At 53.4% G+C, this 138,373-nt stretch overlaps 4 protein-coding genes and 1 long non-coding RNA gene across 12 annotated transcripts in view; 3 read left to right on the top strand and 2 right to left on the bottom strand.

The window, feature by feature from the left end:
* The window catches only part of SLC45A3 (solute carrier family 45 member 3), a 19,118-nt gene extending 4,723 nt beyond the window's left edge, over positions 1-14,395 (top strand). The window contains exons 2-5 of the mRNA XM_044267749.1: positions 7,560-7,935; positions 8,789-9,571; positions 10,294-10,559; positions 12,609-14,395. Of these exons, the coding sequence (XP_044123684.1) occupies positions 7,764-7,935; positions 8,789-9,571; positions 10,294-10,559; positions 12,609-13,046 (1,659 nt within the window). The 5' untranslated portion in view covers positions 7,560-7,763 and the 3' untranslated portion in view covers positions 13,047-14,395. The remainder of the gene's footprint in view (positions 1-7,559; positions 7,936-8,788; positions 9,572-10,293; positions 10,560-12,608) is intronic.
* Positions 14,396-31,835: 17,440 nt separating this feature from the next.
* On the top strand, positions 31,836-44,035 carry ELK4 (ETS transcription factor ELK4). 3 transcript variants are annotated; one of them, XM_044267748.1, is made up of 5 exons: positions 31,836-31,969; positions 37,206-37,421; positions 38,731-39,603; positions 40,831-40,947; positions 42,518-44,035. In XM_044267748.1, exons 2-5 carry the CDS (start codon positions 37,215-37,217, stop codon positions 42,614-42,616), a joined length of 1,296 nt encoding a protein of 431 aa, XP_044123683.1. In that variant the 5' UTR covers positions 31,836-31,969; positions 37,206-37,214; the 3' UTR covers positions 42,617-44,035. The 3 variants fall into 3 exon arrangements, with proteins under 3 accessions (XP_044123683.1, XP_044123682.1, XP_044123681.1); XM_044267747.1 differs by lacking the exon at positions 31,836-31,969 and adding an exon at positions 32,208-32,287; XM_044267746.1 differs by lacking the exon at positions 31,836-31,969 and adding an exon at positions 34,719-34,734.
* A 10,747-nt stretch (positions 44,036-54,782) lies between these two features.
* On the bottom strand, positions 54,783-84,711 carry MFSD4A (major facilitator superfamily domain containing 4A). The gene is made up of 10 exons (XM_044267744.1): positions 84,482-84,711; positions 73,755-73,953; positions 72,823-73,083; positions 69,569-69,737; positions 69,013-69,128; positions 67,557-67,730; positions 62,836-62,983; positions 59,481-59,551; positions 58,132-58,252; positions 54,783-57,002 (listed from the first exon to the last, which is right to left on the bottom strand). The coding sequence occupies exons 1-10, from the start codon at positions 84,709-84,711 to the stop codon at positions 56,947-56,949; spliced, it is 1,545 nt and encodes a 514-aa protein (XP_044123679.1). The 3' UTR covers positions 54,783-56,946.
* On the top strand, positions 84,574-88,480 carry LOC122918845. Of its 3 annotated transcripts, XR_006386688.1 has the most exons (4): positions 84,574-84,652; positions 85,032-85,389; positions 87,528-87,680; positions 88,269-88,480. It is a non-coding gene; the product is annotated as an uncharacterized LOC122918845 (long non-coding RNA). The 3 variants fall into 3 exon arrangements; XR_006386689.1 differs by lacking the exon at positions 85,032-85,389 and having other exon boundaries at positions 84,589-84,652; XR_006386687.1 differs by lacking the exons at positions 84,574-84,652; positions 85,032-85,389 and adding an exon at positions 85,808-86,007.
* Positions 88,481-113,055: 24,575 nt separating this feature from the next.
* On the bottom strand, positions 113,056-137,837 carry CDK18 (cyclin dependent kinase 18). Of its 4 annotated transcripts, none has more exons than XM_044267740.1 (16): positions 137,660-137,837; positions 121,953-122,101; positions 121,657-121,796; positions 120,954-121,079; positions 120,076-120,132; positions 119,142-119,256; positions 118,859-118,953; positions 118,575-118,637; positions 117,776-117,899; positions 117,525-117,645; positions 116,650-116,747; positions 116,316-116,421; positions 116,159-116,201; positions 115,380-115,470; positions 114,978-115,055; positions 113,056-114,586 (listed from the first exon to the last, which is right to left on the bottom strand). In XM_044267740.1, exons 2-16 carry the CDS (start codon positions 122,074-122,076, stop codon positions 114,552-114,554), a joined length of 1,416 nt encoding a protein of 471 aa, XP_044123675.1. In that variant the 5' UTR covers positions 122,077-122,101; positions 137,660-137,837; the 3' UTR covers positions 113,056-114,551. The 4 variants fall into 4 exon arrangements, with proteins under 4 accessions (XP_044123675.1, XP_044123676.1, XP_044123678.1 ...); XM_044267741.1 differs by lacking the exon at positions 137,660-137,837 and adding an exon at positions 137,546-137,587; XM_044267743.1 differs by lacking the exon at positions 137,660-137,837 and adding an exon at positions 134,297-134,382.
* Positions 137,838-138,373: the final 536 nt, after the last annotated feature.

Here is a 138,373-nt window from a genome sequence, read left to right as displayed (position 1 = left end):
GAGCCCTAGAGGATATGCGGACTTGAGTTGGACAGGAGTCAGGTGAATGAAGTAACTCCAGTATGGCCATACTTTGGAAGGAAAATCAGCCCCAGGGCGGATACATTTCCCCATCTTGGTCCAGATCTGAGATCGATACCCATTGCCACGATTTTGGGTCTGGTGTTCTTGCCACCATGCCTCACCGGGGAGGGGGCCAAAAGGAGAGGTCGGTGTGTGTAGAAGTACCAGTCTCTAGTGGCTGTGTTTTGCAGGTATCTGCCCTTTTCTGCATAGGCCTGACCTGCTCAAGGCTCTGCAACATGGCTCTTCCTCCAGGAAGCCCTGGGAGAACCGGTCATGCCCTACATCGCGGGCCCCCAACTCTAGGGACTTGGGTCTTAGCATTCCCAAAGGGGCTGTATCCACCGCACCTTCATGGTGGGCTGGCCCGTAATTGGATCTCAGCGAGCATTGGATGGGTGGGTGGGTGAACGAGTGAGCCAGTTAATTTTTGTGCTCTTTGACGGTCCTTTGGGGGAGCTTAGGTTGCAGGCACTGAGGCATACTTCCTTCAAGCGTGGGCAAACTAGGACTCTTTAATAAAAGAGTCCTTTTTGGAAACCCCCTGCACCCTGCTCACTACTGAATGACTGGGGTTTTGAGAACACATTTCCATAGGGCTGGCTCTGGCCCAGAGCCTTCTGATGATAAATAGGACTGATCACAGACTGTAGGATATCAGGGCTGAAAGGGCCCGAGATCGTTGAACTTGAGACCTTAGAGGTGGGACATCGCAGAGCTAGGACCAGCATCCTGGTCCTTCCTCCCAGCCGGGGGTTCTGCTCCTCCATAGGTCTGTCCAGACCCTCTATCCCCTGCCTCTTTTCTGCGTGCTTCCACCTCCTGAGGGAGGCCAGTCTGCAGGGCGGGGGCAAGGGTTGGCTGTGCGGGATGAGGAGAGCTGCCTGGTCTGGCTGGCTGGCTGGCAAAGTTCAAATTCACTAGGAGGGAGGCTGTTCAAGTTTCACTTCACAGGGGCCCTAGGAACTGAGAAGGCATCGGAAGCAGAGAACTTCCCAGCGGCCTGGAGACTGTGCCAAGCTCCCCATTCTCCCCACCCTGGATCAGGGGATTTCTTGGTACCTCTACCCCTCGTTGTAGTGAAGCATTTCTTGTGGCCCAAGTAGAGAAAGAATTTACCAATTTCTGCTAGGCAATTGGAGTCCAGCTCTGGGAGGGAGTAGGAAAGAGGGCAACTCTGCCCCCAGATGTCTCCGTTACTTGGCTCAGTCTTGGGTGGCCGCTAACTGCTGGCACTCTCCACCTGGTTCCCTGGCCTCTCTACCATGGAAGGCTGTGAAAGCCTCTCCCCAGTGCCATGTGGCCTTGGCAGTGAGCACTTACCCGAGGGAGAGCACCACACCTGAGGCTTAGACAGGGAGTGGGACGGGCGGCGGGTGGGCACGAGATCACTTAGCCGTTCAGTTGTAAAGAACCTTAGACCGTATATAGACTCGTTCTCATTTTACACCTGTGAGTCCCTGGTGTGTGTGTGTGTGTGTGTGTGTGTGTGTGTGTGTGTATAAAACGACTTGTCCAGGCTATACAGCAGCAAAAGTTGTTGAAATTGGACTATTCTGTCCTGGTTCCCAGTTCAGAGCACTTGGCAGCATTTCGAATGCTTGGAATTAGAGGGAAAGGCATGTCAGGTATCCAGTACATGCCAGACACCTCTGGACAGCGGCTGTCAGCCACTGTGATTCCTGTCCCTGCAACGCGATCCACCCTCGTCCCATAACCCAGGGAGGTTGACTCCACCCTCCATCCCCTTCTCATCCTCTGCCAGCACCCACCAGGTCTGCAGCAGTGACCTCTCCTCACCTGTCCGGGCCAGCACCTGGGGAGGCATTTGCATTCCTGGCATTCCTCTGCCTCTGGGGGCCAAAAGGGGCGTGAGTGGCGTCAGGCGAGGGCGGTGTGGGCGGCACATGGGTGAGAGGGGAATGCTACCGGAGAAGAAGGGCTGCTAGTCCGTCCTGCTCTCCTGCTCTGACAGCCGCTGCTCCCGCTGCTCCCCTTTGGGGGTGAGAGAGTCCTCTGCCAGGTGTCCCCACCAGAACTTCCACGAGCTGTCTCTGCGAGGGGGATGGCATTCGTCTCCGTGTCCTCACCCTGCAAATGCCTGTACTCATGGTCCCCACCTCATGCGGGGTCTGGCGGGCCACTACCCAGGTCATGTGAGTGGGGGAGCTGGCGTGCACACCCAGATCGGGCTGCCACCAGCAGGGGCACCCTGCCGAACCCCCCAGGGTTCAAAGACCGGTGGCCCCTCCCGGGGGTAGAAGAGAGCTCGAGGGTGAAGAGTAACTGATCGCCTGGGGTCGGAGGGCACTTGGTCACGGTGACCTGGTGTGACCCTTGGCCGCCACTGTTGTCCAAAGGGATGTCTGATTGGGAGGTCTCTGCCTGGAGCCAGATGTGTGTCTGTGCAGAAGGTCACTGCAGGATTGCCAGGTGACCCCTTGGGAAGATGCTTCACCTCCACTTGGGCTGGCCAGGACTGACCGGCCAAGGCGAGGGTCAGAGTAGCCCCAGAACTCCTGTCACTGGGTTGCAGAGAGGAGGGGAGAGGAGAGTGGGCTCTGGGGACCGCCTGCCCGCCGGTCCTTTCCCCTCCCCTTCCCCCAACCTCTTCGCATTTGTTTCCTTTCAGAAGCAGGACTGGTGCTCTCAGACAGGGCAACAAAAGCAACTTTCCTCCAAGCCACTGCCACCTGTTGGGTTTTCACACATTGGGGGTGAGTGGGGGGAGGGGGCCATTGCCCCTTTCCCAGTGTCTGCACTGTGCCCCCTCTGCCCCCCCAGGGCCTGGGATTCTCTGTGCTGCCCGAAGTGACAGGGCTCCGGAGCCAGAGGGGGTGGGGGGCCCGCGGCAGCTGGAAGGGGAATTGAGTGGGAAGGGGCCAGTGCTGGCAGCCGGGAGAGAGTTTGATGGATTACTCTGCAGGCTGAGAGGTTTCTCCCTAATCCCCCTTTGTGTCCCGGCCTGCAGCCCCCTCACTCTCTCTGACAAGCTGCTAAGCAGAAGGCTTCCAGTCCGAGCGAAGAAAAGGCAGCGCAGCAGGGCCATCTCCAAATCCCTGGCCCCTAGGTCCTGGGGGAGGCTGGAGCCGGGGAGCCAGTCTGGGCCAGGGGTGGGGCCCTCCTCCCCTCGCTCCAGCCCTCCCCCTCCTCCTTTCTGCCCATTCCCTCGAGATGGAGAGGTTTGGAGAGGTTGCATCCTGAGCTGAGTGGTCAGGTGGCTGGGGGTGCCCTGTGTAGCCCAGGCCTGGGCTCTCTGCAGATCGCTGCCTTTTTTGTAGGGTGGGGTGGGGGAGAGCGGACCCGCCCTTCCTGCGAAGTTTGAGCCCGAGAATCCAAGACTGAATGTGGGTGTGAAGGCACGCCCCAGGCGCTGTGTCCTGTGTGCCGCCCTTCCCCCAGCTGCCCAGGTAGCAATTCCCAGAGCCCCCGTCCCGGCCCGGGGCTGTAGTGAGAGCAGGCAATCAAAGGATGCTCATTTGCAGGGCCCCTGGCTGGCCAGCACGGCCTCTTTCTGGGGCGGCACCTGGCCCCAGGAGGGCACAGCTCATTTCGGGAGTGTGCTAGGTTTTACCAGTAAAGGCCAAGGACATTGGTCCCCTGGGGCTGAGGCAAGGGGTTGGGTCACGGGGATGTGGGGTTGGTGAACGCCCCCGTCCTCTTCCGTGCCCCCAGCCTAGAGGGCTGAGAGAACTGGGAGAGCTCAGTTTGGAATGAGATCCTAGGATCCAGTCCGGTGTGGAGGAATGGGGGTCCCCCCCTTCCTATGTGGGGGAGGCTGGCCGGGAGTGGCCCCACCCCCTTCCTGCAGCCGAGTCATTATTCCTGGAGGGAGCCCAGCCCACCCCGTTTCCTTCTCCACGGGAGGGGCCGCCTGGGGGCTGTGAGGGGTAGAGGAGCGTGTGAGAAAGCCGGGCGGCTTTATGAGTGTGGCGGGAGGGCGCAGGGTCGCTGAGCTGCTGGGGTCAGGGTGGGTGGGGGCCGAGCTGTTTGATGTGCCTGGGTGGGTGGGGAACGCCGGTTTCTGCATAAAGAGCCCATAGAATTGCGGCCTGACACTGGCCCGCGGCGGGCTGCAGCCCGGCTCCTCTGGCCTCTGTCCGTCAGCGCAGGGAATCTGCTCCCCCAGCCCCACCTCGGGCGCGAGGGGGGCAGGAGCCCCTTTGAAAGCCCTCAAAGGCCTCTTTATGCGTCCCTCTGACCCTCCCTTCCCGCAGGGAGCCACCAGAAGTGGGCTCTCGCCTTTCCTCCCCGCCTTCACTCTGTCTTTTGAATTTTGGAGAAAGTTCAGGCCAAGTTTGTTCTCGCTGCTCAGTTTCGTTTCCCCATGCTCGCCCGTGGCCGAACCCAGCGTGGGGCTTCCTGCCCAGTGGGCTGTGGGTCCCCTCACCACGTTTGAAACTTCAGGAGTTGCCCCTTCCGGCGGTCTGGCCAGGGTTTCCCTGGTGGGGGTGGGGATGGGGGGGCCCTTCGGACTTTCCCATCTCTCCCGCTGCCCACCCCCGACCCCCACACTGCTTTCTGCCGTGCCTTCTTGGGGGAAACGTTTCCCAGGTGCTAGGGAGCTAGGAAGGTTGCCCATAGGGCTGCTGCTCCGGGGCTGAGCTCACTGACCAGGCTCAGCGGGCTTGCGTTCTGCTTCCCCAGGGATGAGGAAAGATGGCCTGGGGCAGAGCTCCATGGAGGTTCCTGGAGGTCTTGGGCTTCTCCCAGCCTTCTTGCTGTCCTGTCATTGGAGGACAGATACCTAGAACTTGAGAAGGACTCGGGACTCCTTTCTGGAGGTCAAGGCCACAATCTCCTCTCTGTATACCGCTGCCCTCCTCTTCCTGCCCCCTCCCTACCAGGTGAGTCTCCAGAGGAGGCCGACTCTTCTGTTTGCCAGATGGGCCCAGTGCTAAAGGAACAGTGGGACAGGCAGGGTACTGGGGAGAATTGAGTTTGGTCTCCGTGCCTGCACTCCTGAGGAAGACAGGGGGTGCCTCAAACGGGGGCTGACAGTCATCGGTCACTTAGAAGCTTTGCTGGGCAGCGTGCCCTCGGGCTGCAGGAGGGAAGAGTGGCCACAACAGTGGGAAAGTGGCAGGGAGCTACTTGCTTCCCTACTGCTGTGGACCTGGGCTTCTGTGCTTCTGACCTGGAGGGACAGCAGGTGGCCGGTTAGCACTGAGGGAGTCCTCTGTGGTGCCCTCCACCCTGAGGACCCCGGAGTGGGGATGCTGTGGGGTGAGACTGGGGCTCTGGGGAACGTCCAGGAGGGGGATCTTTGGAAGGGAAGAATATTCTTGTGGGCTTGGAATTCCTTAGGCAGTTCTGGGCTGGAAAGAATCAACTCTAGTCTAGGTGGGGCAAAAGTGCCCTGGACCTTGGGGCACAGTTGAAGTCAAAAGAGCGAGGATGGGTTTAGCAACCTAAGAACAGAGAGGCGCTTGCTGGACTTCGAGCCTGCCCACCTCCTACCCAGTTCCTTTCAATGAATTCTTCACCTGGCCCAGCCCCCAGCTACCTGGTGCAGCAGAGGGGAAGGGGCAGGAGAAAGGAGGGAGGGGGAGGCCGCTCCTGAGCTATCTGGACTGAAGAAGGGAAATTCCTCTCTTCACCCTCTTTGGTCTTTTTGTCTTTCTCTCTTGTGGTCTAAGGAGGGTGTCCTGCGTCTTCCAGGGAGCAAGGGGCCAGCTTAGGGAGGGAAGGAGGCAGGTGGGGTGCCTGGTTTTGTCACAGGGCTGCAATTTACTTGCAACCACAGGGAGCAATGAGAGCTTGGGAATGTGGGCAGGTTGTGGGTGAGTCTGGGTCTGACAGTCTGTTTGCTCAGGGAGGACCCAACAGCAGGTGAATGTCCAGGGCCTGCCCAGACTGGGGGCGGGGAGTAGAATGGGCTGGAAGCCTTTTGGCCCAGAACCCCACCCTCCAGGTTGGAGAGTACAGCACCCTATCTTGGTCTGTGGGCAGGCTCCTGGCTTCCCCAGGGATGCTGCGGTGGGGGAGGAGCGTGGCTCAGAACTGCCCAGCAGGGACTGATGTGTGGCCCCTCCCAGCCATGCCACCCCCTATTTTACACTGCTCCCCGTGCCACCGCCATAGGAGTGCATGCCCCTTCCCAAAGTGGATCGTCAGGGTCTGAGTAGAGCTTTGGGGAAGAGGTCACAAGTTGCCTGGCCTTCCTTTCTGGTCTACTAGGGCTTGGAAAGCAGTTATGGGAAGGACACATCTTCCCCGGTTTGGCAGCCACCTGATTTCCCTGTGGCGTATTTCAGAGAGCACCTACCACAGGCTTTGTAGCGCCCAAGGCCACTGCGGGCAAGAGGCCCTGGGGGCTGTGGACCCAGTGCTATTCCTGGGCCTTTGTGGGGATGAATGGGTGAGGCAGGGGAGGGCATCTAGACTCCCACTGGGAGTGGCAGGAAGCTCTGTCTGCACCTCTTTGGGAGGAATGAGTGACAAGTTAGGGGACTTTTCTCAGGAAGACCCACCTTCTCTACTCCTCTTTGTGGCTGACTTGATTGTCCCTCTTTCGTGGTCCCCTGTAAACAGAGCAGACTGCCTCGGGTCCTGTTGTCAGGAAGCAAGAGCTGGAGGCCCATTGCCTGGGGCTGGGGGGCACAGCGTGGCATGGCTGCCCCAATGGGGTCTCTATGCCCTGGAGGCAGGCCTAGCAGGGAGGGCCGTGGGGACATCTCTGCTGAGAATGGAATCATCTGGGGAGCAGAGAGGGCTGCCTGGAAAGTGGTGGGGCCTTCCAGCAGCGCCCGGTTACGGGTGTCTGTACGGGCTGGTGCCGTTCGGTGCCCCTGAGAGGTGGGGACCTGGGAGCGGGCCCCCCGTCCCGTGACAGTTGGGCAGTCCACGTGGGAACGTTCCACGGAGAGACTCCAGGAAGAGGTTTGCAGGACAAGGTCCTCCAGGGGCGCCCTCTTTAAGTGGTTTCAATGACAGGTTAAAACTCAACCCAACAAACCACAGCCTCCCCGCCCTCCCCACCCCCTTGTCCTCGTTCTTGGGGGCCGGGATTATGATGCAACGTGGCTTGTGGCCAGCAGCTCGGGATAGGAAGCGCTGCTCCTAACAGAGGGGAGTTGACCAGCCCAGCTTTGGGAAGTGGAGAGAGAAAAGCAAACACACCAGGCCCGGCAGAGGGTCTCCAGAGGCACCTTGATAACAGGGCCTGAGGAACTGGGAATTCAATTGGTCTGATTTTTTTTTTTTCTTTTTTCCATACCGGCAGGCAAGGGCAATGGCAAAGATAGTCCAAAACAGAGAAAAATGGACATCTCTTTGGCTCTGGAGTGTGCTGAAGTTTAAAAATGATATTTACCTTATTAGTTATGTCAGCCTTAGGCTAATATTAACATGCATTTCCTGATTGGCAGCAGGGGTGGCACGGTCACTCCATTGTCAGCCTGGGAGTGAACAGGATTCAGAGAACTCAGAGCAAATCCCAGAGGCCTGGTTCCTAGGATTGCACAGTCTGGGTTTGACTGTTACTGTCCTTTCAGGATCTGAGGGATGAGCTATGTCCCCACCGAGGCTCCCTGCGCCCACAGGCGTGTAGCGTGGCCTGAGGAGCCGGACCTGCACGGAAGGCTGGCAGAAATGGGCTCCTGGCAGAGGCCGGGGCACTCAGTGGCAGCAAGGAGGAGAGGCCTGGGCGTCCGGAGCAGGGCCGAGCCACGGCAGCCGGGGAGCGCGTGAAGCCCACCATGGTCCAGAGGCTGTGGGCCGGCCGCCTGCTGCGGCACCGGAAAGCCCAGCTCCTGCTGGTCAACCTGCTGACCTTCGGTCTGGAAGTATGCCTGGCCGCCGGCATCACCTACGTGCCACCCTTGCTGCTGGAGGTGGGGGTCGAGGAGAAGTTCATGACCATGGTGCTCGGTGAGTGCAGCACAGCCTCCTTGCCTCCTGCTGTGGGTCCATGACACCCAGGAGGCAGGGTGACAGTGCTTCTGCCCAAAGAGGGAGAGGTGGCTGCTGGCTCAGGAAGAGCCAGTGGAGGCAGCAGGTTGGGCCCTGCTGGGTGGATGGGTGACCGTGGGCAGGGATGGGGCAGTGGGTGCCCAGTAGGAAAAGAGCACAGGGACATTCCGTGGTCCCCCCAATACCCCAGATCCCTACACAGTGCCTGGCACGTAGCAGACACGGCTCTTCCCTTAGTTCAGCCCTTTCTGTCTGTTACTCATTTAATCCTTGCAATAGCCTTTGGGGTCCCCCGCTTCATCAGTCACAGAGGCTGCTGAGCAGTTGGGTGACTTAGGCAGGCTGGAGGACTAGCTACCGATTAGGAAGATCAGGGGCTCCCACCTAGGGCTCTTTCTTATCCCCTAGGGCGTAGGCTGGGCCCCGACTGCAGATGTGTTCTGTAAAAGCCACAGAAGGCAAGAGGTCACCCTGGGGCGGCTCCCAGGATGCCGGGCTCGGGGGGTGTGTGTGTGTCACACTGCCTGTTGAAACCCCGCCTCGTGCCCCCCACCTCTCCCTCGGCCCCTGTGCTTCAGGCTCACTTACCGGTTGTTCCGTGTATCATTGTGCCCATCTGAGGATGCGGCGTTAGTGGTCCTGGCTGCGAGGGCAAACCTAGAATCTGCGTGACATACCCCATACCATGTCAAGCAAAGAAGTGGCCCTGCATGTGGTGGTCATTTCCATCCTCCTCCAGGAGCTCAGTCTCCCTTCCCCACCACTCCCGAGGGCTGCAGCCTGTGGCTCATACGACGTGTCCTTCCTGCAGGCATTGGTCCAGTGCTGGGCCTCATCTCGGTCCCACTCCTAGGCTCGGCCAGTGACCACTGGCGTGGGCGCTATGGTCGCCGGAGGCCCTTCATATGGGCCCTGTCCCTGGGCGTCCTCCTGAGCCTCTTCCTCATCCCGAGGGCCGGCTGGCTGGCGGGGCTGCTGTGCCCGGACGCCAGGCCCCTGGAGCTAGCCCTGCTGATCCTGGGCGTGGGGCTGCTGGACTTCTGCGGCCAGGTGTGCTTCACCCCACTGGAGGCCCTGCTCTCCGACCTCTTCCGGGACCCAGACCACTGTCGCCAGGCCTTCTCCGTCTACGCCTTCATGATCAGCCTTGGGGGCTGCCTGGGCTACCTCCTGCCCGCGATCGACTGGGACGCCAGCGCCCTGGCCCCCTACCTGGGCACCCAGGAGGAGTGCCTCTTCGGCCTGCTCACTGTCATCTTCCTCACCTGCGTGGCGGCCACGCTGTTTGTGGCCGAGGAGGCCGCGCTGGGTCCGGCTGAGCCGGCGGAAGGGCTGGCTGTCCCCCCGGGCCCCAACTGCTGCCCGTGCCACACCCGCCTGGCTTTCCGGAGCCTGGGCGCCCTGTTTCCCCGGCTGCACCAGCTCTGCTGCCGTGTGCCTCGCACCCTGCGCAGGCTCTTTGTGGCCGAGCTGTGCAGCTGGATGGCTTTCATGACCTTCACGCTGTTCTACACGGACTTTGTGGGCGAGGGGCTGTACCAGGGTGTGCCCCGGGCTGAGCCGGGCACCGAGGCCCGGAGACACTATGATGAAGGTAAGGCCTCAGCAGTGGGGGGCGAGGAGGGGGCTGCTGTGAGAGATCCCCCGCACCTCCAGCTCCAGGGCATGGCCTTGTGTCAGGGGAGGCCCGCAGTCTGTGCAGTCTGAGCCGGGCCCATCGCTGTGCGTCTGGGTTCCCGATTGTTCCCGATATCCTGGTCAGGAAAACGGGCCTGTCTGTGCACGAGGCCGCCACAGTGGCTTGCGGTCACAGCACCTCAGGCCACGGAGAGTTTGCTCACAGTCATTGCTTTCATTTGCCAGAAGAAAAGGCTCAGCTAGTTAAGGAACAGAGGGGGCAGAGGAGTCCAGGCCGCGTCTCGGGTCCACCTGGCCCCAACTGCAGCGTGCCCTCTGCTCCCCTGTAGACTCTCGCCCTTCCCTGGACAGACCTTCAGCTCAGCGTTCCCGAGCTCTGTCCTGGAGCCAAGTGCAGAGCTGTCTTTGGGTTCCCTCTTACTGTCTTAGAGAGTGGAGCACTAGCTGAGGCCCCGAGCAACCCTCAGGGCGTGGTCCCCTGCCCTTAGCTGGAGGCTTTGACCGCACCATCTAATGGCCGACTGTGGAGTAACCTAGATTGCACGTGTGGCAGTCGGGTGGGCTGATGGGGGTGGGGGGAACGGGCCTGGCCACAGTTCTGAGCCCTCCCCAGTTTGTACCAGCCTCTTCCTGCTCTGGCCAACTTCTTCTCCCCCACCCTCCTACCCCCGCCCGCAGGGGTCCGGATGGGCAGCCTGGGGCTGTTCCTGCAGTGCGCAGTGTCCCTGCTCTTCTCACTGGTCATGGACCGGCTGGTGCAGCGATTCGGCACCCGGGCCGTCTATCTGGCCAGCGTGGTGGCCTTCCCCGTGGCTGCCGGCACCATGTGCCTGTCCCGCAGCGTGGCCGTGGTGACTGCATCGGCTGCCCTCACCGGCTTCACCTTCTCCGCCCTGCAGATCCTGCCCTACACGCTGGCCTCCCTCTACCACCGGGAGAAGCAGGTACTCACGCTGGCCGCTGGGTGGGGCGGGGGCGGAGGGCAGCCGGAGGAGCCTGGCCAGTGTCCGGCTGGAGAGCTGGAAAGCGAGGAAAAGTCCTTCTTTGACTGGAGAGGAAGCCGTGTAGCCCTGGGCCAGAGACGTGGGCTGCACGGAAGGAGGGTGTAGATTAGATTCTGGGAATAACTTCCTGGTGTCAGGGCTATAAAGCACTTGAGTGGATAATTGCAGGAAATGCTAACTCCTTCTTTGGGGATCCAGAAGAATTGGGCTAGTGGAGGAGGCGCTCAGTCTGGGCTGGGTAGTTCTAGGCAGAGGTGGTGCTGAGGCTGATCAGATGACCTCCTGGGCTCCTGGCTTCAGCCGCCCTAAGTGGTGGTGGTCTGGCCTTGGCAACGGCTCTCTTTATTCGGGGAGCGGCACTGTGATGGGCCCTGCCCCGCTTTGGTCTCCAAGAGGGAGAAGGGTCCTTACTATCCCTTCTTTTTCTGGTTTATCTTCTTTTTCTGCCTAATTCTTTCTTTTCTTTTCCTGCCTCTCACCTTTGCCTCTGTCCCCTCCCTCGCCCCTACGGCGGGTCTCTGAGCCCGATGCACCTGGCACGGCTCACCCGGCCGCTGTAAGTTGGGGGCCTCCTTCCTGCTTGGCCCCACGCCATCCAGCCCCTCCAGGGGCCCGGTTCTGTGGGAAGCCTTGTGACCAAAGCTGTATGGTCACCTTTGTCCCCTTCACGGGCCTCAGGGAGCTCTGCCCAGAGGGTAAGAAGTTGGGGTGTCCTGAGGGAGGAGACGCAGGCCTGCCCTCCTAGAGCTTCCAGACCATAGGGAGGAAGTTTGTCCGCCGGAAGACACGAGGAGGTAGCGGAGAAATGGCTAGCTAGGAGGGTGGTTCATTGAATAGGCAGCTGCAGGGGTGGGGCATGTGGACGGAGGGGCCAGGGTTTTGCTTGGGGTAGCCCGGTCCCTGAGGCCCCTGTCAGCACATGGATGACCTTCATTGGACTCCATTCTGCTGCTGCCCCGGCTAGGGGCTCGGGGCTGGTGTCCAGAGGCCAGGCTTGGGCATGCGCACTTGCACTCAGGGAACATGCTCAGGCTGGTCCTCCCCTCGGACCACGGAGTGTGCCTCTTGAGGCTCCAGGCTCACTGGTCTTTCCAGGGGTGGCAGGCGGGGAGGACAGGTCCCGGGACGCCCACTCCAAGAAGCAGTTGATGGCACACTTGGCCACGTACGCCGTCTATACTTGCCTATTTCTGGCCACCCCAAGAGCTGTCTGCTCCTTTTGAGCTCTGCCATGGGTCCCAGCTCCAGTGCAGCCGACTCAAGAACCCTTCCATGTTAGGCGCTAATGGGCACAGGGACATAGAGGATGAATTCTGGCCCTATCCTTAAGTAGGGGGTTCTGGCACACAGTGAGAAAGAAGCAAGAAGGGCTTCAACATTAGCCCAGCTAGGCTGAAGGAGTCTGGAAGATTCCTCTTGTTCCTCTCTTCCTCCCGGCTGAGTCTGTTGGGCCTTCCCTGTCCTGAGTCTGGGGCCTTGTGCCTCACAGTACAGCCTGGGACCCCAGTGCGAGCAGAGCATCTCTCTGCGAAGTTGAGGAGTGTGTCCCAAGGCAGAGTGGTGAGGGGCAGAAAGTTGGAGGGTTAACCCCCTGTGTGTGCATTTGGGCCCTCAGGGGTCCCATTTTTGGATTTTGTTCCTCTGTTCTTAGACGTCTCTCTTCTCACCTGTTTCATTCTGTCTTTTCCCTCTACCTTGGGGTTCCATTCTCTTCCTGACCTGCAATTGAAGTTTTGTCTGCCCCTTACTGGTTCCAGGAGAGGCTAGAGGAGACCTAGGCTTCTGGATTCAGATCTGTGCCCCCCATCCCCTGCCCTGGAAGGAGAGTCTTCATTAGACCCAGACGAAGGAGGGTCTGGCCTGCTGCGCAGCTGTCATTGAGGCTGGTGGCCTGGCTTCTTCCAGCCTCTGGTGTGAATGCTGGGGTCTCTTCTTAGAGCTGGGATCCTGTGCTTGGATTCCTACCTCTCCTGTTTTCCTCCTCCTCAGGTTTTCCTGCCCAAATACCGAGGAGATGCCGGAAGCAGTGCCAGTGAGGACAGCCTGATGCCCAGCTTTCCACCTGGCCCCAAGCCCGGATCTCCCTTCCCCAATGGACACATGGGTGCTGGAGGCGGCGGCCTCCTCCCTACTTCACCTGTGCTCTGTGGGGCCTCTGCCTGCGACGTCTCCATGCGGGTGGTGGTGGGCGAGCCGCCTGAGACCAGGGTCATCCCAGGCCGGGGCATTTGCCTGGACCTTGCCATCCTGGACAGTGCATTCCTGCTGTCGCAGGTGGCCCCGTCCCTGTTTATGGGCTCCATTGTTCAGCTCAGCCAGTCTGTCACTGCCTACATGGTGTCGGCTGCGGGCCTTGGTTTTGTGGCCATTTATTTTGCTACACAGGTGGTATTTGACAAGAGCGACTTGACCAAATACTCTGTGTAGAGTCCCTGTGACCCACTGAGGGTCACCACTGAGGACCCTGCCTCCCTGGGTCCCAACCCCTCCCCCACCCCCCACAGCGGATCCAGTTGGCCCCCTGGGGGGGCCTTCCAGTTTGTCCCTGCCAAAGTGGTGTGGCTCTCTGCTGCCACCCCGTGGGGGTGAGGTGCAGAGCTGCATAGGTAGGGGACTGGGGCTTCTCTCTCTCTCTCTCTCTCCAGTCTTCCGGGCTGGCTGACTGTTGGTCCAAACGGGCTTCAGTCTGGATTTCTCCAGGGAGGCCAGAAGGGTCGGGCATTTCCTTAGCTCCGTGCACTGGAATGTGGGACTCTGCAGGGAGATGACCCAGGCAGGGTTAACTGCTAGTGTCCTGGTCAAGACATACCCAGAGAAGGGATTTGGAGAGCTCAGTAACCTCGACCACCTGGTCTTTCATCTCCAAGCCCTCTTATCCCATAGATTCCTTTGATGTTGTCTTGCATGGAAGTTTCTAGTATGAAACTCCTCTGCAGGATTTGAGACTATGAAAGTTATTTGTGGGGAGAGAGGAAGCCGCCTGGCCGCATGGCACTGCCTTCTCCCATTCCCCCAACAACTACATTTGATCAGGACATGGCTTGTTGGCCCCTATGTTGCCATCATAGGGACACAGGCCTTTAAATATTTAACTTATTTATTTAACTAAGTAGAGGGGAATCAATTCCCAGCTCTGCCATCTCGGTGTCTCAGAGGTGAGATCGCCAGTGGGCCCCGGGAGGCAGCTGGTTTATCGGGCTGAGCATTGCCAGAATCATCTTCCCTTGGGTGATCAGTCTGGCCCTAAAACTGCCTAATCCAGGAGCTTGGAAGCTCTGCTTACCCAGCTGATATCCCAAATCATGTTACCCAAGACTGGGGGAGCTGGGAGTGAGTGAAGGGGGGGGTGCTCCGGGTCTCAGCAGCCTCCCTAGCCTCCCCTCCTTTCTTGGCCCAGCCGGCCCCCCACCCCCACTCCCCTCTGCTCTCTCCAGGGCTGGACTGATGAAGGAGCTGCCCACCCCTCCACCCCCTTTCCCCACTGACTCCACAACCCTCTCCCTGGGGCTGTTCCAGGATAGGAAGCACAGAGTGTGGCTCCTCGAGCTTTTATCCGTACCAGCCCCCAGGGCATATCCGTGCTTGGGGAATCTCGCACGGAAACTCAGGAGTACTCCCTGCCTGGGCTAAGGAGGTCTTATCTCTGGGGGGTTTAAGTGCCGTTTGCAATAATGTTATGTCTTATTTATTTAGTGGAGTAAATATTTTATACTGTTTGTGAGCAATCAGAGTATAATGTTTATGGTGATGAAATTAAAGGCTTCTTATATGTTTCATTGGCCTGTGTTTATCTTTCCTGGAGGGGGAAGGATCAGATCTCTCTCAAATTATCCTCAGCTTCCTTCTCAATAGAGATCCTCTGTGGGCAGCTTCAGTTCCCAGTGTCACCAGCAGATGGAGCCATAGACCAGTACTCGTCCTATGCTTGGCGCTTGGGCATGGATGTGCTACCCCTTGGATTGGAGAGTTGTTGGGAATTTGGGGGTGGCGGGTAGGGAAAACATGGAATGCAGGAGAGTGGGGGCATTATCTTTCTCAAAGGGCTCATAATGTGGCCAAAAGTTGGAACAAGCACCCTCTATCAACTGCAGCAATAGGAAGGAGGAAGGAACCTGGCCCGTGCAGGCTTGGATTTCAACATCACTGAGCCTTGGTTCCTGTCTCCTTCACCCTTCCTGCCAGGCTGAGGGCGGATTCAGAGTCTTCCCTGCCATGCCATCTCTCTCACCTTTCCAGACTTGGCTGGCCTTCCTGTTCCGGTCCTCCTGGAACAGTGTAGTTAACACCTCCTTAGTGTACTTAACACCATGTGCAGGACCAGCTGTGCTGGGGGCACCGGGCTGGCTCAGTGGTTAGAGCACGTGACTCCTGATCTTAGGGTTGGGAGTTTGAGCCCCACACTGGGTACAGAGATTACATTTTTTTTTTCTTTTTAAGGACTAGCTTTATTTATTTTTAAGATGTTCTATATTTTATCCTAAATAAATAAAATCTTTAAAAGGAGGGGGGCACCAGGGCGCCTGGGTGGCTCAGTGGGTTAAGCCTCTTCCTTTAGCTCAGGTCATGATCTCAGGGTCCTGGGATCGAGCCCCACATTGGGCTCTCTGCTCAGCGGGGAGCCTGCTTCCTCCTCTCTCTGCCTGCCTCTCTGCCTACTTGTGATCTCTGTCAAATAAATAAAATCTTTTTTAAAAGGGTGGGCACCTTGGTAGCTCAGTCAGTTGGTGTCTGAGTTCAGCTCAGGTCATGCTCTCAGGGTCTTGGGGCCCAGTGGAGAGTCTGCTTGTCCCTCGGTTCCTCACCCCTGCCCCGCCCCCAGCCGTGTTCTCGCTCTCAAGTACATAAATAAAATCTTTAAAATATTCTATATTTAACTTTGTGTTCTGGAAAATTTCACACATACCTGAATAATGAGCCTGGTACAATGAACCCAATTTTAACAATTATTAGCATTCTGCCCTTTTAATTTTATCTACTCTCCCTCTCCAACCCATTGAGGGGAAGGTAGTGTTAAAGCATACGGCAGACACAATTTCATTTCACTTGTAAATACTTCAGTGTGTGGTTTTGTTTTGTTTTTTAAGATTGTATTTACTTATTTGACAGAGATCACAAGCAGGCAGAGAGGCAGGCAGAGAGAGAGAGAGGGAAGCGGGGCTCGATCCCTGGGATCACGACCTGAGCTGAAGGCAGAGGCTTTAGCCCACTTTAACCCACTGAGCCACCCAGGCGCCCCTTCAGCATGTGTTTTAAGAAGTAGGACTTTTTAGCAACTCACAATACTATGAACATAGCCAACAAACAGCAATTCCTTATTATCACTGATTACCCAATCCATGTATAATTTTCCCCAGTTGCTCAAAAAATGGCATTTCCCAGTTGGTTTGTTCAAATTGAGATCCAAACTGGAAAACTTGTGTCTAGCAGCCGTATCCCTGGTTTCTTTTCAACTGTAACAATTTCTCTCTTTTTAATTTTTTCTTTATGCCATGCATTTGTGAAGAAAGTGTCATGTTTTCCGCCAGAGTTGTCCACTTCTATGTTGGGTAACTGTATCCTCGGTGTTATTGAAGATGTTCCTCTTTCTCTCCTTTTTTCCCCTCTGGTGACAAGATCCAAAGGCTTGATTAGATGCGTGTTTGTTGCATCAAAAGGACACAGGCCTTTAAATATTTAACTCACTTAACAATACCTCTGTATACTTCTACATAATTTTGAAGCAGATTTCATTCCATTCACTCATACTTCATTCTAAAGTACATCAGAGTGTTTTCGGGGCGCCTGGGTGGCTCAGTCGTTAAGTGTCTGCCTTCAGCTCAGGTCATGATCCTGGGGTCCTGAGATCAAGCCCCACATCAGGCTCCCTGCTCAGTGGGAAGCCTGCTTCTCCCTCTCCCACTCCTCTGCTGTGTTCCCTCTCTTGCTGTATCCCTCTCTGTCAAATAAATAAAATCTTTAAAAATTAAAAAAAAAAAAGAATGTTTTTCTACAAGGTAAGGACTTTAAAACAAAAAATATAATCCTATTACTATAATCAGACCAAAAAAATAATTCCTTAGTGTAATCAAATATCTAGTGTTCACATTTCCCTGTCTCATGATTTTGTAGAGTTTTTGCTCAAATTGGAACCGAAATAAGTTCCAGATGTTCCAGTTGGTTGATGTGTCTCCTAGATCTCTTCTAATCCGCAGGTACCTCCAAGTTTTCTTTTTTTTCCTTGTCAGTTGTTAGAGAAACTGGGTTATTTTCCTATAGATCCTCTGGATTTTGTGGATTACATTCCCAGAGTGACATTTCACATGTTATTGCCCCTGTATTTTTTGTAAATTGGTAAAGTCAGAGACCAGATCAGATCTGATTTGTTTGTTTTTGTAAGAATACCTAATAGGGGGGCGCCTGGGTGGCTCAGTGGGGTAAGCCTCTGCCTTCAGCTCGGGTTATGATCTCAGGGTCCTGGGATCAAGCCCCCGAATCAGGCTCTCTGCTCAGCAGGGAGCCTACTTCCCCCCTTCTCTCTGTCTGCCTCTCTGCCTACTTGTGATCTCTGTCTATAAATTAAATAAATAAAATCTTAAAAAAAAAATACCTAATAGCTGTGTGTACTTCCAAAGAAGGGAGCACGGTCTGTCTGGCTGTCTTTTCTTTTTTGATGTTCATAGTCCCTGATTTCTTTACTTATGCCTGTTATTTCACAGATAGTGGAAAATCACATTTCTTCAAAAAGTGCTTGACTCCTCCCTTATATTTACCAGTTTTCAAAATAACAAATTGATTCCCCAACTTCCCGGATGCTGCCAGGAAGGTCTGTTCCCTTCGTGTCCTTATGCGTTAGTGGGTTTAAGCACGTTTGCCGGCCTTCAGTCCCCCACAGCTGTTGTGCACGCCATGTTGCTCCTACTGTTGGCTGGGGGGAGCCTCTCCAAGTCAATTTCCGAGTCCTTTCTCGACACCATCTTATTTGGTCCCCGAAAGCTTCATTCGTTTCCGGACCTGATTAGATGTCTAGGCTCATCTTGTATGCTTCCTGCCACGACTCGGAATGAGCTATTTCTTCTCAGGGTCTCTGATTGCTTTCTGTGGGGTCAGGTTTTTGGAGACCAAAAGATCTGCCTCAGGAGTGCCCATTACTGGGTACGTCATCGGTTTTAGGCCTTTCCAGTGGACAAAGCTGGGGAAAATTTTAAAACGTAAACACATTGCGAGTTTATACTGATACTTCCAATTCAAGTTCAAGACAGTACAACACACACACACACACACACACACGCACACACCATTTACTTCTCTAATTTCTCCCACACTGAAACAGGCCTGGCCCAGAGGCTTTTAGTGTCTGCCTGTGTGTGGGGGATGTAGGAAGAAGCAGAAAGAACCGCCCGTGCATCCATGTCAGCCTGTGTTGCTGGAGCGCAGAGCCTGGCCCACCAGCCGGGAGCCCTCCTTGGCTGATACAGACCGTTCCAGAGTACACCGAAGACTGCAACACTCGGGAGCTGGAGGCCGGGGCTCGAGCGGCTTTTCTAGTGGAAGTATTCCATGTCTGGGACTGGCCACGCCAGCTCTCAGGCCCTGGGCCTTGTGTTGGGAGTTCCTCAGGTTTTCAACTACATTCCTTGCAGAAACACACTTGCTAGGAAGGCCAGGGGAGGAGAGAAGCTGGGAGAAAGGGGACTCTGGAGCGGACGGAGGAGGACGCAGCAAGTAGCCTCAAAGACCTCCCCACTGGAGTCACCCAGTCCTCTCTACCAGGGGTCTTAGACAACTGCAGTCTGGCTCTGCCTGTAAAGATCACTGGGGGGCACCTGTGGGGCTCAGTTGGTCAAGCATCCTGATCCCTGAGTCCCCAAGTCATCGGGCTCCCTGCTCAGTGGGGAGTCAGCTTCTCCCTCTCCCTCCGCCTGCCACTCCCCCTGCTTGTGCTCTCTTGCTCGCTCTCTCTTTCTGTCAAATAAGTAAATAATCTTAAAAAAAAAAAAAAAGACCCTTGAATTTAGGTGAGAGGAACAAGCACTTGTGAGTCAGATGTACCACCATGTATGGGGCAGGATATGAGTGGAAAATGCAGAAACCGGAGAGTTTAGAGAAGGGAAAAGTAAGATCTTTTCTGGGGTGGAGAGAGGAAGGGCTGGACTATTCCACAGCTGGCTCCCCTCCAGAAAGGGATGGAGCCCTGGGTGCTAGCTTGTGGTTTGACCTAGGAATTGGAGAAAGGGGGGCGGGGAGGGGGTTAGGTGGGTGGTGCCCCGTCCCTTGTGCCTTCATGGGTCTTCTTTCGGGCCTGGGGTGATGTGGTTGAAGAACCAGTTACAGTGGGATCGGGAAGCAGGAGGAGGAGAGTGGGGAAGAGCCGGTGGGCGGCTGGGATCTCCGGTTACCGCTTGTGCCATTGGGGAAAAAACCCTTGGTTTCCAGGGTCAGATTTGATTACAGCAGCCTGGCGCTCTCGTCACCATACTGGCTGGAGGCCCGTTTAAGAAGGGGACTTTCTGACACCCAACACTGTCACTGGACCTCTGCACACAGTGGGAGGCATGCCCCGGAGACAGGGTCACCAGACCCCGTCTGCCCCTGACCGGCATTTGACTTCTCCATCATGCTTTGCCTTGTGTCCCCCCCACTCCCGGAAACTGTTGAGCACTGGACAGCCCCCAGGTAATGTTCTCGCTTCCTTTCATCAAATAGTGTTTGTCCACCTTCCTGTGTGCTGGAGCCTATGTTAGCCCTGGGCTGTGCTGACGAAAGACATGGTGGCAGCTCAGACGGGGAGGTGAGGATGCACCCTGGGTGCCGCCTGCTGGCTGCCAGGAGCCCGAGGTCCCAGGGGGTGGGGGGAGGCAGCGGGCTCTGGGGGCAGCAGGCTGGACCCACAGATCACCCCACAGGCTGGCCTCATCCCAGTGACTTTATTCCAGTGACATGGGGACGGCCTGGGGCAGAGCACACACTTGTAACCTCTTTCACCAGTGACAGAACTGGGGCCAGCTGGGAGGTGTGATGTGTCCAAGGGCTCACTGACTCCAGGCCTAGGTTTATTCTATCACTGATTGCAAAATGTCCATGTGAGGAGTCCACAAGGAGCCTCTGCATTATCCCCAAAGCTTTTCTGTAAGTCTAATGGTATTCCAAAATAAAAAGGTCATTATTATTTATTATTTTTATTTTTAAATTTTTTAAAGGTTTTATTTATTTATTTGACAGAGAGAGTGAGAGAACACAAGCAGGGGGAGCAGAGGGAGAGGGAGAAGCAGGCTCCCCACTGAGCATGGAGCCCGATGCGGGTCTCGATCCCATGACCCAGGGATCATGACCTGAGCCCAAGGCAGACGCTTAATGTCTGAGCCACCCAGCCGTCCCTATTATTATTATTATTTTTAAGTGAAGGACTTTTAACTCATCACCTCTGATACAAACCAGTCAACTAATGAACCCTTCCTGTTTACAGACCACCTGAGAGGCAGAAGGCGCCCCGGGGCATACAACGTGGAGGGGGGTGCATCTGGAGACATACGAAGTGCGGTCCTTGCTCTTTGAGCGCTCAGGTCTGTCTAAGGGAAGACAAGATGGGTTCGGCAAAGTTAGTGCTAACGGCGCAGGCAGCCTGACAAGAACAATCCAATCGTAGGAGTGTAGAGCAGAGGAGGAGGAGAAAGCACCATCAGGACAAGACTAGTTCCTTCTATGAAACAAGTTCAACGTGGTATTGACCTAATGAACACGTGAAATACATGCACATTTCAATCAATCGCACATAGATTTTCTCGGTCTCCATGCATTAGTCATAAGGAAAACCACCGAGTCTTATTGATCCTGCGTCCTAAGTGTGCTCACGCTGATTACCTCACCGCTAACCTCACTGCCACCATCCTGTGTCCTGTCTCCACCCACTCGCTGCCAGAAAGGCCCTCGCCTGCGTCCTCCCCAGCACACTGAACTCACTGCTCCCACTAGGGGGTAGCAGCCTCAGGGGACTCGCCTGCGTATGGCCGGAAGCTCCTTCACAGCCTTCGGGGGCTCCGTCCACCTCTGTATGCCCTTCATAGCCACCCCAGACTCTCAAACCTCAAACCTGATCCATCATCTACTTTCACGATTAATTTTATGTGTCAGTTTGACGGGGTCATGGGACACCCAGATGCTTGGGCAACCATTATTCTAGCTGTGTTTGTGAAGGTGTTTCTGGATGAGATTAGCATTTAAATTTGAAGACTGAGTAAAGCCAATGTGGGTGGGCCCTGTCCAATCAGTTGATGGCCTGAACAGTACATAGAAACAGACCTTCTTCTGAGCAAGACAGGATTCCTGCTTCCTGACTACCTTCAGATTGGGACATTGATGTTTTCCTCCCTTTGGACCCAAAATAAAACATTGGCTTTCCCTGAGCCTTGAGCCTGCTGGCTTTCGAACTGGCCTCTCCCCTCCATGCTCCTGTTTCTCAGGCCCTCAGACTTGGATTGGAACAACCGGCTCTCTTGGGTCTCTGGCTCACCAACTTCACCTGCACATCTTGGGACTTGTCAGGCTCCACAGTCTGGAGCCAATTCCTTGGGGTTTTTTGTTTGTTTTTAAAGATTTTATTTATTTGACAGAAAGAGACACAGCGAGAGAGGGGAACACGAGCAGGGGGAGTAGGAGAGGGAGAAGCAGGCTTCCTGCTGAGCAGGGAGCCTGATGTGGGGCTCGATGCGGGGCTCGATGCAGGGCTCCGTCCCAGGGCCCTGGGACTATGACCTGGGCTGAAGGCCGACGATGAACAACTGAGCCACCCAGGCGCCCCAGAAGACAATTCCTTGTAACACGCCTTTCCCTCCAGGTGCATTCTATTGGTTGTGTTTCCCCGGAGAAGTGACTAACGCAAGGAGGTTTTATTAACACCGGACGAATCAGCGAATCAGCGTCTCAGAGATGCCAGAGCCCGAAATCAAACACCCCCCCACTGAGTTTACCGGTGACAACACAGAAGCCCCAGAACGAAGGTTGCCCCTCTTACCACGTTCCCCTCGTAACCGGTGCTCATAATCCCCTTAACTGGAGACCGTCATTAGAAATAGGACTTAAGATGCAAATATCCCTGGGAAGGTAAGGTACTGGTATCATAGGAGAACGTAGGTGACTTGCTGTTCTCTGAAGAACGGTTGTTGAAGGGGAGGTTGGAGCTACGGGATGGAACGACAGAGCTTCTAACCTCTTGGAGGTCTTTGTTGGAGATGTGCGAAGAGAACCATGCAGAGCTGGAGCTGGCGTGGTTTTGTTCTTGAAAGTGAAAGGAAGAGGTACTGAGGACAATGGGAGACAAGGGACAGGAAGGATTGCGTAGCCCGGAGGCCTCACTCCTTATTCCTTTTTAGAGCTGGCTTAGAGCGGCGCCTGCCCCACTAGGCTGGGAAGCGGAGACAGCATTGCGTCTGGGGGGACGAATGCACCACGGAGCTGGCCCCATCCTTAATTCCAGTGAACTCACAGAAAACCTGAAAATATGGATTTCAGGGTGCCTGGGTGGCTCAGTCATTGAGTATCTGCCTTCGGCTCACGTCGTGATCTCAGGGTCCTGGGATGGAGCCCCGCTTCGGGCTCCCTGCTTGGCAGGAAGACTTCTTCTCCCTCTCCCACTTCTCCTGCTTGTGTTCCCACTCTCTGTCTCTCTCAATGTCAAATAAGTAAATAAATAAATAAAATCCTTTAAAAACGGATTTCTAGCAGGAACGCTTGCATCTTTTTAAAGAGAACATTTTTAGCACACAGCCGTCTGCCTTCCTAGTTACATTGGGATGTGTTGTGGGCAGAGTGGGTGGTAGGGTGTTTGGAGCAGCGAGGCAACCAGTAGCCTACTTTCAAACCTTAGGTGCAATGTTTTTGCTTTTTTTGCTCGTATGACACTTCTGATCGATTTTCTCTTTGGGTCAAGAGCTTGAAAGAGAAAGCCCCGGTTCTGTCGTTCTGTCCGGTACAGTGACTTCCCCTCCTATTTAGAGCAAGGGCGGCGGGGCAAGATGGTGAAGCTGCTTGAAATCCCATCATGTGCGGGAGGGGCGGGAGGTGGGGCTGGGTTGAGCTCCGCCAGAGACCCCTCAGGAGGCTGGAGAGTTGTCCTGGGTTCCCAGAGGGCTGATCTGGGGAGGCAGGAGTGGAGTCGTGCTGTGTTCTCCAGAGAGCAGGGCTGGGAAAGGCTCTGGGAATACCCACTCTGACAGTCAGAGGGGAAGCAGGCTGCTGGGAGGGAGGGAGGTTGGGGCTCAGGGCATTGGAATCCGGGCCGGAGCGGCACTCAGTGCAGGTCACGGAGGAGAGCCACGCACAAGGAATGGTTGATCTACATTACTTCAAAGCACCACTCACCCTGAGAGTCTCCAACGGGAGGCTGTAGAGGCTGGCCAGTTACCACAAAGAGTGGGGTCTGAAGAGAGGAAAAGATGACGATTTGTCCAACCAAACATGCTGGTCTGTGGTGTATAACGCACTCTGCTCAGCAAGGGAAACTAAGGTCCCCGTTCCAAGGACACAAATGGCTCTAAGAGAAAACAGGGCATTCAGAAGCTATAAATGGATGGACACTCTTCTTCCCCGTCTGCTCCGCACAGAACTAGGGTCAGGTGGCAAGTTTGCATAGAACCTACGAGACTTTTTTTTTTTTTTTTAAGATTTTATTTATTTATTTGACAGAGAGAAATCACAAGTAGATGGAGAGGCAGGCAGAGAGAGAGAGAGAGAGGGAAGCAGGCTCCCTGCTGAGCAGAGAGCCCGATGCGGGACTCGATCCCAGGACCCTGAGATCATGACCTGAGCAGAAGGCAGCGGCTTAACCCACTGAGCCACCCAGGCGCCCAGAACCTATGAGACTGTTTTAAGACAGCTAAGGAGAATGTCTCCGCAGATGGTCAGTAGGAAAGAGAAGGAGGCGACTAGATAAACAAGGTGTTGGGAGTGACTGGCCCACTGATGTTCGGGAAAGGGGCTCTCTGGCCTGTGGGTGGGGCAGCCCTCCAGCGCCATAGGCCCATGTACTTAACACGGGCTATGGTCCAAATGTTGGCACCCCAGCATTTGTTGAATGTTGAAATCTTAATCCCCAAAGATGATGTTATTAGGAAGTCAGGCCTTTGGAAGGTGCTTAGGTCCTGAGGCTGGAACCTTCCAGAGTGGGATTAGTGTTCTCATAAAAGTGACCCTACTTTTCCTCACTCCTTCCACTATGGGAGGACACAGAGAGAGGACTGTCAGCTATGAACCAAGAAAGGCTTTCATCAGAATTCAACCATCCTGGTGCCTTGCCCTTAGGGTTCCCAGCCTTCAGGACGGTGAGAAATAGATTTCCGTGGTTGATAAGCACACAGTCTGTGGCACATTGTTACAGCAGCCTGAATGGACTGGGATATTATGGAGCACGCAATTTATCCAACCCCTCTTCCCCACTCTGCCCAGACACCATGATGGTCATGGTTTGGCTTTCCATGTTAATTTCTCTACAGGAAAGGAGTATGACAGAGGACCCCCATCACGGCATTTCTCGCAGTGTTATAATTGTTTACTTGATGGTCTCTTACCCTAGACTGAAGGTTTTCCTATCCATCCCTCTCAGCACAGTGCCTGGAACGCAGCAGGAACTTGTGAAATATTTGTTTAGGGAATGACCTAGAAGAGACAAGCATATCTCACTGGGATGGGAGGTGGGCAGTGGTCAGGAGAAGCAGCAGAGAAGTGACATTTGAGAACTGGGAGTCCTTCGTTCAATGTTCAGGAGGTCCCTGTGATGGGCCAGGCACAAAGCTAGGAGACAGAGGGTGTGTGAAGGTGACGGACTCAGTGTTTGCTTTCAAGGAATTCTGTGGAACGGAGGAGACATTCCAGGCTAAGAGAGTCACATGAGCCAAAGGCTGGTGTCCTGGCAGTGCTGGGTGTGACCGAGGGGTCAGGGCTTACGAGGCTAGAGCTCAGACTGAAAAGGGGCTAGCCAGGAAAGGGCCACTAATCAAAACAGAGAACACTGGAGGGTGATGCCCTTCACAGTTATTTCAGGTTAAAGTTTGGACCTTCTTGCGGAAGCAGCTGAGAAATCAGTCGTTGGATACTCTGGAACAGAGGAGGGACCCACTCAAGTATGTGTTTCAGAAGGTTTCCTTGTGGCCATGGGGAGATGGGCTGGCACACCCGAATCCTGGGAAAGAAAGTAGAAGGCCATTGCAATAGTCCTGGCCAGAGACAGTGAGAGCCTTGGGGACAGCCATGGAGAGGGGGTGGGGGTTGCTATTCTAGAGATTCGACGCAACAGATCATGGTGACCCACTGTGCTTGGAGAGTGGGGAGGGAGGATTGCCAGGGATGACTGAGGCGATGCCCTCAGCTGGAAGTGGGAAGGATTTGGCTCGGGTGGCAGGGATAGGTAATGAATTCAACTTGTATATTCCGAGATAGAGGGGTTCTGAGCACATGCATGTATCACAAGTAGGCAGAGAAGCAGGCAGAGAGAGAGAGAGAGAGAGAGAGGAGGAGGAGGCAGGCTCCCCGCTGAGCAAAGAGCCTGATGCGGGACTCAATCCCATGACTCTGGGATCATGACCTGAGCTGAAGGCAGAGGCTTTAACCCACTGAGCCACCCATGTCCCCAGGAGGAGAAGTTCTATAGGAAACTGGAGACAGGGATCCAGAGGTCAGGGGAAATTTTAGGGTCAGAAAAAACGGTTTGGGGTCTTGAACATTTGGGTAGTGAACAAAGCCTTGGACAGAATGGGGCCCCTCATGGGGACTGCACTAAGGGACCATAGCCCAGAGACAGAAGCCTGAGGCAAGGCTAGAACCCCTTCTTTAGAGCTGGTGGAACAGAAGCCCCGAAAGAGACAAAAACTGGTCAGAGAGATGTACGGAGACTCATGGAAGCCAAGAGAGGCCAGCGTTTCAGGGGAAGGTACCGGGAAGGGACAGCTAAGCCTGCTTTGGAGGCCGGGGATGTTTGCCTAAAATGGGCTTGTTCGAGCTGGGCTTGAGGAGGACTCGGGTATGGTGGGAGGCACAATGCCTCGAAGAGCCACTGGTGGGGACAGCAGACACATTCAGGAGATTGGAAAGCAAGTGGAAGCTGAGTAAGGGTAGGCGGCAAATAGAAACCATTATTTTTTTGAAGTCTGATACTGAAGAGAAGGAAAGGATAGGCCGATGGTTGAAGGGGGGTTTTCTTAGGATGGGTGCGACCAAACAGGTTGACTGGCAGGATGGAGAGGTGAGAGGCTACGGACCAAAAGAGGCAAGGGGATGGAGCTGGAGGCTGCGAGGGGGAGGGCGCAAGCTTTGGGCACCCCACACCTCCCACTGCCATCTGCATCTCTGAGCCAGGTGCCCCCCCTTGGCCTTGCTGGTCTGGTGGCCCATGAGCACTTACTGAGCAACTCCTGGCGAAGGGATGGCCCCAGGTGCTGGGCTGTGAGGGTGCCTGAGAGGCTCTCCCCTCAAGGACTCAGCCTGAACGGTGGAACAGATGGAGAAAGTGAGCATGCTGGGTCGGTGCTGGCCGCCACGGAGACAGAGGAGGTCACCAGCCTAGGGCAGGCAACACCTGAGCTGAGACCTAGAGTCGGCACTAAAGTCAGTGGTGGCGCCGTGGGCCGGGGAACAGGACAAGCATCCCAGACAGAATGCTTCCCGACAAATCCCCTCCTGCTTCTTCCAAGGCCTGGTGGGCTCCTCTCCCCTTCCTCCCGCCGCTCCCCCAACACACTCCTCTCGCCTCTACTTAACTAACACCCCCTTCTGTGACAGAATGGGTTGTAGCTTCTCGTCTTTTAGAAAACTTGTAAAGAGAAGAGACTGATCTTTGTCGTCTTTGCCTCTCCGAAAGTACCCGGTGCTCAGCACATGATTAATGCTTAAACTATATATATATATATATATATATATATATATATATATATATATATATAGCTATATATATATATAGCTTTTTTTTTTGAGTAAACTACCCCCAACATGGGGCTCACACCACAACCCTGAGATCAAGAACCCCATGTGCTCCTGACTGAGCCAGCCAGGCGCTCCCCAAGATAGATCTTTTGCTCTGACATTTTCTGAGGATGATGATCACTTTTAGTAAATTCTCAAGCGGGTCACTGGCACAGTAAAGGCATAGAGGTAAAAAGGGAAAGGAAAAGTAGGCAGAGAAAGAAAAATAAGGCTGAGGGAGAGGGCTGGAGTGGGGGGTCAGGAGGAAGCAAGAAAACGAAGATCAAGGGACGCCTGGGTGGCTCAGTTGGTTAAGCAGCTGCCTTCGGCTCAGGTCATGATCCCAGCGTCCTGGGATCGAGTCCCACATCGGGATCCTTGCTCGGCGGGGAGCCTGCTTCTCCCTCTGCCTCTGCCTGCCACTCTGTCTGCCTGTGCTTGCTCTCTCTCCCTCTCTCTCTGACAAATAAATAAATAAAATCTTTAAAAAAAAAAAAAAAAAAAAAAGAAAACGAAGATCAAGTATATTTCCAGTGGGGAGGGAGACAATTTCAAACAAGATCTAACCAGAGCTCTCTTAGCCAGGAAACCTTGCCGTTGGATTCTTCTCCACCCTGGGAGAACCCCCTCTTCTCCCTCCACTTCAGGGCGCTCCCATTGGAAGCCAATTTCTAGACATAGTCCACGCACCACAGCTGTATCTTCAGAGCAGCAGGGAGAAGCTGAGAGAATAAAGTGGGGAAAAAGCCCTATGGACCCAACGATTTCCCCATTTTACAGGGTGAGCCTAGACAGAATTTAAATTTCCTTCCCTTGAGAGTCTGAAGGAGGGAGGCTGCTGGCCGTGTCACCTTTCTGAACTGAGGATGCAATTCGCCGGCGCCGCGTTCTTTAGCACGGCAAGACTAATTTTGTTTCGCAGCTGGATAAATAAAGTAAGGCAGAAAAAAGCTGGCATTACACATTTTTGAATTAGCACCAAGTCTTCCAAACTCCACCTCTTTCAGGAAATGTTCCTGAATGCAGTGGGAGGTGGTAATTTCCCTCCCTCTCCCTTCTCACCACAGCGCTGCAAAGCTCGAAGAGCTGTACTTACCCCTACATTTGTCAGCCTGACTGTTCCTTCTCCATGATCTCTGGATCCTCAGCTGAATTTTTTTGTCTATGTCAATAGGATCATAACAGATAATGCGAGAGAACTGTAAAGTCGACGAAAGTCGTGGAGAGGAGTGATGGTCTCTGAAGGTGTCAGTGTCTCTGGTCCACGACTGAAAATTCCTAAAAAAAAAAAAAAAAAGAAAAGAAAGATAAGAAAAGAAAAAAGAACAAAGTCTTTTGGTGGTGGTTCCTGAATTTTTTGTTGTTGTTCCTGAATTAATTTTAAGTGAAAAAAATTCCACCCAGTTATCATACAATTCACAAGAGAGGAAACAACTCTGGGCTTAAAATTCAGAGAAATCTGTATCCTACAATGAGTTTAGTCAAACCCCCAGAATCTTACATGATTACCCACGAGGTAGATTTTCAATCAAGTCACACCTTTTCCAAAGAGCAGTTAGAAAAAGAAGTGATCAGTTCTGTCCTCTTTGCCTAATATATACATATTCAACAGCAGTTTTCACAAGCAGAAAAAGTACATGTATCGAAGACCAATAAAACTGTTTTAGGTTGAAAAATATTGGAGGGCACCTGGATGTTTCAGTCAGTTAAGATCTGACTCTTGATTCTGGCTCAGGCTATGATCTCAGGGTTGCAAGACTGAGGCCCATATCAGGCTCTGTGGTAGGTGTGGAGTCTGCTTGAAGATTTTTTCTCTCCCTCTCCCTTTACCCCTCTCCTACCCTCTCTCTCGAAATCAACCAATCAATAAATAAAATCTTAAAAAAATATACACATTAGTGGAGGAGGAAAGAGACTGAGTGTAGATTCCGGTGAAGAAAAGTACATGAGGCTATTTCTGAGGTGTGTTTGGGATAGGTCATGAAGTGTGGTAGATCCCGTACCATGCCCCAGGCAGGTAACTGCAATAAAGTCATGTATTGTCATGTCCTCTCTGGGAAACAGGGTGTTGTGTAAAGATTACAGAGTGGGCAGAAAGATGTTTCCATGAGCTTTCCTCACAGTCTAGAGGCCACAAATACCTTGTTCAAAGGCTTTTTCATGGGTTTTTCTCTGGACCTGGAATACCTTCTGATTATAGGTCTTACTGTTGGGGATGATGTCTTTGTCCAGAATGATAGTCTTGGTGTAGAGATATTTCCAACCATCATGCCACTGGTGGGTCTCTGGTGAATCTTAGGGCCTTGACCGGTGGTGGGGTTAGCAAATGCTGCCGGTTGTGGGATCCAGCTAGCCTGTTTTATTTTCAAAGGTAACTTTTCCTTGAACATTTCAAGCCCCACAAACATAATAACTATAGGGTCATTCAAAAAGAACTCAAAGTCTACTTTGATCAACTGTCTTTTTCTTTTCCTCCATCCACCACAGACTACAAGTGAAAGGTATGGATTGATAGCTTTTATTTTTAAAGATATTTAAAGTGAGGCCCAGAAGTGATAAGTTGTCAGGATTTTCTCAGGAGGATCAAGCTTGGAGTTTAGGGAGATCAAAAGGCGAGAACTCAGAATTCTCTGAGTTTTATTCCTTCATGACACACATGCTGCTGCTTGCTTCACATCTGTCCCTATCTGGGGCTGCTGATACTTCCTCTGACTTAAAGCTCTCTCTTCTTTACTTCATGTGCTGCAAGACATTGCCTGGAAGACAGGACAGGCAATCGGATGGTTCCATGCTTCCTCAGAGTCCAGGAAATATTTCTATAGGAAAAAGGGATGTTAACTTGGGGGTAATGACGAGGCAGCAAAACAGCAAAGAGGGAAGGCGGCAGTTGCTTCAAGAAGAAATTATCCTAACTAGGTGTTACTGGGATAGGAAATGTAATTAAGTTAACGGAACAGGGATGGCAGGACTGGGGTAAATAAAATGACTGAAAAGCACAATTGAGGGCAGGCCTGGGAGAAAAACACATAGGAAACCACTTAAATAAAATCTGCAGATTTTATTCGAGATAACCCTGAGTGGCCAAGGCTACAACTGGAAATCTATTGAGTGGGAAAGTGACCAAACAAGATAACAAAAAAGCAACATAATCACCATGGAGTTTGCAAAAACAACCATCTGTTGTGTGAGGAACTGTGGAGAGAGAGTCTGTATTTATAGCATCTTGAGTGGGAAAACAGGGCACATTAATAAACTTTTTTCTCTTAGCTCACCAATCTGAAATCGTTCCTTCTAGTTTCTCTGCTGTCAACATGTACTGTTTAAAAAAATAAAAGTCAATTTAAAAACAGACAGACTTGCTATGACTAATTTAAGAGCATCCAAAGTAGACTCTTTTCCAAAAATACACTGCAATCGCCAAGACTGTCAACTCCATCCAAAGAAATTGTGATACCACTGCAGACCCCGAGGCCGAATCCCAGGTTTCCTGCTGGTTTGGGCAGAGCATGGTAGTCTGTTGACGGGTTCCACAACCTTTCACTGTTCTTGGTCTAAGGCTTGAAATGAAATCTTTCTATAAACAAATGTTCCCAAGGGTGTATCTTAAACAGCCTACTTTAATAATTCTTATTTTTCCCTCCCCTTCACCCCCCTCCACCACCAACACCCCCCCCTTCTAAAATGGAAACTGTTGTGAGGAAACATTTTATATCAGAAGCCAAGAGTGCTAGTGTTTTTCAGTTATTGCACGTTTCCTCTTAATGAAAATATGTTTACATCCTCTGGTAGAATTATTTTTAAAAAGGTAACATCTCTTGGCAGTGTTGCTTTTACAGGAATACCTGTGTTATAATTACTCTGTCTTAGGGTGGAGGAGGTTGGAAATAAAATGACGTGCCAATGCTCTTCGAGAAGCTTACCCGGGATAATAGGATCACACTTTACTCAGTGAGTTCAGTTAATTTTACCTTGAATTCAGTTCTGGGGGTGAGGTGGAGGCAAAAGTAAATGACATCACCATTTGGTGGGGTGTCTAGTATGTGCCAGGAAATGCATGAAGTACATGACAGTCTTTATCTCATTCGATCTTTTCAGCAATGCTACACATTATCATCCTCATTTTACAGGAGGAACTGAGGTTCAGAGGTTAAGCAACTCCCTGCAGGTCTTCCAGGTAGTAAATGGTCGCGTAAAGGGAGCTCACACACCAGCCTTCTGGTTTCTCCTTTAAAAGAATATGCAATCTATTTCTTCGGGGTTTTGTTTAGCAGTCTATCTAGCATACTGACTGTGCACCCCTTCTGCTGCCGAATTACTCAAGTAGTGTTTAGTATCAAGTGTGACTTGGTTGCTAAGAATTCTATTTAATGAGAACCTATGTGCTAGGAACTCTGCTGGGTGACTGGAGCGCCCGATCTGCTTTGATCGTCACAGTTCTAGGAGACTGGGCTCTCTCCGTTTCACAGACGATGAAACTTTTTGGGAAGTTAAGAAAGTTATTAAGGTCTCCAAGACAGTGAGGGGTGAAAGCTCGACTGGATTCCAGGGCTGACTTCATCTGTCACACCCCGGGCCAGTGAGCTGCAGCGCTGATTTAACAGTCACTGGGGGTGTTCGTTGTGTCCCGGGAGCCGGTCCTTGGGACAGCAAGCTGCGGCAGCACCAAGTCCTCCGTCCACTCGGCCGGGGAAAAGGCAGGACGAGTGGCCCAGAAGAGAGAAGCTCTCACGCTTTCACTTAGCCACAACACAGGTGGTCCCCCCACCGCCGCCCGGCAGGCGGCAACCCCTCTCCCCATCCGTCCGGGAGTGCCCCACACAGATGCAGCTCCGGGGCGCCGGACTAGGTCGGACGCTTAGTCCGGCGCAGAGCGGCCAGTGCGGGACTCCAGGGGACACTCGCACCGCGCCCCAAGCCGTCCCCGCGAGCTCCCGAAACCGGGGCGCGAAGACGCCGGCGCTCACCAGCCCGTACCGCCGACAGCAGCGGCTCCGCCCTTCCCGCCCCGGAAGTGACGCGCGGCGGCAGCGGCGTCTGGGAAGGGCCCCGACGTAGCCGGGGGGTTTGAGAGTGGCGGCGGCCGCAGAGCGACTGGCAGGCCGGGCCCCGGCGAGGAACGCCCCGAGCGCGCGCCCGGCGGGTAGCGGCCCCACGACCCGCGCCGCCCCCGCCGCCGCCGCGTGCGGGGGCGGGGAGGGCGGGGCGCGAGGAGCCGCGGCGGGAGCGGCGGCGGCGGGCGATGCGGGCGGCTGCGGGTACCCGGCGGGCTCCGCTCGGCCGCCGCCGCCTTCTTCGGCTCCGCCGCGGGGGTCGCAGCCGCTGCCGCTGCCGCGCCGTCCTCGAGCTCCTGGCGTGAGGAGGCGGCAGGCAGAGAGAAGCATCGCGCTCCAGGCGGAGACCCAGAGGCAGCCCCGCGCCCGGCCTCGGTGAGCGGCCGGCCCCGCGCGCCCCGTCCACCCCGCGCCCCTTGGGGCTCTCGCGACCGCCGCCCCCCGCCGCGGGGAAAGGGGAGCGGGGGCCGGGGCCGGGAGGCAGGGATGGGCCGGCAGCACAACAGGAAGTGAGCGTGGCGGCGGACGCGGGGGCGGGCGCGCGCTCCCCCGGGACCCGCCCCCGGCCCTCCTTGCCCTGCCCGCAGCCCCAGCCGCGGGGCGCGCAGGTGGACCGCGGAGCGTCCGGGGCCGCGCGTGGCCCCTCAGGTCCCTGGGGCACAGGGTGACAGTGGCTCTTCGGCCGGGGAGGGGGTGAGTTCTGACTCTTTGTGGTGACAGGAAGTTGGAAAATGAAAGTACAGTAATTCAGCGCTTCCCGAGGCCGCGTGAGGTTGCGGCTCTTCCCCGGACTTTGATCTGCGCTGGGGCACGCGGTCGCCGAAGTTTCTTCTTCTCCCCAAGCTCGCTCTTCATCCGGTGTCAAGTTTCATTTCTTTTTCTACTTCTGTCCCGCGAGCCCCCTCCCCCCTTGACTTTCCGCTTAATGTACAGCCGCGGCGAGGCTGGTCGCTTCTTGGTTCCTGGGAGGATCAATTGGAAACATCTTTGGGGGGAGGAATATTAATTAACCGACCCTGGCAGGAAATAAGGGGTATTGTTGACTGATGGAAGTAGTTAAAAAAAAAAAAAAAAACCACACACAGGCTGTTGCTATTTGAAGTTTAGGGCATTCACTCTGGAGTCTCTTCCTCATCACAGCGGTGGGTCAGGTCCTCCCTTCCCCTTTGCGCGCTCCTAGCCACCACCCCACTGCGAGGGAAAACTTGGTGCTTTAATATTTAGGACTGTCAGTGGTGTTTTCATGAAGATGTTGTAGGATTCTGTCCACCCTCCCCCACCTCCCCGTCAGGCACTCCCTTTCTTTGATTTTATTTAAAACTGCAAAAGTGAAATGCATTACATTCTTAGGGAAATACTGTTTTCAAGTTTTAGGGCAATGTAACTATACATTTACTATTTTCGTAATATAGGGTACTGAACAGTGAAGAGATTCCTGGTTACTTCTCATAAACGATGGTGATTTTAATTCAAAACTAGTCTTAATACATAATTTGGTTTGGTTTTATTTAAGCAGCACGCTGAATTTGGAGACCTTTAATATTTGGATCTTAGCTGCTGTTTCTGAAAAATAGTTGGGCTCTGGGTCACCACAGCAACTGGGCTGTGTGTATTATAAACATGTTTAGGGTGGAAAAAGTTTCATTTACTAGAGACTTCCTTTCCCTAATAGGTTATTTCAACATGCTTTCTTTCAGTTTACCTCTGGGATCTGTCTTTGAAGTGTTAAGGTAGAATCAGTTTCAACATTTAACTCTCAGTCATGTTCTTTTATTTGTAACAGTTAAGTATTTCTCTCCCTTGTTACACTTCTGAAAAGCTCTTCTTGAAGTGTAATTTTAGAAAACTTGAGCTTTTGTGTGACAAAGTAAATGTTTTTATTGATTAGTTAGAATAAAAGTATTTGTATTTTTCGACTCATCATTTCACCTTTTTAATAACTGCCTTCTGGAAGTTTTTTTCCTTAGTTCTCTTTTATGCCTGAGGAAATAATTGAATTTCACATTGATAGCACACCTTTTTTAAAAAAATTATTTATTTATTTATTTGACACACAGAGAGAGAGAGAGAGAGAGAGAGATCACAAGTAGGCAGAGAAGTAGGCTCCCCGCTGAGCAGAGAGTCTGATACGGGGCTTGATCCCAGGACCCTGAAGATCATGACCTGAGCTGAAGGCAGAGGCTTAACGACTGAGCCACCCAGGCGCCCCTGATAGCGCATTTTTAAGAAACTGAAATGAAGAGTTCAGCTTGACTGTATACCCAGAGGTCCACCCAACTTTTCAATAGAGTATGACCTGATACTAGAATTGAATGAGTAAAATATTCCTTTAAATCACCCACTGAAGATGTCCATTTCATATCCATGTTAGTTTTTTGCAAAAGAACATTCTTTTCCAGTGCTTCATTCCAAAACCACAATGTCCTTTGATTCTAAACAACCTTCTATCCCAGAGGCACTGTAAAGTACTAAAAAAGCATCAGCATTTTCCACTACAGTTAGGTTTTGCCCCAAAGTAGCAGCAGCAGCAGCAGCAGCAGCAGCAGCTCACCAGCATTTGACTCAGTCCCTGCGCTCCCTTAATAACCAGAAGGGAAAGTAGAAGTTGAAAGGTGAAACCTGAGCCCCTGTGGGTGCGCGCATACTTGGGGGACCCTCTTCTTTGCCCAGGATGGCACTCCTGTGCTCACTGTGGAGATGTTGATGCTTATTTCTGTCTTTGCGTGTTTATCTTAACCATTATAAACCCATGGGGCTCAAGCATTATCTACATAGTAGGTATTAAGACTATAGAATTTAGTATGGCAATTCTTCTAAGAACCAATAGAATTACAGGCACCAAATTTGTAATTGTTCTGAGATTTTAGCTCTGCCCTTCATCTGTTCCCCTCCCTCTCGCTATCCCTTCCCTCCCTGTCTCCTCTCCCCTTCGTGTTCTCTCTCTGCCTCCCCCCCCACATTCATACGCGACCTCTATCAGCATTGTTTTTTTTGTTTTGTTTTGTTTTGTTTTTTAAAGTAAGCTCCATGGGAGCCCAGTATGGGGCTTGAACTCAGGACCCTGAGATCAAGACCTGAGCTGAGATCAAGAGTCAGACACCTAACTGATAAGTCACCAGGAGCCCCGCTAGGCATTCTTGGTATGAAGACGGTGTCTGGAAATATGGAGACAGTTCTTTGGTTAAGCTAAAATTTACTAGGGAGTACTTTTAACAGGTTTAGACTAAAATAAAAAAAAATAAGTCATTTAAGTGGAAAGCATGTATAATTAAAAAAGTAACTAGCCATGAGCAGACATCATTAGAAGAAAAGGTCTCTGGTAAATTGAGAGAAATGGCATCCCCCTCCCGCCGTCCCCCAATACTTGATGGATCAGACTATAAAATCACTCTTTTTTATTTAAGTAAGCCCTGTTCTCAGCCTGAGGTTTGAACTCACAATCCTAAGATCAGAAGTCTCATGCTCTACTGCCTGAGCCAGCCTGGTAACCCCTAAAACTACTCTTTTAACTCCTTTTAAGTGAGGCTATGGGAAAGGTTAGCAGGGGAGGGTTACTTAGCATCAAAGTCACACTTCCAATTTGTAGGCCATTATCACTTAGTATCTAATTGTACTGCCCTGTGGATGCAGTTACCCACCTAGGGAGTGGTTCTCCTGAGGAACAGATTGGTGACTGGGAGGAGAGAGACTTGGATTCCTGGGCTCAGCCTCTCCATTAACTATGTGACTGGAGACTACTCCTGTTTCCTATTCTTTTTTATTTTCCCATCTCTACTTTTGGATGACAGTATCTGTAACTAGCTTCAAAGCGGTAGTTGAGGATTATCGAAGGACATTTTGAGTGTCTCGGAAAAGTTCTAGAAGCCCAGCTATCTTCCGGTAGTTTCTCATCTCCTGCCTTTTTTGGGAGCAGACATAGTTGACCTTCAAGGATCCCATCCTTTGTGAGTTACACATTGTTAGAATTAGGCTCCTAAGACCTATGGTTTTGTAATATTTATAGTGTTTGTTTTTAACATCTTTATTGAGATAAAATTCATCTACTTAAGTCGTACAGTGTGGTGGTTTTAGTATATTCAGAGTTTGTAACCACCACCACAATCTTAAGTTCAGAATATTTCCATCAACCCATAAACAGTCACTCCCCATTCGTCTCTCCATCCAGCCCCTAACAACCACTGATCTGCTTTTTGTGTTGAATACATTTGCCTATTCTGGACATTTCATATAAATGGAAGCCTGACGTGGGGTGTGACCCCAGGATCCTGAGATCATGACCTGAGCTGAAGGCAGGTGCCCCAAATAAATAAATCTTTTTTTTTTTTTAAAGATTTTATTTATTTATTTGACAGAGAGCGAGAGAGGGAACACAAGCAGGGGGAGTGGTAGAGAGAGCCCAATATGGGGCTAGCTCCCTGGACCCTGAGGCCACGTCCTGAGCCGGAAGGCAGATGCCTAATGACTAAGCCATACAGGCGCCCCCAAATAAATAAATCTTAAAAAAAAATTCCTTTAGGAATAAAGAATTCTCTGGCCCAAAATATCAGAGGAGCCAAAATTGAGAAACTCTGGCCTAAACAGGGAAATCCTAAAACCTGAGACATTGAATGATTTTTCATTTCATGTCTTGTTAAATAAAGGCCAGTCATCAAAGAAGGAGGATCTATAGGGGCACCGGGCTGGCTCCGTCGGTAGAGCACGTGATTCTTAATCTCAGTGTCGTGAGTTCAGGCCCCACATTGGGAATGGAGCCTCCTTTAAAAAACTAAAAAGGTGACAGAACTTGTAAATTAAATCAGGGAGCATTTTATGAATTTTCACTGCTGCCAATTTAAATGTAAATTAATTTATGAGAACGAAAGGATTTGGAGGAGAAATGCCAGTGGAACAAGAGTAGGTTACGATTACTCCCTACATCTTCGGGCCACTTGGTTTATTTGCCAGAAGACACACATACTTCTGGCAAATAAACCAAGTTGCTTGATTTAAATGGTGGGCTCAGAGGATAGAGCCACGAGCTTCTATAAAACTTCAGTAACAGCAGTCCTCTGACGATCGGCAGTCATCACACTGCTCCTGTGACTTAAGGAACTCACTTTATCTTCCAGCAAGGCTTTCCTTTTTTCTTTTTTAAAGATTTTATTTATTTATTTGACAGAGCGAGATCACAGTAGGCAGAGAGGCAGGCAGAGAGAGAGGGGGAAGCAGGCTCCCCGCTGAGCAGAGAGCCCAATGCAGGACTCGATCCCAGGACCCTGAGATCATGACCTGAGCCGAAGGTAGCGGCTCAACCCACTGAACCACCCAGGTGCCCCAGCAAGACTTTTCTTAAGCAGTGTGCCTTGCTTAAGAGTTCGGGCTCTGGGTCCAGATTGCCTGGGTTTAAATGTCAGCTCCACCGTTTACCTCCTTGGCCTCGGACTTAACTCTTTTCTGAATCTGTTTTTTCAAATGTGAAACGAGGCTGCAAGGCTGTCTGTTTCGTAGGATTGGACTGTTGTGGGAAGGAAAGGAAGTAATGCTTCTGGAGCACAGTGCCTTGTGTACGGTGTGTGTCCTGTCAGTGCCGGCTGTTAATTTCTCATGTGTCTTACCTGTGTGCTTCTTTCAGCTCACTGCTATGGACAGTGCGATCACCCTGTGGCAGTTCCTCCTTCAGCTCCTACAGGAGCCTCAGAACAAGCACATGATCAGCTGGACCTCTAACGATGGGGAGTTCAAGCTCTTGCAGGCGGAAGAGGTGGCTCGTCTCTGGGGGATTCGTAAGAATAAGCCTAATATGAATTACGACAAACTCAGCCGAGCTCTCAGATACTATTATGTAAAGGTAATATACATCCGCCTCAGATCAAGAACGGTTCCTCTCTCCTGATGAGGTTATAAGGGACTAACATCCTGGTTTATTTTTGAAACCTTTTTAAACTGAGGTGTAATTGACATAAAACATTATATTAGTTGTAGCAGTCCAGCATAATGATTTGATACTTGTGTACACTGTAAAATGATCACTGTCCTGGCTTTATTGATCCAGTTTATTTCATAACTTCAGCAGTTTGGGATTGGGGGGGGGAAACATGTCAGTGTTCAGCTCTAGTTCCCACTTTTCACGCATGCGTTGTTCCTAGTTGCAGTTGTCTTTAAAGAAAAAGTGAGTATAGGGTTGGGAATAAGGAAGAGGAAATTTGAGATTCTTGAGGACAAAATAAAACATTCTCATGTGTATCACAATTTAAAAGTTGTCACATACATGCCGGTTTGTAGCTTCACTTTTTAATTTAACCCAGAGAAACCAGATTAATACTTTAAATAATAGCTGTTAGTGCACAGATTTGATTTCTTAGTTAAAGTTTATTTTTTTTATTTTATTATTTTTTTTAAAGATTTTATTTATTTACTTGACAGACAGATCACAAGTAGGCAGAGAGGCAGGCAGAGAGAGAGGAGGAAGCAGGCTCCCTACTGAGCAGAGAGCCCGATGCAGGGCTTGATCCCAGGACGCTGGGATCATGACCTGAGCCGAAGGCAGAGGCTTTAACCCACTGAGCCACCCAGGCGCCCCTAAAGTTTATTTTTTGTTTAATTTCTTATTATTTTGGATACGTTTTTGGGCTCTGAGGTGAAACGAATAGCTTAAATGGATAAAGTTAAAATGAGAAACTGAGATCCTAATTTTTTTCACCTTTAAGTGGTTGTTCTTATCCGTTTTCCCCATGGGGGTGTGGGGTAAGGAAGGACCGGAGCTGCAGAAGGAAGTAGAGGGTCCAGCAGACAGAACGTTTTCTTCCTTTGTGCTCACTCAGGATGCGAACGGCTGGCACTTTGGGATTGTTCGAGACCGCAGTTCAGGGACCTTTGACTTAATACAGATAATTTGCTTGAGGGTATCAGGCAACTGAAACCTCTCTTTTACTTACGTAATAGGTCATGTCAGTTGTTCATAAGACATTTAAATACACTCCGCTTCGGCTCCATAGTGCTAGGACCTGGGTTTGGTACAGCTAGATCAATGTGGGTGATTTTGAAGCTCTTAAGGAAACTGCTTGCCCAATAGAGACCCTTATTAGGTCTGTTTCTTCTGAGCTGTGGGAAGTGCATTGACAAGAAAGTGTAAGCATGCTTTTTTCATTTATCTACAGAATATCATTAAAAAAGTGAATGGTCAGAAGTTTGTGTACAAGTTTGTGTCTTACCCAGAGATTTTGAAAATGGACCCCCTGACCGTGGGCAGGACCGAGGGAGACTGTGAGGTCATGAGCTGCAGCGAGGTGGGCAGCGGCTCCAGGGATGCCGAGAGCGGGGGCAGAGAGAAGCCCCTGCAGCCCGGGGCCCGGGCCTCTAGCCGCAATGACTACATCCACTCCGGCTTGTATTCTTCCTTCACGCTCAACTCTTTGAACTCCTCCAACAAGAAGCTCTTCAGACCTATAAAGATCGAGAGTCCGGCTGAGAAGCTGGCAGAGAAGAAGCCACCCCAGGAGCCAACACCATCTGTCATCAGATTTGTAACAACGCCTTCCAAGAAGCTTCCGGTTGAACCTGTTGCTGCCGCCGCGTCGGCTAGCCCGGGCATTTCTCCGTCTTCAGAAGACCCTCTCCGAGCCTTGGAGACTTTGGCTTCCCCCAGACTGCCTGCCCTGGAAGCCCCGGCCTCTGCCCCCAGCGGCTCCGCCACCTTTGCCGCATCCCCTGGGCCCTCGGCCTCCCCTTCTATGCAGGAGCCCCCGAGGACACCTTCGCCACCACTGAGTCCGCACCCCGACCTTGACACCGACCTCGAGTCAGTAGCATCACAGCCCATGGAGCTTCCAGAGAACTTGTCACTAGAACCTAAAGACCAGGATTCGGCTTTGCTGGAAAAGGACAAAACAAGTAATTCCTCAAGATCCAAGAAACCCAAAGGGTTAGAGCTGGCGCCCATCCTGGTGATCACAGGCAGCGACCCGAGCCCGCTGGGGATACTGAGCCCGTCTCTCCCTACAGCTTCTCTGACGCCAGCCCTTTTCTCACAGGTAACGGCCTCTTGCTTTCTGGGGCCACTGATGATTGCGTTGACTCCCCTTTTAAAACAAATCCAGAATTGATAACCGTCCGTTCTCGTGCCGCTGCTTGGGTCTGCACGAGAAAGGTGGACTTGACCCCCGTGGGAGTCACCCGGTTCCGCACCTGATCAGAGCTGCTGCAGGCAAGGGTTGGAGGGGCTCTAGAAGGGCTCTGAAAGGACTCATTGTCTCTGCAAGCCAAGAAATACTTGTCAGGCTCCTCGTAAAGCAACTACTGTCACTCTCGCTTTTTTGGAGGGGAGTCCTTATAAGACTCAGTGGTATGTTATAGAAAAATAATGATAGCGTCAAAGCTAGAAAACAGTAAATCCTGAGAACCTGAAGAAAACCAGTTGGTGTGATGTTGAGAAACAAAGTTGTATAGTTACATTAGCTATTTCTTAACTTGCTCGTGTCCTGTAACATTTATTTATTTAAGAGAGGAAAGGGGATGGGGAGGGAGAGGAAGAGAGAGAATCTCTCAAAAATTTGTTTTGTTTTTTAGAGACAGAGTGAGCATGAGTGGGGCAGGAGGGGCAGACTCTGTGCTGAGCCCAGAGCCCAACGTGGGGCTTGATCCCAGGAGCCTGAGATCATGACCTGAGTCAAAATCAAGAGTCTGACGCTTAGCTGACTGAGCCATCCAGGCGCCAACCCTGTAGCATTTAAATAGATGACTCCCAGGCTCCCCGTTACTAAGGAGAACTGTGTTTGTGACTTTAGTTACCCGTTATTTTTCTGCACGTGACCAGATTGGGCTCTCGGTTTGGGAAAGATCCTACAAAACATGTTAGAAAATATTTTGCCCTTTATCTTACTTAGGTTGTAAAAATAATTTCTGAGTTTCTTCTCATGAAAAATCTCAGACCTACTTAGCGGAGAAGAGGACAATATTTGAGTTCAGGGTTGGGGCGTCTGGGTGGCTCAGTCATTGAAGGATCTGCCTTCAGCTCAGTTCATGATCCTAGAGTCCTGGGATCAAGCCCTGAACTGGGCTTTGTGCTTAGCCTGGAGTCTGCTTTCCCTCTCCCTCCGCCCCTCCTCCCGCTAGTGCACATGTGCGCGCACACGCGCTCGCTCTCTCTCAAATAAATCTTTAAAAAAAGATTTGAGTTCAGGGCTCTTGGTGTGTTACTATAAGGTGGAAACACATCCTGGTGAGTCACCTAGTGACTGGTTTTGTTTTGCATTTTGCAGACGCCCATCTTGCTGACGCCCAGCCCCTTGCTCTCCAGCATCCACTTCTGGAGTACTCTCAGCCCCGTCGCTCCCCTGAGTCCAGCCAGACTGCAAGGTGCTAACACACTCTTCCAGGTGAGTCATCTCCAAGCCCGTCTCCTGCAGTTGGGGCCTGGCACAGGCAGAAAGAGGCGAAAGACAGTGTCTTCACTCCTCATCCTTACAAAACTTCTGTTTAATAAATACGCTTTCCGAGGGTTAACGCAAGCCAGTGGACAGCTCTGGCAGATATGCAGAGCTGCGCTTCCTTTGCATTCTTTTTTTTTTTTTAAAGATTTTATTTATTTATTTGACAGATAGAGATCACAAATAGGCAGGGAGGCAGGCAGAGAGGAGGAAGCAAGCTCCCTGCTGAGCAGAGAACCCGATGCGGGGCTCGATCCCAGAACCCCGGGATCATGACCTGAGCCAAAGGCAGAGGCTTTAACCCACCGAGCCACCCAGGTGCCCCTTCCTTTGCATTCTTTACTGTTCCATGCATTTCAGTTAGACCCAGAATTGTTCAGCACTGTGTAGATTTTTAAACACACCCAATTTCTTTGTTATTTTAAGTGCTAGAAATCTCCCCCCCCTTTTTTTTTTTAAAAAAAAGTCAAATATAAATGTGTGTGTGTGTGTGTGAGAAAATTGGCAGGAGAATCTGCACATAGATCTCCACTTTTACCTGAGGATTTTTAAAAAAGAGAAAACTTTTGAGAATGGTCTATCAAATACTCCTCTGTTTCTCACTCATTTAGAATTGATACTTACAAACATTTTAAATACATGTTTTAAAAAAGTGGATATTGTAGTATCCCTTAACTGAGATCACAGGGAAGGTCTCAGAGCGTTCAACCATTATTTTTCCCCCAGCATCTAGACTTTACAACTTGCAGAGTTTATTTTGGTTGACTCATTCACTTATTTTGGGGTGGCTCGCTGGGAAATTTTCTTATACTTTGCAATTTAACTTTTCATTTGTTCTTTTGGAAATGAAATGGTAAAGAAAAAAAAGAAAATTAAAAAAGCTACTTTTTTTTTTTAAGCTTCTGAATTATTGAATAGAAAGTGTTGAGAATGTTTCATATTTTATTTTTACATTTTTCTTTGTCTCTCACAGATGATGGAGTTCTAGAATGATCTAAGACATTAAGCAAAGGCACAGTGCTCCAGCAGTGTTCTCCCTATAGAACTGGTCTTAGAACACATGATGGAGGACTCTGTTCTAGCATGAGCACCCTGTAGCTATTTGCACCAGTTATACATAGAGTTCATAGATGGGCATCTCTTTCTGAATATCCTTTTGACAGTCTATGATTTGGTTTGTAATTGAGTTACACTCTATAGGGCATGGGTGAACTTTCTAAAACCTTTGTGTGAAGTTAAACGTAAACCTGTATACTTGAGGCTATGAGGGAAGGTTCTGGTTTGTTCTTTCCATCAAGGTAGGCCAGAGAACGTTATTATTTAACATGAAGGACAAACGCTTTTTTCTTTAACGTTTTTGCTGTGACATCCTATTCTTCGGTGATAAATGGTTACTACCTTTGTCCCGTGAGCCACTACAGGTGGTTTTCACATTCTGCCTCAGGGACTCTGGCAGGGACAGAAAGTGAAAGTTGGGGTTGAGTAATAGGATGATAATGTGTTTTACTTTCTTTCCCAGTTTCCTTCTGTACTGAACAGTCATGGACCGTTCACTGTGTCTGGCCTGGATGGACCACCCACCCCTGGCCCGTTTTCCCCAGATTTACAGAAAACATAACCTATGCACTTGTGGAATGAGAGAACCGAGGAATAAAGAAACAGAGAGACATTCAACATGATTACCTTTGAAGTGAGCAGTTAATAGTTCTACAATGCTAATAATAGACTATTGTGATTTTTGCCATTCCCCATTGAAATGCCTTTTTAAGATTCCCTTTGAATATGACTCAAGTTGGACTGTATATAAAAATGCCTTAATTGGAGTCCAAGCTCCACCTCCCTCTTCCTTCCTTCACTCCTTCCTTCCTTCCTTCCTTTCTTTCTAATATTTTGAGCTTTGTGTTAAATTTTTGGTGGGGTTTAGCAGCTAGCTATGGTTCGCAAGAGCAGTTAAGAACAAAGTTACTCCTTTTGCCTTACTGGGACCCTTTGGCCAGGAAAACAGTTATGTTTTGCGTGTATTATTTGGAGAAATGTTAACTGCAGTTGGTCATATCTTCACAACTAAGTGTGTTCTCTGGAAAAACAAAAAGTGAGCTGTGCACAAGCAGTGAAGGAAAGCAGTCATGCCTGTCCACACACACTAAAATCGGAGCAGTGCTGTGGGAGAGATTCTGTCTGGCTTGAAGAGTAACCTATGTAAGCAATTCGCAGAAAAGACCTCTTGCATCGCGGTGGGTTTCTCAGCCGCATGTGTGATCTTGTCTCAACCTGTGAACAGAGCTCGGAGCCTCCTAGTCTGTTGCAACATAGGAAGGTGTTTTAAACCTGGGGTTTAAGATGGTGTTTGCAACAACCAGTGAGAGCAGGGGAGCCCGCCTCTAGCTTGGAAGTGCCGTCGGCTCTCTGGGTGGGATGGTGACACCCCCGTGGTACACAGCCTGGTTACGTGATGGCTTTTAGGAAGAAACCGGGTCTTGAAATCCGGAGGCATCTCTGAGTAAAACGTTCAGCTGGATAACTTGAAACAACATGCGGGGCTGTCCCAGTTAGAAGAGACTTTCTCTTTTCTGTTCGTCTTACCCTATTTTCTACTGCACGTTTACCTTCTTTTAAACTTCAGGTTGTTTGGGGCTGTGCTAGTTTTAAAGATGTGATGAGGAAGAGGCAAAGCAAGGCGAAGCCTCCAAGTCTACAGTGAGGTGAAGGTGTGCTTATTTCTTTGGCAAAGTGTTTTTTAGTGAGAGAGCAGCAGAATTGGTTTGGAAGCTCATATGCAGGGATTGCATTGTTCACGTTAGTAGGGAGAAGCGGAGGCCTTCCTCTCTCTCTTACCACATTGAGAAACTTTGACCGCACGGTAATCAGTGCAGATGCGGACGATGCTCTGGAGCCTCCAGACTGAATCGATACCAACATTGCAGCAGAATTGGTGAAAACCGTGGCTTTTGAAGTCTAGGATTAGGGGTGCCCGGGTGGCTCAGTTGGTTAAACTACTGCCTCCCGCTCAGGTCATGATCCCGGGGGGGTCCTGGGATTGAGTCCCGCATCGGGCTCCCTGCTCACAGCGGGGAGTCTGCTTCTCCCTCTGCCTGCTGCTCCCCCTGCTTGTGTGCTCTCCCTCTCTCTCTCTCTGACAAATAAATAAAATCTTCAAAAAAAAAAAATAAAAAAAAATAGAGTCTAGGATTAGATTTTATGCCACGGCTACCACCACAACACTGCCCATTAGCCTCATCTTTTAACTCTAGAAACAGTTCATTGAGTCCCATAAACTAAGTGGAAAGAGGGATTAAGGATTGGAGAGCTCAGAATGACACCGAGACAAACCAGCATCTTCCAGATGTGTAAGACTCACTTTAAATACATTACTGTGTAGAGACGCTGTAGTGTGAGACAGCCGAGCTAGGTTAGTGGTAGTGGAGGGACATATTCAGGGAGCTGTCTTTTTGTTTGTAGCATCAAAGACCTGTTAGTGGTTCGCGTGTGGTCGCCACCTGCCATCTGTTCTTGCGGGGTCCCAGAGCTCTGGGGAGCAGCCGGTGGGACTTGTCTCCCACACCGAGTCACTTACTTCGCATGCTTGTTTGAAAGCAGACCTCTCAGCAGCACTTTGGAATAGTTTTATTAGGCTAATGACTGTTTTGTACTTTAAGTGTAAGTATTGATGGCTTGATTTAACTTGATATTTTCAATTTTGAAAGCACAAAAGTATTTTATCTTTTTGAAGTAAAGGAGAAAAGCCATTGGTTGTTTTCATAAACAATTCTTTGAAGATTAACTGTCTCAGCACAGGGGTGCCTGGGAATCGAGGGCACCATTAAAACTCAGTCGCAGCACCTTCCTGGGAACCAGTTTTAGTGAGTCCTTTGTCTGTAAACCTACCCCGGAAGCCTCCCAAGAGGTGTGGGCCTCAGGAGACGGATGATCTGCTTTCTGTTTGAGATCAACTGACGTGGAAAGTGTGTGTGTGGTGTGTGTGTGTGTGTGTGTGTGTGTGTGTTTCCTTTTCTAAATGAAAGTTTACAACTTGAGCTCAAGCGAATGAGGCAGACCGTTCTGTTTGTAAACTACCTCCTTCCTGGAAAAGTCTCAGCTTCATGTTTTTTTTTTTTTGTTGTTTGTTTGTTTTTTTAATATCCAGGGTCGTTCTTAGCATCAAAAAAGGTAACCTACCACTTAAGATCAATATTCACTGGACAGCCTTCTGTTTGGTGTCTGTGGCTGTATCCCAAAAGTAGCCCAAGTTAAGGTAAAGGAGCAGGTTGAATGAGTTTCTGAGACATCTGGGATCATCTGAGCTTTTCATCTACTCTGGCCCCTGTCTGCTCATTTGTAGGCTGGGAAATGTTTAACAACTAGGCTCTCTGAAGGGAAAGAAAAAAGTCCATAAATTGTAGCATTTGCTGATTTCCATGATGTAAATGACTCCCCCTTTGGCTGATTTTAAGCCACTGCCTTAGTGTTGAGAAGGGATGAACGCAGAGCCGCACACGCAGCCGGCGGCCACCTCATTTATTCCATCCCAGGGTGCATTTTCACATAAATTCTAAAATCATTTTTTTTCTTATTCATATGCTGATTTTTTAAAATACAAAATTAAAATCATATGTCTAACTTCAGTAATCTTTTTTTTTTTTTAATGGCTTATCAGTGCTTTTGTGATGTAATATTCCTCATGGCATATTTTATGTGTTCTAACAAAGGTAAAAACTTCCATTGATTTTTAAAAATAAATACACGGGAATAATCCAGAAATTCTCAAGAAGTCAACATAAGCATCTTAGAATTAAAATGTAGGTTTAATTTTTCCACATTTTGATGATTAAATTATGAGTATAAATTTCTTCTTCAGATGTTGATGGGAAAAGTAAGCCCATAAGCCAGTATCTACACACACATGGGTAAATACGGTGAAAGGATACTGGATTTTTTTTTAACTAGAAGAATTCCTTGACAATGTATATACAGTTTTAGAGATCCGAAAAGGCAGGTCTGTTGAGTCTATTCACTTGGCCCAATTTCTAGTTTTTTTCCATACTGTGTGTCACTTGGGCTTGGAGGGGAAAGGAAGGAAGCCAGAGGCTGGGGATGCTGTAGCCGGCACAGCAGGCTCTTGGTCCTCTGACTGCAGGCCTGCCCCATTGGGTGAGGTCTGGCCTGGTAACCTTGTTTTCATCCCAATCTCAGAACATTTGTTAGGATTACAAAGTTCTAAAGGCAGTTGTGTAGGTTTCTGGGGAAGTTAAGCACCTGGAAGCACCCCCTGGCATTTCAGAAAAGCAGTCTCCAGCCTTTCTGAACACACACCTTGCTCAGTAAAAGTTTTTGAACACCAGTTTCCTATTGCAAAATCCTGTGTATATAAATTAAGTTGTAAACCACTGTGTGAAAGTCACATGTACATCGTAAGACATACTCAAAAGTCAGAATTAAGGATAGTATAAAAAGGAAGTCTTGACTGGAAGCTCTAGTATTTCTTCTTGCCCCCAGGAGATCGTCTTGTGCACTTCTGGCAACATGCAGTCTCCACCGTACAGACCACTGCCTCAGGGTATCATTTCCAGTCTGATCTTGAAAACAAAAGGTGGATGCTTTTGTTGTGTGATACATGGAGAAATCCTTTACACATTTGATTTGATTTTCATGTCAAGTTCAGTTTGGAAATTTTCAGGAAATCTTCAGTTTGTCTTCAGCTTCCTGAAATTTTACATTAATTCTTTTTTCCTGCATAAGCCATTACCAAGCTTCATGCATAGTATTTTTGACAGCCTGTTTCTTTTCTCTCCAGATTAGGTAGGACTTTTGTTTTACTAGTCTGCTTACAAACTTTTGGCCTTATTAATGTTATATTTCACCAACAAATTCTCAATTACTTTAAGTTGCTTTGTGCAGAACTATATAGCCACCTCCATTTCCTTGCTGCATTCATAAGTTTTGATTTTTGATTTTTTGAAACATTTCAGCATCTGAAGAAATACTTTCCTTAATGGGCCAGTGCTACTGATCATTTCACTCACTCGTATATATTTTAGTTATCTAGACCCGAAATCTAGACTTGTGCGCTGGTGCCGCTCTTGGGCGTGTAGACTAGTCTGTAGACGAGTGCAGGTGTCTTTGTGTGGAAACCTGGAGCGCCGAGTGAATCACCAAACCAACGGGAAAGTTAGAAAGATTACTCACCAGTTATCTGAGGGGAGAACAGAACTTATTTCTAAATGGAGCTGAGAAGTTCATTTTCACCCCACAGTAGGGAAGTGGAGGTCAACATTATCTTTCTTTAGCTGGTACCCTGACCAGAGAATGGGGCCTGTGGAAAACATTTTGTGAATTATCTTCTTGGTTTTGGGTAAACAGATGTTAGTTTCAGTGTGGCAGGCCTTACCTGTAACGAGGAGCCCCGTTACCCCTCTTAGGTCATCAGAATTCTGCTTACTGCAGTTTGAAGTTTTAATCTTAGAATCCAGAAGTCTTGTGGGTGGTAGAGTATTAAGCAAGAGAAGAAGGCAGTTTGATTTCATTTCTCGTACTTGGTGGAACCTGTTAGCACGAAAGTCATGTTTTGACCTGTAAACAGAGTAGTCTGAAAGGTGAGTTGTTGATGTGGTTTTTACATGTTCCATTTAAAGCTGCCAGTTTCTTCAGGCTTTTCTGGAAAAAAAAAAAATTGCAATAGACTGACAGCCTGCCAGCGCGTGGCTGTCGCCGGGATGCTGCCATCCGTCACGAACACGGGAAGCCCAGAGTGGCTGGTGTGACAGGGGAGGTGTTGGCCCTCAGGCTTTCCGCAGAAATCACGACATTCAGGCTGTTGTTAACATCCTTTTACACGAACCCCCTAATAAAACTCAGGAGGGATACAATCAAACTTAGTAAGGCTCTTGAACTCTAGGGTTTTTTTTTTTTTAGTTAAAATACACATCAGAAAGTTTTGTGAGGTTTAAAATTTTATTTTTAAAGAGGCAATAGGGAGACGAGAGCATTTCCTTCCAAGTCATTCTTGTGTACGTGTGGATATGCTGACGCACTGAGCGTGTGTGTGCGCGTGCGTGCGTGTAAATAAACCTCCTTTTCATCCTCTTGGATGGCTCCTAGGCTATTTTATACTGAAATTTAAAATCGGCCGCACTTTGCAGTTGCCACTTTGAAAAAACAAATCCCTTGCACATGTATTTTTAAAAACCCTAGAATCGTAGACCTTAAAGACTAACTGCTTGCCACCCTTTTAGAACTAGAAGGCTGCACATGACGTGTGCTGAACAAAGCCGTGTTGACCCGCTCTTCTGCATGCGTGTCACGGCCCTTTCCTGACATTTCTACACGTCCGCTTTTGTGTAGAATCCTCATTAAGGTGGGTTCTAAGTTTCTCACAGAGTGGTTTTATACCGAGAGTAGTATTTCTAAATAACAGATTTGACCGTGAATTGATGAAATGCTGGGGAAGTTCTGGCACCGTTTACCCAAACTGTACTGAAGCAGCATTAGCAGAAACCTCAGAGTATCTTGGGCTGAATGTTCTTTTCAGCTTTGCCTTGTTTCCCATCTCATAAGGGCCCATTCTGACTCTTGTCCCTCCAAGGATTATGAGCCACTCTAGGACAGGCATGGGACCTTCTGGACAAGGGTGGGCACGCCCCGCGGCCGAGCCAGAGTTCTAGCCAGTAGAATCATTCAAGTCTGCCTAGAATAGAGTTCAGGGGTGGGAATGCCACATACTGGTATTAAATCACTTGGCACTTTTTGGGGCACCATTATTAGCACGGTTTTGTTACTAATAACTGGAAGCACTTAATGATTATTTTGTTTAATTTTGACCTGAGGATACTGAGGGTCAGAGAAGTAATGTTTATTTCTCATTTATGTTTTCTGGAATTAAGACTCTTTGGAGAAAAGACAAATGGATTACCTAATGGGCTATTCTTTCAGGCTCTGTAAGGTATGCTCTTTTGGCTAGGATGTTTTAAAATCATTTGCAAGCTTTTAATATTGTAGAAATTAGAAATAAATGACTTTTTAAATGATTTACAGTTGATGGAACACACTCAGCTTTGTAAACTGTCCACTTTCCTGTTCCTTCTCTGTTTACTCGTTGTTGCTTATTGTCTGTTAGGGGACACAGTCCCTTCTAAGACATTTCTTATTTCCTGTTTTTGAGGCCAGTACTACCAAGGCCTATATATGTACATTACATTCAGTGCTTATGTGGGAAGTAGCAATGTCTTATGTACTTCCGTGTTCATGATTAGTGAAATTAACTAATATGCATATATGTAAAGATAGAAATTAATACAATTGAGTGTTTTGATCACTTGTGGCCTATTTTTTGGTCTGGCCATTTGAGTTTCCTAATCACAGTCATATCGGTTTCTGCACTTTTGCCTTCATGTAGTTTCACTGACCTCTGTGGGTAGGGAAGATTAAATATGAAACACTCAGTCCAGTCATTCTGCTACTGGTAGCTTGGTTTGAGGTGAATACAATTTTTGACTAAAATCAGGTTTTTAGAATTATACCCTTTATTGGCCAGATAATCAAGTTGGCTTTAAAAAAAAAAAAGTGTATAACTTTGCATTTTGAAGAATAAACCCGTAATTTTCTCTGAGCCCTACTGGATCTTCACGTGTGGCTCTCGCATGAAGGTTGAATGTTACTACGTAGTAAACATTTGATTTTCATCCACCCCGTGTCTGATGCCGAAGACGAGCATATGTGTGCTGGAGACCTCGGAGAGAAGCGTTCTTTTACGTTCGCCTCTTAGTTTGGGATGTGCAGTAGTAAGAACCTGTCAGGGTTTTTCCTCTAGTCGGGAGGACCGTTCCTTCCTGGTTCATTGTCCCCCTTGTTTGTTGAAATCGATCTCTCCCCATGTCTAGTATCCATCACTTCTGTGTACGTGAGAGACCGCTAGGTGATGCAGGCACACACTTACCAGGGGCACGAATGACAGATAACACGTCACTAAGAACTTGTCTTCATGTCAGTGTAATTTGCTCTAGGGGCATCTGCAGAGTATTAAAATTGCTTTTTTTCTTCTTTTTCCTAACACTGCAATTAAAATGATGGTGACCGCTACCCTTTATTAAACTCATACGGATGATTGGTGCAGCTGGAGAGCAGCTGCTGTGTCTTCTCGCTCAGCAGTCTGTCCTAGCCTGCTGGGAACCAGAGGGGGTTGTTTTAGGGTTGGCTACGATTGACTAGCCAGAGTCCCGAATTCCCTTCGGATGTGGCCGAGCACCTTCACACAGAGCGCAGGTGGGTGAGGACAAGGCGTTAGCACTTTGAGGGCTTCCTGATATGCTGCTTTCAAAAGAGAAGAGTGTAGCTGGTTCTCAGCGGGTCCAGACACAGCAGGGGTTGCGCTGATAGCCTGTCAGGTGACCCATTTTTCTATCACTTCAAGTTTTATGCAAAAATTTTGTTAAATTCTGTAATGGTGATGTGTGTCTTTGTAGAAGGATATGTTAAAAACAACTATTTTTATGCAGGAACCGACAGAGGAACTTGCTTTGTATAATGGCAAGCTAGCTTTAAGAAAGCACTGTAGCAAATTTACTGAAGTCCAAAACTATATAGATATGTTAATAGATATGTGTGCAACTAGATATGGACAATTGTATTTTTTTAAATAAATATTTTTAACCAAATGACTTCTTGAATTGATTACTCCTCTCACCTCCTTTGAGGTGGTCTGTGTGGACTTTGTGTTCATCCGTGCTAAATGGATCAGTGTCAGTTCTAAGTTCAGTTTCCTAGTGGTTATCATCAAAACCTGCCTGTCAGCTACTTGATGCGTACCTGCATTAAAATATTAAAAGCCTGAGTTGGAACATAGGTGGTGGGAAGGGGAGACCGTAAAATGATCTTTCATATAAAAAGGAATTAGGAGAACTGCGTGGGCTAGAAAAATTATTCACCACGTGAAATCTTTTCATTTTACCTGTGAATTTCACTTTTTAATTTTAAAAATGTAGCTTTTAAATTTTTAAAATTTCTACAATTTTAAAAATGTAGACTTGTTCTAGCCCTCACAAGAAGCATGTCTTGCTTATTTCTGCCCTAGACATTCTCTCTTTGTGTAGTTTTCAGTATAAGAAACTGGAGACTTGGGTTCATGAAGTAAATGAAATGAGGCCCTTTCAGAAGGGAGTTGATACAGTATCCGTGGCGGAGAGCAGGGTTACTCAGTGGCACCCATTACATCACAGAGGTCTGTCTCCCATCCCTGGGTGTGGACCCGATAGAGTCCCAGAGGGTTCTTTGGGGGCAGCAGTGACCCGTCCCTTCAGGTCGTGGGTAGCCATGTGCAGGCGGCTGGGTGGGAACCACTTCTGATGAGGGCAGGGTCCTCCTAAGCCACTGTGGTCAAAATATTCACTAAAATGAAAGTCCTGTGAGGTCGAATAAGTTTGGGAAATGGGGGCACCAACTCTTGGAGAGTCAAAATGCATTATTAGAAAATGGAAAGCTCTAAGAAATCCTCCAGTAAAAAAGCTTATCTGGTCCACCATTTTCTAACCTTCCTGTGGACTCCTCCTGAGAAGCGTCAGGGCCATTTTGTTGCACTTTCTGTGTTTTTTTTAGATGCCTCTAATGACAAAATTCTAGCCTAACAGCAGGTGATCTCCCAGAGCTCGTGTTTCCAGGCGGGAGAGAATCAGGAGCCGCTGGAAGCGTTCACACCCGTTGTCCCTGGAAAGCACAGCACTGAGATACGCCCTGTAACCGGAGTCCATGAAGGGGACGCCCTGTGGGATCAGTTACCTTCCGAGGATGCTGTGGCATGAAAACCGAAACGGAGACATCATTTCTAACGGATGGAAAGCCCTGGTGTTGAGGTGGTTGCTGGAGCATCACACTGACGTCGGGATTCCCACTTAGTGAATATGGCGCCGTCGTCGTCATTGCCAGAAACCCTGCGTCAAGGCCACCGTCCGCGTTACCCAGGCCAGCGGCTGATGCTCAGTCCTCACTGGAACTCCTGGCAGCACCGGTTACTTCCTCCTCCTCGAGATAACTTTTCAGGATGCCTTCTAGGAAACCACAGTGCCTCCTGAACTTCCTCCTCTGGCTTCTCTCACTTGCTCTGCTGGACCGGGTTCTTTCTTCTAACCTCTAGGTGTTGAGGAACCCCAGGGCTCAAGCTTCCAGTCTCCCTAGAGTCCCTCTCTCTCGGTGGTCTCTTCTCCAGTCCCAGGACTTCAAGTGCTATTAATGTATGTGGCCACGAAATTTCTATGTTTGGGCTTGACTTTTAAGCTCTTTTTTTTTTTTTTTTTAAGATTTTATTTATTTATTTAACACAGATCACAAGTAGGCAGAGAGGCAGGCAGAGAGAAAGGGGGAAGCAGGCTCCCTGCTGAGCAGAGAGCCCAATGCAGGGCTCGATCCCAGGACCCTGAGATCATGACCTGAGCCGAAGGCAGAGGCTTAACCCACTGAGCCACCCAGGCGCCCCAGCTTTTAAGCTCTTAACTTTGAAATCCCCCAGCCTTCCTGATACCCAAGGTAGCATCAAAAAATGAACATGTCTGAAACCGAACTCTTTTTTTTTTTAAATATTTTATTTATTTATTTGACAGAGATCACAAATAGAGAGACAGGCAGAGAGAGAAGGGGAAGCAGGCTCCCTGCCGAGCACATAGGCCAACGTGGGGCTCGATCCCAGCACCCTGGGATCATGACCTGAGCCGAAAGCAGAGGCTTTAATCCACTGAGCCACCCAGGCGCCCCTCTTTTTTTTTTTTTTTTTAAAGATTTTATTTATTAGAGATCATAAGTAAGCAGAGATGCAGGCAGAGAGAGAGGAGGAAGCAGGCTCTCCGCTGAGCAGAGAGCCAGATGTAGGGCTCGATGTGGGGCTGGATCCCAGACCCTGAGATCACGACCTAAGCCAAACGCAGAGGCTTTAACCCACTGACCACGCAGGCGCCCCTGAAACTGAACTCTTGAGTGCTACCCCCTTCCTCTTCAGTGGTCAATGGCCTCGTCATAGGGCCAGTAACTCAAGTCACATGCCTTGGCATCATCCTGGATTCCCGCCTTCCTCACACCCACACCCCATCCGTCAGCAAATACTGACTTTGAAAATACAGCTTGAACCCAGTCATATTCACTACCTCTGACGCTACCAACACTGTCCTAGCCATCATCCTGTCTTACATAGTCTAGGCAGTTGTGTCCTTGCTGGTGGCCTGGTCTCACGCCAGTCCCACGGTTTTCCCCACACTACAAGAACCAGAGCATTACTTTTGAAAAGTGTAAATTGAGGAGGGCCCTCGGGAGGCTCAGTCGTTAGGCATCTGCCTTCGGCTCAGGTCATGATGCCGGGGGGGTTCTGGGATCAAGACCGTGTCAGGCTCCCTGCTTGGTGAGAAGCCTGCCTCTTCCTCTCCCACTGCCCCTGCTTGTGTTCCCCCTCTCACTGTGTCTCTCTCCGTCAAATAATAAAATCTTAAAAAAAAAAAAAAAAATGAGGGGCACCTGGGTGACTCAGTGGGTTAAGCGTCTGCCTTGGGCTCAGGTCAAGATCCCAGGGTCCTAGGATCAAGTCCTGCTTATCAGGGAGTCTGCTTCTCCCTCTGCCTGTCTACCACTCCACCCCTCCCTGCCCCAACAAATAAATAAAGTCTTTAAAAAAAAAAAATGTGTAAATGAGGGGCGGCACCTGGGTGGCTCAGTGGGTTAAAGCCTCTGCCTTCAGCTCAGGTCATGATCCCAGGGTCCTGGGATCGAGCCCCCACATCGGGCTCTCTGCTCAGCGGGGAGCCTGCTTCCCTTTCTCTCTCTCTACCTACTTGTGATCGCTGTCAAATAAATAAATAAATAAATCTTTAAAAAAAAAAAAAAGTGTAAATGAGACTATGTGCCCTGTCTGCTTGCAACTCCCACTGAGCTCACATAGAAACCACAGAATCCGGACTCCTGCCACGGCTTGTGGGATCCGGCCCCTAGCTGCCCCTCCCACCCATTTCCTGCCTCTGTCCCTACCTTCCCCACTGCACTTAAGCTCCACTGACCTGCCAGCTGCTCCTCAGGGGACCACACACCCAAGCTGGCCAACACCCCTTCACTCGCCCTGTCCCCGGCCCTGTGTCCGGGCGACAGGCTCTTTCCCGGTACTGAGATCACTGCTCCAACAACGCCTCCTTGGGAAGGCTTTTCAGAGCATCTGACAGTCCCTCTTCCCACTCCCTTCCCCCTGCTTTATCTTCCTCTGTGGCACTCCATTATCCCACTCACGTTCTTGCTGTCCGCCTGCCTCCCGCTGGAGTGTAGGCTCCGGGAGGCAGGGACCCCTCGCTCAGGCTCTGTGCCTAATCAGGGCCTTGAGCACAGCAGGTTCTCCATCAATCATTTAAAAACGAATAAAGGAATCCTCCGAAAGACTTCTAGACCACTCTGTCTTCCTTCAGTGACGGCCAGCACTTGGGTGGATTAGAGTCCCGCCTCTGACTAGCAGAGGGACAGCTGGGAACAGGATGAGAACGGCATGATCTCCCGCGCTCGGAAATGTCACTCTTAAAAGAAGGAGGACCATTTAAAAAGCCCTCCTTGCTCTGAAACTGATTTTGAAGTGTGATATGAAAACATATCTGCCGTCCCTTATTCTGATTATATATAGAAGGGAACAGTGATTCTCACTCCTAAGAGTTTTGCTTCTTCTAAAATATCAGCCATGTGAACCTATGGTTTGAGGGAGGCCACTCTTCGGGAAATATTTGGTCATTTGTTTCTGGGCTCCATATAAAAGAATCCATTGTCTATAATGGATACCACACGTATTAAATTTAAAATATTTTATTTCAGGAAAGGTACACTTAGATTTGTTTCAATCTTGTTTTCTATATCCTTAAATTAATCATGACACCTTAGATAAAGCCAGTGATTCTTCTAAACCTGTATCAAAAGGATACTGTTTTTGAAAAACCACAAGAAAAATATAACTGCTTTCTTTTGTGTCCAGGTCAGTGATCCCTCCAGTTTGAGTGCAAATTTAAGTCTGGCAGCCAGCAAAGTATTTAGAGATCTTCTTAACACAGCACCCCTAGACCCTCAGCTTTCAAAACGAATTTGGATCTGACTTACAATAAATAAGTGCCATCCCTAGGAACAATTCTGAAGCTGCTAACGAGGAGGTTTTAAGAATAAAAATTGCTAATGTTGATGAAGCGGTTTCTCTGTCAGCCATATAATCGTTGCTTCAAACAAAGTCACTTTCTTACAGAAGTCCTTTGAGGTAGGGTACGTGCTTTTAGAAATGTCACTTAGATTTAAAAAAAAAAAAAAAAGAAAAGAAAAAAAAAAAAGCCAGGCAGGAAGAGCGTCCGTAATCTGTGTGCCCAGGGTCACGTACGCAGCTGAAGGGGGAGGCGGACGCCCCCACCAGGCTGGTTCCCCCTGGAGTCCCACCAGCACACAGGGTGCCAGGGGGGCTGGCTCACAGGACAGATGCTACAGATCTGGGAGACACCTGTCCGTGTGGGGCGCACTGCCTACACCTGCTGCTGAGAACCTCGATGCACTCTCCCCGTTCATGCCCGTACATCTGTACCGACACAGAGAACCTGCAGGTAAACGAATGCACACTTGCTGCGACAGCGTCTCACTACCTATGGCTGCCTCGGCGCGCTCAGCCCTTTCCCAGTGGCGGGCTGGGGACACCCTCTGCATTACTAGGGGACTCACTCAGGGCAGGAGGTCTCCTCCGGTGTGCCGCACCCTTTGAATGGCTCCACAGTCCTGGCTTTTTGTTAAAGGAAACAAGCTGACACGGTATAAAGAGCTTTTTTTCCCTCTATGAACGATGGAAAGTTAAAATTAGTTTTAAAATTAGAAGTTCTGGTGCTGTTTTTCCACCTTCTAGAAGTGCAGTCCAGAAAAACAGACTCTTCATCCCATTCTCCCGGAAACTTCCGGGCCGTTAGCATTGGTTGTTAGCAGTGGTATGCTGGTGGATGTTTAACAGTGGGCTCGTGGGGGGCAGGAGAGGGCGCAGAAGAAGAGCCAGGATCATAGCCTTTACCAGTTTCTGTGGGAAGAATATTCCCACGTGGCCGATCTCTAGCCACCAAACACGTGATCCCTGAAAGTGCTGTCGGAAAGAGATGCTCAGAAGCACACCTTTCCAATATACAGATGCAAGACAGATTAAAAAACAAAACAAAACAAAAAAAACCCCTCAAGGAAGTGATGAGTTTTGAGTGGTTATGACCTTTGTTTTTAATGTAATTAGTTGTAAGTTTCTGTAATTTCATTTTGAATAATGGCTGTGTGTAACAACCAGCTCTCGAAATGAAATTTTAACAAGGCAAGTCGGAGCTAGCCCAGCATACCACTGAATTAGTGTCCCAAAGATAGCAAGATCTAACTTTTCCTTACGATGTTTTAGATGTTAAATGAACTACTGATTGCAGCAACCAGAATCTGAGGGACTTCGGACTCTCAAAAACAAAAAAGCACATACACCCTTTGAGCATGCCAGGGAAGAGCTTGGGGTTTGTTTTCGACCACTTTAAAATATATTTACATCTAGCCATGATCTTTGAACTTCACAATTTCAACTTATCCTTCCAAACTTCACCTAAAAGTGATCTTCAAACCCAGGCGGGGCATGGTCCATGCAAGAGGAGACCAATGGAGTGAAGTGTGTGGCTGTCTTCCTCCTTCCCGTCTGGGTGTCCTGGACAGCTCTGACTAAAGGTCCAAACCAGGGAAGAGGAAGGGAACTTGAATATCCATCCCATAAACTTCTAATGATTTGCCCCAGGAGGATCCAGGTACCAGAAGTCAATTTAATCTCTTCTACCCAACCAAGGATTACTGGAGAAGATCCCAGCCAAGGCATGGGGAGATGGCCCCCACGGCCTCCCCCCGCTGTCTGGAACACTTCGGTCTGTGCTGGCGCCCAAGGGCCTGGCGGTCTCCGCCCGGCCCCTTCACCCAGCTTTACCTCTGGTAGCACTCTGAGCTTTCCATCCCTAGGGCTTTGTCCTGGGTAGGAACTACGAGAGAAAAAAACAGGTAGTGTGGCAGCAACGATTACTTCTGAACGCTTTCCCAGGCTTTTGTTCCTCTGCCCCTTCTACGGCTCGGCAGGGAGCCAAGTCCAAAGGCAGACTCACTAGTTCTGGCAAACCAGAACCAGTAACCATTGGTGGAGACAGTTTGTTGAGACTAGTGTGGACTTGAGGAACAGAGGTGACTTTCTGTCTCCCGTGAACAGGGAACTCCGTAGGTGTTGCTCCTTGCACATTCGGGAAACGTTTCTCGAACCGGAATGAAGGCTCCTGCTTAGCGCTAGGCTCGGTACCTGCCACTGGGGAGCAAGGCCACAGCCAAGTGCTGACTGGGGGCCTCCCATCGGTCTTCTGGGCCTTTAAACTGAGTGGCCGCCTGCGCGAGAGAGGACTGCAGATACCTGTTCCACTTTTTTTGTGATTTTTTTTTTTCTTTTATGGAGAGGATGAGGGCTCTGCCTGGGCATGCTCTCTTAAGAACTGGCTCCATGCAGAGCTGATACGCTTGCTGGGGCCTTGAGATCTCTGGGCAGAAAGGCTGGGAGGCAGGGAGGCTCGGGGATATGAAAATAGCTTTGGGACTCCCCTGCCTGGGGTCTCCAGGAACCGAAACTATTCTTAGGAGGCGTCTCTGCCCTGAAGGAGCTTTCCTTTGCCACTTGGCCCGAAGGACCTCTTTTTGGAAAAGAAATCTGGACAAAAGTCAAAATCCTAAACTGCAAAGAGATGGCCAATTAGGCTTCTGGGCTGCGTTCCAGCCGAGGAGGCAGACTCTGCCTTTCAGGGCCCCGCATGGGCTGGAAAGAGATTCTTGGCCCGTGGTCCCATGGCTTGGTGGGACACAGGAAGCCAAGTTCACAATCCATGCCCCTCTCCTCCTGGAGAAGGCATGAGTCAGCCCATCCCATTCCCTCCTGCCCTAAGCGTCCAGCGCACACAATCGCATGGCAAAGCAGGAAGAGGGGGAAAGGAAGCTGTAGAAAAATAAACATTTCCTTGCATTTGACTTGGAACAGAATAGCATTCGTGGCAAGCTAAGATCTAGGGCATCTCTCACGGCTCCCCCCTCCCCCCCATTTTCCTCCTCTTGTGTAGACACAGATTCTTTCCTTACCTGATGAGAGTTCAGGATGCATCCTGTGGAAAAACAGGAGCAAGATATAGAAGGTGAAAGCCAGACAACCAAAGATCACGCCGCAGACCAGGAAACTATGGCTGCCCTGAGCTTGGAATATCTGCCAGAGGGGAGAACAGACACAGACCGTCATACCATCGCATGAAAGGGGGACAGTGGGAAGCAGCTCTCCCTGACCCCCCGCAGGCTTCTCAGGCTGCAGCCCCGGCACCACCCCGATGGGCAGGATCATTGGCTGGAGGGCCACCTTGGCCTCGCTTCAAGGTTATGTTTCTGGAGGAGGCAGAAATCCTGCTCTGAGGCAGGGGCTGGATCCCATGACCCCTGCCGTCCCTGCTGGCTCTTGTCTGGGATCTTCTGGAAATCTCCATCTCTTCCTTAAAAGTCTGAGCATAGGATTTCTCTATGCACAAGATCTACCCAGACTTTGCAGAAGATTTTATGGTTGTCCCTTTATCACGGAAAATGTAAAGCAGAGGCCGAAGGAGCTTATGGAGCTCCCAGGGACCCATCACCTGACTTGAACAATTAGCACCAACTTCCTCTGTACTCCCCCCTCCCCGCCCCACTTCTTCCCTAGATTTCACTGAAGCAAACCCCAGACATCACGTCATTTCGACGCAGACCTTCCCCCTCCGGGCAGGGTACCAGAAGAGAGAAGGAGGGCTGTGATTAGGGCATGTGGGAGACCGAGAGACCTAGGCTTGAGCGTCCTGTTACTTATTAGAAGTCGGGCTGACCGAGGGCAGGTTGCTAATTTACCTGACCTTCAGTAACCCCCTTTGGAAGAAGGACAATGACCATTATATCAATATATATGCCTTATACTCTTTAATGAATATCAGATTTTTGTCCCCCTGGTGAGCTGATGAGACATGGGTCTATCTGAAGAGAAGCGGGAGGGCTGGCCCTCGATCGGGGCGGGACTTAGGCAGGACAGCTGGGCCCCGTGGAGGGTGGCCAAAGGCTAGGAGAGGTGGGGTGGGGACAGCGGAATGAGAAGGGGAGGGAAGCGAACTCCCGACTCCATCAACCCCATCCCAGGCTCTGGGAGCTAACGAACGTTCCCACGAGGCCCCACTGGCCGCGCTCCCAGAAAGGCCTTGTGTTTGCGTTGGACTGTACCATCCATGCCTTCCCATCTCCAAGTCCCACATTCGGAAGCTCGGCTTTCAAAGCTGGCTCAGAGGCAGAAACAGGTCACAGAGGGGGCCCTGCCTGCTGGGCGGGACCTTCAGGGAAGGGACAGCTGCTGGCTGCAGCCTCCCGCCCGCCCGGAGGGGGTCCCCCCAAATGCTGGCCCCTTCCCTTCGAGCTTCCCCACATACCGAGCCAACCAGCATCTGGAGAACCATCTCGCCAATTCCGGCCCCCGTCACCAGCACCGTGGTCGCACAGCCTAACCCGAAGAGAAGGGTTTGGGTCAGTAAACGCAAATTAAGGAGACAGAAGTCAGCTGGTATAACCCCAGTTATTTCTGGGAAGACTCCGGAAAATGGTGCGACGGCCTGAGAAGACTACTTCGAATTTCTCAGATTTCTCACACTCTGGCCCTTAACTTGGCTGCGGGAGTGCTTGGGTCCTGCCGTCACGACGTTTTCACGGTTCTAGAACCTTGATGTCCTCAGGTTTATCTTGGGGGTGAATTCCAAGTTGCTCAGCCTGGCATTAGGAAGGGTCCTTCCCAATCTGACTGCCACCTGCCTTTCCAGAAAGCTTTCTTGACCTGCCCTGGGCAGACGGATGGCCTCCCTGATGACCACACCTCTGCTCCCTCCGGCAACATGGCACAGACCTTCCAAGTCCAAGCTTCCCAGTCCGGCTCAGGCCCCGGGCCCCGAGGTGTCAGCTACTAGCCTTGTGACCTTAGGCCCGTTCTCTCCCTTCTCTAGGCCTCAGTTTCCTTCTGTAAAATGGGCACAAACACTTCCACAGGGTTGCCCTCTGGGAGGTCCTATGCAGTACAGGGACGTCCGTAGCCTCGTGCAGGTGCACAGCGAACCCTCGAGACCCCGCCAGCTGTCAGCCTCATCCCTTCAGGATCAAGTTCCCAGGCTTTCATGGGGGTTTGCAGGGCCCTTTATAATCCCTGCAGAGAGCTCAGCCACCTCTCACCCCTGCTCATGATCTCTCCTCCTCTCCCTCCCACCGGGAGAACCACCCGGCTTCCTCCCGCTGCCCACTCCTGCTGGAAGGCAGCTTCTGGCATGCTGCACCTGGCCTCCCTTCCTCCTCTGCATCTGCCAAGCTGCTGTTCATCTTCTAGCTCCCTCCGTTAGACCTCCTCCAGCACCCCCCCCCAAACCCGCATTATGCTGCCTACCTCTGCTTTCCCCGGCAACCCCCCACCCCGCCCTTCTTCCAGGTCCCCCACTGTCTGTCTACAAGCCCAAGAGACAGGACTGTGCCTCGAATTTTAGTTCAGAGGCCAACATACAGTAGACGCTTAGTGTTTTTTGAATAAAACAGAGATCATCTTTGTTGACTATGGGCGTCAAGGTCTTCTTGCAGACTGGCTTGTATTGGTCTCTCTCTCTGCCTTTGCTGTCACCCTGTTCACGGCCCCCCACCCTTCCCTGGAATGCCTTTCCTTTCTCCTTCTGCCTTTCCAGATCCTGGGCCAGCTCCCATCCCATCAACTCCGTGAAGCTGTGTGTGGATTCTACACCGGTCACTCCCTTCTCTGAATTCCAGTAGCATCCACATCTGTTCTACTCATTCACTCGAAAACTCTCCAGTACTTTCTGTGCGGCAGGTGCCGAGCTCAACACCGAGAGGACTCAGGGGACTAGAGTTAACATGTAGATTGAGCAGCGGTTAAGCTGCTAAGTCAAGTGTTCTACATTTCCTCAAATGCACAAACAATCCTCCAGGTAAGTACGTGCGCCCCATTTTGTAGATGAGAAAACTGAGGCTCAGGAAGGGGAAGAAAAGGGAATCGTACAAGATCACAAAGCCTGAAAGCGTGCAGGCAGAACTGACATTCCAGGGCCCGCAGGGAGCATGTCATCAAGGAGAGGACACAGATACAGAAGCTGAGGCAGGTACAAAGGGGAAGGGTACAGCTTTCCAAGGGGAGTTCAGAGAAGCTTCCAGAAGGGGTGGGCAGGGACAGGGCAGAATGGGCACTCCGGGCAGAGAACAGCAGGTCATTCACCATGGCTAGCATGCAGGCCCTGAGAAGCAGCGGGATGGGAGGAGGTGTGAGAAAGGAAAAGAGCCCCCCAGGAAGCCAGGAAGGCCGCAGCCAACTCTGTTTCACAGGGAGCCCTCCGCAGCAGTGCGGGGGGATGGCCTCCCAAGTGGTCCCAGCCCGGCTGCACTTCAGAGCCCCCAGTGGCTCTGGATCCGTTCCATCGAACGTTGTGGAAACAAAGCCCAGGCCTTGGGGTTTGTTACAAGTGCTCCAGGTGATTGTAGCAGCATTGAGAACCACTGAGGGAGGCAAACGCGAAGGGGACAGGCCAAGACCTGCCAAGGCAGGGAGGCAGGTCATCAGAAACTGGGAAAAGCTGGGCACCGTGAAGAATTCCAAGCAGGCACCTGCTGGGAAAGGCCTGAACTAAGGCAGGGATGGCGAGAGAGGAGAAAATGGATTTGAGAGCTCATTTGCAGGCAGAATCAACCAATACCAATTGGTGTTATTATTACTGTTATTCCATTTGGCTTAGTTCATTCATTAATTTCTTTTTAAGTAGGCTCTGCGCCCAAGCAAGGTGGGCTTGAACTCACGACTCCGGGGTCAGGAGTCGCATGTTGTATGGACAGAACCAGCCAGGAGCTCCTAGACTCTTACGCTAGCTGACCACTTAGAACTCTGGGATCTTCCGTGTGACATGGGATACCCACGTTATTTTTCTGCGTCATTTACTCACTTGGGGTTTGGAGATCATCCTTAAATTTCCAGGACCCAGGCCTCCCATCTCTTGTTACTGTGGGTAGCTGAATTGGTCTTGGCTCTATGACTTTGCCCCCATCCCCCAACCTCACCATACCTCCCCTAAAAAAATCACTCCTCTTTGACGTTGGTTTTCTGACACCCTAGGGCACTCTAGTGGCTTCTACGGGTAACATTAAGTGTTCAAAACATAATTATTTTTAATTAACTCAGTTTAAGAAAAGATATTTTGCTATGTGCAGCTGGGAGGCTACAGAAAGAGGAGGAAGATTAGTGGAGAGAATTTGAAGGTTTTGACATCAAAGAACCCCAACGTCACAACCCTAAGTCAAGTGCAGAGCCGCTGTTCCACTCCTCTAGGCTTCCAAAACACGCAGAAGCACAGTGGAGCCAGGAGCTGCTGTCACTGAGCAGTGATCAACCCCTTTCCAATGCCATCACTGCCCTGGTCTTGGGACTCGGAATTTCCAGCACAGCCATGATCGCCAGCTGTGGGTCGGCAGGCATTACCACGGGAAACAAAAAATAGGAAGGAGAAGCTTGCTGCTTCTCAGGGTCGCGAAGTCAGGGGCCCCAGGTGGAAGGCTGCATGGGGGAAGCCACGTGGGTCAGCGCAGGCCCACCTGTGAAGCGGCTCCCAGCCCAGTCCGGAGGTTAGTGGGGGGCCTGCATTTTGGGGAGGGGGCAGAGCAGCGAAGGAGCCGGAATATACCACAGAAGGGGATGGGAGGACGTAGCACCCAGCCAGGGAGGACGCTGGGGGCTCTGCACCCCTGGCCACCCACCTTTGTACTGCAGAATGTCCTCCGTGTAGGCCAGCATGCTGGGGAACGTGCTGCTGAGGAACAGGCCCAGGCTGGCTGTCCCCACGAACAGGAAGGCGACGTTGTAGGAGAACACGAGAAGCACCAGGAACGTCATCACCACGCCGACCTTCGACAGTAAGGACGGAGGCTGTTAGCCATTGGGAAGACGGGGCCTCGGGCTCCTGACTTGGAAAGGGCCACCCTGACCCCAGGGCGGCGCTGTGTGACCAGGACGCCTCCCTGTGGACTCTGTGGGAACTGCACCTTCCCCAGGCTGGGCTCCGCGGAGGAAGCCCCGGGAACTGAACGGAGGGCGGCGGCTGGGGGAGGGGGCGGCGAAGGGGCCGTCCAGACCGCTAGGCCTGCCATCACACTCAAGAAGCGCTTGGCGCAGCAGTACCGCCTGTCCCCAAGGTCTTATCTGTGAGCATGGGGACTTCCCGCCAAGCCATCAGCTCTCTGCCCTCCACTGACGAAGACAAGCTGCTTCTCTTGCCCCAACAGCCGCGAGCTCGCAGAGGAAGCCCAGGGGTAACAGGAGAAGCTGGCAGGGCTGGGGGTGGTAGTAGGGGTGGGTGGTGGGGTCCCCACCCTATGGGGACCCAGGAGGACCTCCCAGGAAGAGGGTCAGTGGCCGTGGCAGTTTGGCTCCCCCCACCCAGGGCTTCAGCTCAGACTCCTGTGACCAGATTCCTGCTTGCAGTTAGAGGCCCCTGGGATGTGGACTCAGGGACCAGAGATCTTTCTAGTTCAGAAAGGGTCTCTGTCACATGAGCATTGTTTTGTTAAGTCACGCTTTTTCTAAATTCCTTAAAAATGCTTTTAGGTCAACACTGAATTCTTTCTTTCTTTTTTAAGTTTTTATTTATTTATTTGTCAGAGAGAGAGAGAGAGAGAGCACACACAAGCAGGCAGAGTGGTAGGCAGAGGCAGCGAGAGAAGGAGGTTCCCTGCCAAGCAAGGAGTCCGACTGGGGACTGGGTCCCAGGACCCTGGGATCATGACCTGAGCTGAAGGCAGTGGCTTAACCAACTGAGCCACCCAGGCGTCCCAATACTGAATACTTTCTATGCAAAATTCCCCGGGGAGGGGGTGGAAATTCCCCTGGGAAGAAACAGGCAGCTTGGGTCTGGAGGCAGAAGATCCAGGTGTAAGTACCAAGTCTGGGGCTTTGAGGTCCTTGATCTCTCTGATTCTAGGCCCTTAGTGTGCAGAATGGGTTACCAAAGCTCCCCTGGAGAGTGCTGGAGAAATGACAGCAGCACAGGGGCTCTTAAACTGTTGTCTTCAGACAACGCTAACTCCTCGTATTTGTGTTTTGAGCGTAGAAGGTATGTAAGAAACCACCTCCAGCCCCACCCCGACCCTGGCTGATTGACAGATAAAATGAGCCTGGGCACAGGGAAGGGATGGTCACCCTCCTCGGGCAGATCCCAGGGACGTGCTCCAGCTGGAGGAACGAAGCCAGCAACGGCCACCCATGAGCGCCCTGCCCTTCACCCTTCTTTACCAGCCCCCCAGTCTCTATGCAAGATCTCAGTCTCAGACTGGCTCAGAGGCCTTGTCAGCCTGTCCCTGAGGGGGTTCACAGCAAATGGCGGCTGACGGAGAGACACTCTCTTCACAACGGAGAAGCGAAGCGAAAGACTTCTCTCATGCAGTAAAAATGCAGAAGCAGTAGACATAGTTAAGCTTCCAAATATAATGTATTTCTTTGGCACAGAAAATGGCCTCACAGCCTCACTGCTCTTTCTTCCTCCTCTGCTCAATCTTTCAACGTTGGCGCGGCCCCAGACTCCCCTGGCTCTTCTTTGTCTGTATTTCCTGCTGGTCCAGCGCCCTGGTTTCAAATATCTCTACGCCCAGTCTCTTCAACTCATCCCTCCAGCCACGACCTGTGTCCAGAGCTCCAGCCTGGCACGAAATACCGCCCCTTTGATGGGTGACTGGCTGGCTGACAGGATTGTTCGAACAGAACTTGGCCTTTCCTCCCCCAAACCGACTCTTCCCCCTGGCCCCCAACATCAGTGATGTCGGCCCAGCGGACAGGCCCTGGATCTAAGGTAGTCCTCAATTCCTTATTCCCTCCCCTCCTACATTCAGGCCAGGGCAAATCCTACCACCTCCACCCAAATAAAAGGTAGACTCTTGGACCTCTCCAAAACCATCGTGACCACCTTCATCCGGCCGCAGCCTCTCCTGTGTGGACTCCGAGACGGGCTCCTCACCGTCTCCCTCCTTGATGGACTCTCACCCAGGACAGGGGAGTATGTTTTTGAAATACAAAGCAGATCATGTCCACTCCCTGCTTCACACCTACTGAAGGCCTGCCTTACTCCCACTTTGAATAAAACCCCAAACCTGGCTTCCAAGGCCTTCTGCAGGATCTAGCCCACGTCGGCTGCCCCAACCTGGTTCCCTGCTCCCTGTCGCCGACCCTGCCCACCATGCTTCCTCCCAGTTACCCAGTTAACTCCACCGTTGGGCCTTTCAACCAGCAGCGGCCTCTGCCCGGACCATTCCCCGCTCCGTGCCACCGTGGCACTGGCCCCTTCCGGAAAGTCAGTTCCCAACTTACATGCCTGGGGCAGAACCAGGGCTTTGAAGATGCTGTTCCTGCCCCCCGCCCCCGCTGCCTGGCTACCCCATTTTCAAATCAGATTTGAAATTGTAGGAAATTTACAGGAAAGCCATGAAGAGTCACCCTGAAAATCCCTAGACTTGGGGGAGTATGAAAAACACCTCTCTTCTTTTAGCCTGGGTGACAAAATCTTGAGCACGCCCAGGGCCAGCTAGCCGCTCCACCAGGCAGCCCTCCTCCCACACAGCCTGCTTCCCACCTGCCGGCCACCCTCATCCCGACCCTCCCCTGCCCATCTTCTTCCCTAGCCGAACTTCCCCTATGGCTGTTCATTTACCAGGAAGTGGTCGTGGAGACCCAGGAGAACAGGCAGCAGGGTGACCATGAATTTAAACATGAAAGGACCGTTCGGAAGAAGTCGCAGTGACTATGGGACAGTCACTGGGCAGGTGCGGAGCCAGGAAACTCACTCAGGGCTGTGGAAGGGTAACCCTGATGGGGTGCCCACCAAAGGCAGCTGAAAGGCCCTGAAAATGATCCAGGTGCCATGACTCCTCTCTCTGCACCCCAGTCTGAATCTCTGAGGGAGGGGCCCGGGAATCTGTCTTTTGCCAAAGCACCGGTAATGTATTTGGGAGTCATTTGCTCTAGGATGGTGTTTTCCCACGCTTGTTTGATGACACGAACCCCTGGGGTGTTGGTTAAATGTATAGATCGCTAGGTTCCCTCCCCTGGACACTGTGGTTCATGAAGCCTGGGCTGGGCCCAGGAATATGAGTTTCCTTTTAAAAAGCCAGTAGTCCAGGTGTGTTTCTTATCATCAATGGCTAAGTCATATGCGGGCTTCAGATGTTCTTCTCCCCCCAGACTCAGAGTCCCACCCCACTGTCCTCTGTCTAAGCAGCTGACCTTGGGTCTCGCAGAGGCTGGCCACCTGGAGTACATGTACCCCGACTCTTCCACCCCATGACCTGCTCCTTCCCTGGAGCGCCCCCTCAGCCTCCTCCTCACTGAGCTTCACGCTCCCTTCTCCACTGCAGGCCCACCCCGGGGCTTTCCTCTCTAACAATGGCATCTGCCCAGACCCCTCCTCCCAGGCTTTCTCCCTTTCTCCTCTGCCTACACACAGGCTCCTGTCAAGCAGAACTCTCTCCAGCTCAGAAATATTTGCCACAGTCCCACCTCCACTTCCTGTCTCCCTCTCCCTCTTAAGTTTGGCTTCTGCCCACACTACCTCCCATCTACAGTGAACGGGAATTTCTTTCTTAGAGGTCATCGACCAGCACAAAGCTAATGATAAGGCCTTTCTTGCAGCTCATGGTCTCTGGTCTCTGTAGCCCCAGCATTATTTCCCGACCCCCTTTCCGCTGGAAACTCAACGCAGGGAAGTACTTTTTGACAGTGGATTTGGCTACCTGGAAAGGGATGAGTTCCCAGTCACTGCAGGTATGTAAGCAGATTGTGGACCCCTAGAGAGGATGTTATAGATGTGACTGGAGCCCTGGAAGGGAGGCTGGGCTAGATGACCTTACAGGAATCTGTAATCTAGACCCTTCATCACAGATGCTGACATGGACACACATCAGGTCTGAATGCTTGGGCCAGGACACCCAGCTGTCGAGACAGGCCAGTTCCCTGAATCCCATCCTACCTTCTAGTCTGGCTATGAAGAGTCATCTGGGAGAATTTCAAAATGCAGATTCTGAGGCTCCAGCCCAGAGATGGTGATTCGGGTGGCCATGGGGTTCTGACCAGCTAGGCGCCAAGAGGACACAGGAGGACCAAGGCCTGCACCTGCTTCCCTTGTACCCTTGGCAGGTTGTGCCCTGGGATCTGCTCCATTCACAGCAGTAACCACCTCTTATAGCCCCTTTCTTTTATGGGTACAAAAATCAGAGAATCAGAGAGGGAAAGAGGTTTTACCAAGGTCACACAGAGAGGCTCCATCTTCTGATTTCCATCCCTTCCTCACCAGCGCCTCTCACTTCTGCTTTCCTCCATCTACTACATTCCTGCTCTGCTGGCAGAGTCCAGTCCTGAGCAAATGTCCTGGGGCAGCAGGAGGGCCAGGAGTAAATAGCCCTCCTGTGCTTCCAGGAAGTGATAGGAGGCCACTTACCACATTGATGAAAACCATGGTGACTGGCTTCAGTTTGGAAGAGATGGGAATGGAGATGAGCCGCCCCAGGGTGATGAAGCCCCAGAAGAGGCTGGGGAGGTAACCAGCCACCTTGTGCCCCACAGAGAGCGGCTTCTCCACTGCATAGCTGTACACGAAGGCTGAATACTCGCCCTGTGGAGAGACAGGCCCTGCTGAGCACACCTGCAGGGCAGCTGGACCCTCAGAAAAGGAAACCCAGGGTGGGGGCAGGTGTGCTGAGGGCTGAGGAAGGACTGGTCCTGCTCCTAGAGCCTCAGTGAAAGGGGGGCTTGGAGCCGGGATCGCCAGACACATGCAGGCCTGAGCTGAGGACAGGACCCATGCCATGCCACAGCTTACAGACTGCACCTGTCCTGAGGGGCAGGCCAAGGAAGGCAGTGGCGGGATGGGGGAGGGGGCGTCTCTGGGTCTCCACAGGGGGCCCCGGGAGGTCTGGGCATGCGGGCACTGCACCCTGTCCCTCCACCGGAGCAGACTTCCACCACATGTCTTATCTATGAGGATGCCACAGGAAGGAAGGGTACCACGGCTGAACAAAAGGGGTATCAGAGTGTCTCATTTGACAGATGAGGGGGCAGAGAGAAGTGAGCTGCCCGAGGTCACACCGAGAGTTGGAAGTCAACCAGGGCTAGCACGTGTATTTCCCCCTGGGCCATCTGTGTCCTGGAGCCTCCTCTTTGGAGAGACCCTGATGTGGCAGTCAGTTAATCCGGTCAGCCATTCAAAAGGACCCCGACCGAATCCTACGAGACTTCTGAGGACAGACACGAACTAGAGTAGCAGAGGCCCCTGTGGCTCCCGGAGCTGGGCCCAGTCCTGCCTGTCGCTTGTTTACCACATGGCTTGAGAAGCTGGGGTTTGGAATGTGTTCCAGGAAGCAGAGTGCCCTCGCGTTTACACGGCGTGACCTCTACCTGGAGAAATAGGGCTCTGCCCGTTTACTTATTTTTTTTAAAAGATTTTTTTGTTTATTTGAGAGAGTGTATGTGCACAAGCGGTGGGGGGAAAGGGAGAGGGCCAGCGGGGGAAGGAGACTCCCCGCTGAGCAGAGAGCCCAATGTAGGGCTTGATCCCAGGACCCTGGGATCTTAACCTGAGCCGAAGGCAGATGTTTCACCGACTGAGACACCCAAGTGCCCCTGGGTTCTGCCCCTTTAAAAAAAAATGTGGGTAGCCCACCCTTGGGAACAAACCAGAGAAGCCCCTAGCCACAGAATTAAGGAAAATAAAGACAATGGGCTAGGACAGAAGAGATAGTACCAAGGGGCTGCGAACAATTCTGTAGACAGTCTCCCCCACTTAGCATAAATGTTTGAATCCACTGTACTAGAGGTGAGGCCTTTAGGAAACCACGATGCTTGGTTCTTTCTCTTGCTACCCCCAGCTGGAGCTCCCGGGAGGAGGGCAGGCTCACCGTCATCCCGTCGGTCATGAACAGGACCAGGGCCGCTGTGATGTGGATGGCGAAGAAGGAATAAGGGGCTCCTTTGAAATTCTTCCTCTGGCAGCAGCTGAACAGGTCCTCGTGGCCTGGAGGAGACACAAGGACGAGGGTGAGTTTCAACTCCTGCTCCTTCCCCCCCTGCAGGCCCGGGAGAAGCAGCTGGCAGGTAGAGAGCCTGGCAGAATGGGGACCATGTACCGCCTCCCACCTTCTACTAACTTCCACCACCTGTTAGGGACGGCCCTCTCAGTCCTGGTGGAGGCAAGCCTCTGAGCGATCCAGTAACTCAGCCCAGGTCACGCAGGTCGGTCTAGGCAGAGGGGAGGCTGGGGCTGTTGGATGGCAACCCGAACCCGCACGCTTCGGCAGGATCGCTCCAGCCCCTTCTCGCCAGGCCAGCAGTGCTGTGGCTTGTTTCCAGCCACCGTTACCCAGGATGGGATCTACGTTCATCCTCCGGGGGAAGGGGACACCAGGGCAGCCTCGGTGTGGGGCTGTGAGCGGCAAAGGTCATTAGAGCTCCCACCTGGGTGTGGCTGAAACTTGGAGGACAGGGAAGAGGCATCTTCCTTCTCAGGAGGCTGCGTCTCCAGCGCCAGCTCGTCGGCAGACAGGAGCAGGGGTCTCCTCTGGGGGCAGCAGGCCAGCAGCCGCTCTTTGGACAGCAGAAACAGCACGGCCAAGGGCACCGGGAGCTGGTGGGTGGGCAGAGGGTCAGGAGAGCCCCGTTCCCGGCAGGCGGGCCCCTTCCCGAGCCTGGCCCGTAGCAGACACCACCACACAGTCGAACAGCGAGCGTCTGCGCAGTCCTGATGGAAGACAGCTCTTTCCCCGGGGTGTCCACCGGGGAAATACAACCGTCCCAGGCCAAGGGCACCAGGTGTGTTGACCCAGCGCAGACTGGTTTAATTGCGGCCCAGCCTTAACCACATCCGTTTCTGGCAGACAGCTCCTTGTCCCATGCCAGGCTCGGACTCATACCAGGGCTCTGGTCCTGGAGAGGGGCCAGAGATAAACTCGTTTCTAAGATCCTTACCCTGAATGGTGCCCCCACACTGCTTCGTGCCGGGACATCATGTGACACTTTACAAAGACAGCTTGCGTTTGTTTACTATGCCCATTTTCCAGATGGGGCGACTGAGGCTCAAAGTTATGACTCAGTCATGACCTGTTGCAACGGGAAGAGATCAGAACGGGAAGCTACAGACCCTAAAAGCCTCAATGCCTGGTCACACGGCCGATGAGGGGCAGAGTGGGAGGGGAGCCTGGGCGTCTTGACTGTGTCCAGGGCCAAGGCCCCCTCAGGGCTTGTCTGGTTGAGGTTATTCCGAGAAGGTACAGAGCCTGTCCTCAGGGACCTCATGTCCAAACTGGAAAGCGGAGACAGGAGCTGCTTTTGATGCGGGCTCCGAGCAGCATGTACACACAAGCCCGGTGTTCCGCGTGCGGCTAGTCCCACTAAGCCGCTGGGGTTTCGGGAACCCCCAGAGCAATGAGAGGTGTCTCCTGCCTCTGTGGTTGCCTGGAGAAGCCTCCACCGCCTCCCTCGGGTGCCCTGCCTCCATCCAAGCTCCCCCCCCTCCAGGAAGCTCTTGTCAAGTCCGACCTCTGCTTCCTGCCGCAGCTTCTTCCCGGTTCCCTTAGCTCAGGAAAGAGAGGAAGCCCGGGGGGCTGCGGAAGCTCCCCAGAGGCCCTCCCCAACCCCCCCACCCTGATGGGTGCAGCCACTGTGGACGCGGGAGGCAGCAGGGCCCACGTGGCCCCGAGGGGGCCTCCCGGTCCCTGGAGCCAGGCTGGCGCATGGGGGCATTTTCCCAGGGGTGCCCCCCCCAAGAACACCAGCCTAGTGCTGGTCCCTCCCTGCAGTGCTGTCCCTGCGGGAGCCTCCCTCCATACTCGGAGCTGCGTCCAGGCCAGACACGCCACGGCAACACCACACATCAGGCCCAAGGGGGAGGAGATGACCCCCAGCCTCAGGAGTCTGGGTCTGATGGGGGAGACAAGCCCTCCCTCCAGTCTGATGGGGGAAACAGGAAACCCTCACACAGAGGCCTCCAGCAGCAGAAGGCCGGAGTGAAGGCCAAGGGGAAACAGCTGTAAAGAGCCTGGTCACTGCAAGTGGGGCTTTCCAGGGAGGCACGTGGTGGGAAGGACGCCACGGGGGACTGGCCCCGCGGAACACTGCCTTTATGAGAAGCCCATTCAGAGGAGGCGAGCTCCGCCTTCAAAGCCCGAGAGTGCAGGTGGGCTGTGCGGGTGGGCTGTGCAGATGCGTGAGTGAGTGTGAACATTCACGCCCGCAAGCGTGCACGGCCCTGTTCTCTTCTGGGCTGCACTGTTTATCTTCAGAAACAAGCCAGTATGGAAGTCCGGACATCCTGCAGCCAAGCGCCTCCAGTCTGCACTTCGTGGGGCAACAGAAAACAGACTGGCCACTTAAGCCGGACCTTCCAGTTTCCTAATCCCAGAGTCTTAGCTTCGACATTGTTTGGACAGTGCTCCTGCCCGTCGCAGGTCCCCCCTTGGCAGCCACAGGCCCAACGCTGTATTGTTTCCAAAGCAACGATCCACACGGGCAGAACATGGAAAGAGCAAGAGATGGGGCCTGGGTTTTGGAGAGCCCTGAGGGAAGATTCTGATACAAGGAAAATTACAAAGGAGAAGAAAGGAAAAATGAGCGCTGACTCTGGGGCAGGAGGAAGGGGGTCTGTGCGGGGACCCAGGGTTCCAGCCCGGCCAGAGCGTTGCTAGCCACTGATCAGGTCCTTGCTAGCCACCAATGGTCCCAGGGACGGTGTGCCACCCCCCCTCTGCTGCTCCGCAGGACTGGGTGATCTCAGAGACCCCATTCAGTGTGACATGTTCCCCGTCACTTTGAGGCCCAACAGCAGCTGGGTGCCTGAACCCAGCCTGCCTATCCCTGGAGGGGGGACAAGTCTGCCTGGAGTCAACAGAGGCCCTCAGTCATGACAAGCCATCTGGTCCTCCACCCACAGTCAGGCAAATGGCCCCCTGGAGTACTCCATTGGCACCGCCAGCCCAGGCCCGGCCCCAGCCAGGAGTCCTGGTCAGTTGCTGGTGCTCCTGGCTCCTGACGGTGCTTCCCCAGCTGGAGAGAGGGCAGGGGTGCCTCTGGCCACAGCCTGGGCTCCTCTGCGGGGACCTGTTGCAGAGCACCAGGGTTTCTAACCAGACTCAGTCAGGCTGATGGGGAGGACGGCAGCTGGGGAGCAGAGCGGCCTCAGTAACTGACCCAGTCACCGTGAGTGGCCTCTCCGCTCTGCTCTATGGCAGCCTTGGTATAGGCAGGACCCCTCAGACGTCATCTCGTCCATCCCCCAGCCTCTGCAGGAGCCCACCTCACACCAGGGCGCAGGAGAATCCCACCAATGATGAAGGACCCTGGGGAAGAGCCTGACATCATACAGGGCTCTGCCCCTGGATGTGCTTTGTCTGGCCTCAGAGGAAAAGAGCTCCCATGGAGCCTCAGATGGCTTGAAAGTTGACCCTGATTCCATTGTGCTAAACCTGCTCACGGCTTTATCTCCCTTGAGATCACAGTCATGGATTGTCCCCAGCAAGGACCTTCACGATGACCTGCTGTGACCCCCCCTTTGCCTTCAGACACCTCCGTGGAGGGGGTCAGTTTTCCCATCCCCTTGCCTTCCCACAGGCCAGCACGTTGCTCATAATCAGAAGAGTCTACCCTGGGAGCTGGTATGGACTGGTGGGTGTGACTGTCTACTTGTCCCCCCCCAGCCCTCCCCTCATGGCACTCACATTGATCAGGGCCATGATCCAGAAGGCGTAGGACACGCGGGTCCCGGCTCTGTCCTGCAGAGGCAGCTTGGAGAGTGACTGGTTGGACAAACGCCACACCTCGGGATGGTGCTGGCCCAGGACCCTGGACGCGTGGAACAGGTGACTGCCGGAGGTGCTGTTGGCTGTGCCGTTGGCAGGCAAGCAGTTGGCCTCAGACAGGAAGGGGTCGGCAATCAGGGGGCTCAGCAGAGCACCGAAGCCCACAAAGAAATGGAGAACCTGAGGAGCGAAGAGAAGTGGCAGGGGTAAGGGGGATGGCTCAAGCTTCCTAGCTCATCCCCCACTTTGTGCCCCATCTGGGGAGCCCCTGCCTGGTCCCAGAGTGGGGGAGCAATAGGGAAGCAGGAGAGGTGAGGAGAGATGTTCCTCTCCACGACCTTCTTGGTCTGGGAGAACTTGGGTGACAGTGGCCATTCTCCTCCCTCCCACTTCCTTCTTTCCCAAATCTTAACCACACCTGGGGGCTGGCCCCATGATAACATCTACCAGCTAACACCCCCATAAGGATGGGGGCTTGATAAAGGGCAGGGCTGGACAGGAAGGGAAAGACAGAGAGGGGGAAGGAGTCGAGAAAACAACAAGCACTCCCGTCTTGCCATCACAGCACTCTCGGGTTCACAAAGAACCTCTTCTGGGGGGCGCCTAGACCCCCGTGACCACGCGGCACACAGGGAGCATGACCGCCTTTGAGAGAGGAGGAGATCCAAGTCCAGAGATCATGACTGGAAGTGGCCACACTGCACTGAGTCCCCAGGTCTCCTCCCGCATCACCACCGGGCCTAAAGTAAAAGACACCTAGCCCCGGGGAGAGGCCCAGGAGAGGTGGCCGGGGCCCAGGGAGCACCCCGTGGCCTCCCACCACCCAGCCCCATGCCCACGAGTGGACTCACCTGGAGGAAGACGGCTGAGTCCTTCTGGTAGATCCTTACCAGCTGCATGTTGGCCACGGTGTCGATGCAGCCCATGGCCAGGCCCGCCAGCGCCATGACTGAGGCCAGCACCTGCACGTCTCGGCATAAGGGGATGATGGCAAACACCAGCGAGATGGCCAGCGTGGACGTGAAGAGGGCCCATAACGACTGGGCCAGGCTGCAGGGGCAGAGGCGTGAGTCAGGGGAGGGGCTCTGGGTTCTGCAAACACAGAGCCCCCTCCTTGTCCTCCCCCCGCCACCGGGCAGCCTCGGGAATGCCTCCGGTAGAAGAGGGGAGGGGGCTGCGGAAGAAGCTCTGTCATTAGCTTGGGGCTTGCAGATGCGATGTCCCTTGTGTCCCCCGTCTTCTCGGGTTGCCGTCCCTGCCGCACAGAGGCGGCCCACGATACGCACTGAAGGAAGTGTAACTGCTCCTGTTTCACGTACAAGCAGTTTTAAATTGCTTAGGTAGAGGGGCGCCAGGCTGGCTCAGTCAGCAGATTCGTGTGACCCTTGATCTTGGGGTTTTGAGTTCAAGCCCCACGAGGGGCGGAAAGAGGACTTAAAAATAAAACCTTTAAAATAATAAATGAATAGTTTACTCATAAACTATTATACACAGAGCTCTTTCTGTCCCTCTCACGGATGTGTGAGGGGCATCTGCTTTGAGCATCCCAAGGTAATGTGCCATATTGGGGAAACTGTGGGGGTGGGGCCTGGGGCGGAACCCGAACCCCTCCCCTCCCCAGCAGGGCTGCAGTGCTCTCTCCCCACCCAGGAATGGCCAAAGGGCCCTTCACAGGCGCCAACTGAAACAACCTGAACCAAAGCCTGCAGCCAAGGTATTTGGGTAATTTGGCACCTTCCTCCACCCCATCCCCCTGGGCATTGGGCAGAGATCTTGGCTCTGCAAGTTTCTGGAATGGAGTCCTTGTGGCTGTCCTCAATGAGAGGTATCTGGGAGGCTGACCTTCCTGCAGAGGAGCCCACAACAGGCAGGCTGAGGCCTGTTCCCCTCAGGAATGAGGGGAAGTGAATGGAACCTGAGGGAGCGAGTGCATGGTATGTCTTAGGGCTCTGTCAAGATCACGTTGGTACGCCGCCCTACCTAATAACCAGACTCTGAGAAAGGAAGGATGTCTAGTGTTTTCTGGAACCACTCTGAAAGGCTAATGTGGGTGAAGGACATTGGGTAGGAAGAAGGTTCTGGGGATGCCTGGCTGGCTCAGTCGGCAGAATATACTACTCTTGATCTCAGAGTTGTGAGTTCAAGCACCACACTGGGCATAGAGCCTACTTTTAAAACAAAAGAAGAAGGTTCTGGAACAAAGAGGTTATAACAGAAGATTTTCAGATTATGAAAAGTTCTGGCAGCTGGACCTGGAGAGGTGGCAGGGGCGTGTGGCAAGAAGACCTGAGGTTCCAGCACATTAAGGCAAAGAGGGAGGCCCCAGGAGAGCTCTCAGCTATGCCTTTCCCTTGAAGGTCATGCCTCTGCCCCCTCTGGCTCTCTGCTCCTCCTTTTGGTCCATCTTTGATTACTTCCTTTATCAGAAGGCCCCTGCCGATAGCACTAGTTCTTTACATCCTCTTTTCTTGTTTCCAGGCTGATCTGCTGGGGAGATCACTGATCATGACCCCTGTCTGTTCCCAACTCTGTGTGAGCAGGAAGATGCGGACTCCAGCCACACTTCACCCCAGCCACTAGAAGGAGGGTCAGGAGGGTGGTGTTGTGGGAAGGCCTGCTCAGGTCTCTCCTGGTCCCCCTTTCCCCTGCTGACAGCTTGGGGGACCCACCGAGCTTCATGCATTTCTGCCTCTGCAACTGGCCTCGAGTCTCCCTTCGCTCCCTGGCACCCGGCACAGAGGGGATGCCCATGTCTCCACGGGTGATGAACGCGGCAGCCTTCTCATGATGGCTCACTCTCTCTTTCCTGTTATTTTGCCTGCACAAGATGAACCCGGCAGCCTCCTGGCTGGTCTGACTTCAGGGATAGCAAGAAGGTCCCCCTCTCCCCCTCCAGTATTCTCCCCATCGAGTGGGCACATGGCGTGGGGTGAGCTCTCCACCACCTCGCTCACCACTCTGCAGTAAAGTGTAGACACCCCAAGTCAAGGGCAGACTGTCGTGAAGAGTTCACACATTATCACTGTGGCCCTGAAAGACCCAGACGAATGTGGCTAATGACCAGCCCTGTAGGGGTGCCTGGGTGACTCAGTCCGTTAAGTGTCCACCTTCAGCTCAGGCCCTGATCCTGGGGTCCTGGGGTCGAGACCCCGCTTCAGACTCCCTGCTCAGTGGAGCGTCTGCTTCCCCCTTCCCCTCTGCCCCCCACCAACCCCTGCTGGCTCATGCTCTCTCTCTCAAATAAACAAATAGAATCTTAAAAAACAAATAAACAAACAAACAAAACAGCCCTGTAGTGAAGTCCTGAAGGAATGAAAAGTAGAAGTGAGCGTGGACAAGCCCTGTGGGAATGGGACGTAGGATCAGCAAGTGAGCGTGGCCAGGAGAGCTGCGGGAAAAGACAATGACAGCAAACCTTAGCTCACAGGCCCAGGGCTGTCGGCTTTGTGACGGTGCCTGCTGGACCCACACGTAAACTAGGACTGAGAGAGTAAAGCAGCCGAGCGTCTGGACTCAAACCCAGGTCTTCATCTTGGTAATTCCTAAGTCATGCTGCGCTTCCGTGGAGGACAGAGAGAGGGAGAGAGAGGGAGTGTGTGTGTGTGTGTGTGTGTGTGTGTGTGTACGCGCGCACACACGCATGTGTGTAAAAGAGCCGGTGCTGGGCCACAGACCCCACTAGGAACCAGTGGGAACAGCTGTGGTGGCTGGAACACGAGCCCCCAGGGGTCCCTCTGGCAGCTTCAAGCCCTTCCTGGGATACCTGCTGGCTCCTGGCTCCGTGGCGAGCTTCCCAAGGCATGTGTGTCACCTGTTCGCTGCGGGCCCCGTGCCTGGCACCGTGCTTGGCCCTGAGCTGCTGTTCCATGCAGGGGTGCTGGCTGTTGCCGCCCAGATGGGAAACGTGCTTAAGGAAGGCTTGCCTTGTCACCCCACACAGGATGGCCTGGAGACTTAGTGGGGCCTGATGCGGGAGTTGTGGTACGTGACGAGAGAGTCAGAGACAGAGACAGAGGCCAGAGATAAAGCCTTAGGTAGGGCTGGGATGACAGTGCAGCAGCAGGAGGCTGGGGAGAGGTGGGGGGGAAAGGCCACGGTCACGGTGGACTGCCCCGTCTTGGCCTCCCTCTCTTCCATTTGTACCTTCTCACCTTGTCGTTCTGGAGGACACTCGATGCCCGCAGGGAAGATTTTTGTTCCCGGGCTCAGGGACAGCCAGGAAGGGATGAGAAAACAGGAGAGGCTGGAGGGAAACTGGCCTGGGAAGGCCCCTTCCTGCATCTCCTGCCAGCCCCTGGGGCATGATTTGAACCTGCCACTTACCAGCTGAGGCTGGGGAGGGCGAAGCCCATCTTGGGCCTGCAGTTCCCGGGGGATGGAGACATGCCCCGTTTCCTGGGGACGGCTGTGGCACAGGAAAGCCTGTGTTTCTACCCCAGCAACAGCCTGCTTCAGCAGGGCTGTGCCTGGGCATTCCAAAACTCAGCCTGAACACATTTCTTGAGAACGCGTACTGCTGCCAAGGGAAAAGAAGTCCCAGATACATCCCAGAGCCAGACTGAAATAGACTAATTGGTTTGGTCACTTAATGGTTTGGTCAAAGGCCCCTTCCAGGAACGTGGGTAATTGAAGATTATGGAATAATAATGTCAAAACGGCTTTGGCAGCACAAATGTAGTAGGATGTATAATCGGACTAGCACACAGAAATGTCTAATCACTATGTTGTGCACTTGAAATGGATAAAATACGTATGTCGACTACACTTCAATTGAAAATTAAAAATTTAAAAGAAAAAAAAAAAAGACTGGTCCTCCTTACCCTCCACTTTCCAGCGGCGGCTCAGGGCAAAGCATTTACACCCAGTCCCTCTGAGCTTGCAGGGGTGAATACCTAGCCATAGCCCTCTGAGCTTGCAGGGGTGAATACTTAGCTCCTTTATGAACAAGGACGGTAAGCTCTGTCTCCTGTGGCTGCTGTGCATGTGCAGTCGGTGTGATCTTACAGTCTTTTGCTTGCTCCCTGGGATCTTTCTCCGGCCACTGGCAGCTCCCTTCCCCAGTGCTCACCTCCTCCCTGCCAGGGGAGAGTGCTCAGCAGCTCCTGGATGTCCCAGCCAGGCTGGGCCGTAGAGCCTGCTGGTCTGGGGTGACCGTGGGAGGTCGGTTCAGGAACTGCTACAGTGGCAGCAAGGACCTACCCCTCATTTTATAGATCAGGAGCCGAGCCCCGACAGGGGAAAAGAGTCAGGATCCGGTTTTCTGACTCCCAGTCCAGTGAAGGCCAGCATTGTGTCATTCGTTGATCCTCCCTCCCCTGGTCCTGGGTTCAGAGGTTAATTCAGGCCAGTGAGAGAGGGGGTCCCACTTCCCTAAGGCCTGGGGAGATATAGGAAGAGCTCAGAGAGTTTAAGGAACCCTTCCTCAGGAAGCCTGAGAAATGGCCAGGTTACTCATTGATGGCTCCATGTAGAAGGTGAAATGGGGGAGGGAGAGCCTCGTGGTGCCTGCCCCACCAGTCTGCTGTGTGACCTTGAGCACGCTGCCGACCCTGCTGGCCCAGGTGCTCTGCTTTACCCCGAGGATACACGTGATCACCTTGACTTGGCCTTGCCAGGGTGCTGGCTCTGGCCCTCCAGGTTCTGTGATAAGAGGAGGGGCTGCTTGGCTCCCAACCAGGGGAAGGGCTTAAGCAGTAAGACATGAACCAGCCCAGCCTGCGCTCCACGCCCGCCGGTGGTGAGAAATGCTGCTGAGGACCAACCCCTTGCCACTGCGACGTGAGGGACCCCAGGCTGGGCACTGCTGTGCCCACAGTCTTGCCTCAGGACATCCCCAACCTGATAATCTTCTTCCTGGAGGAGCCAGGGAAGAGGAGAAGCGCCTGGAACCCAGAAAGTGTCAGAGGCACCCCCAGGTCCTCCCCACGCCGAAAGGAGCCGGCAGCTTCCAAGAGAGGAATGGGGGCTTGGGACAAAAAAACAGGAGTCAGGGCATCTCCTGGGATCTTGGGCAGGCTGGAGACCGGAGCTCAAGCTGCCCAACAGGGAAGGGACAACCCAGACCGAGGGGCCAAGGAGAAGGCCCCCCTCTAACCAGTCATTCCCACAATGACACCCCAGCTTGCTCAGGGCCCTGTGTTAAGGCTCGGGAGACTCAGAGGGAGCAGCAAGAAAGCCTGTCTTTGGGGAGATCCCAACCTAAGGCAGGTCTCAGGGCCTGTTAGGGCTGTCGGGTTGGGGCTGCTGCACCCCGTGTGTGACCACGCCCCTGGTCTGCTGGGGAGCTAGCCTTGCAGGGAGCACTTCCCCGCTTTGGATGGACTTGCAGCTTCGTCTGCCCAGAACCCTCTCCTCCAGTTACTCGAATGCATGGTTCCCTCCTGGCCTTCAGACGTCAGCTCAAATGTCACCTCCTCAGAGCAGCCTTCCCTGACCCGCTGGTAAAAGTAACCTCTCAACTCTGCTACGCTCCACCCCACCCTGCTTCCCGTCCTCCGGTTCACTGACGGGGGCTCCGGAGCGTAAGCTCCATGGGAGCGGGGACCTTGTCCATTGTGTTCACCCCTGCAAACGGGGTCTGGCTCGAAAGATACTTGTTGGATGAGTGAATTAAGGGGTGGGATGAGTTTTGAAACCTTTGCATTTCAAGATTCTTTTTTTTTTTATTTAAGAAACGGAGATAGCGGGGGGCGCCTGGGTGGCTCAGTGGGTTAAAGCCTCTGCCTTGGGCTCAGGTCATGATCCCAGGGTCCTGGGATCGAGCCCCACATCGGGCTCTCTGCTTGGCGGGGAGCCTGCTTCTACCTTTCTTTCTGCCTGCCTCTGTGCCTACTTGTGATCTCTGTCAAATAAATAAATAAAAATCTTTAAAAAAAAAAAAAAGAAAAAAGAAGCGGAGACAGGGGTGCCTCGCTGGCTCTGTCAGTGGATGTGCAACTCTTGATCTCCAGGCTGTGGGTTGGGGTCCCACCGGGGGGTATAGAGCTTACTTAGAAAAACAAAATCTTAAAAATTTTTTGAGATAATTTACATACCATAAAATGCATCTCTTCAAAGTATGTGATTCGGTGGTTTTTAGCCGTTCAGAGTTGTGAAGCCGTCACTACCATCTTTGGAACATTTAGAACAGCGTTTAGAACATTGCCCTCACCTCAGAGAGAAACCCCGTACCCACAGGGCGTCCCTCGCACCATCCCTTTCCCATATGCTGGGAACCTACCACTCTACTCTCTGTATCAGTAGATTTTCCCCTTCAGGACTTTCACGGAAATGGAACCATACAGCACGAGGTCTTTTGTGCCTGGTTCCTTTCCCTTAGCATTTTGTTTTCAAGTTTCCCCCATGCTGTAGTGTGCATAAGAGCCTCGTTACTTTTTCTGGCTGAATACCACCCCGCTGTGTAGGTGTACTACATTTTGTTTGTCCGTCCATCCACTGATGAACATCTGGTTGGCTTCCACTTTTTGGCTATGATGAATAATGCCGCTATTCCTGTACGAGGTTTTGTGTTGACATGTTTTCAGTTCTTTGAGGCATATACCTAGGAGTGGCACTGTGGGGTCATATGGTAACTCCCAGGCTAAGATGAGTTTCTTTCTTTCTTTCTTTTTTTAAAAGATTTTACCCATTTTGACCGAGAAAGACACAGTGAGAGAGGGAACACAAGCAGGAGGAGTGGGAGAGGGAGAAGCAGGCTTCCCGCTGAGCAGAGAGTTGGATTTGGGGCTCGATCCCAGGACCCTGAGACCATGACCTGGGCCGAAGGCAGATGCCCAATGACTGAGACACCCAGGTGCCCCACTGAGATGAGTTTTTTAGAGCAAGAATCACGTCTGGGGCCAGACCCCCAGGAGGCTCTCAGCCCAGGTCTGCTGCAGGCTGAAGTGTGGACAAGCTGCTGGAGAGAGAGGCAGAGCCTTTCTAGATGGGAGACCACCCAGGGCACAGTTCAGAGAATGAAACTGGCTTTTGTATTATGTTCCAGGTGCTTCAGGGGGCCGGCGTCTTGGGGAAGCAGGTTTGACGGTGGCCTGGGAAACCCCTCCATGGAAGGAAGACTGGATTTCATGCAAGGGGCTGGAGGGAGTGAGACCTGGGTCTGGGGCAGGGCAGGACTTGCAGGAGTGGGAAAATTAGAGGTAGAGAAGGAGACCGTGAGTACAGCGGGAAGAAGTCAAGCCTTCAATTAAGAATGTGCATGCAGGGGAGGGAGGCCAAGGTGAGGCTGGGAGAAGGCCAGGGAAGGTCTGAAAGCCATTTATTTACCCTGATGCCTTTGAGATAAAGGGGTCTCCCAAACTGCCCGAGGTGGTTAGACAGGTCCCCAAGAAACCAGGAAGAAAAACCCCTAACCTTTTATCTAAATACTCCTTTCTCTTTCCTATGTGACAAAGCACATACCTATACACCCTGCCAACCGGGTGACTTTGTGTTCTCGTCTCTGAATGGCTCCTTGCTCCCGATAAGCAAGATATTTCTCTCTCTCTCTTTTTTTAGATTTTTATTTATTTATTTGACAGAGAGTACAAGCAGCGGGAGCAGCAGGCAGAGGGAGAAGAAGCAGGCTCCCACTGAGCAAGGAGCCTGATGTGGGGCTTGATCCCAGGACCCCAGGATCAGGACCTGAACCAAAGGCAGAGGCTTAACTGACTGAGATGGGGGCGGGGGATGAGGGGTGGTAGGGGGTCCTGATCCTACACTGCGCAGAGAGCTCTGTCCTGTCCTGTCCGTCTCTAACATCCAAAGGCTGTTCACGTGCAGACCCTCCAATGCATGTCCCTCTTCAGCCCTGGTCCTCAGTCTGGGCCAAGCAGTAGGCAGCTCTTGACTTGAGCCGCCCAGTGCCTCTCGGGAAGTCTGTCCACAACATCTGGCCCTCGCCATGTGTCAAACCAACCCTGCCCCCATGCTCTCACCAGTACCAGCCCGGAGCACTAGCACTAGCTGGTAATCACTTAAGCTGAAAAGCGTATGGGGGTTGGGGGCGGGGGTACTAGCATCTGAACTTGTAGTGAGGGCCCACAGAGTTAAGCTTTAGTGGTTGGTTTTGGGGCTTTGTTTTGAGAAATTGGGGATTGTGACAAGCTGTCAGGTCCAAGCTGGGTAGTGACTCCCGTGGACACACACACCACCCCTGTTGCCACACCTTTCATTCCCACTGAAGTCCACTTTGCTCTTAGCCAAAGGAAAGGGTTCTTCCTGACATTTTGTTTTGGGGGCAGGAGGACTGAGGTCGCAAATTTAAATGTGAACTTGAACTGATAGGACTTAATGCCCTCCACCGCACCCTACCCCCACCCTCAGATACCAGCAGGAAGCCCCAGAGGCCCTGGGTTTCCTTCCCAGGAGTGTCAGCTCAGGAATCCGCAACCCATATGCCTGTGCCTGGAGAGGACAGGGTGTAACTTGTGCCCTACGCAGTTCAAGCTGACTGCTCATAAAGCAAGAGCCATTTCCCACGCATCTGCTTCTAGAGACAAATGCCTGTGTTCAAATCCTGACTTAAACAGCTGTGCGGTATGACCTGGGACAAGTGTCTTGCCCTCTCTGTGCCTCAGCTTCCTTATGCACAAAATGGGGAGAAAATAGTACTAATCCGTAGGGTTGTGGGGAAGACAAATAAGTCAGTACAAGTGAGATACGGAGGACAGTGCCCGGCCTTGAGCGACAGTTTGGTGAAGTTAGTTATTGCTGTTACCAATATCATTTTTCTTTCCCGTGAGCCCCAGGACCCTTTCCACTGCCTGCTCAGAGCTCCTGGTTAGGGAGGGAGCCGTGAGCGAGGTGTGGAGCAAGTGAGGGAGACAGGGCCCAGCTAGGTGTGGATCTCTGTTGTTTTCACAAAACCAGGCTCACCAACCTGCCATTTAGAATACTCCTCATTACCCCTTCCTGTTCTTTGCACTACCCCAGGTCCTAAAAAATTCCACATAAGGGAGCTTTTGTAAGTCAAAATACTTTTTAAAAAGAAAGAAGGAGAAACAGAAAAAACACCCTGCTAGATTTCTAATTAAACCTCGAGGCAGAATCAGGAAGGATCTTGAGATTTTTTGGAAGATTTTCTATATCCCCCATGCATCCAGTCTTATATAAAACCCACAGAAAAACCAGCATACACAGACTTGCTTCTTCAGAGGAGGAGTCTTCCATTTACAAGAGAATTTGATAATGGGGCTAATCACACCCTAATTGGTAATGATTTGTCAGCTGGGTGCCTTAAAGTGGGGTCTCTCTATGTGACACCTGCATTCTCTCCATCAGCTTCAGAAGCAAGGTGGATAGGAAAACCCACTCTTGTGTGGAGGAGTGAGCCAAGGGGGGTGGGGAGCAACTGGCCCAGAAAGCATCCCCCCCCACCACCACCAGATGTTTCTCTGGGATAGCCTAACTATGGTTTTGTTCCTGGCCCTCTGCTTGCTTGAGTCCGTGCAGTCCAGAAAAGCAGCCAGCCAGAAGCTTGGGCTAGGGAAATCTCCAGCAGTCTCCAGCTTGCAAGTCATCTATTCCCTGCTTTGGGTCTGTTTTCCCAGCTGCACTAGGAGAGCGAATCCTGCTGCCTTTCCAGAGGGCTCTGCGGGGGCGGCCCTGTCCAATTTAAGGCCGGAGATTGAGGCTCTGCAGAAGCATACAAAGGGGCATCTCTGGGGCCATGGCAGGCAGAAGCTAGAGCTCTGCCCTGGGAGAGGCCGAGGAGGAGTAAGGCCGGGTGGGAAAAGTGGAGGGGTCTCCTGGCACCAGAGATGGAGGGTCTTCTTACCAAGGTGTGCCTGAGACACCCCACGCCTCCCCCACATGGCCCTAATGGTCAGGTCCTGAGCGTCTCAGAGGCAGAAGGGCTTGGCCTCCAGGGGCCAGTGCAGGAACCTGCAGTCTCTCGGAAGCAGGACCACACAGGACCCAGCGGCCCCGAGGCCCCCGGGGGAGAAGGAATAGCGGGACTAGCGTGTGTCAGCTGAACCAGAGCCGAGGGTGTTCGTGGAGCCCGCCCCAGGGCGCTCTGTCAAGCAGCAGCCAGCTCTGGCACCTAGCATGGCCCCTGAGGGGACACTGCCACTCCTTCCACCTCACTTCCAATTCCGCCCCCGGCAGCAGGGGCTACTGCCCAAGCTCGGAGCCGCGGAGCCGGAGGGAGACTCTCCCGCCGCCGCCAACTCCATCACCCCTGGCCCCGTGGCGCGCGGGCGGGGCGGCGGGTGAGAGCCGGGTTGAGCTCCTCACCCCCGGGAGCGAAGGCAAATAAATAATCCCGAAGTCACCTTCAGTCCCTGGAGAGACTTTTCCGGGGAGAGCTGGGGTGGGGGAGGGAGGCAGTCCTTCAGCTAAGGCGGGGCGCGGCTGCCGGCGCGGGGAGGGGTGGTCGTCGCCCTCCCGGAGGCTGGGGCGCCGGGCAGCCTCGGCCCCACGGGGGCAGGGACGCGGCGGCGGGAAGGGGAGGGGAGGGAGGGAAGGGAAAGGAAAGGAAGGGAAGGAAGGGAAAGGCAGGGAAGGGAAGGGTCGGCGCGGCCGTGCCGAGGAGCGGCGCGGGAGGGGGGCAGCAGGGCTGCGGAGCTGCGGGGCTCCGGGCGGGCCGGGCACTCACGTCCTCTTGAAGACGCCCCCGAGGGCGCTGCCCAGCAGGAGGCAGAGCTGCTGCGAGAAGAAGACCCAGGAGATCTGGGGCAGCGAGCTGTGCGTCTGGCAGCGCAGGTCCAGCAGCGTGGGCCCCAGGAAGGCGATGCACAGGCCGAAGCTGAAGAAGACGCTCCAGTAGGTGAGCGTGGGTTGCAGGTTGCGGCGGAGCAGCCCGGACACGCGGCCGTCGCAGCCCATGGCCCCGGCTGGCGGGCTGGCGGCTGTGGCTCCGCGCGCCGGTGCCCGAGTGCCGCGCCGCCCGCGGGAGGGCCGCCTGGGCCCGGGAGGCCGGCGGCCGGGAGGGAGGGGCGGGGAGGGGCGGCCCGGCTAGGGGCCCCGCCCTCGGGCCGGGGGAGCGAGGGGGGCGCGTGTGCGGCCGGCGGGCAGCGCGTCGGGGTCCGCGCCCTCCTCGCGCGCCCCGGGAGCCGGCGTCCCCCTTGCTTCCCGAACCCACGCTCACCCTCCCGGGCTGCGGGAGACCGACCGCCTGCCGCTCTTCGCTCCCACCCCCTCTCCAGCTGCCCGTCCCACCCGCGTCCTTGCACGGCCCGCCCGGGGGCGGAGGGGCCTGAGCCCCCATTGCAGAGCTGGGCGAACTGAGCCCGAGGCGTCCTGGATGCTCGCACAGCCTGGAGGGCGGGCTCTTCCAGCGCTCCGCGTCCGCTCGGGGAGCGACAGTTTCCCCCCAGACTGCAGCCTGGCTTGGGCTGTGCCGTGGAGGAACCCCGGAGCACAGCCCCCTACACTTCGGGGGATTCACAGATGGACTTCGAGGGTCTGACAGCGCCCCCATCTTTCCCTGGAATAGAAGACAATCACCTACATACATGCTTTTCTTGGGAGAGTATTCATGGCTTTCGTTAGCACCTCCAGAGGGTGAGCACTTGCGACAGAAAACCTTATGAAACATCCCATCTTCACGCCAAGCTCCGCCCGAGAGCTGGTCTTCGCCCGCCTCATCTCATGGGGCGCTGGACAGGTGCAGGAGGTGGCGGGATGCAGGTGGTCTCTCCGGACTCCGTCTCTCTCCTTCTTCCTGGTGGGGAGTGGGGAGGAGGAGGTGGGAAGGAAGGGGCAGAGATCTGGAGAAATCCCATGAGGTATTCCGAAAAAATTCTCTGGGTGTTTTGGGCCGAGAGTTCTGAGGAAAATTCCTGGTTTTTGTTTTGTTTTGTTTTGTTTTTGTTCTTGTTTTTTTAATGCTGGAAAACCCCGGATGGGGTTGTGGGGGGAGAGATGTTAGTCTCCAGACCCGTAGTTTTTGGAGGAGCCTGCGGCTGACAGCCTGTGCCTCCCCCCAGGTGGCCATGGAACTGACAAGTCCTGCTTGGACCAGCTTCTGGGGGAGCCAGGGTTCCTGCATTGGCCTCTGGAGGCAGAGCAATAAGTTCCAGACTGTCACCTCTGCTCAGGTGTTCTAGGGGTGGCAGAAGCCATGACATCCATCATGGCCACTGGCCCTCCAGGGGGACCAGAGCTGAAGCGGCTGAGGAGGTAGGAGGGTGGGTGCTCTCCTGACAACTTGGCCTTAGGACAGGTAACCAACTTCTCCTGCAGGCACTGGTTGTCTCTCACAGCCACGCTCGCTCCTCGCTCCGCATCTGCTCCATCTGCCCTAGACTCTAAGTGCCTGGGAGCAGAGCCTCAGGGTCTCTGTGGCTTGGTGGTTTGGGAGGTAATAAGAATTATTTATTCAGTGGTGGTAAGTGAGTCTACACAGTATTTGTAATTCAGTTAGAAGTTATCCTCTGCAGGGCGCCTGGGTGGCTCAGTGGGTTAAGCCTCTGCCTTTGGCTCAGGTCATGATCTCTGGGTCCTGGGATCGAGCCCAACACCCCCCCCAACACCCCTTCTCCCCACATTGGCCTCTCTGCTGAGCAGGGGGCCTGTTCCCCCCCCCCCGCCTGCCTCTCTGCCTACTTGTGATTTCTGTCTGTCAAATAAATAAATAAAATCTTTATTAAAAGAAAGATTAAAAAAAGTTCTCCACTGAAAAACAAAACCAAAAATAAATCATAACAACAAGCATTTGATTAGGTCCTCTCTGCCATTCTCACAGACTTCTAGAACCGTAGATGGTCAAAGCTGGAAGGAACCATCTCCAACTTGAGTCTCCTATTCCCACCCCATCACTGCTGGGAAGAGCTTGTCAGTCCTGTTCTTGACTGATCCCTCTTACTGTTCGGGGCCTTACCTATCATTTCCTGCGGGTCCGCTTCCACTGTGAGTCAGCTCCAGTTCAAGGAAGGGTTTGGAGCTCAACTGAAATGCCCCTCCCTGTGGCTCCCCCCAGCCACCCATAGAACAAGGCTAATGGCTCTGGGCATGTTAGTCCTTCATGCATATGACCTTGCCCCAGCACTTGGCCTTTTCAGCTCAAACGCCTGAAATGTTTTCATAATTTCGTTAGATGTACGCCCTAGATACATCACCCTACTGCTTCAGCTCCTCCAGCCACAGTGGCTGTGACCCTGGTACAGTGAGGCAGCCCAGGTGTCTGGGGTGCTCAAAGCATTCTATAACTTGATCTGAATGGTGGTTACACAGATATAAACATACATAAAAATTCATTCATGTACACACATATGTACACTTAGGATTTGTGTCTTCTATTGTAAGCAAGCTATGGTTTGATAAAAAAGTGAAAAGTAAAAATAAGTAAACAAAAACAAAGTGAGAACTCTCTGTGAACACAATATCCAGCCTCCTTAGAATTGAAGCCTGCCTTCCTGCCTTCCTTCTTCCTTTCCTTTCCTTTCTTTCCCTTTCCTTTTGGCCTGCAGGGCCCCTGAGCTGGGACAAACAGGCAGGGAAACCGGCACAGCTGTGAGGTTCTTTCTGTCGTAGGGGTGCTTTGGGAGCCTGCAGGGGGAAACATCTCGTCTTGCCTGGGAAGGCTTCCTTCCTGGGCTGTTGTGGAAGGAGGAATATGGGAAAATGTTTTGTTTAATCTCTCTTCTTATTCTTCTTTGTCTCTATTTTTCGGTATCATCACCTTGTCTACCTTCTTCAAGAAACTTCTCCGGAAAAATCCTACCCAATCCCCGAATTCCAGCAAGCCCCCGATCCCCTCCTGGCCCCCTATAATCTTCAGGGTCAGCTGTTACACCCAGGGACTGCCGGCTTCCTCTTCCTGCCACCCTGCCTCCCCTGCAGCCAGTTAAACGGTGAGTTCGTAAGGGCTGGGACTATATTTACCATATTATATTATATTTGCCAACTCTCCCCACCCACATCCAGGTGCCTCACAGAGCACCTTGCAGATAGCAGGTCCCGGATAAGTAGATGGGTACTGAATTATTTGCACCTTGCCCTTATAATTATTTTTGGTTTTTCATCTATGTATCTTATCTCCCAATGGTAACAAGTTCCCTAAGGACAGAAGCTGTCCTCTATTTCTTCTGTGTCGACTGTCCAAATGTCTAGCCCTCCCTGGACACCTTGGGGTCGTTCTTAAATTTTAACAACAAAACCTTGGATGATCCCTTAGCCACTCTCAGATTTCTTCTTGTGTGCATTGGAAGGAAATTATCCCCATTCCTCACTAGCTCTGGAAAGCAGTTTGAGACCCCAAAATAAGGGAAGATGGACTAGAGTGGCAGTAAAGATCTATGGGAGTGAAGGGTCCTCAGGCGCTTGCAGACTGAAATCTGTTTATTTGCCTCAAGGGTCACCTCCTCTGGGAAGCTTTCCTTGACCTTCTTAGGGTCCTTCCTTGGGGGTCCATCTTAAATCATTGCTAAACGTCTGTGCAGTGCCTCTCTCCAAGGAAGGGCTATGAGCTCGGCTCTTCACTGAGTGCCAGGACTGGCTCTTCGGTGGAGCTGTTCGCCCTCTCCTGACTCCCTGACTCCCGCTTACACCTGGGCGTTGATAAGCAATCCATCAGCCACCCGGGATCAAGCTCTGCATCTGGGCTCCCAGCTCAGCGGGGAGCCTGCTTCTTCTCCTTCTCCCTCGAAACTCCCTCCCACTGCTTGTGCTCTCCCTCTCTCTCAAATAAATAAAATCTTTCAAAAAAGAATGTATAAAAAGAAAAGTTTTGATGATCACAGCCTAGAGCATTTCACCTGGACTTGGACCTGATTTCACATTTGGCAGGATCCTCTCTGTGACTGTGGGCCTGCTTTGGGTCCCCAGGACCCTCTTGTCTCTGCTTCCCAGGCTCGGAGGAAGGCAGGCAGGAGCAGTAGAAGTCTCCAGTTTAAGGTCATTAAGCACATCTGCTGTTCCTCCGGCCATTGGGGAATGAGGCCACCCCTCCCCTACTTCTGGATTTTATCTTCACAGCCCCCGCATCATCTCCTTGCTGGCCAGAGTGTGCAGAGTGGATTGGCAGGCTCGGTCTGGGCTCGGCACTGGGGGGTGGGAGGAGTGGCAGACAGCTTGGTGCCAAGGACTGTATCCAGATGACCCGGCCACCTTACCCCCACACGAATGCCAACAGCGGAGATGGGTATGCGTAGGAAAATCTCCTTCGCCAGCTATCTGGATGAACCGAGTTATCAGCCTGTGTGGGTGGGGGGTGGTGACTGCAGGTTCCAGGAGGGATAGGAGAGACAGGAGTGGGTGAGATGGCCCAGGAGCCTCTTAAGAATGAGACCGGTGGCCACACGCATCCTGGAGAGAATACCGGTGGTGCTGAATATGTGTTAGTGGTTAACGGAACTAGTTGAAGCCAGCCTCAAGTTAAGGGTTGGAAGGACCCTCTGAAATTATCCTTCCACCCAGACACCCAATCCCATTTACAGCGCTGCCCAGGGAGCCACTCGGCCTCAGCTTTAGTGTGCCTGGGCTCGGAGTCAAGCTGTGAGATGTGTGCCAAACTGAGCCTTGGTTTCCTCCTTTCTTAAAATGGGGGGAATGAGGGCACCTGGCTGGTTCAGTCAGTAGAGTGGGAGACTCTTGATCTTGGGGTTGTGAGTTCAAGCCCCATGCTGGGTACAGAGCTTACTAAAAGAAAAAGAAAACGGGGGAGAATAATACCTCCCTTACTGTGAGAAAGTGTACACAGGGTGTGATACAGGAGCTAGTGTACCAGGCTCAGTGAATTCTCCTCCTCCTCCTCGTCCTCCTTCACAACAATAGCACAAACCACTCTCCTGGTCTATACGCTAGCACAGGGGCTAGCGAAGTATATCCCCGGACCAGCAGCATCAGGATGTCCTGGGAACTCCTTAGAAATGAAGATCCTTGGGGCACCTGGCTGGCTCGACTGGTTAAGCCTCCAACTCTTGCTTTTGGCTCAGGTCGTGATCTCAGAGTCGTGAGATCGAGCCCTGCACTGGGGCTTTGCACTGGTGTATGCCATAAAACTGTCTGCAAATAAACTGTGCGTATGTATACGGCGGAATATGGCACAGCAACGAAGAAGAACAAACTTACGCTCTCGCAGACATCTGCTCTGCTCCTACCTGCTTACCCTCTCTCTTAAAAAAAAAAAAAAAAAAAGTAAGAAGGAAGTGAAGATTCTCTAGGGGTGCCTGGTTGGCTCAGTCAGAGAGCATGTGACTCTTGGTCTAGAGGTTGTCAGTTTGTGCCCACGTTGGGCAGAGATTATTTAAAAACAGTATCTTAAGGGACACCTGGGCAGCTCAGTCATTAAGTGTCTGCCAGGTCCTGGGTCCTGGGATGGAGCCCCACATCGGGCTCCCTGCTCAGCGGGAAGCCTGCTTCTCCCTCTCTCACTCCCCCTGCTTGCGTTTCCTCCTTCGCTGGGTCTCTCCTGTCAAATAAATAAATAAATAAATAAATAAATAAATAAAATCTTTAGAAAAATAAAAAGAGAGAGAGAAAGAAACAGATTCTCAGTCCTGCCCCAGACCAGCTAGTCAGAAATAATCTGTTTCAGTAAAACCCTCCAGGGGACTCGGCGGCAGCTGCCGTGTGCAAATGACTACTTCAGAGCCACAAAGGAGAACTCGAATTCCCACTCTACAGAGAGCCATTCACTATTTGAAGACATTCCTCATGTTCTCCCTTGACAAGTTTCATTGTCCCCAGCAACATCCTCTCTACTTCCTTCAGCCAACCCTCACTGGCCATGTATTCTAGACCCCTTGCGATGCTTTTCTGTGATCATGTCATGCTCTGATTTTTAGTAACCTTCATAAAAATGGGGTCTCCCAGCACCATACTCTGCTCCAAGTGGTCTAAGGGGTACTGAAGACAATGGGCTTGCTGTTTCCTTTTTTCTGGCAACTTTGATGGCTTTATCGAGTGGCCACTCTGTGCTAAGCATACGACATACAGTGACTTTTTGTTTACCTTTTTCGAAGTAGGCTCTGTGCCCAGCATGGGGCTCGAACTCAGAACCCGGAGATCAAGCATCACATGTTCTGCTGACTGAGTCAGCCAGGCACCCCCTGTTTACTTTACTTTTTTTTTTTTATAGAGGTCAAACTTATGTAGATTAAAATGTGTACGGCTTAAATAAACAAACTGAATTTTTATGTGTGTACGTACCCAGATCAAGATACAGAATATTTCCAGCACCCACCCCGGAAACGGTAATGGCCTTGCTCAGTATTATGTCTGCAAGAGCGTAAGTTTGTTCTTCTTCGTTGCTGTGCCATATTCTGCTGTATACATACACACAGTTTATTTGCATACAGTTTTATGGCATACAAAGTTATGTACACGAATTTATTTATCCCATCCGCTATTGATGGACATTCATGTTTTTTCCAGTTTGGAGCTACTATAAATAGGGCTGCTGTGAACATTCATGACTTGTCTTTTGGGGGATGGAAATACTCGGTCTGTTGAGGATTTGCTCAGAAGTGGCTTGATCCCACGGCCCTAAGATCATGACGTGAGCTGAAATCAAAAGTTGGTCACTTAACCGACTGAGCCACCCGTGGGCCCCATGTCTTCTGCCTACTTTCAACATTGAGTTGTCTGTCCTTAGAAATATTATTGAGGAGTTTTGTTTATATTCTAGATAGAAGTCTTCTCTCACGTATATTATAAATATCTTCTCCGCGTCTGTACCTACATTATCTTTTTTTTTAAAAAGATTTATTTATTTATTTATTTATTTGACAGAGCGATCACAAGTAGACAGAGAGGCAGGCAGAGAGAGAGGGGGAAGCAGGCTCCCTGCTAAGCAGAGAGCCCGATGCGGGACTCGATCCCAGGACCCTGAGATCATGACTCAAGCCGAAGGCATCGGCCTAACCCACTGAGCCACCCAGGTGCCCCTGTACCTACATTATCTTTAATCTTCACAATGATCCTATGAGGCAGGCATTATTATCTCTTTCTTATGGATGAGGAAACTGAGGCTGAAGAAGGCAGAGTAATTTGCCCAGAGCCACACAGCTAGAAAGTATCGCAGCTGAATTTTGAGCCCACTCCAAAGTCTGGACCCTCCCCATGACGCCATCTGCCTCTCACATTCGACTCCTACTTACACACCCAAGACTGGTGCGCAGGCTTAGAGCTGGTGACATTTTCCCCCAGGAACTGCTATTTTTTTTTTTTTAAGATTTTATTTATTTATTTGTCAGAGAGAGAGAGTACAAGCAGGGGGAACGGCGGGCAGAGGGAGAAGCAGGCTCGCTACTGAGCAAGGTGTCGGGAAGCAGGACTCGATCCCAGCACCCTGGGATCATGATCTGAGTGGAAGGCCGACTGAGCCACCCAGGCGCCCCACGCCCCCAGAACTGCAGTTGACTTATGGAAGTCCCATGCAGTATATCACTTGGTCTACGTGGAATAATGGGAAGAATCTGGACGTGGGAGCAGGACAGACCAGCACTATGTTCTGGTCCCGCACTCAACAGTCATCTCCGCCCTCAACGTTGTCAGCCCAATTCTCTTAAACTGCAAAATAGCACATCCTTACAGTGTTGCGGTGGGAAGAAATGAGAGCACACTTGAGCCTCTGGTAGAACACGGAGTTCGGTGCCGCCTACATTTTTAGTTGTCTTCCCCTACCCTGAGCCTCATGTAATTTACATTTGGGTTTCTCTTCCCTGCCAGCACACTGTAGATCCCAGTTCAGCCGTGCCGCAGAAGGGCCATTCCTCCAGCTGTCCCAGAGTAAGGATGGCCCCTCACATTGATAATGGGTGGTTACTAGCCGTCATCCAACTCATTGAGAAAAATATTGAATACAGTGCCCCGTTCTCCACCCTCTAATTAACCTTTCATTCGGAGCTCAGGTGAGCTAGTCATCCTATGGGGAGCTCCCCCACCCCCCAGTGCTACCCAAGGGGTCTGCCTGTGTTCCCTCCATCTCCACTTACCACTCTTCCTTGTGATCACCAGCTGGGGTGTCCTTAACGCAGATCGGATGTCTGTGCCCCGAGGATGGAGATTGGGTCACACATTAATCCTTCTGTCTCAGGTGCATGGCCCAGCACCTGCCTGGTGCCCAGCAGACATCCAGGAAATAGGAGTCCGTGAATTTCAAGTTTCATTACTAGAAGCTTGAACTTACGAATAAGGACTGAGGCAAGAAATAATATTCATGGAGGGTTTGGTGAGGGATGTACATTTCATCTATTAGTCATTCTTAGACCTGGCTATGGGTCAGAATCACCTGGAAGCTAAAGACAGTCAGCTTCTCTAGTTGATGGGGTCCTGCACTGGTATTTTGCAGAAGCTCCTGGGGGTTTTCTCATGTGCAGCCAAGGTTGGAAACCACTGCTCCAGAGAATGCACATTTCGCCCTTGGAGAATTGCTCGCGTACCCTGGCAGACCATTTAGGACCTGCGTTAAAGTGCCCTTGTTGAATTCTACCGGGGCTTTCTGCCTGGCTGGAGCGAGCCTACGATGGTTTACTGCAGTTACGGTGGGAATGTTGCCGCCTACGGATACCTATAGGAAGATGCACAGGAGAGATTCCTGCCAGGCATCCGTACCAAGAAAAACTGCGATTCTCCTGAATATCCAGTTCTTTTTTTATCTTGTGGATGCTGGGTATCATTTAATTAACACCCTTTCCAAGCTGATAGAAGCTGCTGGAAATCTCATGGCTGAAGTCATTGCCCACCTTCATCACCTGTACAGAGTCATATAGTATATGTATTTTTGCTGACTCGGTTCCTCTTTTTATTTTCTGTCCTTTTATTCCCCTTTCCTCATCCCCCTCCTTTTTTTTTTCTTTAGATATAACCCCCATACCATAAAATTCACTCTTTTTCAAGTGAATGACTCAGGGGTGCCTGGCTGGCTCCGTTATAAGAGTCTTGTAGACTCTTGATCTCAAGGTTGTGAGTTCGAGCCCCATGTCAGATGTAGAAGATTACTCAAATAATTATAATTTAAAAAAGCAAAGTGTATGAGTCCGCGGTTTTTAGTACACCCACAAGATTGTGTGATCATCGCCACTACCTAATTCCAGAACATTTTCATTATCCCTAAAGGAAACTCTATCCCCATTAGCAGTCACAACCCCTTCCCCTGTCTCCTCAGCCTTTGACAACCACTGTCTACCATCTTTCCTTATAGATTTACTTACTCTGGACAGTTCATAGAAAGGGACTCATATCATGTGTGGCCTTTTGGGTCTGACTTCCCTCATTTAGCATGTTTCCGAGGTCCCTCCGTGTTGTGACACACGTCTAGTACCCTTTTTGTGGCTGAACAAGAAATTCCATCACAGGGCTGTGCCACAATTTGCTTTTCCATTCATCCAACGATGGACATGGGTTTCCGCTTTTCTGCCATCACGAATAACGCTGCTGGGAACACTCACATACGAGTTTTCACGAGAACGAGGTTCAGATCTTTCAGGTGCTTACCCACAGCGGATTCACTGGGTCACATAGCAACGCCATGGTTAACTTTCTGAGACTCTTTCCTCACGGAAAATTATTATTTTTTTTATCTTGTGGTACTGTTCGCCTCTCTGTAAGCCTCTACAAATCCTTCTTTCTGGAACAAGGCAGAGTATAAATAAATAAATAAATCCCCAAACACTCCCAAGCCATCTGTTTAGTAATCTGTGCTAGAATTTTGCCAGGATTCTATATTGAGTGGTTTGGTCCGTTGTTTCCAGAAATACCGTCTGTCTCTTTGCGAAAATCAGAACATTCTCTCGTTGCCAACGTCCTCTTCGTTTATCCTGGTTGCTTTTCAGTCTTACCTGCAAGACATTTCATGACTCGGGTGTCTGATTCCTTGGAATCTGGCCTCCAGCCCTCACATGCAGGTGCATGAGCCTGCCTTCTTGTTTTCCTTGGGATACAGTTAAATCTTCATATCCAAGAACATCCTGCACTTGGTTAAAACGACGGCTGAACGGAGGCGCCTACGGTGAACAGCCCTACCTCATCCTTTCCCCTAGTCTCACTCCTCCGAGGCAAACACTTCTACCTCCGTTGTTCTGGGAGTGACTTCCGTATCTCTAAATAATGTGCTTATGCTGCTGTTTCTGGATTTCTCCTTTCTAGACAGCCTCTATTGATTTGCTAACTGGGGAGCGTGGGGATGGAGTTCACATACATCATCCGTACAGCCCTCTGCCCATCCTCTTCCCAACATGGTTAGAGAGCTGTTTTTATTCAGTTCCTCTCAATAAAATGAAAATAAATCTGTTGAGGACCTTTGCTGTCTCAGGTAACATATTTATATCTTATTTCTCATCTCGTCAGCTCTAGCTAGTCTGGACTCGCCATCTTGTAGGCTGAGCCTACCATCACTCCTACCTTTCCCTTGGGCTCTCCTTCCCAACTTCTGTCTTCTGAACATTTCCTTGAAATTCTAATTTTCTAACTGTAGTTAGGTCTTCACGTTTTGCCTATAGGTTGGTTCTAAAAGTTTAAGTTTAATAAATAATGTTTACCTTTGTGACTATGTAAATACCGATTGTGGCCAAGCTGGCAATGTCTTAGAATTACCTTTCCTTTCATTTGTTTTAGTTTATCCTAGAGTTCAACTGCCTGTCTCCTTCTCCTGCGTTCTCCTTGTACTTCTCTTCTTCTCTTCACTTGATATCATCATTTCCTCAAGTTTTGTCTTCCAACGTTTCAGCCTATCGAGGATTCTGTTTATGAAGTCCCCCTTTTCCTCAGGGACCCCGTACACAGGGTTCTCTCTCTTATGCTCAATTTGGGCAAGCTGGTTTTGTTGTTGTTGTTTGTTTGCTTATTTATTTATCTAGTAATCTTTATACCCATTGTGGGGCTCAAACTCACAGCCCTGAGATCAAGAGTCACGTGCTTTTCTGATGAGCCAGGCAGGCGCCCCTGGGTGTGTTGCTTTTCTGTCGCACAGTTGTCCACCAGGGACTTCTTCCTTTCACTGATGCCCTGGCCTGGTCCCATTGTTCTCCCTTCCTTCCTCCTTCCCTCCCTCCCTCCCTTCCTCCTTCTCCTCTTCCCTTCCCTCCCTCTCTTTTCCTCCTTTGTTTATGCTATCATTTTCCCACACCCCATTTTATATCAAAGTAATTTCTTAAGAGGGGGCTTATGGCACATGGATTTTCTGAGTCCCTCCTTTCTGGAAGTGTCTTGGCTCCACCATCACACTTGAATGGTAATTTGGATGGATATAGACTTTGCATTAAATATTATTTTGGGGGGTGGCACCTGGGTGGCTCAGTGGATTAAGCATCTGCCTTCAGCTCAGGTCATGATCTCAGGGTCCTGGGATCAAGCCCCATGTCCAGTTCCCTGCTCAGCGAGTAGTCTGCTTCTCCCTCTGCCTGCCCCTCCCCCTGTTCATGCGCTCTCTCTCTCTCTAATAAATAAATAAATAATGTTTATAAAAATATTTAAAATCGCTTTTTTCACACAATGTTAAAGATATTATTCTAGCCTTAGCTAATGGGAATCCTGAGGCTAGTCTAATTCTTTTTTTTTTTAAGATTTTATTTTTTAAAAAAAGATTTTATTTATTTGATAGGTAGAGATCACAAATAAGCAGAGAGGCAGGCAGAGAGGAGGAAGCACGCTCCCTGCTGAGCAGAGAGCCCGATGCGGGGCTCCATCCCAGGACCTTGGAATCATGACCCTAGCCGAAGGCAGAGGCTTTAACCCACTGAGCCACCCAGGCACCCCTTAAGAGTTTATTTTTAAGTAATCTCTACACTCAATGTGGGGCTCGAACTCACAACCTCGAGATCAAGAGTCACATGCTTCACCAACTTAGCCAGCCACGTGCCCCTGGTTCTTATATTTTTAGAGGTAAACTTTTTCCCCTCTAGGGAATCTTTGAGGATCTTGTGTTTCTCGTTGCTATTTTAAAAGTTCACGACGACAGAGCTTATGGTGTCTCATTCACTCGTGATTCTTGGTGTCCACTTTATACTCAAAAATTCTGCTCTTTGGCTCTGGGGAATTATTTTATTTCTTTATTTTAGAATTTCTTTGTACTTTTGTTCTGGATAGACTTTTATCATAATGATTTTCTAATTCTCTACCTTCCAACACTGTTTACTGAAATATTTATTTTTATAATCCTAACTTTAATTTCTGGTAATCCACAGTATTTTCTTTTCTTTTTCTTTTTTTTTAGAGAGAGTGAGCATGAGGGGCAGGGGAAGAAGAGGAAGGGCAAAAGGAGAGGGAGAGAGGGAATCTCAAGCAGACGCCATACCCAGCAAGGAGCTGGATTCGGGACTCGATCTCATGACCCTGAGATCATGACCTGAACCGAAATCACGAGTCAGACACTCAACCAACTGCACCCCCCAGGCACCCCACTCACACTATTTTCTGGTTGTTTCTTTCATAGCCTCCTGTCCTTGTCTGGGGATGCAACAGCCCTTAAATCTCCCTGAAAATACCTATCAGGTTTGGAAGGTTTTCTTGTGTCTCCTGTGTCAGAAGGGGTTTCTCTTTCTCGTGGAGCATCCTCGCCACCCCTGTGTACTTACCTTTGCTTCCTTTTCACACCAGAGGCTTTGCCAGATGTCTGAGAGTCTTTGTCTTTCCGTGCTGAAGAGCGAGGCTGGACTGGTCGGTTGGCTTCTTATCCTCCGGGGAGGAAGCCTGGGTCACAGGGCGGGGTGGGGGGGACTCCAAGTAACAGAGGTGGAAACCCCTTCTTTGGGGTTGTTGAACCTTCCGGTGGGGATGGATCCCTGGCTGCCCTTCATGTCGCTTAGGGATCTGCCGTTGCCGCGCTGTTGACCAGTCCGCCTCTTTTTAGCCACCGCTGCCAGTCTCCTGCCTCCTCTACGCCGTCCAAGCCCCAGCCTCTCTGAGCCCCACTGTGGCTGTGCTGGGATGGCGTGGGGCCTTCTCAGCCGCCTCCCACTCTGCCTCCCCCTTCATCGGGGACCGCTCTTCTCCATGTCCGTCCCTATATGCCAGTCCCTCTGTGCCAGTTTCCCTTCTGTTCTCGTCCTCATTAAAAGAATGTACTTTTCTTCATTGCTTTATCGTCGGTTTTGTGGGGGGTCACAGGAGGGATGACAAACGTGTGGCTAGTAGTCGGTCTGGAAATAGAAATCTGCACTTCCCTCCTTTTTTGGTTTTGTTTTTATTTATTTTTTGAAGTAACCTCTGCACCCAACGTGGGGCTCGAACCCACGACCCTGAGATCCAGTCAGACGCTGCACTGACTGAGCCAGCCGGGCGCTCCTTCAGTTCCTTCTTCACGGTCTGTGTTCATGTTTTCCAGAGCCTAGGAGAATGCTCCAGATTCAGTTTCGTGCTCATCATTAGTATCTTGACACTTTGGGAACTGGAGCTTCCTGAAACCCCAGGCGCTCCTTCCTTCTGTTTGGCTGCTTTTATCCCAGCTGTCCCTTCACGTCAGATGGGGGCTTCCCCACCCGTCCCACCGCCCTGTCGCCCCCTCACAGACCTCCACACACTCCCATCCGAATGCTCGCTGGTGTCCCTGCCTGTGAATTCTAGGTCCGGCACGTGCGTTGCAGCCGCAGGACCAGCTCTGGCACCGCCTTTGTTGGGCGGTTCTGACCCACAGTCCAGTCCCGGGCAGTCTCCTGCTCCATGGCAGCGCCTCCCCGCCTGTGCTGCCTGCCTGCAGCGGGTCCCGCCTTCCTTAGCCTCCAAGTTCCCACCTGCTTTCATACCTCATTTACATCAAAAGAGGGACACTTTATTTTGTTTTATTTTTATTTTTAAAAATGCTTTATTTATTTGACAGAGAAAGAGAGAGAGAGAGAGAGAGCGTGAGCCAGAGGCAGAGGCAGAGGCAGAAGCAGACTCCTTGCTGAGCAGGGAGCCTGACACAGAACTCGATCTCAGGACCCGAGAACAGGACCTGAGCCAAAGGCAGATGCTTAACCAACTGAGCCACACAGATGCCCCAAAAGAGGAACACTTTTCTTTTTTTTTTTTAATATTCTATTTATTTGACAGAGAGAGACACAGCGAGAAAGGGAACACAAGCAGGGGGAGAGGGAGAAGCAGGCTTCCTGCTGAGCAGGGAGACCAACGCAGGGCTCAATCCCAGGACCTGGCATCATGACCCAAGCTGAAGGCAGACGCTTAATGACTGACCCACCCAGGTGCCGCAAAGAGGGACACTTTAAAGCAATTGGTGTCACGTCTGCAGAGGGCTATTTGGCATCAGCCATCAACACTTATGACTGTACCTGACCCCTGACCTGTGATCCCATCATCCTCGTCATCTTCGTACTTCGAGAAGGCTCTCCCGCAGATAGAGGTGTTCTTCTGCAAAATGACCCCTGTCCAAAGTTATTGGTTGCAGCATGTTTATGCAGGCAGAAGATCCCTAGAATGACTAAGTAGGGACAGAAATGAGATACCTTCATATCATGGAATATTATGTCATCATAAAAAAATGAGAAAACTATATATTGATAGGAAAAGTATCAAAGATATACATAGTAAAAACCGGGCAATGCAGAGTCAGTGGCTAACATTAGTGTAACATTTGTGAAATGGGGAGAAGGTAAGATGTGTTTATCTTGTCTACGCATAAAGTCCCTGGAAGTTTCCAGCAATATTCACTGACTCGAAGAAGAAAGCTAGCTGGGGGGGATGGGCGGAAAGGAACATTTTCACTATATACTCTCTTGGACTTTTCAAATTACGGAGCACATGAATATGTTGTCTATTGAAAATAAATAAATAAAATTTAAAACTCCACCTTTGTATAATTTCAATCTAGTTTTTCAAAAAGCACGCACAGAGGCACCTGGCTGTCTCAGTACGAGGAGCACATGACCCTTGATCTCACTCACGGTCATGAGTTTGGGTCCCATGTTGGGTGCAGAGATGACTTAAAAATAAAATCTTTAAAAAAACCAAAAAAGCAAAAAGTAAAAAGCATGCATATTATACTAAATTATTATAAAATGGGGCACCTGTGTGACTCAGTCAGTAAAATGTCTGCCTTTGGCTCAGGTACATCTCAGGGTCGTGGGATCGAGCCCCACATTGGGCTCTTTGCTTAGTGGGGAGTCTGCTTCTCCTTCTCCCTCTGCCTGCTGCTCCCCCTGCTTGTGCTCTCTCTCTGTCAAATAAATAAATAATCTTTTTTAAAAAAATAAATTACTATAAAATAACTTGTATGTTAATATGTATTCTCTGAATTCAGAAGATGTTCTAATATAACATAATCTTTTAGTATGAAATACACAATCTCACTCTATTAAAATGCCTGTATGGGGGCACCTGGGTGGCTCAGCGAGTTGGGCCTCTGCCTTCAGCTAAGGTCATGATCCCAGCGTCCTGGGATCCAGCCCCACATTGGGCTCTGCTCAGTGGAGAGCCTGCTTCCCCCTCTGTCTCTGCCTGCCTCTCTGCCCACCTGTGATCTCTGTCTTTCAAATAAATAAATAAAATCTTTAAAAAAAATGTCCATATGTTACATGTCTTATTGATCATATATATCCTCTTCTTAAATTTCTTTTTATATAAAAGAATCTGAAGGGAAAACATCAAAATGTTAACAGTGGTTATTTCTGGGTAATTGGCATCCGAGTGATTTTAATTTCCTTCTTTCTCCTTTTGCTATTTCTCCCCCAATTTTTTATGATAAAGATATATGGCCTCCAATAATCAGGAAAAAGTCCTGTCCGTTCCTCCTCCGCACTGTTGGCAGGATAAAGCTTGGTCCCTTCCACAGGCCTCTCAAGGCCCCTGCCTGCATTTCTACCCTCCTCTGTTGTTCTCCATCCCTCCCGGACATCCCCCACCCCACCCCAGAGGATTTGTGACCCCTGAGCAAGTCCCCTGGCTGTTGTCCCTGTCCTTCAGTAACACGACCCAGCCTGTCCAGCTCAAATGTCCGTGCTCCCAGATAGAATCAGGGGCGCCCTCCTCCGTGCCCCGGTAACCCACTGTCTCCTCTGCACTGAGTTCCGCAAGTGTGTGGCCTTTGTCTTGAGTCACTGTTCTTCCAGGTGTAGGCCAGCCCCTGACTCACCGAGAAAGCCAGGAAGGTGTGGGCCTCCCAGGGAGGCCCTCGTGCTCCCTCCACCTTCTGCGCGGCAGAGGCCCCAGGAGAGTTACCGCTGGCTGCAGTCCCCACTTCGCTTTGGTGTGTCCTTTCTGTGTATCAGAGCTTCTGGGGTGTGAACTCAGTGTTCTGCCTGACCTGGCTGCTGTCCTAGCTCTCGAAGCAGTGTCCTCGGATAGGGCGGTGTCTTCCCTGCCTGCGGTGGGTGCTGGACCAACCCGTGGTGGTCCGATGTGAGGAGAGGACCCTCCCAGGATGGCGGGTCTGCAGGAGGCAGGGGAGGCCCTTTTCTCATGTCCTTGGAGCAAGTCCGGCTGGGAGATGAGGGGACATTTAGGGCAGAGATTTGCACACCACCCTTCCGCCCACCCCACTCCAGGAGCCTTCCAGTCTTCCTGCCCTCCCCATCCTGGAGGGACACTGGCCAGAGGGGAGGAGATGGGAGCAGGAGGAGTGAGTGGAGCAGGGCCCCACTGTCCATCTCTTTGCCCGGAGGACTGGAGTCTTCTGGCCATTTTGCAGATTCCTGCAGAAAAAAGCTGCTGCCAGACAATTTGGCTTATTCCCGGTTTCCCAGCGTGGACAGACCCAGTGGTTCACCAATGGCCCCCCGGTGCCCCCATCTCTCACCAAGCCCCGCCCCCAGTTCACAGGGGAGCTGAACTTGAAAGAAATGGCAGAGGTCAAGTTCCTTTCCCAACCATTTATGCCCTGACTTAAGGGATATTCTCATAGACTCTCCCCTAATCCGGACAGTAGTGAGGGTCTCAGGCTGGGACTCATCCTCTTGGGAAATCTTGGGGAAAACCCTGTGACGACAGAACCAGGGCTAAATAAGCCTAGATGCGGCAAGCACACACCCTGGGCAGACAAGGGCACTTACCTATGAAGCCCAGTGTTCAAAATCCTTCCATTAATAAGCACTACTGGCTAATATTTACCTAGAGCTTAATATGCGCCAGATATGTTCTGAGTGTTTTCCCCGTGTTAAGGAAGTGGGCACGTTGATGACAACTCTGGTTTTGCACACAAGGAAACTGAGACACAGAGAGGCAAAGCAGGTGGCCCCGGTTGCTTGGCTAGTGGATGGGCTAGCCAGGATTGGAACCCTTCTGCTCCAGAGGCTGTGCCCCTAACCACAAGACTAAACTGACCGGGGAGAGACCGTCATCCAAGCTGACTGTGTCTGTCATTTGCAGCTTCTCGTGAAGGGCTCATGTTCCCGGGGAGGGCTTGGGTCTGCCTAGTTCACGCCTGGCCGTGAATTGGCTTAGCAGGTCCGTCTCCAGGAAGGACCTGGCTACCAGCCGGAGGGTGGCGGGGAGGAGAGGGGAACAGTGAGTCTCCCACCTCAGCAGGGACAGCAGCAGGGAAACAAGACAAGGAAGGGCTCATGCTGACTCCTCAGAGCCCACGCTTTCAGTGTGACCCCCTGAAGTGGAGTGAAGGGGCTTGAGAATGGACAGACAGGGGAGCGGATGGAGAGCTGGCAACGGCCCTCCAGGTCTGACTGGGGCTTCGGAGTCCGACCGGCCATAGTCCGAGCCCTGACCGTCCCACGATGCCCCAGGCCACTCTATGGGAGTCCAGAGGCACAATTCTGAATTCCAACCCCCCACACGCAACACCGCTTTTGGCTTCCCAGTGGAATGGAGTGGGTCTGAGCCAGCTGGACGCTGGATGCCGGATGCTGCAGGAGCCTTCTGTTGGCATCGCCTAAAAACCTAGAATAAGCTTCTGCCACTGCACACCCACGGCTGCCCATTCTGTGCCTACAGCGCCCTCCCTGGGCCACCAAGTGATGTGGGGAGGTGACCCAGATGAACCTCATCTGGCCTGTGAGGAATTGAGGTGGGGGACGTTGTCACTTGCCCAGGATACAAACCCAGATGGTGCACACACCAAGGGTGACACTCCTTCCGCTAACCCACAGCGGCACCCCAGGGCTCCCAGCCTGTGCTGTAGCTCTGCAGCCTTCCCAGGGTCCCCGAGCTTCAGGAGTTCCTTGCCTTCCAGACAGCCTGGGCACTGCTTCCCAAACCTCTATGTGCTTCAGAATTGCCTGAGGAATATGTTTTAGATGCAGGGCCCCAGAGTTGACCCCCAGAGCTTCTGACTCTGGAGGTCTGGGTTGGGGCTCAGGACTCTGAATTCTTAGCAAAGCCCAAATAATTCTAAGGCGGGAGGTTCCTGCTTGCACCCAGCTCTGAGAAACCCGTACCCTTTGCCATCTCAGGTTCTCTGAGGGGTCTGTGCCAAGCTTCTTCCCATGGCAGGGGTCCACAAACATTCCAGGGATGAGCAAGGACCCCTTTATCCCTGATTCTGTTACACAGATTCCTCTTGTGGGTTTAAAATGTTACAAAGGGCAACAGGAGACTTTTCTAGACTGCAGATTGGCTGTCTTCTTAGGTTCCAGGCTGCCTTTCCTGGGTTTCATTGCTCAGGTAAGGGACAAGCAAGGTGAGAGGGCCACCCTTTGAGGTCCTGGCAGGGGCTTGGAGCTGCACCCATGTTTTCAGACCAGGTTGGGGGGCCGTTTGGCTAAAGTCATAGAATGGAGCCCAGACCCCAAGGCAATGTTTCTCAGCCTGTGGTCCAGCTGCTTCAGAACCACCTGTGTTATTTGTCAAAAATGCAAATTCCTGCCACCCACTCTTGCTTTATTGAATGAGAATGGGGAACGGTGGGGGGGTGGGTAGTGTGGGGACAGGACCCAGAAAGCTGCATTCTTAGCTAGCGCGCAGTCTATTCTTACGCTTGTGAATGTTTGGGAAACCCTGCTATAGAACATGGACTTAGCAGTGTCAGAGACATGGGTTCGAATCTCAGCTGAGCCAAGAAATAGCTGTGTGTGTGTGTGTGTGGTCTGGAACTAACTTTTGTGAGACTCCATTTCCTCATCTATAAGAAGTGGGTTATGGGGGGGCGCCTGGGTGGCTCAGTGGGTTAAAGCCTCTGCCTTCAGCTCAGGTCATGATCCCAGGGTCCTGGGATGGAGCCCCAAGTTGGGATCTCTGTTGAGCGGGGAGTCTGCTTTCTCCTCTCTCTCTGCCTGCCTCTCTGCCCACCTGTAATCTCTCTGTCAAATAAATAAACAAAATCTTTTAAAAAAAGAAGAAGAAGATGTGGGTTACTATGTCTACCATTGCTTTTTTTTTTTTTTTAAGATTTTATTTATTTGTTAGAGAGAGAGAGAGAGCACTAGCAGGGGGAGCGGCCCACAGAGGGAAGGGGAGAAGCAGGCTCCCCATGGAGCAGGGAGCCCGATGCAGGACTCAATTACTCCCTGGACCCTGGGATCATGACCGGAGCCGAAGGCCGACTCTTCATTGACTGAGACCCCCAGGCACCCCTGCCCATTGGTCTTGCTGTAAGGATTCAATCAGACCCTGAGAGAACACGGCAACCCAGCTGCTGGCACCGAGGGACGTGTCTGGAGGCACACCCGGCCTGGGGGTAGAGAGAGGGATGCATGAATAAATGCCTTCCCTGGGAGTGGACAACCAGCATTACTCATCCTCCACAAACCCTCAGCTGCTTTGACACCTTCCTGACCTTGCACTTCCTGTGGGGTGAGCTCAGTGGGGGCTTTCAAAGGTGTCTAGATGGGTTCCCATCTGCAGGTGTGGGAACTCCAAGTTGGAATCAGGTGACATAAACTAAATGATCGTCCAATTTGGCTCCCCCTGGCCGAGCTCTCTGTCCGCCTCCACCCTCCCACCCCGCTTCCCCTCCACGTGACATTTCCAACCCCTTGCTCTGTGGGACAAAGACCTCTTGGCAAACGGCAGGTGGGCCAGGAGACGGGTGTCATCCCGTCTTCCTTGCCTCGCCTCCCCCAGTCTGGCCGATCCAAAGAAATGCCAACGCTTTCGAGAAGCTTCAGTCATTCATAACGGGTCAGTTCCCTCCGGAAATGTTCCCCAGCTCTGCTGAATGCCTGCCAGGCGACTTGGTGACGTCCAGCTCTCAGCCCACACAATGGGCACGGGCAGAACAATGTGGACTAGGAAAAACATCCCGCCTGTCCTTAGGCTCACATCCTCCTGGGGACCCCACCCCATGCCCACCCCAGAGCTCCCAGAGCTAGTTTTGGGGGGGGTCGGGGAGGAGAAGGAGGGGTGCAGAGAGGGGCCCAGAGCAGCTGTGGATGAGGGAAGGTGAGGAGCGGCTGCATTCTGAACCAGCTGGGCAAGTCAGATTAGAAGTCAAATCTGCTTATTCTGGCTCCCTTGCCGGGGCTAGAGGCCAAGGGCTCCACAGCTCGGGGCCGGAATGAATTAAAGTCCTAGCAGGCAAACAAAGCAGTTCAGGTGTACCTGGTGGGAGGCCTTGCTGTGTCATTTAACTAACCCTGTGCTCAAGGTGTTAAACCTCCTCAGGCCTCAGTTTCCACATCCGCGGAATGGGGTCATTGTGCCTGCCCTGTCTACCTCATAGGATGATTTCAGAGCAAAATGGTCTGCTGTGCATGAAAGTACCACCATTGTTGCCAAGGGACTACCTGGTCACCCACGGGCACCATGACCCCAATAAAGCAGTTGCGGTGGGGGTGGCATCCTGGGGGCAATCACACTGAAGACCACCCAGGGAACTGAGGATCTGAACCCTGGGAAGAGACCTGGCAGACACTGGGAACCTGAGTACAGAACACAGGCTGGGAGGGGCGCTGGGTGGCTCAGTCAGTTAAGAGGTTAAGTGTCTGCCTTTGGCCTTGATCATGATCCCCGCATCCGTCTGGGTTCTCTGCTCAGTGGGGAGTCTGCTTCTCCCTCTCCCTCTGCCTCTCCCTGCTCTTGATCTCTCGCTCTCTCTCCCTCTCAAATCAATAAAAAAGAATCTTAAAAAGAAAAGAATGCAGGCTGTTAGACTTTCCAGATAGTCGGGCTTGGGGGAGGACTGATGAGAGGTGGAGTGTCGGAGGACTTACCTAGAGGTCACATTTCCATACTAAGCTCTCTTTTTACTCAGGTTGTGCATATTTGGGTGGCTTTTCGGGCAATGGAGCTTATGAGGGGCTGAAAACCCCTGATGCCCTTGCAATGGGCACAACCTTACTTGATGCCAACAGAACCGAGAACATAAAGAGTGGTCACGGAGTTGATTAAGGAGGGCTTCGTAGGGGCACCTGGGTGGCTCAGTGGGTTAAGCCTCTGCCTTCGGCTCAGGTCATGATCCCAGGGTCCTGGGATTGAGCCCCGGATCAGGCTCTCGGCTTGGCAGGGAACCTGCTTCCCTTCTTCTCTCTCTGCCTGCCTCTCTACCTACTTGTGATCTCTGTCTGTCAAATAAATAAATAAAATCTTAAAAAAAAAAAAAAAAGGAGGGCTTCCTGGAGGAAGAGAGTTTGAGGCAAGCTTGAAAGGAGGAGAGGGAAATGACTCCTACAAAACACTAAAGTGGAAACAGAGAGGTCGGTGTAAAATCTGGAGAAGGGAGGGCCCTGCAAGGCATCCGGGACCCCCCTTCAGGACAGGAACAGGGGCACTGAGTGCCAGCAAGGGGAAGGCACGTGCTCAAGGCCCAGTGAGTCTGACTCAGCTGGAGCTACTGAGGGAGGTGGAAGAATTAGTCCAGGCAGAGGAAACATGGACAGATACACTTTGGGGGTGCAAAGACTTGGCAGAGGAAGTGTCTCAGGGCATGATGGGTCCTTGGTCTAGCAGCAGAGCACAAAGCATGCTGTGGGCGATGGGATACAAGCCGGAGAAGGAAGATCAGAGCTGGGGCACAAAGGGCTCGGGTTGCAGGAACCTTGCAGGAGAAGCGACAGTAGGACACTCAATGGCATGTTGGAGCTCAACGGCGGCCAAGTTCCTCTAAGCATCCTGAGGGTGGGGGTGGAGGGAGTAGGGTCTGGAAACACCTAGAAACAAGACTGGCTTTACCTTGTGACTGTGAATGGGCACTTACGCCGCCTAAAGAGGTCCTGTCTCAAGGCAGGGGTAGCGTGGGGCATGCTCCCTGCTGCAGGGAAGGGCAGGTGGTTGGACTGGGGAAGAGGGGGTTCCAGCAGTTTCCTGATGTATCAGGTGCTTCATTTTTATGTAAATTCATTTTTCTTCACCTCCAGAGCTGAACTGAGGGTACAGGTACAACTCACTTTCGGAGGCTTGCAAAACTCACCAATACTGCAGAGGCTGAGGAAGGGGAGGGAGGGAGGCTTACCCCCCCCCCACCCCAGGCGCTCACACCCTTTGGGCTTATCACGGGGCATCTGTGAGGTCCAGATAACTAAGCTCACTTCAAGCCATTACTATAATTTATGCAATCGGCTTATCTTTCCCTGACCAGATGGGAGTTCCTTGGGAGAGCGCCCTGTTTACTTATTTCCAAATCTTCAGTGTTTCACAGACTTGCTAGGGCCAAGGAGATTTTTAATAACTGTCTGTTAAAGTAAAGAACATTTAGGTAGTTTGTTAAGCTTATAGCACTTTGCGTAACATGGAAACTGTCAGGATACCGGATGTGGGAATTCGCAAACTCTGACGGCAGTTTGGGAGGACGGATACTCCCTACGGACAGAAGGGGGTTTGTTCATTCCTGAGCCCCCACACAGCCTTTCTTTCCTAGTGAGAACCCTTTGGCCTCTGGTCACAGCACCAGCAGTGAAAACGATGGGGGGGTGGTTGATCCCTGCGGCCATCCACCATCTAAATGGGACGCAGATAAGGACACTAACGCTTACGCTGAGCTTTCTATGTGGCCCATACCTTCTGAGTGCTTTCCATGTGCTAACTCATTTCATCTCCACAGTATTCCTACGATCAGCCTATTTTACAGGTGGGGAAACTGAGGCCCAGAGCAGCCACATGATGTGGTCCCACAGCCAGGAAGTGAGGGAGCAGGATCAAGAGCCGCCCCGCTCTTGACCTCCACGCCGCACCACTCCCTTGCTCATCTGTCCCAGCCTTTCCCACCGTCTTGAACAATGAGCTGGGCAGTCAACTCCATCACCCAGGGGGGCTCTCGGCCAGAAGTGCATAGTCACGGTGGCTGAGGATAACCTCTCAAGGCAGGTGCCCACAGCAGGAAATGGTTCTGGCCCCTAACCCCTGGGCCTACCCCCTCTTCCCCAAGGCCACGCTCCCACTCATCAGCTCCGGCTTCTGGAATCCCAGGTCTGGTTATTATCCATACTCCAGGGTCACTCCCTGCTCTGGAAAGGCCAATTGTCTTATTATGAAGTGAGTGACTTCATGGGGAGAGTGGCCCAGCCTCCTGGAATCCAGGCGGGAAGGGGGTTCACACACCAGCACCACCGTGTGCCACGTTTTCCTCAGCTGCTCTGAGCCCTGCTTCTCACCTGTGGGCCATCCCATGCTGCCCTGCCTGGCAAAGTAGAGACCCAAGGAATACGGTCAGACCAGGTACAGATCTGGCCGACTGAAGATGGCACCGTCCTTTGCAAGCAGGTGAGACTTGGCAGAGCTGGAATGCGCCCTGGGATTCCCAAGAGGTGCTCCCAGGCCTCTGCTTCTGCGCTTCTAGGGACAGAGCACTCACAAGCTCAGAAGGCAGCAGACCCACTCTGAGACACCTTGACCCAGTGCTTTGATTGTGAACTCTCTTCCATAATGACTTCCGCAGCTACATTTAAATCCCAAAACGCTGGGCTGAGGATGTCTTCTAAAAGTCTTGCAAAATCTTTTAGGTAGAATGTGCTTAATATATTCTTACAAATGATCGAGATCTTATCAAGGGTCAATAAAGCAAGCAAAGAAAAAGTGCCCAGTTTTAATGCCAGGACTGGGATCCCTGGGGGAGGGAGGGAGCTGGAATTCTTGCTCTTAGAGAAGGGTGTGGGCATGGGTAGGGTCTTGATGCTTCCACATTATGAGCATGAGGTGCCTGACCCCTTGCAGGCACTTGTTCGTGAATCCTCGAAATCCCGCAAAAAAGGGTGTTGCTGCTTCCTCTGTTTTACAGAGAAGGAAACTGAGGCACAGAGAGGTTGAGTAACATGCCCAAGGTGACCCAGCTTGCAGGGAGCAGATGTGGGATTTGAATCCATGTCCACATATTTTGGAGCTCTGGGTGTGCAAGAGTCCTCCTCAAGAACCCCAGAACCCAGCTGACCCCTCCTCCAGGGAAAACGTGGATGGCATAAAAGGTTTTGTTGTCTCTGAAATGTTAACGGAAAAAAAGAAAAAAGAAAAAAAGAACTCGGTAAATTTTAAAAGAATGACTAAAAGACAACTCCCTTTCCCCCAAGTAACTGAGATCTCATGAGAGGAAGCCAAGACCACATCCTAACTGACTCTGAGACTCCGAGCTCCCCCAAGTAGGGTCTAAGTCAGGGTCAAGTTTGTATCCCTGGTACTGGAAACAGTCTGGCACGGAGTCAGGAGCCCTCAGATGAATAATGAATGAGGGAAGGAGGGAGGAGGAGTCAGGAAGACGAGGACAGGGCTGGAAGCTCCAAGCAGGGAGGAGTGCTGACTGCAGCCAGTCAGGAGGGCAGAGCCACACCCCTGCCTGCCCCTACAGCCACCGCCAGGCCATGGCCCCCCCATGTCTGTGTTGGCGTCACCAGAAAACCCATGAGGGCAAGAGACAGGATGACATTTGGCACCCGGAGAATTCACAAGGGTCGGAGGCTTGGGGAGTCTGCAAAATCTCCCTTAGGGAGGAGGCTGGGTCTGATGGCTGCTCCCCAGGTTTAAGGGCCCCCCATGAAAAGGAAGGAGGGGAGAGGCAGAAAGAGGGGGTGGTAGAGAAAGGGGAGAGAGAGGTACAAAGGAGGGAGGGAGGGGGAGGAGAAATGGCTGATGGGCGGGGAAGCTGGCCTCTGCCCGGTCCTTCTGCCCCTGGGAGGGCAGCATCAGAAAGGACAGCAGCCAGAGCGCTGGAGCAGAGCACAGGCCCCGGGGTCCTACGCTGCCCCTTCGGTTGGTGGATGGTGGGAGGTCCAGAGGGTCCAGAGGAGGGGCTGGGGGAGGGCAGGGGGTGTGTGGTGGGGACAGGGGACAGTGGCTATCAGCTAATTCTCTGGTGCCCGTGGTCACCTATGCCTGTAGGTGATGGGGTGGGGCCAAGGGTGCTGCCCGCAGTCCCCAGGATCCCAGAAGTGGATCTCCGTGCAGACAAGTGAGCTGAAGCGCCCGCACTAGCCGCCCACATCTGCCTGGGAGGCAGGTGGTGTAGCACAGAGCCTGTGGCTGCACAGGTGCACAGACCTGGGTTCAAATTCTGACCGGCCCCCTTAGCTCAGTGTGGCCAGGCTCACCCCCAAACCCCAGCCGCCTCACCCTGGGGATGTGATGGCCATCCCCACCTCACAGCAGCCCGCATGAGAGAGGCTCCTCCTCCCTCCTCCCTTGGGTCTGGGTTTGTCCTGAAGGGTGTGGATGTCCTTCCCCTCCCCCTCTCACAGCCTTCCTCCTGGGGCCTCTCTGAGCCTCGGAAAACAGAGATCTGTGACTTCCCATCCAAAGTGAAACTCAGAGCTTCCCCCGTTCATGGCCCACAAGACCCCACATGAGTGGCTCACAAGCCTGGCTCCACGTTAGGGTCATCTGGGGAGACTTTTCAGGCTGCTGATGCTTGGCCCCACACCAGTGGGTCTGGGCGAATGGATCCGAGCCAGACCTGGGCATCGGTCCTTCCTAACCTCACCAGCTTGCCCAGCCTCTGTGACCCAGCCTGCCTCCTCCTTGTGCGCACACACACACACACACACACACACACGCATGCATGCACGCCCTTCAGAGCCTTTGCTGGAAGGCTCTGTCCTTGGGGGTCCACATGACTCCCTGCCACTACTCACTGCTCCCCCTGATCTTATCAGAGAGCCCCCAACCTCTCTCCCGACCCTGCTTCATTTGGCTTTATCACACCGCTGACCCCTTGATGGGCTGTATGTTTATTCTGGTGACATCTCTCTAAGCTCTAGGACACCAGGGACGTGCTAGTTTATTCAGTGTCCCCTCCTCAGGGCCCAACGCAGTACCTGGCACCCAATGGCTGCTTGACCGAAATCTGTGTAAAGAAAGTCCACCTGCGCCCCAGGCCTGAGCTCCTGGAAGGGGAAGGCGGACGCATCTGGGCATCCTGGCGTCCGGCATAGGACCAGTCAGTCTGGGGCCAATTCATGGTGCTGGTGGTTTGCTCTGGAAACAGAAGGGCTGGTGGAATGCCGTGGAGCATCAAGACCAGAAGGAGGGGTCCAAGCGGATGGAGGTGGGAAAATGGGCCGCAAGGCACTGAGCTGCTTCCAGGAAGAAAAGGAGGAGGAGATATGGCCGAAGTGTTGACCACTTAGTTGGCCTGGGCAGCTGACAGGTGAGGGAAGTGGTGGCCAGGGGGGCAACAGCCTGACCACTGGACCATGCAGTAGGGGCGGGAGGACAGGGAGCTTACAGGAAGGGAAGGGTGGGGCAGGGGTGAGTCAGACCCAGCCCCCACCCTGACCCCTGTAGCCGATATCCATGAGCCTCTTTTGTCAGGCAGCTGTGCGGCTATTGCAAACCACCAATGTCCCCGGCCAAGGCCAAGGCCAAGTGGGTGTGGTGAAGTGAAAGGCCAATTGGGACCATGCGCATCCCTGACCAACCCCAGGAGCAGATGGCACCAGGGGGGCCAGCAGGAGATAGGAAAGACTCCTCAAGGCGTGCTTTTGCCCAGGGCTCCAGCAAAATGGGCAGGTTCCTGCCTGTGAGAGCCATAAGGCTTAAGGACATGATGGTGGTGGTGCCCAGGGAACATGGGGCTCCAGGACCTGGGCTGTGTTGTTTAGTCTGGTCACCGGAACCCTGGGGCCAGCCCTTGAAGCCCGTCTGCCCCTGCAACTCATAACCAGAGTCACTGGGGCCTCCAGCCTCCTCCTGAACTACTTCTCAGCTGAAAGGTTTTGAGCACTAACTATATACAAGGCTTGGGTGCCCCAGGCTTTTCCAGGGCAGCTCTGGCTGCCTTGCTGCCTCCACAGAGACCTCCAACATCCCCCCAGCCAGGTGAGTCTCCACACCTGTTCTTAAAGGGACAGGCACCTGGATGAACTGGCAGCGCCACTGCCTGCAACACAGTGGGGACCCAGTGTCGATCTCTCTCCTGGAGGCCCCGCAAAGCAGCCTCTGCCCCCAGCTCCTTCCTGTGTGGTTTTCCTGGCTCTCAGGGCCCGGTTCTCCACTCCCCCTTGTTTTGGCTCCTTCCCCTCCTGCAAGACCAGCGCTGGCAGGGCAAACAGACCTGGGATTCTTGTTTGCTACAGGACTCTGGGGGAGGTCATTCACACTCACTGTCCTCACCCACAGTGGGGAGAGAAGTGGGCTGTTGTGCGGGGTCAATGCGATGATCCCCCACCACGCCCGGCACGTAGGAGGGAGCCTCGCAGACCTCAGGTCTGTCCTGTCTCCTTCCAAACTCTGCTTAAAAGGCCGGACTCCAGTTCCCACCACTGCATTTCCATCAAGCACTAATTGTCCTACCGTTTGGTGACCAGCTGCCTAAAACAGGTGAGGAGGTCTGGGCTGGCAGTGGTCATGCTGGGCAGAGAACCTAGCCCCTTACTTTCATCACCTCAGAAGACATCACCCAACCTCTGCATTAGCTTCCTTCCCTGAAAGCAGCCAACCCATGCATGTCTTCAAATTGGAAAGTCCTTATGGTCAGCCAGGAGGCTGCTGGACAGGTAGGGTCAGGAAGAATCATTTGGGGCCTGACATTCTCACAGTGCTCTTGGGAAAACAAACCTGGACACTGAACTGGAAAGCAGAGCAAGACATGGAGAGCTCTGGGAGAGAGCAAGGAGGTCGTGTGCCCCCAAGGTAAGAGACAGTCTGGGCAACAGAAGGTGGAGTTCAAGTTTGTAGAAATTCCTGGATTGGATTAGGGACATGTGCAACCTCGTTCTGGGCCCTGGCCTTGGCCACCCCCCATGTCGGCTCTCTCCTAAACCTCCCCTTCTTCCCTCCCAAGAAGTCAGGGAGCTGTTTGGTTGGGGGAGCAAGAGGGCAGGCACAGCAGCTGGCCCCCCAGACCCTTCCCTGGGGACTCCCTCTTGCTCTCCTGGCTGGCCCCACCCTTCAGGCCCTGTCCCTGGTCCCTGGCTGAAGGCCTCCTCCATGCCTCCCCACAACACCCGAGTGAACTTCCGGTTCCAGAGGCAGCAGCTTCCGGCATACAGCAGGAAGGGTGCGGGCTGCCCTCCCGTGCCCAGGGTGGGTTCACAGATATACACAAACCAAACTCTCTGTCCACTTTATACATATACACATACAAGCAAGCCCCACCCACACTCATGGGGCCTGGAGAAGGGTCTTCCGTCCTCCATCTTTGGCATCAATCTGTCAAAATCAGCTTTTCTGTACAACATGAATTAAATATATTATCTGTCTTTGTGCTGAGTCACGGGACATTCACAGTACAGTGGGGGGAGGAGGGGAAGGACTCATGCGGAGGCCAAGACCCTCCGGGGTTGCTCCTCAGGCTTAGGGGTTGGGCTGGGCAGGGGGCTTGTGGAGAACAGCCGCGCCCAGCCTCCCCTTGGCCTTGCCATTAGAGATGCAGGCAAGTGCTGAGGAGACCTTGGGAATACAACAGGCGTGCTCGGAAGGGGTGGTGAGGGGCCTTCTTTGGGGCTGCGGCCCCTCATGCTCCCAGCTCCCCAGGGTGAGGCTCTCGGGCTCAAAGCCTGTGCGTCCTGTCCCACCTTCCTCCGCGTCAGACTGTGGCATTTACACCCTGCCCTCTGGGGAGGCCAGGGTCATGGGGAGGCTGGTGCCAGGGTGGGGTAGAGCGTGGACCGGGCTGTGGGGGCTGGGAAGGAGGGAAGAGGCTGGGCGAGCCCCAGGGAGCTGAGGCTGGTCTGGTACCAGAATCAGGGTGACCCTGCCTATCAGGGTGTCGTCCCCTGGACCCTGGCCCGGGCTGGGTTATCAGGGCCCAGGCGTGTTAAGCAGGAGCCGCTCTCGGGGAAGGGTGGACAAGTAGGAGTTTGGGTCGGAGCTCCAAGGGCAGTGATGCTCTACCCCCTGCCAATTTAAGGCAATCCCATTCAGGCTGGGCGGGCAGGCAGGGGCCAGCTGGTGGGACCAGGCCGCCTCTGGACTCAGCCGGGCAGCCAGCAGCATATGGGGCCTCTGGCCAGGAGAGGGAACGGGGACAGGCTGAGGATGTGGAGAAGGGCTGGGCTGTTCTGGAGACACCTGCCCTCCAGGTAGAGGCTGGGTTTTGGTGCCCACAACAGCACCCAGGATTCCACGGTCCCAGACAAGTGCCCTGCGCTTCCTGCTCCCAGAGGGGAAGAAAGAGAGTGACGTGTGCCAGGCAGCCCCTGGCGTGAGCTATGGTGGGACCCACATTCAGTGTACCCTGCTCAGCCGGGCACCTGGATTCTTCCGTCCGTGTGGGTCCCACACTGGTGCCCAAGCACCTCGGGGTGGGAAAGGGTCGGTGGTCTCTCCCTGCCCCTCATCTCCTCCCAGGAAAGCAGCTCAGGCCCAGCTCCGGGGCCAGCGACAGAGGGGTGGGTGTCGAGGAGAAGGCCACAGGGGAGGCATGTGGGAAGCAGGAAGAGGAAACAGCCGTGGCCAGCAGGCTGCCAAGAAGTCTTCTGGGCCGGCCATTAGCCCTTGTTCCTCAGTCCTCCCAGGGCCACGCAGGCCCCCTCCTGCCCGCCGTTGTGCTCTCGGAGAACTCTCGTCTCTCGTCCCTGGGGCCGCAGCAGGGTGGGCCCGGCTCAGAAGATGCTCTGCCGCCGGCTCTTCCCTCGGCCTGGAGAACAGAGTGGGGGGGGGTGCGGCTGCAGAGAGGGGGTTGGGCAGCAGGGGTCCCGGGACCAGGCGGGACAACCTCGGGGGCTGCTCTGACAGGGCTAGCAAGGATTTGCTTGCTAGCCTGCAAACCAGGGTTTGCAGACAGAATGTAGCCAGAGATCGTGCACCTTCCTCAGGGCTCTGTCAGATGCCGGCTTGGGGCTGACAAGGGACACGCTGTGGGAGGAAGCCGGGGCAGGAGAGAGGGAAACCAGTCCCTTCCCTGCTCTCCCTGGGCCCCCCAAGGGAAAGGCCATGCTGATTGCCCACTCTGTTCTTCAAGAGGGAGGAGCAGCCTGTCCTGGTCTCTTCTAATAAGGGGCGGGGGCGGGGGAGGCGCAAGCCCCTACCTGGCTGCTGGAAGGCCAGGCCCCGATAGCCCGGGTCCTTCTGGAGCTGGATCTCCTTTAGGGAGAAGATGGACGCCGCTGTGGGGAGAGAGGAGAAAGGTAGGGAGAGGGGCAAGCCCCTGGGGGGAGCCCCCGCACTCACAGAGAACCCTCTGGCTGGGGAACCCCTTCATTCAGGACTGCCCCAGGAGCACCTAACTGGGCCTTTCAGGCAGCTTCTTAGATTCCACAGTTTTGCCCTTAGTTATAGTTGGGAACCCAAGGAGGGGAAGTCCTGTGGGGTGCAGCTTGGCTGCACTGGGGGCCTCCGGCCTCTGCTCCAGCTCCTCCACCCACACCTGCCACCCCATTTCTTTGGCTCTGGGGTGACCCTGGTCCCTCCCCCAATCTCCCCACACTCACTGTCTTCAAGCTGGTGCACACGCTCTCCCAGAGACCGGAAGTAGGGGTGGTTCAGGGCTGCCTCTGCTGCCAGGCGACTCTTGGATTCGTACTGAAAGACACAGGGTGGGCTATGGGGCCTTGGCTGGGGGACTCTGGGGACCCCTCAGTGCAGCAAGTCCTACACTGAGTTAGATGGCCAGCATGAGGGGGGCCCGAGTCTAACCCAGGAGCCCATAGGATCTGCTGCCAGCCTCCCCTTCCAAGCCAGCCTGAGGCAGTCTCCGGGCTCAGCTCCCAGATCTCCAGCCACCAAGAGAAAACCAGAAATGGGACTTCCTGAGTGACCTCCTCTTGGGATGGAAATCCAGAGGCTGAAGCCTCTGTGATCATAACATTAATAACAGCAACACTAACATGTAATACCAATAACTCCCCTTTACTGTGAGCTTCCTTCAAGACAGGTCCCACACTAAGTGTGTTCCATTATCTCAGTGTATCCTTGTGACCAGCTTAGGAAATATGAATTATCAATTCCTCTTTGCAATGGAGGAAATGGAAGCTCAGGAAAGTTCTAGAACTTGCCCAAGGCTACATAGTAAGAGGGTTTGAGTTCAGAGTGCGCCCACTCCCACCTCTGTGTGGGAACCAGTGCTGGGGGAGGGGGTGCTGGGGGTGAGGGGATGGGGTGGAATATGGGGGAGGGTGTGCACTGTGAGCTCAGAGGCCGGTGGAGGGCCCAGGTGGGGTCTGGGCCCTTCAGGCTGCCTGTCCCTGGGCCCCACCCGGGTTACACTCACCAGGAGGAGGTTGGTCAGAAGGTGGATGCCATCAGTGTCCAACCTGCAGGAGGAAGGAACTGGCACAGGCCTGGCCTGGTTGGGGGACTGGGGGCCACCTCCAGGAAGGACAGCCCTGGCCAAGACCAGGATAGAAGGTGTGGGGCAGCAGGGCTACCTGGGAGCATGGCTGATGAGTGGCTGCGGGAGGTACCGCGGGAAGTTGTAGGCTCTGAACTCGGGCAGGGCCATCACGCCGGGCCATGTCTCTTCCGTAGGGGTCCCTGGGGAGATGGGAAGGCGTGGGAAGCGCACAGTGAGGGGCCAGGGCCACGGGCGACTGGGAAGGACGCAGTGAAGGAGGTGGGGGCAGACAATGGCGGAGGCCACCGGGGTCGCTGCTCCGTGGAGAGCCAGTGGGAGCCCCTCTTCCCAGTCCCTGTGTGAGCCTGGGCTGGGCGGAGTTCTGGCGCCCCCTGGTGGTGAGAGGGTGGGAGCGGCCGGAGACTGACCGAGGAGTCGGAAGATGAGGTGCAGCTCCTCCTTGACCGTGGAGCCGGGGAAGAGGGGCCTCCCCGTGGCCATCTCGTAGTGGATGCAGCCCACGCCCCTGCGGGGAGCAATGGGCAGGGGCGGCGTCAGGCTGGGCCTCTTCGCACCCGCCCTTCCTAGGGCTGTTTTACCAGGGCACCAAGGACGCCCTGCCATCGTGGCTCCAAGGGTCCTGGCTCTGGGGTGGGCGGCCCAGGGCAGCGGAGGCTAGCACAGCCGCATGCGCCACTGGGGCCTCTCTCTGGGGCTCCTCTGGGCTCTAGGGCGCTTTAACCTCTCCCCTCACCCCATAGAGTTTGGGTCTGCACCCATGTAGAGTTTCTCAAGCAGCGCTATCTCAGACGCTGTCCCACGGAAGAGTGAGTCCGCAAATCCACTCTCTTGGGGACCCCGGGGCACAGAACACAGTGGCATTAATCAGAAACCTGGGTTTCAGCTTTAAAATTGGACTGATTTTTTTTTTCATTCTACACCAGATCATAAGCATGTTAATTTTAACACACACACAAATAATAGATCCTTTCCAAAATTTTCAGTAGAACTGATGCTTGGGGAAGAGTCGTCGTATTTACGGTGGCGGCCCTCCCGCACCCTCTGGAAACCTCCCAGGGATCCCTGCGGCAGTATTTCAGAAGCAGAGCCGGGGAGGGTCTACTTAGAGCCCCGGGAACGCTAACAGAGTCCAGACTTAATTCTTTCCCTCCGGTTACTTCAGGAGGGGGTCACATGGCTTCTAGTCAAAGGAGGTTAGGCAGTTCTTGGCAGAGGGCCTTGAGGCAGCAAAATGTGGAGGTGTGGGAACCCCCCTGGCCCTGGTCCCACGGTGCTTACTCACCACATATCAATGGGGGTGGAGTACTCGGTAGACCCCAGCAGCACATCAGGGGGCCTGTACCACAGGGTCACCACCTCATTGGAGTAGGTCTTCGTGGGCACTGACTTGGCCCGCGCCAGTCCTGGGGACAGGCACGTCACTGAGCCTCCCAGCTCCCTGCCCCCCACCAGCACCCAGCTCCTGCGAAGACCGGGCGGGACCCGTCCCCTGGCCCGGACCCACTCCCTGGCCCAGGCGGGACCCGCCCTCACCGAAGTCAGCCAGCTTCAGCTCCCCTCTCTCGCTAATGAGCAGGTTCTGCGGTTTCAGGTCGCGGTGCAGGATTTTGCGGCGGTGGCAGTAGGCAAGGCCCCGGAGCAGCTGGAACATGAAAATCTGAGGGAGGAGGGGATGAGAAAGGTGAGCAGTGGAAGGCGGGTGTGTCCCGCCTGGGAGAATCTCTATTTCTGCCCCATGGCTTGGGGCGGGGGTCGGTGTGTGCGGTGAGGTCCCTGGGGAGCTATGCTGGTTCACCACCCGCGCTCCGCCCCCTCCTGGGCTCCATGCTTCCAGGGAGTCCCATCCACAGGGGAGGGTCCCAGGTGTGTGGAAGAGGCAGCAGGGTGCTGGAGGCCAGAGCACTGTCTGACCAGGAGCTGAGGGGTCCACGCAGGGCCAGGAAGGCCACCGGGGTGGGGAGCCATGCACTTGGTTCTCTCACAATGGCCAGAAGGGGTCTTTCCTCCCTTCAAGCTTCTCCACAAGCCTCCTTTCGTCCATATACCCATTGACAGATGGAAAACTGATGCTCAGAGTTGGAGAGGGAATTTTGTATCATCGGCTAGATGGTGGCAGAGGGTGTGTATCTGCACTGGTGGGGTAGGGTGCTTAGCACAGTTCCTGGGATTCCCTGAATGGCAGCGACTTTGCACGCCCTCATACCTTGAAAGGTCTGAGCAACCTCGCAGCTGGGCCCCTGGTGGTAAGAACTGGTGCCTGTGTTGGGCTTGAGAACAGATGGGGACTGAAATGGGGCACCCAGGGGTAGGCGGCCCTTACGGAGGCCCTCACCTTGACATTGTGCATGCTCATGAGGTTTCCGCAGTGGTCCAGATACTGCTTCAGGTCACTGTCCTGGAACACAGAGCCTGGCTCAGCCCTGACCTGTCTTGACCTCTGGCCAGAAGCCCCTCCCTGGCAGGGCCCAGGCTCTGAGCTGCCCTTACAGCCTCTGGGCCCACTCCTGCATGGGAGCATCTGAGAACCTGATTCTAGAACAAGGCCTGGGCTGCCCCCCACCCCACCCCCACGCCCCACCGCACAGTGAAGAAGCCACTAGCTCCAGCCCAACTCACCAGGTACTCAAACACCAGGGTGAGAGACCGCTCCGTGTGGATGAGGTCATGCAGGGTCACAATATTGGCATGCTTTAGGTTCCTCAGGAGAGACACTGTGGGGTGACAGGCCTGCCTGGGTCCCTGTGGCCCCACATACCCCACACACCCTCTCTTCCTGGGATCAGCCCTAGCAGACCCCACTCCGGCATGACCTTCTGCCCCAAGGCTCCCACTGCGGCTCATTTCAATGAAGCCCTCCTCCCAGGAGCCCCCAGGAGCTCAGGACCCTAGGGTGCCATACCCTCTCGGATGGCCGTGCAAGGTGCCCCCTCCTCGTGCTCCAGCCGGATCTCCTTCAGGGCCACGAGGTTCTCCGTCAGCTTGCTGCGCCCTTTGAAGACCGTGGCGTAGGTTCCCTGGGGACAAGAACCCCCACAGCGCCGGCCACACTCAGGGCGCACACTCCTCTGTCCAGCGCCCTTCTCTCTGTGTGTCTGTTTGGGCTATGCCCTTCCCCCCTTCTTCTCCTGTCACTGAAATCCATGTTTGCTCCAAGGCCCATCTCTCTCATCTCTGTCCTCCCTCCTCCCTGTTCCGAATGAACCGTCCTTCCCCTGAGCCCCCAGCAGGTGGCTCAAAACGCCAGTTTTGTTCTTCCTTATGTTGATATTTACAGGTAGGTCTCCTCTCTGGATTCCTGGAGGGAGACGGCTGTGTCTTCCTCCTGTCTGTAAACCTCTGGCCGCCCCGAGGCCCTGCCACAAAGCAGGGCGCAGTGGTAACAGAGAGAGCTAACGGCCCACACGGCGGCCCCTGCGCCAGGCACGGTGTAAGCGTGCATGCGAGCTTATTATAGTAACCGAGCCCGCCCTTGTGACAGCCCCAGGACACAAAGCCGATGCATCTCCATTTGACAGAGGAAAAAAAAAAAAAAGGCACAGAGAGGTCACATAACTGGCCCAAGGCCACAGAGATAATAAATGGCAGAGACAGGATTCGAACCCAGAGAAATACTTGCAGGAAAAACAGACAAACTGGATTATGCCCAGAGCCCACGGGCCCCACGCCATCCTCATGCCCTCCTCCAGGACCCGGGCCCCCCTCAACGCCTGCAAAAGGCTGGGCCAGATTGGATGGCCAAGATGGTATGTCTCCACGGGGCAGGGGCAATAAGGCAGGACAGGGCGGCACGGGAGAGCCTGTCCCTGCTCCTCACCGCCTGCCCAGCCTCTTACCTCCCCCAGTTTGTCCAGTTTCACATACGTTTCCAGTTTTCCAAAGCCGATATCTGACTGAGAGGGAAAGACACAGGGTCCTGTGAGTGTGAAGGCCACACAGCCTGACATGCAGGACACCCCCCCAGCCAGCCTCCAGGAGGGAAGAGAATGAGACCCCCATCAGGGAGAGGGAACAACAGAGCCTAGCAGGGATGAGGGCAGCCACAAGTCCTGCCTCTTGGTCTCTCCCCTCTGTCCCCATGACAAAGGAAGGAACCCTTGGAAGTATGAGTTTCTTCTTCCTCTGGCAGTGGAGGGGGCGGAGTCAGGGCCCAGGCACCTGGGATTGCCACGCACCTTCAAAACCTGTCTGTCTCCCCCGTGCTCAGAATACTAGAGCCTCGTGGCAGAAACTGCCTTGTTCCCCACTGTACCTCAAGTGTCCAGTTCAGAACCCGCCTCCCCAGCAGTCTCTCTCATCAGCATACTTCCTCTAGCTCAGTGGTACCCGACCCTTAGCAACGGAGTTTCCTGGGCCCCACTACCCAGAGTCTGACTCTGTAGGTATCTGAAGTCCACGTTTTGCAAGGGGCTCCCAAAGAAATATGATAAGCAGCCATGACCGGAAAGCACATGCCATCTGGTCCAGGGGTCTCACCGCAGTGGAAACCGTGGGGGCCCAGAGAGGGCTAGGGGCTCTGCTCCAGCCCTGGTGGGACTCACCTAGGGGAATGCACGTCACTGACCAAGGAGTACAAGCTTGGGAATCCGCTGAGGCCAGCAGGTGGCGCCAGAGGCCCACAAACTGCTGCAGGGCTCCGCAGGGCCAGGCAAACCCAATCTGATGTGTCCAAGCTGGGTCTCCCCTGGTGACCCCTGACCCTCTTAGGACTCACCAAGGATGCTCGGCGGGACATGCGGCTGAGCGGTTTGGGCAGGTCCGGACTCTCCAGCTGTAGCTTCTGCAGGAATTCCTGGGGCAGGCGGATGTCCATGGGCAAAGATAGCCTCTTACTGATGTCCTGCAGTGGCCGGGGTAAGAGGGGGACACCTGTGCTTGCTCCAGGCTACCTCGTGCTGTGGGACCCTCACTCATCACCCAGGACCTGACTTTCCCTGTAGAGCAACCCCAGCAGGGCCAAACCACAGGCTGTGACCCCAGGCTCAAAGTTGCTTCAAAGCTGTGCTCAGAGACATATGTGAACACGCAGGAGTTGCTGTGTGACCTCAGGGGGTCCCTTCCCCTCTCTGGGCTGCAGTATAACCATCTAAAGAATGAGATTCCAATGGATAAGAAGCCTATTTTTCTCATACGTGGGTCCAGGCCTCTGAGTAATAAGAACAGCAGTCAAGTTGTCTAACTTCCTATGTACCAGGATTGTTCTAGGCCCTTGGTATATATTAACTTGCTTAATCTTCCCGATGACCATTTTAACACAAGGAGACTGGTATGCAGAGGTTGAAACACTTGCTCAAAGTCACAGAGATGACCGACAGCAGAGCTGGGATGTGAATCCATGAAGTCGGTGTCCCAGGCGGCCACCCTCCTTGGGCATATACTGTTGCTGGGTCCCCAGGGGAGAGCCCATCGCCCCTCACCTCCATGGAGAAGCGGCGCTGGTTTTGCCGCCGGTACTGCATACCAGGGGACAGCTGCCCAGGGTCCTCCCCACTGTCCGTCGGGGAGAAGGTGCTGGACTCCGGCTGGGGGTCTCTGCCAAGAGGCCCAAGCTGCAGGTCTGAGAGGGGGAGGCGTCAGCTGCCCACCCTGCCCCTCCGCCCCGGGGCTGGGGGTGAGGGAAAGGGAGACTGCCTCCCACCTCTGTCCGCCCCCAGCCACGAGGGCTGGGTCAGGCAGGGCCAGGGCGGGGCAGGGGGGCCGCTGGACTCCTCACCCTCATTGCGCCGGTTGTGGAGCTGGTTGAACTGCTCTGTGAACTCGGCCAAGGACTCCTCGATGGTCTCAGTGCGCGGCACAGACAGGGAGAGGCGGCGCTTGAAGTTCTTCATCTTGTTCATGGTCAGGGGGCCGGGGTGGTGGGGCCTGAGATGGGGGGGCAGGCAGAGTGGGTGAGAACAAGGCACAAGGCTGGGCTGACAGCAGATGCGAATTCTGGGTCTGGGTCTCCGCTGGGGCTGACAGCAGATGCGAATTCTGGGTCTGGGTCTCCGCTGGCCCATCAAGCTCTGAGGCCTGCACCTAGGGAGGCCTTCTTCGCCGAGATTCCAGGACATAGCCCTCTCCCTCCCTATGAATCCTGCTCCCCCATCACTACCCCTCCCCCGCCCCCGCCCCTGGGGAGGTAGTCACACTATGGACTAATCCAGCAAACTGCTGCCTAACAGCCATATGTGCCAGCAAGATCCTGGGGGCCTCACCAGGGCCAGACCTTTGAGCTGCTGGAGGTCTAGAGAATTCTCCAAGAGGCCTGGAGTGGCAGGAAGGGGACCAGAACTCAGGCCAATAGCTCTTCACCAACTTGTGTGTAAGAGCTTGAGTATGTCAACGGCCAGTAAGTCTTACTGACGCCCAGCAGCTGAACCCAGCTCGGCCCACGGCCTCGTGACAGAGTCTGGTCCAAACCCCACTTCATCCTCGCACGGACACCTGGAGGTCCCTCTCTGGCTTGTCCTAGGCCTCTGGGAGGCAGGAAAGGAGAAAGGACAAGGGAGGGGACGTGTGCCTCTGAGCTGGCCCAGTGCCTTCTCTCCAGCTGAAATGTGGGAGGTCAGGAGCAGCTGAAGGTCTCAGGGGAAACACAGAAGCTTGCCGGAAAAAGAGGGCCCCAGGGACAGGAGGCTGAGGCCCTCTCATGCCAGAGCCCTGAGGGGGCAGAGTGTCCACGTAGCAGAGAACATAGCGCGGGGGAAGGGTGGCCTGCTCTGTTCCCCTCAAGGCCTCTTCCCGAGCCAGAAAATGTTCCCTCCCGGGGCTCCCCAGGCCTCGTGCTCTGTGAGCGAGGGGTACCCTGCTGTCCACTCTGTTAGACTGCCTCTTCCTGCATACCCCTCCTTCCATATCTTGCCCTGAAAACCCACCTGCCTCTCCAGTCACCACCCCCACCCCCACCCCGCCACTCCCCTCCATGATGTCCTAAGTTCTCGGTGCAGCTGCCCCTGGTCCTGCTCGGCCCACACCTCCCTGGTGAACAGAGGACCAAGAGGCATCCCAAGCGCCCCACTGACACGGGCCAAGAAGGCATCCAGGGCCAGTCCTGTGATGGGAGGGGGGCCACCCCGCACTCCCTCCCAGCTTTTACCTGAACAGCCAGGCACAGCCCTTTCCCAATCACTAGCTGGTAATCTGAGGCCAAAGACCCCTTCTGAGTCCTCCTGGTTTAAGGAGTTCTGGGTCATAACATGTTTGCTTTGCTTCACGGTCATCCTCTGTCCTCAGCCAGCCCAGAGAGGGCTCTTCCCTGGGCCAGCAGGCTCCTGGCTGCCCCCACACTCCCGGGGCAGCTACCTGCAGCAGCTCTGAGTGCAGAGATGAAGGCGGGTGGCAGCCAGGTCCTCCTCCCTCAGGTTGGCACCAGCAGAGCCATCTCTGTCCCTGGGCCCCGGAGTCTCCCTAGGTTCAGTTCAGACAGGTGAGGACCGAGTAGCTACTACGTCCTGGGTCACATGGAGTCACCTGGGGAGTGAGTGTGGTCCCTATTCTCCAGGAACTCAGGAGCTCCCGATGCCCCCTCTAAGAAGGCATCTGAAGCTCTTCTTCCAGCTTCCTTGGCAAAGCCCAACACCTCGGACTTTCCTGAGTCCCCGTCCCTAAGCTCGTTCCTGCTGGCCACCCTCCGCCGCTCCTTCCTGGCCCCCTGCACTCCCAGGCCCACTGTCTGCAGGACGCACGGACAGACGTGAAGCTCCCAGCGGGCACTCACCCCGCCTTACCCTGCCGTGTGCAGCTGGCGGGGGGCCAGAGTGTATCCCCTAACAGAAGCTTCGGGACAGCAGCCGCACATGGGCTCCAGGGACAGGGGGACCTAGATGTGCCCTACCTGCCGCCGGACATTTCCCAGCAGGACAGGAGAGTGGAGATGTCCCCACTGGACAGATCAGTTGTTTACAGAGTTGTTGAACCTCAGTAGCACAGGGAGGATTTTTAAAAATTCAGATTCCTGGGTCTCCCTCTCAGAGTCTGGAACTGAAGACGGGGACTGTGAAAATGATTTTTTAAAAAAAGCATCCCCAGGGGCGTCTGGGGGGCTCAGTCAGTTAAACATCTGTCTTCAGCTCAGGTCGTGATCCCAGGGTGTTGGGATTGAGTACCCCGTCAGGCTCCCTGCTAAGCAGGCCCGTTCCTCCCTCCGCCTGCCACTCCCCCCTATTTGTGCCCCCCACGCTCTCTGACAAATAGATAAATAAAATCTTAAAAAAAAAAAAAAAGCAGCATTCTTAGTGATCTGGAGTCTTGGTGAGAAGCATCTGAGGTCTGGGTAAGGGATGGTAATTCACCCAGGATTCCAGATTGCCCTACTGTGCTGAGACACGGTATCCTCGGAGCTGGGGAGAAGGAGGGCAGACGTCAGGCTGAGTGGAGCAGCAGAGCCCCCCCTCCCTTTCCCAACACCCCACAACCCGGAAGGGGAGGCAGACTGATGTCCCAGCTCAGTCATGGCTAGCCTAGGGCAATGGGGGGAGCCAGGCACTTGGCTCCTTCAGGTCTGAGCTCTGCCAAGAGGGACTAGGCACGCCCCCTTCTAAAAACAGGGCTCCCCCATAAAGCCGTCCTGCCGTCTGGGATTTATGGGATGGCATGTTGGGTTTGTGTTCAGGAATCTACCAGTAGCTGCCATAAATCTTATACCCTTGCTCTTGCCTGTGGGGGAGGGGGGCTCATCAGAAGCCTTCTAGGAGGGAGACCCCCGATTTCTGCAAAACAAAAGAGAGCCAGCCCTGAGGGGCACCTGCTCCTGCCGTCCCCTCAGCTCCCCTCAGCTCCATTAGGAGCAAGGGGCCACCAGCTGGGGCCTGGGGTGCGTTGGAGGATGGGCTGGGGAGCTAGAAGGAGGGCAAAGCTGAGATGGCATCTCAAGCAGGAACGCGGGGCCAGGCGATCCAGAGCGAAGGAGACTGGCTATCTTCCACCCACTCAAGAGAGAGCCAGAGGAAGCAGTTTCCCCTGGAGCAGGACAGGGATGGAGGTCAGATGTAAGGATGGACTTACGGATGGTGACAGCAAGGCAGGCGGCAGGGGTGGTGACCACAGCAGAGAGTGGATGCCTCGCTCTGCTGGGGACAATCGGGGCATTGAACCCGGCAGGGTCTTGGGTGTGACAGGGCAGACCGAGTCGTGAATGCTCTCTGTTGTCCCCTCGCTCAAGACATAAGATGCCTCTGTCACTTTTCCCTGAAGAGAATCAGCTCTTCAATTTTGGGGGGTCAAGGGGGAAGGGAGACAGGAAAAAGGCCTGTCACCTTGTTGCGGTCTGCCCCTCACCCCCATCTGGGGACAGAAGGACTCAGTGTGACCCAGCCTGAGGCCAGCCCCAGGCTGGGCACAGTGTGGCCTTTGTCCCCAGGCCAGGGAGCCATCTGGGGCTGTCCTCGTGCAACTGGTGCCAGGGGAAGAGGGAGCTGGGCATCCAGGGATGCTGGCCTGGCTGGGCTGGCCGGGGAGGTGTTGGAGGAGAAGAGGCCCCCTCAGGAACCATGGGCACAGACCTCCCCCCTCCCCACAAGCAGACCCCACAACCAGTCCTTCCCTCCTGCCCGCCTGCCCGCCTGCCAGGTAAGCCTGGAGTTCCCAGCTTACCTCCTGTCATTTCCTCTCGGGCACACACCAATCAGCCTAGAACTTCCTGCTGGTGCCAGAGCAGCGGGTGGCCCAGGAGAGGGAGGAGCCAGGCCCCGAGGGAGCTGACACTTGCCCAGAGGCCACCATGTGCCCGGTGAGAAAGGGCTGAACTCTAATGAGAAAGGGCTGAACGCCGGGAACCGCAGCAGGAGAAGCACTTACAGACCTACCATTCCATCCCCTTGCTGCCCTGGGGAAGACACTGAGGCTTCCAGATGAGACCTGACTTGCTCCAAACCATACAGCAATTTCCTGCTTGTAGTAAGGGCCCAAACTCCATGACCACGTTGCTCCCTGCTTCTCCCAATAGGAGCCCTCCCCCACTCAGCCCTTCCCTGGGGCCTAGGCTGTAAGAGCTGTTTCCCAGTTCCAGGTCTCCTCCAAGTCTCCTCCACCCCCTCCCCGACTTAAAAGCCAAATTCATGTTCTGGTGCCACTCTCTGCAGGGCTGGAGGGTGGCACTTAGGGTATATAATGTCTCCGAGCTTTGGCGCCAGTCCTTCAGTTGGCAAGTATCTATTAACAGAATCACATGCCAGGCACTGTTGTAGACACTGAGAATCCACATATGAAAGAATCAGACATAATTTCTGCCCTCATGGCACTTCCATTTGAATGGTGGGGAGCAGCATAGACAAGAAAATAAATACATAACCTGCACAGGAAGTTAGATGGTGACAGGTGCAAAAAGAAAGCAGCAGAGAAGGATGGGGGTGGGGAGGGTAGGATGTTGCAATTTGAAACAGGGTGGTCGGGAAGGTCTCCCTGGGAACGTGACATCTCAGGAAGAATTCCAAGAAGGTGTAAGCAAGGGAGTTAGTCATGTGGAATCTAGGGGAAGCAGATCAGTGCAGGAGCAGGAGGTGCAAAGGTCCTGAGGCAGAAGTGAGCTTGTATGTTCTCCTAGAGAGCACACAGCAGTGTGGAGGCAGAGGAGGCCACAGGGGAGTGCAGAGGAGGCCATAGCGGAGCACAGAGCAGACTGTGTGGGCCCCCCGCAGGGAACAGGAGGGTTTCAGCAGCTTCGGGATATGGTCGCACTTAGATTTCAACAGGCTCCCTCTGGCTACTGTGCTGAGAACAGATTGTGTGGGCAAGGGAGGAAGCAGGGAGCCTATTGGGAGGCTACTGGAGAGATCCAGGTGACAGAAGGTGGTGGCTGAGAGCAGTGTGGGAACAGTGGAAGCGTCTGGCGTCTGGTTATATTTTGCAGGTGGAGCCCAAGGGATTTGCAGAACGGGGTGTCAGAGAGGAGTCGAGCAAGACCCTGAGGGGCTCTGGCTGGAGCACCCGGGAGGACGGAGTGGCCACCGCGGGACGCGGGCAATGCTGGTGCCCAGGTTCAGGAGGCAAGTCCAGAAACTGGGTTTGGGGCCAGTGTTTCATGTCCAGCAGACATCTGAGTGCAGACGCCGGGTGAGCTAACATGACACAGCCCTAGCATGAGGACACCAGGACACCTTGCACTTCCCTCCTCTTCTCACAAGCTCTGGCTCAGATGCCAAGATGTGCCGGAAAGGAGGCCCCCGATAACACAAGAGACGTGTCCCTCACAGACCTCCTTACAGAGTATGAAGTGCTGTGGGACCCCCCCGATGGAAAAGGGCAGGAAGCCGGGCAGTCCCGAGGCTCCCGACTAAGACGGGAAAGACCAGGCGGGCCTGGTCTCCCCCAACCCCGACTTAGACGGACGGGGCAGAGGACCCCAGCCTCCCAGCTGACTGCTCTCAGCCCCGGTCCTTGCAAGGGAGAAAGCTCCCCAGAGCAGGCCCGGCCGGCCCCCAGGCCCAGTGTCCAGGGAGGGCGGACACAGCCGGCTGCCCCCAGGACAGCCTCTGCCAGGTCCCAGCCCTACCTGCCCCAGGCCCGGGCCACCTGCCAGGCCCTGCCAGGCCCTGCCAGCGCGACTACGGAGGCAGAGGAGGAGGTTGGCAGAGCCTCCAGGGAAGCTGGGCAGCCTCTCTCTCCCGGAAGGAGGTATGGAGGGCAGCAGCCGGCTTCCTCCCATAAGCTCCAGGGAGCCAGGCTCTGAGAAGCCTCTCTCAAGCAAACCCCTCTGAGAAGCCCTTTCCCTCCTCCCTGAATGAAGTCCCAATTTACAGCCTGCACCCAAGGTCCTTCAATCCAGCCTCCTGCCTCCAACGGCTTTGGTCTCCCCGCTCCCCACAACCCAAGCTCAGCTCCAGCGCCGGTACCCCTGCCCACATTTAGGCCAGCTCAGGCCGGGAGTCTGGCATCCTCTCCCGGGCTCCGGCGAGGACTTTTCAAGTGCCTCTGTCCCCGGGGCCACTCTGCTCCGTCGGCCTGGTGCTGCTCACAGACACCACACAGGCCCACGGTGAGCACCTTCTGGGCTTCAGGAACGAGTCAGGTGCTTCTCCAAGTCCCCCTGTCTCAGTCTCTGAGGGCCCAGGGGCAGGGCCTGAGGCTCTAACTCACAACTGCCCACTCTCGGGAGCCCAGAGGGGCTGAGCCTTGGTCTCAAAGGCTGATCACTGGCCAGGACACCCTCTGCCACCCTCTCCCTGCCCCGCCCCCCACCTCGGCTACTCTGCCACTTTGGGCCTTTGGGCGGGTTTCAAAAGAACAAGAGGCCACGGCTGACTGAGCTTGCAGACGTCATGAGCTGGGACTTCAGAGACACTCCCTCCTTCCAGGGAGACGGAGCCTCAGGGAGCCCTGGAAGATAGCATCTCTTCCTCCATCCTGCAGCTGACCCAGCCTAGGGGGCCTTGGTTTCCCTGGCTTGCGACAAACCTCAGGGGCAATCAGCAGCAGCAGCCCCGGGGGGCCTCATCACTGACCTTGCCCTGTGCCAGCTCGGCCTGGAGGAGATGCTGGGAGCCTGGGGCCTCCTGGGTGGCCAGAGAGGCCTGCAGCCGGCCAGTGGGCAAGTGCTTCCCACTGTCTCTGCTGGGAATGCGGGAAGCAGGCGGGGAAGGCCTTCCGGGAGTGTGCAGCGCTAACCTTCAGGAAGCGTGGAAAGAGGGCAAGTGTCTGAGGCTCTAGGACGCCCCTGCTCTTCCAGCAAAGGTACCCCTGCGGGGTCCTACCTGAGGGAAGCGTCCTAGAGGGAGGGCCACATTGCTGGCCAGGCCTGCTCTCCAGAATTCTCTGCTGCTTGGAATATGGGAGAAATGTCAGCTTTCCCACTCACCAGCACCGTGACCTGGGAAAACACCCCATGCCTCGGTTTCCCAGTCTGCCTAATGGGGAGAATATCTAGTCCCCGATCCAACTGCCAAGAGACTCCCGGACTTAACTTTCTTGGTTGCTTTCTGACAATGTCACTCCCCTCTTTAAAATCCTTCAACCTGACAATGCCCTCAGACAAAAGTCCAAACTCCAGGGCCCAGCAGACCGGGCCTCTTGTGTTTTGATCTGTCTCCTTCTCGAGTCTTGGCTCTCACCACTCCCTGGAGGGTCCAGTTTTATGGGGTGTGCTTGTTGTTCCCAGAGTAAACCACACTCGTGCCCCACAGCTTTGCACGTGCTGCTCATTTGGCCCGGGATGCCCTTCCTCATTGTTCCCTTGGTAAGACGACTTCCAAACTCAAGTGTCGCTTCCTCCGCAGAACCACATGTGACCACAATTGGGACGCTTCCTCCTTGTCACTGCTAAACCAGCTTGTGTACCTTTATCACCAGACTGTGACGCCCTCCAGGACGAAAGCGGCATGGCATTCGGTGAGCTGTTTGCCCAGTGCCTTACTCGAATGAATAAGGCCACAGGCCACTAAGCCCCAAAGGCTTATTTAAAACTCTTTCCTCTACATACATATGAGGCCCATTGAGGACAAAGGCGGTATACGCTGGTTCTCTTCCTCCTTTCATCCGGCCAAGGCCCATTTCTAGGTTTATCTCACGAGGCCAGCTCCATACCTAGTAGGTGGGTCCTGAGCACACCGGGGGTGGGCCCAGCCCTGCCCTCTTTCTGGGCAAGCATAGCAAGGTGTGCAGTCCAGAGAACCAGCCCAAGACCCCGGACATCCTTGGTTCTCTGGAACGGTGGGACTGGTGGGCCAGAGACTGGAGAAACCCAGTTTAAGTGTCCGCATCTTCAAGGCTGGAGAAAGGCACGACCTCTTCCAAGAGGCCTTCTGTGAGGACTGTCGCTTCTCCCCTGGTCTGAAATCCCACTGGCGCCAGCCTATGGCATCCTGGACATTCCCAAGCAGAGCACCTGGCTCGCAGGTGTCCCTGTTCATTTGTCTAACCCACTGGTTTGCCTGCGAGCAGGTTAACAGCAAGGACTGGGTCTGACCCATCATTACACCCCCAGGACTGGCACTGAGCGAACCCTCAAATGGCCAGCTAATGAGTATCTGAAAGCTACAAGTCCCGAGTTCTAGGGGCTACCTGGAGACCAGAGAGCAGCCAGGAACTGTCAGTTGCCTTCTGGACTCGAAGCCTTAGCTGTGACCTAACCCATCTTCCCGGGCCGCTCTTGACCCTGATGGCAGTGGGGGTGGGGGGGAGGAAGGGGCACCACTGAGGCACAGGGGAAGCTGCCTGATGGGTAGCGACTCCCTCAGCGAGGTCTTGGAGGTCTCCTCTTGGGCAGATGACCCACAGCGAGGGACGGACTGGGGATGGGGAAAGTCCTAATGCTAGGTTCCCACCAAACACCATTAAGTTGGGGTTTATGGGGCTTGTGGGGAGGGGATTTGACAGGGTCCCGAGGCCTTCCTCAGGGGTTCCCAGTCCCTCGGGGGTAGATTCCTAGGCCCTCACAGGTCAGGTGCACTACCTGGGACAGACCTTGGCCTTGACCCCTACAGTTGACTTCTCCTGACCCCCTGTCCACTTCTAGCCCCACATCAGCGCTGCTGATGCTCACTTTGTTGCTCCCTTTGGCTTCCTAAGGCTCAAGGAACGGAGGCCCATTTATCATCTTCTGCTTTTTTTTTTTTTTTTCTTGACCCTTTTTCAGACCTAGCTAAGTCTGGTCTGCAGTCTTTGGGGAGGCTCTGGATTTGCAAATGCTAAGATGTAACGAGGTGCCCTCCCACCAGCTCTGGTCCTGGCTGGGCAGAACATTCTAGACCAGAGGCTGCAGCAAAGGGGCAGTAAAGGCAAAACCCATCCCCACATTCCCTCCCAGGCAGAGGAGACCGTTTCCTTGCTCCTTTTCGCAGGTTCTGCTGAAGACCCTCACGGGAGGTCCCTCAGCCACCTCGCTCAGCGTTTGCGAAATCCCAAAGTCTGGAACGTTTTCTGAGGTCAGTCCCAAAGGAAACAGGTCACACCTGTCTCCTCACCATTTGCTTAAGCCCCGGGGCTGGTGCCCACCATCTTCCACCCAATGAAACGGAGGAGAAATAAGGCGGACCAAGTTCGCCCACGCTCTAGCTCCCCCTCAGCCATGCAAGAAGCCAGCTTTCTCGGTGGTCATCCTGGGATCTTCGTTAACTTCAACTGCTGGCATCCCTGGGGACCTCTCAGTCTCGGGAGCAGGGAGGGCGGGAGGAGCTTTTCCAGCGTCTCTAGCCTGCAGTCCTATTTTTAGTCCGCTCCCAGCACCCCCCACCCGCTCCAGTCTGGCCCTCGTTCCAACAGGACCCCCACCAATATGCTCCAACCTTCAGGGCAAGCTGGCCTCCTCAGGCTCCGCATGGCTTCCCTCCCGCCAGGCTGGGCCCAGGTAGCCCCCTTGGCCCGGACCACCTCCCGCTCCTCCCTGCCTCCAAGGCCCCCTCTGAGAAACCTCTGAATAGCTCCCCCTCGTTCAGCTGTTCTCTAAATGCCCCCTTCAGTGGCACCTGCTGCCCAGAGCCTAGGCTCCTCAGGGGGAGGTGCTGGTTTCTCCTAGTCACTCACTCATGCCACAGGTGCCTGCTGGGGGTGGGGGTGGGGGTGGTGGGCAGCCACTGTCCTAAGCGCCACACCCGGTCTTCCCCTCTCCTGGCCTCCTGGCTCTCCTCCTGCTTCCCTCTCCCTCTCCCATCTCCCAGACTCACTTCCTCTACCTGTCTCTCAAAGCTGGCACTCCCCAGTGTTCCCTCTCTGGCCCTGGCCCTCTGGTTCTTCCCCTCTGAGCATTCTTCCTGGTGACCTCATGCTTTCCCGTGGTGGAAACCGCCAGCCTCGTGCTGATGACTCCCAGACCCAGAGCTCTGGCCCCAGCAAGCCCCTGAGTGGCAATAAGCAGGTCCAAAGGATTCCCTGCCCGGCTGTCTGGACATCCCCAGGGGTTGTGACACACCAGGATAAACCTCACTGGGTCTGGAGGGAGCAGACAGTTTGAGATGTGTTTTCAAGTGAGAAGGGCCGACATGTACAATTGTGACGCTCCGTGCAGGCTGGGTATCCACACGCTGGAGACTCACGCTTATAAACACGGACACTGCATACATTCCAGACAGATACAAGATAAATGGCTAACAGCAGGTCTCTCTGGGTGGCAGAACTGGGAGTGACTCTAATATCTCCTTTTTTGCTTACTTGCTTCCTCCGATACTTGCATAATGGCCACTCGCTGCTTATGTTAAAAGAAGTAACACTTCTTTTTAAATGAAAAGAAAAGTATTTTTAGATTGAGATTCCAAAACTCTTTAGTGCAAGCCTGGGGAGGACTATAATTATCTCGAACGGGGATTGGCACACTTGTTCTGTAAAAGGCCAGATAGTCAATATTTTCGGCTTTGGGGGTCATACTGTCTCCGCTGCAATCATACCACCCCACCCCCGCCCCCGCCCTTTGTAGAAAGTGCCCGAAGACAGGATGGACACAAACAAGTGGGGCTGTCTTCCGGTCAACTTTAACTCGTGGACGCAAAAATCTGAATTTTATATCATTTTCAGTGGCACGGAGTATTTTTTTTTCCTTCTTTTGAATTTTCCCCAACTGTTTAAAACCGTGCCGACCATTCTTGGCTCACGTGCCCTCACTCCCGGAGGCAGTGTCTGAGCGCCCGGTGTCTGCACAGGGTTTGAATCCAGCACCCACTCCCTCGGGAGGTTCTTTTCTCCTCTTATCTGACGAGAGGAGGCCTCCCAGGGGTTCCTCAGTCATCTGAGCCACGGCAGGCCTTGGCTGGGGGGAAGGCCTCATCTGGGCTCCCAAGTTTAAAAGAACGGAAGGCGGGGTCCCTCCCGGAGTCCCAGAGCACCGCTCACCTTAGCAGCAGGACTGCCAAAAGCTGGAACCACAAATCAGTCATCTTGGATGGAGCTTTAGAAATCCCTTGGTCTGTGCCCTCATTTTTGAGGAGAAGAAGGCAAGACTCAGCCAAGGGGATGACCCGCCTCGGGCCATGCAGCCTGAAGGGGCAGAGCTGAGACCAGAACCGAGGGCCTGTGACTGGGACTTCAATGCTCTCTTTGCTCCTTCGGGGACTTCGAGGACCTGCCCAGAGGTCCCCGGGCAAGCCCACCCAAGGACCACCCTGCCTTGGGAAGAAGCAATCTCAGCTACGGCCTCCGCACAGAGCAGGGCACCTGGTCCAGCCACAGTGGGGGGTACTGCCAGCTGGTATAGGGAGGGGTTCTGGGACCCCTTCTCTGGCCTCATCCCATGCCCAGGTGGCAGAGGTGGTCTGGGGACCCAGCACTGCTGATGTTATGAGTGAAACCTCAGGCACAAGACCTGTCTCCTACCTGCTACCAGGCACTGGATCCTGCCACAACCCGGGAAAGGACAGAGCAGGGCCTGGTCCCCCAGCAAGCGTCTCCTTTGCTGGGGCCACAGGAGAGAAGCAGCCCTCGTTCCTGAAGGGACCTCCCTCTCAACCCCCGGCCCCACAAAGGCAAGAAAGTGTAGGCTTCTTGAGGGAAGGAAGGGTGTAAAGAGAGAAATCGTTCTGGAGTTTTGCCAGAACTTAACCACCATAACAATAAAGCACAGAAGGTCCTTGGAAGGAGGGAGAGTGGAAACGTTTTAAGGATAGTCCCCTTCCCCTATGTGAGGACTAAGCTGTGGTTTCTACAGGGACGGAGCAGAAGTCAAGCTACTGAGAACTGCCACGTGTGGCCCAGGGACTCGGACAGCCACCAGCCCTCGCTAACGACACGAGGCGAGGCAAAAAGCCAGGAGTGTGGTGGCCAGTGTCTCACTGTCATCCTCATCTGTAATGCCCCTGCTCTCCCAGTTTTCTCACGGAGGAATCCAAGGCTTGGGTGAACGAGGTCCTGCACTGGAAGCACCTCACTCCGCAGCAGGGACAGGACCGGAACCCACTCCGAAGTCGCCAAACCGCCCCCCATGCTGGACACAAGGCGGGCGCTCGCATATAAATGAAGGAACACCCCAGCTGGCCATCACAGAGTCCCCTTGCCTGTCCCCACCCCTCTAATTCGAAGGCAGACTCGATTTAATGTTGGTAGGTGGGAAGGCAGCACACAGGGTTAGACCGGTCCACAGTTCCAAGAAAGAGGGTCTCACCACCGGGTCCTTCAAAAGTTCTGGCCCATGTCTTCTTACCCAGGGGGGCTCTGACTCACCAGGGACACTCGTGTCTGCAAGGAGCTTCAGGACCCTTTCTGGTTGCAGGCCAGTCCTCACACTTGCCTCCTGGTCCCTCCTCCCCTGCAGATAAAACTGCAGATTTCAGAAGCAGATGGGCTCTCCTTCAGACAGGAGTCCTGGCTGAGACGCGCCTACAGCGTTCCCCCTTCTTGATCGGCTGCAGCACCCCTGGCCAGCTCCTGCCGGGCCCAGCCCCCAGCTCTGTGGGGATCCTGGGCCCCAGGCCCTGGCCCAATCTGCGGATCTGCTGTTAGCCCGGCCTTCGAGCTGGGTTCCAGGAAATGCACACAGCTGTGGGGGCCAGGACAAGACAAGCCCAGCCCTGGGCAGATCCACCCTCCCGAGATGGCGAGCCGCCCACTCAGCAGCTGATGGCAGGGGCAAAGGCAAAGGGTCCAGGGTTGGCGACAGAAGGGGTGGGGGTAGGACTCGGGGCTACAGAAGAGAAATGTGTCTTGTTCCCAAGGAACGAGGTGACGCTAATCAGATAAGTTTGGACCCAGGCCAGCCACTCCCTCACAGACGACAGAGGAGAAAAGGGACGGCAATTAATGAAGGAGGGAGTGAGGGTATTTTTACCCCAGGGCATAGAGGCTGGCCAGAGACTGCTGGATTCCCAGCTTCCAGTGCCCACTTCACTCTTGCTAGGAACTAGAGGGCAGGGTCCCCACAACCCAGATTCCTGGTCCCCTCCTGGCAGGTTTCCAACCACCCCTTCCTCCCCAAGCTGGAAGAGCAGGAAAGATGCTCAGGGCCCAGCCTGCTGGGATTAGGAAAGCCTGCCTCGGTCTCTACCCCAGAGCCAGGCATGGTGTGATAACTGGGAAATTTCCTTCCCAAATAACCATGCACGATTCAGCTAACAGTCCCTGAGCATCTGCTACGTGCCAGGCACTGTGTGTTATTTCATTTCGTTCATCAAACCACCCGACCTACGAGGATTCCCATTTCAGAGACCAGGAAACTGAGGCTCGGAGGTGCCTGCTAGGGCGCGGGGACTCAGCTAATATGTTCTGGACCCAGATTCCAACAAGACCCCGGTTCTCCCTCCCCTTTAGGTCTCAAACTCAGGGAAGGAAAGGAATCGGGAGGGATGGATAGCGGTTCGAGCCCAATGTCCCAAAGAGGGTAACCCCCACCAAAAAAGAGGCACAGTTGGGGTAGAAGCTGGGAAGACCAACCCGGGCCCTGCCCTACAGCATGGGGCACGTTGACAGATGACAGAGTCTGGGCCTACAGAGAAAACAAGTGCGGTCCAAAAGGCAGCATCATGACCCCAGGGACTCAGGGGGTGGCTTCCCGGGCAGGCGGCTGGATCCCAGGAGATCTCAGACCAAGAACCTAGTTGTAGGTTCCTTGGATCTAGTGTCTCCTCTCCTGCGACCCACGGAAAAGCCTGGCTCTGCATGGCACAGAACAAGCGAGAACGTTCTTACCCAGAGCACCACACCCATCCTTCCTTCCCCCGGGGACCGATGTCAAACCAGAGAACTCCGGAGTGGGACAGGAGCTCCCCAGATGGGGCAGGGACTATCAGCAGGAAGCCCAGGTTCAGACGGAAGTGGGCTGGATCCCACTTAATGTGAGACTGAGGGAAAGCTGGTCTCTCATAGCCTCTGTTTTCTCGCCTCCAAAACGGGACGGCGAGGTCTACTGCATCTGCTGGGAACCCAGCTGATACTCTCTAACTGGTAGCCATCAAGGCATTCAGAATTCAGATGTAGCTTACGGAGTCCACTCTCGCTCTGGAAACCCCCATAAGTATGGGAAGAAGGAGGGATCCATTCTCCTGGAGGGTCATGGTTGGCCAGTGGGGAGAGTCCCAGGAACCCAACAGGCTGGTGAGGTTGCAGGGGTGGGGGGAAGCCAGCCTCACTTCCGCTACACAGGAGGTGGCTGGGGCTGAGAGAGTAATCCGAGCCAGTAGCTTTGCTCTGGCAAGGTGACCCTTCTCTCTAGACAGCCTTCAAGATGCAGACCCAAACCCAGAAGCTAGGGTTGCCTTGAACCACCTTTGCCTCCCTTCGCCATGTGTCCCAGTCGCTTCCCAAGGCTAGACTAAAGGTAGAGGATCTCTGTGGGGGTGGGCAGAGCCCGGGAGCCAGTCCTCCCAGCATCCTCCAGGATTCTGCGCCCCCAGCCCAGTGTCCCAGAATGTGCTGTGTGCCCATGCCCAGTGGGAGATGCCTCCTGCATCTCACAGGGTCCTGGCCGGGGTGGGGGGCGGGGCAAGCTGGTGCTGGTAGTGAGTCACAGTGCCCAGGCCACAGTTGAGGAACTGCAGAGCAATTCCTGGGGATGAGATTCTGGGGGTGCTGACCCCCCCCACCCCTCACACAGCTCTAACTTTCCTACCCCTGCTGTCCAGAAAGGGTTCACCAAGCATTAAAGAGGCTGCTGGTGCCTAGGAGGGTGCTGACCCTACAGCATAGAAAATCGGTCACTGTCTGAACAGCCCGACGCCCACAGGGCCTGCAGACAGCTCCGGGAACTCCCGCCGCTGCCAACACGGAGAAAAGGGAGGCCTCCAGCCCCTACCGACTCCCGATCCGCTGAGCCTCTCCCCCAACCCATCCCCTGCCCCCCATGCGGCCGAATGCTCACCCGCACAGCTCAACAGGCCACCAGCCGCCTTTCCCCACGGCTCTATTAACCCTTTGCTTACTGCTGCTGCGGACTGGGAGCCACTGCCCCTGTGGTCTCCTGGGGGGGCAGAGAAGAGGCAGCGATCCCCAGAGGCCCCAGCGCCCCCACGCTGTCCTTCCACCTTCACCCCAGGGCTCTAGTCTCCCACCCTCCAGCCTGTCGCTCTGGAAAGTTCACCGGAGCCCAGAAAGCCCTTCAAGGTGCAATCTGGCCCCACACTCGCGCGGGTTCTCCCGTCACCGGAGACTCCCGACCCTTGCCCTTCCCAGAAGGAAGGGCGATGAGAAAGCGCCTGGTCTGAACCTGGGTTATAAACTTTGCTTCCTAGGGTTCAGGGAGCCCGGGGGCCGGAGTGAGTCTCAGCGGAGACTCCCAGGTCGGGGAGAGGCGGGGGTCTGCGAAGGTGAACCGGCGCACCTGGAACTTGGGAGGGGCCTGCTCGGGAGATCGCCCACCCCCAGCATGCGAGCCAGCGCGCCTCGTGATCTCCGATCTCCCCGCGGCGCGCCTGCACTGCCCTCCAACCTCCCGCCCCAGGGCAAAAGCAGACCGGCGCCTTTAAGAGCCGCTCCGCTTACCTTTGCTCGGTTTCCCCGGCGCCGCGGTGCCCCCTCCTCCGACCGCCCCCTTCCTCCCCGCGGCGCGCCGCCCGCCCAGCCCTCCGGACACTGCGCGTCGCCCGCGGGACTCACCGCGCGTGTCCTGGGGGCCGCGGCGCGCCCGCTCCCGCCCGCTACAGCCGGGGTGCCGCGGGGCTGGGCGCCGTGCCCTGCGCCCTGCTGGGGTCCCTGCCCGGGCTGGGGGTTACTCCGGAAAGGTGAGCGGCTCCCCAGAGAAGCTGCAACCTGAGCTGGAGGAGGAGGTGGAGAAGGAGGAGGAGGAGGGAGAAGGGGAGGGGAAGGGAGGGTGGAGGAAGGTGGGGAAGAGGAGGGAGGGGGAGGAGGAGGAGGAAGGGAAAAACCCGGCCCCCGCCAGAGTTTTTCACGTGTACAAGTTGACTCCTCCCCCGTCCCTCCTGCCCTGCCCACAGCCACTGCCAATCCCCAGGGTTCCCTCTGCCCGGGTGCCCACCCCTTACTCCCACTCTGGGAACCAGGGTCCAAGTGCCTCTTCCGGTTTCGTTCCTAGGCCCGGCGTCTGCCAGCCTTCTGGGGCTGGCCTTGACTATGCGCTGAGCCCCTCTGGATCGGAGCACCCCAGGACTGGGGCCAGATCACCAGGGGTGATTTACTGACAGTGCCTTTCTCTAAAGGTAGCTTTCCCACCTTCTGAGTCTGATCCTGGATCCCACCACAGGGCACCGCAGGCGCTAATGCACCCAGGCCCGTCCTGTTGGCCATCGTGGCCTTTAGTGTTTTTACAGCAGTGGCCCTGGGGTTCTCCCTTGGCCCAGCCCAGTGGGACTT

This window comes from Neovison vison, chromosome 10 (assembly GCF_020171115.1).
Source record: "Neovison vison isolate M4711 chromosome 10, ASM_NN_V1, whole genome shotgun sequence".
Classification (NCBI taxonomy): domain Eukaryota; kingdom Metazoa; phylum Chordata; class Mammalia; order Carnivora; family Mustelidae; genus Neogale; species Neogale vison.
The sequence above is the reverse complement of the archived record's forward strand: the minus strand, read 5'-3'. Positions and strand labels throughout refer to the sequence as shown.

Coding starts and splice junctions, on each gene's coding strand:
- ELK4 (XM_044267748.1), top strand. CDS start 37,215: ATGGACAGTGCGATCACCCTGTGGCAGTTCCTCCTTCAGCTCCTACAG. Junction 37,422..38,730: donor TCAGATACTATTATGTAAAG/GTAATATACATC, acceptor ATTTATCTACAG/AATATCATTAAAAAAGTGAA. Junction 40,948..42,517: donor GTGCTAACACACTCTTCCAG/GTGAGTCATCTC, acceptor TTTCTTTCCCAG/TTTCCTTCTGTACTGAACAG.
- CDK18 (XM_044267740.1), bottom strand. CDS start 122,076: ATGAACAAGATGAAGAACTTCAAGCGCCGCCTCTCCCTGTCTGTGCCG. Junction 121,080..121,656: donor AGCGCCGCTTCTCCATGGAG/GTGAGGGGCGAT, acceptor CGGCCACTGCAG/GACATCAGTAAGAGGCTATC. Junction 116,422..116,649: donor CCTCATCTTCCGACTCCTCG/GTCAGTCTCCGG, acceptor CCATCTCCCCAG/GGACCCCTACGGAAGAGACA.
- MFSD4A (XM_044267744.1), bottom strand. CDS start 84,711: ATGGGCTGCGACGGCCGCGTGTCCGGGCTGCTCCGCCGCAACCTGCAA. Junction 73,954..84,481: donor GGGGGCGTCTTCAAGAGGAC/GTGAGTGCCCGG, acceptor CTGCCCCTGCAG/CCTGGCCCAGTCGTTATGGG. Junction 69,738..72,822: donor GGATCATGGCCCTGATCAAT/GTGAGTGCCATG, acceptor CCCACCCACCAG/CTCCCGGTGCCCTTGGCCGT.